Source organism: Lissotriton helveticus, chromosome 4_1 (assembly GCF_964261635.1).
Source record: "Lissotriton helveticus chromosome 4_1, aLisHel1.1, whole genome shotgun sequence".
Lineage (NCBI taxonomy): Eukaryota > Metazoa > Chordata > Amphibia > Caudata > Salamandridae > Lissotriton > Lissotriton helveticus.
In genome coordinates, this window is record NC_136063.1 from 1287311948 (window position 1) to 1287456126 (window position 144179).

The 144179-nt window shown below is 45.7% G+C and overlaps 1 protein-coding gene across 2 annotated transcripts; it reads left to right on the forward strand.

Annotated features, from left to right (window-relative positions):
• The first annotated feature begins 8067 nt into the window (after positions 1 to 8067).
• Positions 8068 to 110351, forward strand: ADNP2 (ADNP homeobox 2). Of its 2 annotated transcripts, XM_078687862.1 has the most exons (5): positions 8091 to 8208; positions 13136 to 13256; positions 57848 to 57896; positions 96226 to 96315; positions 105750 to 110351. In XM_078687862.1, exon 5 carries the CDS (start codon positions 105921 to 105923, stop codon positions 108609 to 108611), a length of 2691 nt encoding a protein of 896 aa, XP_078543988.1. In that variant the 5' UTR covers positions 8091 to 8208; positions 13136 to 13256; positions 57848 to 57896; positions 96226 to 96315; positions 105750 to 105920; the 3' UTR covers positions 108612 to 110351. The 2 variants fall into 2 exon arrangements, with proteins under 2 accessions (XP_078543987.1, XP_078543988.1); XM_078687861.1 differs by lacking the exon at positions 57848 to 57896 and having other exon boundaries at positions 8068 to 8208.
• Positions 110352 to 144179: the final 33828 nt, after the last annotated feature.

Below are 144179 nucleotides of genomic sequence, written 5' to 3' on the forward strand. Positions count from 1 at the left end.
ATTTTCATGAGTGAGAAAAACACTGTACAATAAATACACATTTATACATATATACACAACTACTTCACATTATACATATATACATTTTATAGACAATCTTCTTCTATAAGGCGATAATTTTTATCCACTAATCCATGGCATCTTCGAGACCCAAAAGTACGTAAGGTCCTGCTTCAGGCAATAGATCATTATTTTCAGGAAATGAGGGCACATTGGACTCCTCTCAAGCATTGTGGGAAGTCTTTAAAGTAGTCATACGGGGACAAGCGCTCTGTCTGATAGCTGGCACTGGAAAGGAGATAATGAAAGACCTAGTTGAGCTAGAAGAGACAGTCCTTAAACTGGAAGAGGAACTAGTAGAGGAAGTTATGCAAGAAAAGCTCCACACGTTACAGCTCAAAAGGGACGAATATAAGGCCATAGCAACAGACAGGGCTAAATCCAAGGGGAGAGAGAAGGTGGGTAGGGTGTACAACCTAGAAGATAAGGTGGGAAAACTTATAGCATGGCTGCACAAGAAGCGTCCTGCCTGGTGCCGGAGTTGAGGGATGGAGACAGGTGATCCACAACAGACCCACAAACTATTGTCGACAAATTTGCAGAGCACTTTAGCGATATCTACCGCACAGACACTTCCTATACTGAAGCAGACTCACAATCCCTCCTTAGATATATTGCCCTTTTGGTCCTCTCAGATCAGGACAGGGACTTCCTTGACAGTGACTTTACAAATGACAAAATCGCATTGGCAGTCAGATACCTCAGGTCGGGTAAAGCGCTCGGCCCTAATGGCCTCCCAATCGAGCTTTATAAACTAGCCCCATACCTGCTAACTATGTTTGTAGATAGTAAAGAGTGGGGAAAGCTTCCCATAGACCAGAGAATAGCCACATTCATCACCATTCACAAGGAGGGTAAACCCAAGACAAATTGCGCTTCATACAGGCCTATCTCCCTCCTTAATGCAGAACCCATAATCCTAGCTAAACTCCTGGTTAACCGACTGGTCAAAGTTATTAGTGACATCATGCACCCCAACCAATCGGGCTTCATGCCCCAGCGTAATACAGCATTGAATCTCCGGAGGGTACATGGGGTGATGGGGAGTCTCGTGACGATACAAGAGTCGGCGGTCATAGTTTCCCTAGATGCCTCAATGGCATTCAATATTATTGAATGGCCTTACCTTTTCGCTGTACTGGTGAAGTTTGGTTTTGGATCTGAATTCATCGGCTGGATTAGGCTGGTATACTCCGAGCCCCTGGCGCAAGTTGTAGTGAACAACAAGAAATCGGAGGTGCTTGAACTATATCCTTTTTTCCTCGCCTCCCCCCGAGTATCACTGATAGCGTTGTGTTTGACATATTCACAAGTTTTGGCATATTCTCTGGATATTCCATAAACTGGAGTAAGTCCATTCTTTATATTCTCCATGGTGACCCCCCCGAGGGTATCCAAGGGATGCCATATACAAATCACCATGACAGGTTTTAAATACCTGGGAGTATTTGTGGCATCAAACCCACACCTCCGCTACGCTAATAACCTGCAACTGCCCCTGCAAAAACTCAAGCGAGACATCTTGGCCTGGAAGGCGCTTCTGCTCTCCCTGCTGGGTAGGGCAGCGTTATTTAAAATGATGTCCTTGCACCGCTTCCTTTACACATTGCAGAACTACCCTGATCCAGTACCCTCCAGCTACTTTAGAGAAATAGAGGGACTACAGAGAGAATGGTTGTGGGAAGGGAAGCCCTGAATCGCACTGGCCAAACTCACCCTTACCTGGTACGATGATGATATCGGTCTCCGGGACCTCAAAAAATATTACTTGGCTTCCCACTAGCAGCTATCAACCATGGCACCCATCGCCCCATGGATGATCCAGGCTATGCCATGGGCCGCTGGCTCCTCCCAGGGGGGAACTATAATAGAGCCCTCTATTCTAGACTGCGATGTTTCCCGCTTACCGTACCTACTAAACATTCTGTGTAGGTATGGCACGCGGCAACAAAAAGTTTGGGATGGGAGGGAAAACTGACGCTGGCGACACCGCTCTGGGACTCGGAGACACTTGGGGATCTTTGGAAATCGAAGGGTTTCGACAAGCGGGATCTTATCGAGATCTTGACTATCGGAGACCTATGGGCAAAGGGAGAAGTAATGTCATTTGACACCATGCAACAGAAATACGAAATCTCGCGGACTGAGTATTTTCGATACCCTCAGGTCCGTCATGCCTCACAGGCCTGTATTCCTAAAGGGTCCACTCCCCCACAATTGACACTCCTCGCAGATAGACTACTCGACGGCTATCTACCAGGGAAAATGGTCTCGCTCACATACAAGAAACTGACAAACAACACTGGGACTTCCCTCCAAGCAGTAAGAGAGAGGTGGGAGGGAGATGGCCTCGTACTGGAGGATGAGGAATGGCAGGAGGCACTCGCCACTCTGCGAGAAGTAGCAATCTCAGCTAGATTGAGGCTTGTTCAGTTGAAAATATTACATAGGATATATGTCACTGGGCCCTGTTTGATTCGCATGGGGAGGGTACAGGGAGGAGAATGCAGACAGCAATGCAGTGGGGAAGGCACGTTTATGCATATCATATGGGAGTGTGAGTACATTCAATCATATTGGAGAATAATACATACTGTTCTCAGTGAGGTGCTCGAATTGGATATCCAACTGGAGGCGAAGAGGTGCCTCCTAAATGTATGGGAGCCCACAGATCTCAGCAGAATCTGTAAGGTTTGGGTTGCTCTCGACCTCATGGTAGCAAAACGGAACATAGCCCAACTGTGTGGAGCCACAACCCCGCCAACAGTAACAGACTGGAAAAAGCACATGGACTGGTGCATGTTTCGTGAAAAGACAGTATACCTTGCTAGAGGCTGCCCGAAGGTCTCTGATATGGGGGGCTTGGAAAACCTACAGAGGGGAGATTTGTACTCCACCGTGGGAGTCTCCTATTGATGACCTGCCATCGCCTTAATTGAAATGTTCATAGTGCTGTTGCAACTTAGCTCAACCCATACCATGATCAATAATGTGACTGACTGTCGTTTCCTCTTATGTGTATAATGTCAATTTATCATATGCTATTTTGCTGATCTATGTTAGCATATAAAAAAATTCTTTTTAAAAAAACATTTCAAATCCAATTGTTGGCTTGCCTCCTGTTTACTGAGACTCAGGGATATCAAAGAGACTTTAAACAAAAGGGCAATATTTTAACAACTACAAACATTAAGAATGTATGCAAATATGCAAATGCTAAATAATTGGGTATGAAACGTCAATTATGGCGTAATACCAAAAGATATACCCATCAGTAATGGTTATTTTATCAACCACAACCATATTATAAACGTTGTATCCAATCTTCTTAGAAGCATCTATTTTATTCATAAAAAATCTAATGTCAGCATTTTGCCTAGAAAACCTACCAGGTTCTGTGCCAATAGTTAGCCCCTCGCATGTCCGCCAGTCAAATGATGCAGACAACAATGCATATCCCTTATGTATTATGTTGCCGCACTCATTGAAATCACCTGTGGTCATCAAGCAATCCACACGAGTGCCAAAAAAGGCAGTTACACGGCTGCCATCCTGCAGTGATGAAAACAATATCAATGATATCACAAAGCTTAATGCAGAAGTGTGCCTGAATCCCACCACTCATATTGTCTCCAACTTGTTTAAGTAAGAATGATTCCACATACTAATGTATTACATTTCCTAAAATCAGAAGTGCATTTGCTCGAATTCCACACCAGTGCATTCAGTCCAATTAAATAACAGCCATCTAGTCTTAGAGGAACGGTATGACTATTACGGCAAATTCTCAAGTGGAAGTAACTACAGTTTCAATCAGTGATGTCCAATTCATCCTGCATATTGTGGCTTGTCCCAAATACACGCTCACTTTTGTTGGTTCCAAACTTTAATTAAGTTGATTTGTTGATTTTTGGAATAAGTATTTTAAAGTGAGTGTGTATTTGGGATATTGAACATTTTAGTAAGTGGTTCTTTACTTTGGAGTGAACATCCACAAACTCGAAAGTTTGCAAGCAGTCATATTCATTATGCAGGTTGTTTTCAACACTGGATATTCACGGGACACTATTAATGTCAAGGACAGAAGCTGGGGTGGGGATGGGAAAACCCCTATTTTTAATAGAGTTTTATGTAAGGGGTTTCACAAAAAGGAAATTAGATTTGCAATGGGAGATGAAAAATGGCTGGATTTACAAATGCAGAATTGTATGCCTGGTACTAATTAAAAATGTGGCAATGTTGTGCATTTGAGCATTCCTGACAATCTACAACTGTCATAGATTTCCTTCTCTGCTCAGAAAACCCTTTGTGATTCCCAGTAAAAACCTTAGCTCCAAACAAAGGAGCAATTTTAGGGGAACAATGTTTTACATTTTTTGCCTTGTCCTTTGTATATTCTATAAACAACTCTTTGTCCTTTAGATTGGTGTGCTCTAACCCAATCACATATAGAGGTTGTGTCTTGGAAAGACAACGGCAATTGCCTCTGTGATGTCTTGTTGAATATTCCTTGAATCCTCCAGCCTCTCACTTATTTATCAGCAGCATTTCCATGAGAAATGTCTTTACATAGCATTATGGATGGTACATAGATCAATGAAGATAGAGTGATTTACAGTTTGGACAAAATGACAGTTGTTGCATGGGTGACTTTGCACCAGCTGTGTGCTTGAGAATGGTGGGACACATATTTCGCTAAGTCTATGAAACGTTTCTAGCTAGTAGATCATACACTCTTGCAATATAATTATTTACAAGGCAGAAAAGTAATTGCCATCTTTTTATGCCTACATTGGCAGCGCAGCTGTCGCCAGACCTTATGTGATCAGCAAAAAAGATCTTTCAGAGTACTACTGAGAGAGGGGCTTAGGTTCCACCCACATGTCGGTTACCCCACATACAGGATGTTATTGGGCCAAAGTTGTGTGTGTCCATATACAAGAGACTTCTTAAATTGCGCTTTTTGGAATAAGGTAAACCTTACACTCAATACAGCAGAACTGGGTTGGCTATAGCCGATGATGACGGCTATAGACTTGATCTGATTATTAAAAAATATTTTGCTAAAGGCAATAGGCCTTACGTATTGATTGTGAAAAGCATTTGTTAACATCAATCCATTTAAGGGTGGATTTTTACTGCTCCGCATGAAAGTCTGCAGAGAGGTATTTTGTTACACAGAATCTCACAGATAAGTGTAGTGGGCAAGAATTTTTGTGTCGGTTAAACCCTGTGACACAGTAGAAGTACAAGATTTGCTCTGTGAGAATGCTTGTTAGGTGAGATGGTCTTTCCTTAGCCAACTTTAATTTAGTACACTTTTGTAATTATATGTCTGTGTGTTTGAGGACTGTCTAGTGGAGAAACTTACACTCAAAACAGTAGGCCACTGTTGGTTATGGTTGCAAGCTATATGGCCTAATTGGTGCACTGTGAAATGGTATGTCTGATGCCATAGGTCTGATCTGCTTATTGGGAAAAATTATGAAAAAGGCAGTAGTTCTAGCTTAATTATTGTGAACAGCATTTCTCAAGGCTAGACGGCCTTTAAAACAGTGGATTCTTATCACATGTTCCAGGCTATAGACAGGTATTTTGTTATATTTAATCTTAAAGATTACCTTAATAGCCAAATGTTTTTTGATAGCGACCCACTCTGACAAACCCTGGAGGTTTTCACTTTGATGATTCTTCTTAGGTGATATTGAGAGGGGTTGTGTGTTGTTTTGAAAGAAAATTCTACATATTGGTCATTTTATACATAAAGCATTGTGGTTGTCAGTTTATGTGCACTTAAATAGGTCTGTATTAGTTTTGGTGTCAAGTCAGTGGTAAAGCCCCTAGGCCTTATTGATTAATTGGGAAAAGTGATACCAAATTCCAATACTTTGATCTCTTTATGATAAAACAGTATGACAAAGCCAATAGGCCTAACTTACTTATTGTTAACAGTATGTGGTAATGACAACATGCTTTAAAGGATGGATTATTACTATTCTGTGCTAAAGCATATAGGCAGATATTTTGTTACATAGAATCTCATACATAGCCAAAGTCGGTGTTGGTGACTCTCAAGGGCAAACGATGGGGATAGAAAAATGTACTCTATGATAATTGTTATTTGGTTCTACCAGGAGAAATTTTAAATTGTTTTGACTACAGTAAATTTGTAGATATTTGTAATTTTATTACACATATTTCTACTTGTATTCTTGTAATGTATCTTGTTATGTATGTTAGTTTTTGTATGTTTTAGTGTGTTGTTGTGTCACTGGATGAATCATCTGAAGCATGAGGGCAAATATGAGTGACACAGTTGCATGTATGATGAATTATTGAGTGTCATAACCCATGAATGCCTCAATGACTTTCCTTCATCAACCTATTAGATTGCCAATGCTTGTTTCAAGTTGCTGTTTTGAATTCTTGTAGAGAGTCTTCAAATGAGATGGGTGAGGTTGGCGAATTGTAGATTGCAAGTTTTGTATTGAGACAGGATACTGGAGCGGCCATTTGGAGTCAGACTGTTTCCTGCTTTGAAAACAAGTGTTAGGAAGTTGCATAAAGCCTGGTTCTTTGTAAAGCCAATTATTTCGGTGGAAGTAAGCTGAGATGGAAGTATGTTTGGGTAAGTTGTGCACCGTTCAGATAAACTCTTCCTGAATGGACAATTATAGTTCATGACGCTGCTTGCTAACTTTAATAGGTTACTTTGGTCCCCTTGCCTCATTTTCCCCATATTTCCTAAAAAAACAATCTGAAGTTTTCACTTTATCTTATAATAATAATATTTCTCGAAGGTAAGTAAAGGAATGATGAAGAAATCTTATTTTAGGTTTCATCAGTATTCATGTGTGAGCCCAATGTTGCTGGGAATGTCTGTGAGTAGTTTCTTTCCGCTTTACTTAGATATAACCTACCATTGGTTTTGGAAGGTATGACCATCCTTATCCAATTATGGTTTCCTATTGTAACTCTAACATATTGTAATTGGCATTTGTATTCATCCAGTTCACTGTATTTCAAAATTAAGTTCAATTTGGACCACTAATTCCAAGTGATAAGAGCCTCATTACAATTGTGTGGGGGTAAGAATTATGCAAGGCCTTCATGTGTGACCTACTGTGAGAAAACACCAACTGATATCTCGAGGTCTACACCACAGCATTGGATGGCCATGGTTTGCTGTTTTGAAAACACATTTACATCATTAACCCATCATTGTGTTGCAGTTATTGTCTAATTCTGAGGTCAGATCAGCAGAACCCCACACAAAGCTCTGCTAGATAATAGTGTAAAGAATGTGTATGTTGTATGGTGATTAGATGCAATTAAAAGTGATTATTGGCATATTAGTGGCATCTCTATAGAAAATTCAGCATGCTGTGATATAAGTAGGAGATGTTCTTCACTCTGCATGGTACATCATTAACAAATAATGGACAAAACTAATTTTTTTTCCCCAATTATAGTCAAAATTTTATTGGAAGGTGTGAAAAAATTACACATCATTTGAACAAAAGAATGTTGAGTTGACCAATTGAATTGTCATATTGATTGGTGGTGTCAGCTAGATCCTACTTGACATGACTCATTGTCCAATTGAAATGCAGGATCAGCACATAGACTTCTGCTATTGGCTGATGGGTGAGTGGGCGGGACTACTGAGCTCCACCTCCCTTCCATGCAGATTTGGCAAGCCATTTTTTTCATTGCACGTGATTGCTCTACGTATGAGTCAGACCCTCCCATCTCGGTGACGTCATCCTCAGACATTTCACGATTACTTCAGAGACATACCCACCCCCCTCCCCCACAAAACAAAGAATGTTGACTGGGGGCGGTGACGTTGGGTACTTTTTGGGGGTCATGACCCCTTCAATGCCAGACTTTCCAGCAGACCCTTGAAAGTGCCCAAATGGAAGGGGGCCAAATTCTATATGCCATCTCATTGGTCAGTTGACAGCACATGCAAATGAGGGTCTGCGTCACTTCCTGGGTATAAATGGGGCGCCATTTTCTCGTTCGCAGGAGTTGGAACCTCAATTGCGGGGGGAGGTGCAGCTGCCGCTTGGCGCGGGACCGAGCGGGTTGGACCGGAGTGCAGGAGGCGGCGCACCTGGGTCGGAGCGGATCGCAGCGCTGCCGGTAAGTGCAAGTGGAATCTGCACAACGGAAGGTGGGGATGGGGTGCAGTCCTGCAGAAGCGGGAGAGCACCGCCCCCCTGCAGCCAGGTGTGTGGGGCAGTGGGAGGAGGCGCGTCCTCACCAAAGCCCTGCAGCGCCCGGGTTGCCCGAGAGTTCCCATCCTCGGATGCCGCCCTGACACCGGGCCGTACTTCTAGGCGGCTCTTCCCGCTAGCCGGCTTCCTGAAGCCGTTGCAAAGGGACCGCTTGCCCGGGAGAGGCTGCAGCCCCGGAGCGCTCTCTGCATCCCGGGCACACCCCTCCCGCAGCAGCGCACAGCATTCGGCATGCTGCGGTGTCCCGCGCAAGAACTGCGCTGCTGCAGCACCGCCGATTTTTGGAGGGAGAGCAGACTGAGCCAAGCTTTCCAGGCAACGGGGCCGCCCCTTTCCTCCCTCCCTGCAGAAGGGGCAGGGCCCAGCGCTGCTGCTCCATGTGCTGCGCGCAGCCCCGCTGGAGCCGAGCAACAACACGGGCACAACCAGGAGCGGAGGACCGGCGAAACTCTCCACAAAGCTGTGTCGAGTCGTTGCAGCCCACGAGTTAAAGAAAAATGTACACCTTCAAACTTTAGGTTTCGCTTCATGTTTATACACCCGCGGGATCGGATGGTGGCTCTCGACCTCTATTTCTTTGATAATGAAACTCTGAACATGGTTTACTTTTCTTTTGAATTGCAGTTAACATATAACCGTTTCCAAGATTTGCTAAGCAATTATAAATTTTTGACTGAAAACAAGGATCTTCTGAAGGCCGGACTAGTCAGAAGACTGATCCTGTCGGACGTAACGCCTTTAATGCTGCACATTCTCCCGCCAGCTGTAAGAACTCGTCTAAAGTTCTGTTTTGCCATTCAACGCTTATGACCCCCCCCCCCCGTTAATTCAAGACATTATATGTTGTCCATTATTGCTATTATTTAGTGCTTCAAATGTTGAAGTTTTTATGAGAAGCTCTCGATGTCTCGTGTGAACCTGCACGGTCCCTATAACACTCACAGGGTCTGTGAGATAAACTGGTTGTGATTTAACAGCCTGCTTATATTATGAATATTTATGATCCTTTTGTACAGCTTAAACCACAGATGTAGTAATATCAGTTGATTCTTCAACGAGAGCTGATAATGTCATGGCTGTTGTGGCATAAATCGTATGCAGTGACCATTTTGTTGCGTAGTAGTCATAAATGTGTATCTTAGTAACAATGAAGTATTTGCAAGTCTGACATTTCCAGCATTGACTGTTATAAATGAAAACCATGGTAATGCACACCTTCTATAAAATGTGTATAGTTTCATTTCTACAATGCTCTTCTGCCTCTTGTTTGAGACCCTGAAGCACGTTTTGACAGGTCGAATAGGTAATTAACTAATTTTGGAATTCACAGATGAGAGAAAGGTATTGACTGTAGTGACATATTGGTGTTCAATTTTGTGTCCAGAGAGAGGCCTAGAAAGTGTGATGCATACTTGGTTTGTGGCTTTGTGACTTAGACTGGGAATTGCACGTCAGAGGAACATCACGGATAGTCTCACTTGCTGCAGGGGCGTAGATTTCATTGGTGCAGCAGATGCAGTGAGTGCACTTGGGCCCAGAGGCCTGTGAGGCCACTGAACCCCCTTTATTGCTGTATTTTATAATTCAAACATCCAGGGGGAAATTTCCTTCCTTGCACTAGAGCTCATGACACACTGGCTTCCAGGCTCTGATTGGGAAGGCGAGCAATCAGACATTGGTTGATGGGCCCGTGCCCCAGGGTCACCTGTGGGCCGTTTTTTTTGGGCTGACTTTCACCCATTCCCCCTCAGGTCGCTTTAATGTGGCGCCAGTGTCTTGGTCACTCTCCTGCTGTAAATTGAGGCTGGAGGGCAGGTGTTGCTTTAGACTTTGTGGCATTCTCACCTTGGCACCCTGCCTCGCATGCCCTTCCAGAAGCAGTTATCCCCCACCGGGCCATCATCCCTAGGCCATGCCGGGTGCCGTGATGGTGGGTTGCATGCAGGGGCCTCACAGGTGGGTATGTTTTATTGTGGCATTTTCACCTACCCACCCTCCTTTGAGTAGCAGCAATGTGCTTTTGACACCTCCCTTTCCAGGTCCATGCCCATAGGCTATAATGGACTGGGTAGGGGATGAGTAAAAGTGGCTTCCGCAGCTGCCAGGTGTTGTGACCTCATCCCCAGTGTCTATTAGGACTTGTTGGGGGAAGAGGAGTGTTGCAAAAAATTGCGCTAATTTCAGAGTTGCAGCCATTGAAACTAGGTTTGAGTCCCAGCGTCAGCTCAACATCCTATGATCTTGTAAAAATCACTTAATCTCTATACTGAAAATTAATTTGCTCTTGTGTAATGTAACTGGTGCTCATGTTCATTTCTCCAATGGCTTTAGCCGGAGTTCTCATTATACAAACTATAACAAAAACAACCGTCCAGATTCCAGTGAGACTAACCAGATGGTGACCATGAAAGGTTTGATCAGGGAATGTGGGCCACTTGTATTATTTTTTTTTTTTTTAGAGTGTACGGGCCTAATTGTGATCCTAATCCGACCCTGCTGGCTTTGCTACTAATACAAACCTGCAAACTTTGTGGGATGATTCATTTGGACCCTACTTTTTGGCAACATCTAGGTCGTTATTGTGTTTCTGAAAACCCACTGGTTGTTTCTCATCTGTATTTTCTTTGGGAGTTTATTAAGGGGGATTATGAGTAATGGAGGCATTCTCGATCTGAGATTTCTTCTCTGACCTAGGCTAAATCATAGAATGCTTGGTCCTGTGTCATTAGCCTCCTGGATTAAGTGCTGAGGGCTTATAATATCAATTTTTAGGTCGTGCCCGAGCAGCTCATGCGCGGCTCTGTGAGCCATTCTGTATTGGAGTATGGACTTGAAGCCCGCCCATTCTCTGCCCATATTTGTCATTCGCTTGTAAGATTTGTTAATAGGCTCCTTAGTACCTCCATGTCATTTTTAACCCCACATGAGGGCTGTCCCTTTTACTTCGGTTGTTACACGTTACATCTTATTTACCCTGTAAGAACTATTTTCTTTAATGGTTTCTCCTACTGCAGGCACTACATGCTTTCCTGCAACATTCAGCGTGCCATGCACGCTTTCAAAGGGCACTTTTATCAAAAGAGCATGTTTGTCAACATGACACCACTGCTTTTTTTGGTAAAAGCGCCCCCATACCGTGCTTTCACTTTAATAGTTCCTGTGGACATTTCTGTAGACACTGCTCGTCTAAGAGGGGCGTGGCCTCTATTAACCTGCACTCGCAGCATGCAGCGCTTGTAAACAACAAGCATTTGCAATGCAACATGTCTTGCATTTTAGAAACTTTGACCTATTGGTATTGTAAATGATCATGCCTTTTATCATTTGAGGTTTTTTCAACACAAACAGCATTGTCATTTACAATGCCAGTAGCTCAAAATCTTGTAATTGCGAGACCTATTGCGTTGCAAATGCTTGTGCCGCTGGTAGGCAGTATAGAATGTTGAGTGCAAGTGACGCGTTGTCATGTCTGATCAGGTTTAGAACTTATTTGGATTCTTTGTAGTTTGATGATTAGTTAGCAGGAGCATCTGATGCAGAGGACTTTGGCATCATAGAGGCATGACATAACTGGCAATAGTTACGCCTGTATCTTGTGTAGATGGTTAAACTGAAGTAGTTAACCAGATCATGAAGAAAGAATAGGAAAACATTGAAGTATTTGAGTCCTGTGGGATACCTTCCCAACAGGTGAAGGGTGAGAAGATTAATAAATGTATGTTAACTATTTAGTATCCATCATTAAGGTAGTATTGATACAGTTAAGAATGGAGTCTTGCGTCATAAAGTTTGTGGGCTAGTTTTTGGTGTCTACAGTGTCAAATGCTGATGCCGTGTCGCACAGGGTTTTGAAAATTTGAATCCAGCACTTTCGGTCATGGTCTTAATTTTTGAACGTTATTGTTCACAAATTACCCAAACCAGAGGTAGTTGAGAGAAACTCTGAAATGCTCCATACACACACAGTGCAGTGGCAGATTTTTTGTATATTTCTACAGAATAAAGCCCTGACTATATTATGGTAATAGGAGATATTATGCCTGTGGGAGATATCTGGCTTACACTGAAAATAGTTCTTTCCTTCTACCTCTTTGTAACAGATGGATGTGACTTCAGGCACATTATTTTGAAGAGCAAGCTAATAAACTCTGCGTAGGCATCATTGCATTATCACTCTAAATTGCCAGTTGTGGAATTACAGGCTGAGAGCACTGAAATGTGGGTATTACAAATGTGTTCCTGTGAGTTCAAAATTGTGACTTCCGTGATGAGCAAACATGGGCTCAGAATTTTTATTTGCTGCAACTTTGCATCAATGGCTTCTTGGCTAATTGTTGAACTCCTCAAGTCGGAAGGTAAGCTTGACATTTCTATGATTCTTGGGTTGGTGAATATGTACCTCTTTGGCATTTTAAAAGAGACTTTTAGTGAAAGTGCAGTTCGTATAGATTCCATATCTGTAGGACTTAACTCTGAGAAGCTGGTTCTTAACAGTGTTGAATGAGCTACTAAACATTATTAAATATATTCCGTCCAGGAGGGACGGAATACCTTTAAGCTATTGCCTACCTTCTTTATCGTTTCAAGTTATACATTGGTGTATAGCGAAAACAAATGTTTTGACCACATCGGTGACATTAGCATATATGGTCCGTAAGTGATACATGGCCCTGACTGGAACAGTTATATGAATAAATTCCTTCTGGTGTAGGACCTACAATAATTTTTCTCTTCACAACAAAGGGGTTTTTTGTTTTTGTTCCAGCGGTTTAGTGTGTACTGTGTAGGGTCCTGCTGCTGCAAGAGGAATAACATGGCCTCATTTCTTTCAGGTAATTTGCCAACATGTTTCAAGTTCCGGTGAATAATCTTGAGAGAATCCGAAGAGCTCGTAAAAAAGTGAAAGGAATTCTTCTAGAGCTTGGTCTTGAAAGCTGTAGGGACTTGTTGCAGGTAAGAAGAAAACATAAACGATAGACCGAAGGCCCAGTACATGAACTACTAATAATGGAGCATTTTATGCAGATGTTTTTGCTGCTGTTTGAATTTGTTTGGCTTAAAGACAGTGCATGAAAAACCAGGTCTTGGGATACCCTTAAGGAAAACCACTTTATGTTGCATAGTATAGGCGAAAGATCATATTTTGAAGTGTAATGGAACTTGTTGGAACAGTCGTGCTTATTGTTGCCTTTTGAAAAACAAACCGGATTTGTCTATGAATAAAACTTCAAACGATGAAAGAAGCTCATGCTCTTAATAGCCCAGTACTATGGGGCACAGATTAAATGTGGATGGCATCGTCCTTCTTTCATTTTACATTTTTAAATGTCATGTTTGTCTCTTAATTTGCCTTCTTGAAACAGACCAGTTTAGTTTGGGCTATTTTTAATCGCCTGGGGGTGGACACTCCTGTCTTGCCTAGTTAATTTTCCTGCCTGTGCACTGTTGAAGGTAGTCTGGTTCGCTGGAAGATCCTGGCCTGTGTAAATACATACAAACTTGTCCCTCATGCTGATTTCGCACATTACAGGACTGTTTAATCCGTCTCTGGATTCTGCAATGGGTCTAGAAGTCTGCTTTCATCTCTCCCATCATAATGAAGCTAATACAGATCAAAAGAACCATGCCAACTATCGGCGGATATCGCTCCCCCCGCTTTCCTTGGTAAGGTTTTGGAGAGGCTAATAACCCCCACCAATAAAAGGAAGAAAGGTGTCACTGGCAGGGAGGCACCCAGAACTGGTTTGAACAGGGGTCAGTCCCCCCTGAAGCACAAAGACTTCAAAGCCACTGAGGGGTATAACTATGAGAGCTGAAGCCCCTGAACTTTGGTGAATGGCTTGTTCAAGTGTGAACAAGACTGGAGCTATTTCGTGGTCAAGAGGACCTTTGCCAAGGAGAAAAGAACTGAAGGATAGGACTGGCCCTTGCTGTGTGATCTGGGGCTGGCCTGCAGTTTTCTGTTTCTACCAAGGAAAGGCAAAAAGGGACTTTGCTGTGCCCCCCTGCTTGAAGGACTTTGCTGTGTCCTGAAGTAGCTATCCCCAAGGGCCTGAGGTGAGCTGGCTCCCTGTTTGGAAACACCGGAACATAAAAGTTTTCAGGAGAGTCTCAGCGGCTCTGTGGGAGCGTGCCTGTTGCAGGCTGAGACCCTCCTAAGAACTGCCTGTGATCATGGGCGCCTGGTGTCCAAGTAAGTCTCAGTGACGCTGTGTGTGTGTGCTTTGTGCAGCGCTGAGACCTTCAGGAGGATCGGCCTGTGATCGGGGGTACCTGGAATCCAAGCAAGGATCAGCGAATCTGTGTGCTTTGTGCAGCCTGAACCCCTTTGTGAGGATTGTCCAGTGATTGTGTGCACCGGAATGTAAGTGAGTCTTAACGCTGTGAGCGTGTGCGTTGAGACCTTCGTGAGGATTTGCCTTATCGTGTGCACTGGAATCCAAGGTAGTCTCATCGCCGCTGTGTGCGTTGTGCACCGGGAGACTTTTGTGAGGATTTGCCGTGTTATCATGCGCACCGGAGTAAAGTGAGTCTCCGCGACTCTGTGTAAGTGATCTTCGTGCAGCCTGAGACCTGTGTGTGGAGTGCCCAGTGATCGTGCGCCCGGAGTGAAGGAAGACTCTGCGACGCTGTGTGCGTGTGCTTTGTGGCAGCCTGAGATCTTCGTAAGTAAAGTGGCCCGGACCGGCAGTTCCGGAGGAACTGAGTTGTCGGCCAGAGCCGCCGTTGCCATTTCACAAAGCTGCGTTGGAGGCCCAGCCGCTGGACGAGGAGAGGAGTGGGTTTGTGCCCCTCAGGTAACGTGTGTCGACTCGCAGGCTCGGAGGGAGACGCTCTCTGCCTCTCTCTCGTGTTGGCAGCGCAAGCCTCTGCTTCGGTTCAGATCGTGGCCCGTATTGCCAAGGGAATGGCGGTACAGGGGCCGGAGTGCGAAGCTGCACTTTGGGATTACATCGTATTATGTTGGGGGCAACTGTGAGAGGCTAACTGCAGGTCAGAAGGAGAGGCGGGGAGAACGCCTGAAGCCCGGTGATCGGGCCTGCGTGTACTACGAAGTATTCAGTTTCTGCTGAACGGAGTATCTGACTGACGTATTACATATTGCATCATTTCTGTATAACTAACCATCGGACTCATTTCTGTATAATGAACTATCTGACTTTCGTATGACACATTGCCTTGTTTCTGCATAACAAACTACTTGATTAGCTTATTGCTCATTGCAATATTCCTTCATAACGAACTACCTGATTAGTGTATACGCATTGTCTTTTTGCAGAAAGACATATCTGGTGGTTGTTTTGCGCATTGCATTATTTTATCTTGTAAAGTGCTTGATTCTAGCATTACAAACTGTATGGCATGATATTAGGAGTACAGGAGAATGTTTAGAAGTGTTCATTGACATCGCCAGAACTTACAAGGCCTGGCTGGCCGGGCCTAACAACCGGCCAGGGGAAATATTACACAACCTCATATGTTGGTTTTGTATTGTGTGGTCTTATCGTATATCTTTTTACATACATTTTATACTCTTTTTTTTTTTTTTTTTTTTATTTTTTTTTTTATAAAACTCGTCTGGAGTCTATTTGTGGTGTTATCATTAGATTATTGTGAGCATGGTTGTGAATACTTTACACATTTGCCTTGAAGATAAGCCTGGCTGCTCCTACCAAGCTACCGAGGGGGTGAGCGGGGCTATCTAAGAAGAATACCACATTATATTACCAGTTTTTTACTCAATCAGTCGGATCTCGATTTAACAGTGCCACTGGGAACGAGGTTCCAATTCTTGGCCCCAGTTTGTACTTAATTCACCCTCTCTGGCTATCTGTATCCGTTATTGTCTCTGCCTCTCCACCTCTGACGACTCCGCCCGTCCATTGGATTGCATTCATTACAATCTCCATTGACCCACTTTTCACTCGGGGAGCTCAGGCTTCCTCTGGAGCAGTAATCTCAGAGAGATGAAAACTACTTTCGCTTCGGCGAGCAGAGTCCGCATTTATGCGCCTCTCCTCCCCTGTCCTTCTCTGGGGACCCTCTTCGTCACCTTCCTGTATATTTCTGCGTTTCCTGTACATCCTGCCTTCAATGTATTGACTTGATAGCGCTCCAGGTCTGGCTGCTTGGGGCCCCTATCTGAAGAGTATACAGGCCTTGATTTTTTATCTTTTATTTCTTTTTTATTAAAACAAGGCATCAAAAAATACATTAGTGCATAGTACAGAAGAGGGTCGTCCACAAATGCAATCTATGGTACAGAAAATACTAGCGAGTGGGGGGTATGGAGCACAGATGTCAGGCAGATTCACATGTAAGGGTCATGGGGAAAGAGGAGTTTCAAAGTTGACAGTTGCAGGTGGTACACAAATATTCCCTCTGTACTGATTCCAAGGACGCCAAACACTGTTCCACTTTCGAGGGCGACCCCATGCCAGGTAAACAGTTTTTTCACGGAACATACACCAATCCATACTTTTTTCCATCCTTCTATCGTAGGAGGCCTTGCAGATCCCTAGTGCTGTGCAATGTTCCGCTTAGCTATCATGGCCCCAAGAGTGACCCATCGAGTTTGTGCAGCGTTTAGGTCTGTAGTCTCCCAAATATTCAATAGACATCTCCTCGCTTCCGGCAAAAGAATCACACCCGTTACTTCCTGCATAACATTATGGACTATGCTCCAGTAATCTATCATATATCGACATTCCCACAGGATATGAAGAAACTTTCCCAACTGACCACATCCACGCTTACACAAGCCATCTTCCGTTAACCCCATTCTAATCAGACGTGGACCAGTGACATAAACCCTGTGGAGTATTTTCAACTGGACGAGCCTCAATCTCGCCGGAATCGCAACTTCCTTAGGGAAAGAAACTGCGGATTGCCAATCTTCATCGTCAATGTTAATACCTTCCTGCGTCCACTTGTTCCTTAAATCTGTTAATAGATCAGCTCTGTGATTTATCAATTTTTTATAAATAAGAGAAATGGTGCTGTCCGGCAGATGCCCATCCAGTATTCGGTCTTCCAATGGGGACGACTCTGGTATCTCTTCCCCCTCTGAATACTGACCTCAATGCATGCCGCACTTGCGCATAGCGAAAGTATTCCGTACCACTCAGCTCATATTCAGTCTGTAATTCAGCAAACGACTTAACCCTTCCCTTCGCCCAAACATCGCCCACGGTAGTAATCCCTATCAAGTCCCATTTGTTAAAACCCTTCGTATTCCATAATCTGCCCAACCTATCCGATCCAAATAAAGGGGTAGCCAAAGTCAAACGGTTTTTCCATCCCAATGACCAGGTAACATCGTGCCATATACGTACAGCTACTCTAGTCGGTCCCGTTACATTTTTCTCTATAGATCTAGTATACAGCGCTCTGCTATAATTACCACCAGGGAGCAGCCATTTATCCATTGCATAACCTGGATCTGTATTGGACCCGTAAGTACCACGGGTTATAGCTCCCAACTGTGATGCCCAGTAGTATCTTTTAATATCAGGGAGGGCAATTCCTCCGTCGTACCATGGGAGCGTCAACTTAGCTAACGCTATACGTGATCTGCCTTCCCAAAGCAGACTACGCTGCAATCCCTCCACTTCTCGAAAGTAACTAGCTGGTACTACATCCAAAGTGTTCTGGAGAGCATAGAGGAAACTGGGAAGAGACATCATTTTAAACAGGGCTGCCCGTCCTAGCAGCGACAGCGGAAGTTTCTTCCAGCCAGCCAACGTCACTTTCCAGCCGAGCCAGTGGAGGAAGAAGGTTTTTATCATATCTAACTGTGTGGGATCCATTGAAATATAAATCCCGAGATACTTTAACCCATCCCATGCGTTCTGAATAGGACAGTTACGAGGCAGGATGGGGACCTCGCCACACAATACGTAGAGATATGACTTTGTCCAGTTTATTTTCAATCCCGAATTCCTACCATAAGAGGCCAAAACATCTCAGACAACGTTAAGGGTTTTCCTGGGAGAAGTCAGATAAAGTAAAATGTCGTCCGCACATAAAGAGATCCGATCTTCAAACTGTGGGGACCAACGAATACCCTTGATCGAGGGCTCCCAACGGATCCAAGCCGCAAGATGCTCAAGAGCCAGCGAGAACAGAAGGGGAGAGAGCGGACACCCTTGTCTAGTGCCCCGCCCAAGACAAAATGGCGCAGAGACACGATTGTTCACAACAACCTGGGCAAGAGGCTCGATGAACTCTGAACCAAAACGGCCCACAAATCTGGCCATTCCACCGTATCAAAGGCCATCGACGCGTCTAGTGACGCTATTATGGCCGGTTCTCGCAAGGTATGCGCCTTAGCTAGAGCTCCGTGCAATCGCCTGAGATTCAAAGCCGTATTCCTATGTGGAAAAAATCCAGATTGATCGTAATGTACCAGTACACTAATAACCTTGATCAACCTATTGGACAACACTATAGCTAATATCTTGGGTTCCGAATTCAGCAACGAGATCGGGTTGTACGAAGCGCAATTGGACCTCTGCTTCCCCTCCTTAGGTATCACCACTATCGAAGCCACACTCTGGTCTCGGGGCAAGACCCCACGTTCTCGAGCTTCCAAAAACATGTCTCTCAAATAGGGGGCTATCTTATCCGGTCTAAGCTTGTACAACTCGATCGTAAGACCATTGGGACCCATAGCTTTCCCAGAATTCAAAGAGCGCACCGCCAAGGCAATCTCGATCCTCCTCAGTCAAACATGGAAGCTGAATATCCCTCCGTAATAGGCACGAGTCTTCCTCCGGCCTATCTGAGACGGAGGTGTAAACGTTACGAAAATAGTCAGCAAAACTATCTACTATCTCTTGTGGGTCATTTATACAAGTCCCCTCCGTCGTCTCAATCTCAGGAACTACCCGGTCTGCTCTATCCCTCCTGTCCAACCAAGCAATCAGTTTACCGGCCTTGTCCCCCACATCATATAAACACCCTTGCTGCTCTCGGCTCAGGCCTTTCGCACTATCAGTGACCAGCGTCCTGTACTCAAGCTGCTTAAGTTGCAAAATGTGCAATCTAGCACGGGTAACCTCCTGCTCTATTTCCATTTCAATATTCGCTATTTCCGATTCAACTCTCACCATGTCTTCCTCTTTCTGTTTTTTAACTCCCGAAATCAGGGACAAGGCAAAGACCTCTAATCACTGTCTTAAAGGCCTCCCATAGCGAGACCGGCGAGGAAACCAAACCCTCATTTTCTTGGAAATAGTGTTCCAGCGCTTTTAACAGTTCCTTGCGAATTTTAGGATTACGCGAGTACTAGGGATTAATAGGGGCGATCCTACCTCTCGAACCCAAGGTCATTTCAAATCTGATCCAGAGCGGCGAGTGATCCGAAATACCTCTAGCCAGATGCTTTACTTCACCTCAGTCTAGTACCTGGGCCGCCGGTACTAGACTGTAATTGATGCGAGAGAGACTACCATGAGCACCGGAGAGGAAGGTATACTGTCGCTGATTAGGATGGAACAATCTCCAGCTATCTACCAGACCCAGAGCCTCCAGGAAATCAGGAAGCCATCTTTGTGCCCGTCCCACATCACGGGCGGGGACCTGTCCATGGTGCCAGAGACTGCAGCATTGAAATCCCCACCCAGAATCAGCAACCCTCTGGGAAGGTCTAAAACCATCTTCCCCAATTAAGTATAGGTAGTGGTTTGCAGACCGGGGGGGGGGGGACATAAATCAAGACCAGGGAGAGAGTGTATCCCTCCCAACGTCCTAACACCGCTATATATATGGACCCCTCTCTTCTGCGGTGATGGAGTCAACTACAAACTGGAGAGATTTTCTAAGGAGAATCCCAACCCCCGGGACCCCGAAGTAAATCCGGCATGCGCTACCAGACGATAGCCCTTTCTATGCATCGCCTTACATGCATTCCCTACCAAATGAGTCTCCTGAAGTAACTACATCCGGGGAGTGTCTTTTGAGAAATTGTAGGACCACACTGCGTTTGATTTTATCCCCCATCCCATTCACATTCCAACTCGCAACCCCCTGCCCCCATCAAAAAACATAAAAAGGGCCCAACCCTCCTCCAATCCTCGCACCATCAATAAGCAATCTTGGAATACAATGCCTATCAAAAACACAAAAACAAAACAAAAAATTAACACTCCTTCCACCCCCCCACTAAACTTTCGGTTACGCCACCCCCCCACCCTGCACCCCTGCTTACGACTGTCAAGCCTCCCCAACTTGCAGTGTGCCTGTCGCCCCAACATCTAAACTACAAAAAAGCTAAATATGAGGAGGAAAGTGACCAACGGACAGCCTGTTGACCCCCCTTGGTTACTGTGTTATAACATGTTATCGTAAAGAGTATAACCAAACTCTGTCTGTGAAAACGGAGCAAATGTGACAAGATAAGATTTAAAGGCATTTTTATTGCTCACAAAGTTAATGAGCAATAAAGATGATTTCAAATCTAATCTTGTCACATTTGCTCCGCTTTTAGTGACGGAGGTCAAGTAGGTTGCAGTTAGGTCCAGGACATTTTTTAAGGTACTAATCCTGCAGGACTAGTACCATTTTTCGAGCCCTGATTCTCATACATGTGTAAGAAGGGTGACAGGGCTGTGAGTGCAGAGATGTGAAGTTATATTGGACGGCTCTTTGTGAATATGCCCCTAGTTCTTCCTATCGTTCATCCTTCTCTCCCCGTACCTAACTGCATCTTCACCCCTGCGCTTTGTTTCTTTGTTCTTTCACCTTCCCCTTCTTAATTACCTTGTTCGTGTTTTTTTTTTTTTTTTTTTGTTTCTTTTCCTTCTTTCTCTTGCCCCATTATTTTCTCATTCCTTTTATTCCCTCCCTCTTTGCCCCCTTTCTCTGTCCCTCCCTAGGTGCTTTCCCAGTCCGCCCGCCTTCCTCCTTTCCCACTCCCTTGGTCTGCTCCGCCCTACCTTCCCTCTTCCGTCCATCCTTCCTACTTTACATGTTTCCTTCTGCCCTACCTTTTTTACATGCCTCCCTTTCCTTCTCACGTTCCCTTTTATTCCTTCCCTCGTTCTGTTTGTCCCTTATTAGTTTCCCCATCCGCTTCATCCTTTGCCCCAGGATCCCGGACTCCAAGGCCGTCCTTCACCTCAAAGGCCTCGAAGCCCAGCGTCTGTTGTACTGGACACAGTATTTTAACTCTGTTGGTAGAGCGCTGATGCTGGGTGTGTTTGCTGCTGTTCAGGCTGTAGGCACAGATTGGTTCTTTGTTTCCTCTCTAGGACTCAGACTTGCTTGTTGTGTGTAGATGTGTACTTGAAGCAATTCTTAATTTGTAAAAAATAAACTAGCATTGGCATAGCCAAGAGGTCTCGCCTTTGGGACCTTTATAAGTGTTTCACCATGCAACAGTTGATGTTGTTGTACCAAGGTTATTGTGCTGCATAACTAAATACTTATAAGGTCCCAAAAGCGAGACCTATTGGCTAGGCCAATGCTTGTTTTTCGTGGCCGCGCTTGACTGATATCCCAAAACTTTCATGTAGAAACTAGTCCTAAAAAGCACTTATTTGGAAAGCTTTGTAAAGATTTGTCAAATGGCGCCAAAGTTATTAGCAAACCAAAAGGCATATTCTCTGGAAATTCAGACCTAACTATTCCAACACAGTGGCAAAACCTACTCTACTGTCCTAAAAATGTATAAGGTGCAGGGTAGCAAATACTGTGCCATGATGGCCCCTAGGAAATTCACTTTCTGTGGGGCAAAATAAGAGTATTCTCCCCTTCTTCCGGTACTCCTGTGGGATTGTCATGCATATCCTCTCCATGCCAGTATCGGACTTGGAGACCCCACCACCAGGGAGAGTGCGAGTATACCATGCCTACACTCTCCCAGGTAGGGACTCTACTTCGCTCCTGCCCTGCGGGAACAGTTATAAAATAAAAATTCTGCTCCCGGTACGTGGGAGCAACGGAAAGGTACTAGCTCCCACCAATACCCTGTATGGAAGTCGCGCTCACCACACATTACATCACCCATGACCTGTACTGTAACATCATTGATAACATAACTTCAGCATTTGAAATGACATCATTGATGACAAATCCGTGCATGGTGGGGCGGGAGCTAGTTGCTTTATGGCACGAATAATAGTTGCTCAAGGTAACTAACTGATGAATCTCAGTGGATTTTTGAGTTTAGAATGTTGTGTTGTCACTGAAATTTTCACCCATCTAGCACGTCACTTTAACCTTTGTTTTTTTTTGTGTGCGTGTATGTATGTATGTATGTGTATATATATATATATATATATATATATATATATATCCCAATCCCATATGTAACTGCTCGCAGATTAAAGACACCCACACAGAGTTCATTAACCCTCCTTTATTTGGCAGGCAGCAGCAGATTGATCCGTTCCTGTACAGCAAAAATCTTGCGCCAACGCCATACGTGTTTCGGGACCACTTCCCTTCATCATTGGCTGGGCGTCACAAGGGAAATGAAACAGCGTGCACAGTTCTTGCCGGTGCTTTATATCTGCGAGCAGTTACATATGGAGTATGTTGTGGTCTGCTCTGGCCACGAAGACAGGTCTATGTGCCATGCAATCGAGGCACAATTGGGAACAACGTACCAGTTTTGGTGAGGCGCCAGCAAAGCAGCAGGCTGGTCCTGTTTTTTATCAGCTACCCAATGGAAATTTAATTAAGAAGGTGAAGGTACGGCGGCCCCTACTAAAGGACTTAAGCAGATACTTGACTACGATGTCCAGCATTCAGTGCAAGTACACACCCACTGAGGCAGAACATGAATATAAAGCCCCAGCAAGAACTGTGCACACAGTTTCCTTTCCCCTGTGAAATGTTGGAAATGACCCTCTTTGCAGGGTTATCCCCAAACTTTTTGCTTCTTCTTTTGTTTTTCCTGACCTCTGGTTGTTGGCTATAGGACTCTGGGCACTTTACCACTGCTGGATCAGTGCTAACGTGCATATGCTCTGTGTAAATTCTTATTGTGATTGGTTATCCATGATTGCCATATTTGTTTTACCAGTAGGTCCCTAGTAAAGTGCACTGAGTGTCCCAGGGCTGTTAATTTAAATGCTACTAGTAGGCTTGCAGCACTGATTGTGCCACCCACACGAGTAGTGCTGAAAGGAGTTCTAGATGGGCCGGACTGAGCTGTAGCATTTACAGTATCACGAGCCGCACGGTAGAGGAGGGTCTGCGCAGCAAAGAAGTGCGTTTCTCTTGAAAGGCGCGAGCCTGGAGTGCGTTAGTCTTGAAAGGCGCCAGTCCGCAGTGCTGTGTTCATGTTGGTAAGGTGTTCAGAATAAACTCTTGAGGGGCAACACACCTAGAAAAAAAGAGCATCGAAGTGATGTGCATACTGGTTTAGGGAATCGGGGGAGTAAAGGGAAAGAGAGCATCACATGTTCTCTCGTGCACGCTCCAATGCCTGACCAGAGTGGCTGATTCAGCCGTCCTTGCTTCATTGGTACAAGGCTGAACAACATGGAAGAAACTAGATAACCCCTTTAAGGCAACATGTTCTGTATTCTGTACTATCAAAACAATTCACTATGCAAATCGGAAACTGTTACGAACTGGATAATGTGTTTCCTATTTGACTGATATCTAGGTATTAATCTTTTTAAACAATTATCCACGCAAAGTGTGTTTATGGTGTCTAGTAATATCTCCTGCGTGCTCTCCCATGCTGTCAAAAGATCTGGGGAAAAACAGTCATTTTAAATATATAGTCCATTATGCTTACAAAGGGTTGAACATCATTTTCATTTGGGATAAAACCTGAATATACAAAAACACTGTCACTGGTTTTAAATTTGACTTCGAAGTTCATGTAGTTATAATGCAAAACACACAAAAATGGTGTTAAACAGAAAAACTTATTTTTTTCCATTAAACAGCATATTAATAATGCCATTTGCAGGACACTTGTGATTGCCCTGCTTGCTTTCATATGATACTGCATGGTAATCTGTGGCAACTCATAAATTAACCATGCCTACCTTAAAAAAGAAACCACTGTCGTTGAAAATATCAGAGCCATTAATGTATGTATTCCTGCTGTACAACTTGTAACAGTGTTTTTCAAAGGCCTCTGCGGTGTTGATATGGTTCACACCCTAAGAAAGCCTGCAGATTTCATGTTTTAACCAAATCCACCAGTCACTCTAGGGCAACGCATGCGCTTCCTAGGCGAGAAAGGAAAACGGTGGGCTAAAGAGAAAGATGGAGGGGAGGAACAGTGAGATGAAATAATGTTTGAGACAGAGGTGGGTAAATATTGAAGAGATAATGCTATGAGAGCGAAAGAGACCAAGAGAATGCAAGTATGTGAACCAAACAGATAGTGGAGAAGACTGAAATAAAAATGGGGAGTTGGATAGAGAGGAAAGTATGGTGAGGTGGGAGAGGTTGAAGGGAGGGATAGAGAGGAAGGGATGGTGAGGTGGAAGAGGTTGAAGGGGAGGGATAGAGTGGAAGGATTGGTGAGGTGGGAGAGGTTGAAGGGGAGGGATCAAACGAGGGAAGTAAGAGAAAAGTACGTCAGAGGAATGTGGAGCTTGGAGAGAGGTGTCAGCTAGAGAGGAATACGGAGATATGGAAGTAGGAGAGATCAGTAGGGAGGAATATAGCAATAGGAAACCTGTAGGTGGATGGAAGAAAAAGAGTAGAAGAGAAGGAAAGGAGAAACCGGTAAAGAGTGGAGGAGGAGGGAGTAGAAGAGGGAGTGGGGACTTGGGGAGGAAGAAATACATGGAGAAGGACTAAGATGAGTGTGCAAGATAATGAATAATATAAATGGGAGAGAGACAGTGGCGGCGAAAGCTGGAAAAGGAGTTTTCTCTGGTGGAGTTAGGGTCGAAAGAAAGACCAAAAGAGTGTAAAATAGAGAGAGAAACGCTTATAGAGATGTGCAGACAGTTGGCAGAGGGAAAGGGAGAAGGGGAGTGCATCGGGGAGAGGGCAATGGAACTAGAGAGAGGGAATGTCGAGCAAAGGAGTAAGTGAATGGTCTAGAGAAAATACTAATAAAAAGAGGAAGAGAAGGTTAAACAGGGAGAGACTAAAGGAGACTGGAAGACTAAGAGGGAAAGGCACAGACACTAATTGGAGTGGCTAGGACGGGTAGAGAGAGAAGAGGGGGTAAAGAAAGAGTCAGTGAGGTGGAGTGAAACCGAGATGGAGAAAGAGTAAGGGAGAATGTGTCAGTAAAAAGAAGGTAAAGGCGTAATAAGGGTGAGAAAGTGGAGGAATGACAAACAAAAGAGGGAATGGGGAGAAAGACATGTAGAGTGACGCAAAAGAGAAAGCTAAAAAACAAACAACGTATATAAGTAAAAGGGGAGAGGGTTCATCATAATTAAACTAAGAATAAAAATAAACTGATAGAAGCATGCGACTCCAAGTGCAGAAGCGTTCCTTGTACAGAGATTTAACATGAATAATTGTTTTACTCAGTTGCTGCAGTGACAAGGCAGCAGTCAGTATGAACTAGAAACAAAGTGCTCAGTAAATGATTAGGAGGTAAGGAGCAAGGGGTTAGCAGAGAAAGGAGGGACGTGGTAAGGGGTGGAGAGAGAGCTAAAGTCTGTGTGTGAGGACAGTAAAAAATAATGATATGAGAAGAGCACTTATTTCTTTCTGAGGAGAGAGCCTGCTTTGCAGAAACTTCACTGCAAACTTCATCAAAACACGCCTTTAGTAGAAGGAAAAACAGAAACATGTGCTTGTTTGTGGGGCGAGGAGGTACACCAAAAAGCGAGGCACTTTAAAGCCAGAGGCTCACCACAGGCTGCTGCCAGGATGCTGCGCGTGCCTCTGTAGAGAGGATTGCTGCTGGGGCTCTGCTGGATTGTGACGAGGGCTTACCCCACCCTGGGGACTGAGGGGCAGGGCTCGGTCACTGACTGCACGTCCTGCACCCTGGGCAGGCTGAAGAGGGTGGCTCCCTGCAAGAAAATTGATAAACCTAGCTATGGGTCACATCCATTGCAGTGTAGGACTTGGAAAACTCCAAATTATAACAGGCACCGGGAACCATTCACAGTTGCTAGACAAGCAAACCCCTCAGTTCTCTAAAACTCGCATACAAGAAAGTGCATTAGTGCAGCAAGTGACGGCAAAAGGTTGAGGTTCACGTGCTGTTTCTCACTTGGGGCACACACTGCATGCACCCGATTCTGGGGCAATGTGCATCTTTTTTTAAAAACAAACATTTCAGCATATTTCCTCACTGTGCTGAGAAATAACCTGGAGTTTGCTGCGCTTCCGAAGCAATCTAGGGAAGCTGGGAAAAGAGGGAAGATGTGTGTGTGTGTGTGGGGGGGGGGGGGGGGGGGGGGGAGTCCGTCGTTCTAATCAGAGAAAACTCTGAACAAGCGGTCTTCATTTTTCAAGCACTTGTGGCGGCATGCACCTTGTGGGAGCGAGCAGCTTGCACGCCGCTGCTCGTTCCCGCAAAGTGGATGCCGCCGCGAGTGCTTGAAAAGTGAAGACTGATTGCTAAAGGCCCTCCCCTAGGGCAGCGCATGCGCACTGCATAGGCAAGACCTAAAAAGGATACCAGGCGCATGCAGTCAAGTACTCCGGGGAGGGGGGAAAACCACTGTGCACCAAGCAAGGGACATTCCTGACCCAACAGCTCTAAACTTGAAAGGAGATGATGACTATCTAGAATCTGGGTTTCTAATATGATTCACTTCCAAAAACCTATGTCCAAATTTTTGTGCTAAGCTCTGTGTTCTTTTTCTAGGTTCATCTTAATGCAGAAGATCCTTCTCAGCACAATTTATGCAGTCATATGATGACCGTCATGCTTGACTGTATGATTCCTAGTATTGATTTTCTGCTATTTGCACAACGTTCAGTGTCCCAGGTATTGGACAAACCAAGATAATTGGCTATCCACCCTCCTTTAAGCCTTTCCTACAGTTGAGTTAGCGGACCATTTCTTCGTTTGCCTTTTTAGAAAATAGGAAGGTTTTTCTCTACTTCATTGGCTGGTGAAGTCTCTGGAGTGAAACCAACTGTCTCCTCCTACTCCTGAGATCCATGCTGTCAGGGCTCTCAGCCTAGCCCTTGAGAATTTTAGTGAGGAGATTGAAGCATCAAAGTTTCAGATTTTGTGGCAAAGTGAGGCGATGTCTTTACACACTTACTGGGTAAAAGTCTGGGTTAACAGATACATCTGGTTCATTCATTCATTCAAACAGTGAACAAGAGAGAGTTGCTTGTTCAAAGGGTAGTAAATCTACTTGCCCTGTATACATTTCCACTCGGCCCATTTGATACTAGGCAGTGATGTGACAAATTATGCCAGCTTTATCATATCGAAGCTCTAAGAATATTTTCTCGGATTATAGTAGGGTTCATGTTCTATCCGGATCAAAATCTAGCAAGGCCATGAGTCTACTACAATTGTGACGTTTTGGGTGAAAAGCATCAAATGAAAAGCTTTTGTAAATTAGTTTTTAGCATTCCCTCGATTTTACCAACTGTTACTGCTTATATTTCAAATTACGTTTGCAGTACAGTCCATAAATTGCTATCGTAGAATCATTAAGACCACTTGTAGCCTGACCTTCTCCACTCGAAAAACCGCTAAAAACTGAGCGAAAAATTGCTATCGTGTCATTTAACATACCTCAAATCGCATATAACCAGGGTAGAAATCCCAGCCTCTAGCTGCCCATCAAGTAATTTTAGTCACAGATTTACCTCATATTACCAATGGTCACTAGCAGAACTCATAATGCAAACGGCTTACAGAAATGTATCAAAAAGGAACACTAGATATAAAAACACAAAAGAAAATCTGAGAAAAACAGACAGCTAAAACTAAGCTTACAAGCTCAGTTTACACAACCCATCTGTTCAACAAAGTTTATTTGTAGCATCACTTCAACAGGATATTCTACAATGTAACAGAGGATTACAATTTTCTAGTACAACACGGAGCACATGACCGTGGGAAGACGTGGGGCTGGGATAAGCAATGATTAGACTGTATAATCAAATCTGTTATAGTGGAGAAACATGCCATCAGGCAGGGCACTCAGAACCTTCAATGCTGGTACATCCTGGACTATTGCAAGGCTCGGCACATATTCTGATTGAAGTATGCTCTTTGACAAAAGATAACCTGTGCAATCATCCGACACATGACCACCGTTTCTATTCTGTGCGCTGCAATTAGATGCAGAGTGAGCTACAATTACCTCACACCAGCCCCGAGCATTAAAAAAAATAAAAACAAGTCTTTCCTGTGAAAGCAGTTACCCAGCATTTTGGCTCAGTTAAATAATTTTTGCTGATGCTCAACAGCATAGAGAAAAGTAATAAAAATCTGCTTGCTGTTTCCAGTGCCTAACCGCATCTGCAAAAAGAAAATAAAGGCAAAATAGGCAGGGTCATGTCGTGTGCATGCGTCAGTCAACACATATACAGATGTATATGTCATGACACTGCAAATGTTATTTTGTTTACTTTTAATTTACTGTTCTAACATAGAGGTTGCCAATCTTGGAGCAGTACATTTTGCCCCCTTCTCTTCCTATTCCCTCTGTCTTGCTCCTCACTTACTGAGAACTGTGACTTTAAGAAATGGTTCACAACCTCTTTCCTTCCTTCATTTAGTTGCTTCCCTGTGAAATTGATCCAAAAAAGACAAGCGCGCACGCCTCGTGCTGGCAGCAGGGGGGAGGAGAGAGAGGAGGGGGGCTACGCCCGTTTCCCTTGCAGGAGCAAGCAGGAACCATACGGTTTCAAGGCTTGGTCCCGCAAGGGAATCGCCAGATGTCCACGCGTTGCCATTGGAAGCAATGCAACGCGTGCACGTTTTTGCCGGCAAAGCTGTGCCCATGGCTGAAGGTCTTTTTCCTATGCAATGCATGCGCGCTGCGTAGGCGAGACCAAAACTGTTTGGCAAATGTTTTCCCTCTGTCTCCTCTACCAGCCTGTCTACTTAAACAGAGCAGCATCCCCTCCCTTGTGTATGCATCACTTGCCCTTAAAAGGGCAGTCTTTGGTTGCTCAATGTTTTCAGTGCCCGTTTAGGATTTCTCAAAAAGTGGCAACTTAGCAAAGTTTCCCTTTGCGCATCAATGACATTAAATTAGTTTTAACCATGAAATATGATTTAATGCACGGATTCTTTTGATACCTTGAAGCTCCCACTGCCGTAGTCCAATAGGAAAATTGCAAGGCTGAAATGTCAGCCTGTAACTCTGTACTTGTCAATGAAGCTACCAGCCTCTCTTACAGTAAAAACAACAATTTCAAGTTTTTACTGTTGGAAATTGTAAAACACATGTTCTTTCTTTCTAATATGCTGCACCCTGCTTTAGAACTCAAAAGGCCTGCTGTAGAGGTGACTTGTACACATTGAAAACGAAGGTTTGGGCTTTGCTATTGCTTTCTATGGCAAAGTCAAGTGAGCAGTTTAAACTGCTCTACCAGTCAGCAGTGGTAGTCTGGGAGACATGTTTTACTTTCATACTTGTGGTGGCACACCTACTGCTGTTGTCCACGAGTGACACTTTAACCTGGAGGCCTTAGGTACCTACCCTCTGGTACCATATACTAGGGACTTACAAGTAAGTTAAGCTATGCCAATTGGATATAAACCCATTAACCATGTACTTTTTTTTTAAGGGTCAGAACACATGCATGGTGTCCCGTTTAGCAGGTCTCTGCGGCATTTCAGAGCTATTACACCAGTGCTTAGTAGTCAAAAGGGGCCAAAATGTGGGAGGGAACCCTGCGAAAAGCCGTTTTCCTCACAGACTCCTAACAAAAAATAATTTTGATGATACTCTTGTCTCCCTTAACCAATGCTCTAGCTTTTTTGTCACTACCTGTTTATTGTCTTTTATTGGCAAAGTCAGAATCCTGCAGGAGTACCAAGTGTTCATATTTAAATGATGTTATCACTTTGTTCCAAACCTCCTATTATATTCCAGTATGCATGCTTTCTGAGAGCCAAGTTTGTACATGCAATTGGCGTCTTTCTCACCAGAATACTAGAGGGCCACAACATCCCAGCGCAGATGCTCAACCATACTTGATCGAGCAGCGTTGGATCAAAACATCTCTGCATAGAGTCCCAGATTGCACACAATCACTAGGGAAGAAATGATGATTCTTCAAAAGGTGCTAAATGCACTCTCTTCCTCGCTTCACCTGCCCCACCACCAGCTCCATTTTGCTGCAGCACCGGGGAATCTAATTTGTGAGTCCTGAGCAGAAGGGCCTGAAGTTGCTGTTAGACCTGGTGCTTACAAACCTGATTCTAGCAATCACTGTAGTGGTTCTGAAATGGAGTACATGCATAGGATAGCTATGATTCAAGCCATGCTATGCTCTTAGTATCAGCTGGCAATCTTATTTAATAATATAGTAAAATAAATAACTTATTTTGTTCTTTTGAAGTTAGATCAAGAGAAGGGCCCAGGTTACAAAACGTCTCCAATGTATTTCTTTTTAGAAATCAGTTGTGTAATTCTCAAAGTTGTCTTATAAGCCTTTTGCCCAACCATGGCCAGTAGGTATTGAAGGTGTGAGCTTGGTTAATGGTCTCCATTTGTGATCAGTAGGTACTGGATGGCAGCATTTTTGGGCAAACATTTGTAGCTGTAGGGCATGCCTTGAACATGGTGTGTTCCGGGCACGGACATCTCTGTACATTAGTTACTTGTAGGCCAGGATTGCATGCAGAATCTGATACTGAATACCTGATCCAGTTTATCCTGGCCATGCAGCAGGCAATTGCCACTAAATTAGAGTACATGCTGCGTCTACTGGGCACGTTCGAAGAACGTGCCAGTACAGGTGCTTGGAAACGGGTAGCTAGAAAATATCAGTGCAACGGATGGCCTGCAAAGGAGATTGGTGGCAGGGCAGCCAGTAACAATATGTTGGGCAGAGGCATGTTTGGGTCTGTTAACTCTGAGCACAGAACTATGTTTAATTGACTAATTCCATTAATATGGAAAAGTTATAAAACCTAAAAATCTAAGAAATGTTCTGGTAATGGTGATCACTGTGACCACTTTCACCTGTGCACTGCTCCTGACTGTACATATAGCATGATAAATGACACCACTAAAATTGGGGAGCTCCTTCCACCTGGGAGCAAATTAGGTTTCATAGGTGGATGTGTTCACCACACATTCAGTTCAAGTTGTGGCCATAGGCCAGGCCTTTTGCTTAACACAATTCCCCCCCGATTTGATTTGGCAAACCCTCTCTTGGAGGTTAAATAATCATTGTGGCCCTAAGTAGGACTGCACTAAAGAAATAGTAAAACACCTATGTGTGCTTCTTCCACATTGATTATTTTTGATGTTTACCAAGATTCTGAATGCACCTAGAAAATGTTTTCCTCAACAGTTGCTTTCCAGTGCTGCTAGCTGTACCACCCTCTCTGTTTACAGCTCTGACCCTCCCCTTTGTAAGGACAGTTGTGAGAAATAGGGTTATTAGTTGATTGGGTTAGGTACTTACCTCAAGTTATAACCACCGCCCTTGTCAGGGAGAACCCTCAAAGTCACTGAATTAACCTGAGCGTAACCCCTTGGTTGCTATGGCAAAGAGCAGCCCTGCCTAATTTGGAGGCAATGTGTAAAATATGCATGCAGTACTTAACAAGGAAAGCTGAAATGCAAACAGTAAAATCATAAAACCGATTTAAAATCTAGGGTAAAATGTAATAAACAAAAATCTGGTGTACTGGAGATATATATATTTTTTCTAGTTTTAAGTAGAAATAGCACAAAGAAGCATAAAGTGTCAATGATCGACAATGGTTCTGCAACATGCATCTTTTCTGGAATCGCAAGCTATGCATTGTTTGGGCCCGGAATTCGTCCTAAAAATCTTTGTCATCCTATTCCTTTTGTTTTATGTTGGTGGGTGTCGACAGACCTCCATTTGATGTGTCCCCTTGTGACGTTTTCCATGCTTCCTGTGGAAGCCCCCACCTTTGGTCGCCGCCTTCAGATTCTTTTTCCGCCTTGGGTCTGGATGCAAGCTCTAGGCTCTCCAACATTTGGAAGAAATATTTTCCTGAAAGCCAAGAGAAGTTCACCGAAAGTAAATCAGACTGAAGGAAATATCTAAAGAAGGTACCGGAGAAGTTTTGTGATAAGGACTAGGCATTCTCATCGACTGTTCTGGAGAACGCACATGCAGGGGGCTTCCTGCACCTGGTGATGGAGAAGACACCGTTTCAATATTGCAAAAACTGTCAAAAGTTTGCTCAAAAGAACCAACACCTGGTCTTCTGCAACCTCTGCCTGTTGGTAGATCACCAAAGTAAGATCTGTTTAGCGCCCCTCGCCCTCACTTACTTCAAGGGTAGGAGAGCAGCAAAAAAGAGGCCACCATGCAAGCAAGGGCAACATCCCCTCTACCCCATTTCTACGAGACTTGGGTCGCTCAAGCAACGAAAAAAACGTCGCCGAAGGACTAGATCTTGGATGTCGACACACAAGGGGGCAAGAACTCCTCTTGAACTGAGGTAAGAACTATCGTCCTTAAAGAACTTACCTGAGGCATGAAAATCTGACTCTAAATCCTCGAATGGGGCATCGGCGTCAAAGCACTCGATGACCGCAGGTATGAACCGAGAGAAAAGTACCCGTGGATCCTATGAACAGGGCACCACTCTGTTAAAGATCTCCTGAAAAATCCAAGCCGTTAAAGGACAGTCGAGGAAAAGACGCATCCATGTCTAAACTGGAACGGCCAAGAGCAGAACACGATTTGTCAAACACGTTGTCTTCTAAGGACTCTTCGTTGTCTGCCAAGCCCGACAATCTCTACGTTGAACAATAGGCAGCCAAAATCGAGAGAAAGAAGATGTGACTCGAGGCAGAAATGGCGATTCTTCTACAAAAGAAGAAAGACTTCAAAAGAAGTCTAAAACTATTTTGAATCCCAACGTAGTCTTCGACATTGAAGGATCACTGGGACAAAAGTAGGAAATAGAGCCACCTTTAACTCATGAACCTAAAGAACCACCGGAAGAAGTCTTCTGTGAAGAGGAGGAGGAGGAGGAGGAGGATCAGATCTACCTGGGTTCTGAGGCTTCAGAATGCCAGTAGACACAATGGCAAGACCTCAAACATATTCTCCTGAAGGTGTAGACGCATATCCTTCAAGGTCATCACCACAAGACGATATTGGGGTCTACAACCAAGTAATAAAGAAGGCAGCAGATAAATGTAGTGTGCAGTTATGAGGAGAAACTACAATCCTGTTTTCTATTGGAGATTCTCCTGTCCACATAATAATCTAGGGGAGAGGGGTTGGCCTAACGGCTAAGGTGCTCGACCTCGGACCTGGGGATCTGGGTTCTAGTCTCGGTAACGACGCCAAAAACCCCCTGTGATTCTGGGCAAATCACTTAATCTCCCTGTGCCTAAAATGAAAGTGTGTCCTCATGTAACGTAACTGGTGCTATGTAAAGCGCTCTGATAACTGATTCGGTTCGGTTCTAGTTCGCACTATATAAAACACTGCAAAAAATAAATTTAAAAAATCTATTTTTGCCTATGCTCCCAAGTGTATTGGATCAAGGAAATGTGGCATTTTAAAGAACCTGCAACATGTAAAGCAGTTACTCCTAGAGCTGACTAAGTATAAACACTCTTCCAAAGATCCAAGCTACATTAAATGTACAGTTCCAGCAGATTCAGTAATTTCAACTGTTAGGAAGAGCGCTAACGTCCCAAGCACTACTGGGCCTCCTTCAGACGAGGAGAGTTAGAGAATGGACCTTATTTAAGGGAAGTGCTGCGAATCAGTGGCATATTGCAAATTTCAACACACTACTCAATTGTCACGCCTACCAACAAAAGGAGGAAATAGATCGAATGAGTCACCTTCCTGAGCAGTACCAAAAGAGGGCAGCACACCTTGTAGTGTATGGCAACAACATTGCCAATACTTGTTTAAAATATGCACTTGATTCAGCTGATACATCAAGCAGGCAGATGATAATCATTCTAGAGCAATGGCATACCTGATTGAGAACTTCAGGTTTCAAACCTGAAGTACAAACAAACGTAATAAATGCACCATTCAACGGAGAGCAGCTATTCGGGACTGCGGTTGATGACTCTGAATCAGTTGAAAAAACATAATGCAAAGTCAATAGGGGCTTAGCAGAATATGTGTAGGGGATAAGTACCCTTGTGAAGACCCACAGGAAGGGGCACCTTCCATCCTGGAACATCCTATCAGACATATCTGGTAGATAGTAAGTCAAGCCAACAGCAACAAAGTTGTCAGTACCAGCAGGGAAGACTGTCCTTTCGCGGATGTCCACACAGAAGAGGACAACTATAAAGGGGAGGAGCAGTCCCCCACAAAATAAGTGACATATCAAAGTTTACTCTACAAACATCCAGAAGTGCAGTAATAGAACAACAAACATGCAAGAGTACAGAAATTGAACATCAAGAACTTCAAAGTTAAACACCAGTAGGAGGCAGAATCAATCTTGAGTGGAGAAAGATCACTTCAGACAAATGGTTTTTAAACATAATACAATACAGATATTGCATAAAATTAGACCAGATACCTCTATGCAAGGAACTAAGGAGAAAGGTGCATTCGAAGGAGGAAACATCCAGTCTAAACAAGGAAGTAGTGGAAATGTTGGCATAGGAAGCTATAGAATTAGTGCCAAAGAGGGCAATAAACAAAGGAAACGACTCAACATATTTCCGAATACCAAAGGTAGATGGAACACCGCAACCAATTATGGTCTTGATGTTTTGAAACAAAATTTATAGAAACGCAAACGCTCAGAATGACAACCCTGCAGAAGGTAATACCACAACTGCAAGTACGGGGTTACAGGGCAACAACCGACTTAAGGACACTTATGTACACATTCCCATAAACACAGGCCACAAAAAATCCTCTATTTGTGGCAGATAAAACACTACCAGTTCAAGGTGCTGGCCTTTGGAATAAAATCTGCACGAAGAGTATTCACAAAGTGTCCAGCTGCAGTAGCAGCACACCTTTGAAGGTAAGGCACTCAGGTGGAATTTAAATATAGTACTCGCACAACTGTTAAAGGCACCATTTGAATCTTTATACAAGGCTACATTACAAATGCTCCCACTAAAGACTGAGTTTTTAACGGCCATAACATCACTACGCAGAGTTAGTAAATTACAAGTGCTCACTTTACAAGAGCCTTATTTCCAAGTACACAGGGACAGAATTGTCATGAGAACCGACCCTCCGTTCATGTCTAAGCTTATGTCACAGTTCTTCGTGAATCAAAGAATACAGATACCAAGTTTTTTTCATAAACCAAGGACTCATTCAGAGAGGACAATATGCACTTCGGACACAAGATGCGCTCTAATGTATTACTTCGAAAAAAGACAAAGATGAAACCGCTCTTTGTGTCCCTTTGAAAATAGTTTTCTAGGATGACCAGTTACCAAGAACACAATTACATGATGGACAGCCCAAACGATTCAGTTGTGTGGCCAGAATGCAGGAGAGAGATTACACCAAAACTCCTGGTGCACATTCAACAAGAAAGACAGGAGAAATAATTGCTTTCCTAACAAATACTCCATTACGAGACATTTGCATGGCAGCAACATGGTCATCCGTGTATGTTTACAAGACATTATTGTTAGCTAGGCCACGAAAGGGTCCACACTCTCCTAAGCTGACTGAAATTAAATAAATAAATGCATCCCGCCTGACAGCCTGGAAAAACAATTGGCATGCAAAATGGTCAAAACTGGTCCCAGAGCTGCACTGTCTATTGCTAGGCACAAAACCAAAGAATCAGCCCGCACCCAATGAAAGGGTGTGCTGCCAATCTAATCCATGGTGCAAAATAATCAAACTAAGTAAAAAGGGACTGAGGCAAGCTAATCGCAATTACTAGTGGGCGAGGGACGAAACCGCTCGTCAAACATGCCCAGGAGAAACATGGAACTTCAAAAGGCAACAAAATTCTCTCAGTGGCTGCACATCCAAAGTCTTCTAACTCCAAGCAGAATTCTGGCTATACATCAACAGCCTGTCCGGACATGGCCACGATTGGCGAAATGGCGTTCAAGTCACACATGGGTCAACCATGTGAAAACACTCTACTGTGATCTCTCTCACAACCTCTGTTTAGACCACTAACAACCATTTATGAGCACCTGCCTGCATAAAGACACTGATGATAAAAAATGGGGTAAGTCAAACAAATGTTATGTTATGTTAATTTTATTTTTATAGCGTGCTGCTGCCCCAGCAAAGGGGCGTCCAAGCGCTCAGACAGGTACTATAACATAACACGCAGAAAATAAGAGGGAGCGGCTACTCAGAGGCAGAAAACAAAAAAGTTTTAATAGCACGCCTGAAAATGGACAGATCATTCAGAGCTCGGATGTGCACTGGGAGCGAATTCCACAGTCCCGCGGCAAGCACCCAGTAAGAGCGACCACCCATTCTACTAAGTTTGAAACGGGGGCAGACCGCCAAATGCAAAGCCTCTGATCTTAGGGATCTCGGAGGGATATAGGGAGTGAGCAAGTTAACAAGAGCCGGCGGCGAGGAGAGTTTCATGATTTTAAAAGCCAGACAGAGCGCTTTAAACTTAATCCTCTGTCTGACCGGTAACCAGTGAAGGGCAGAGATAGTACCAGAAACAGAGCAATGTCTGGGAAGACCAACAATGGCCCGCGCCGCGGCATTTTGTACCCTCTGAAGCCTGGATGCCTCAGCCTGATTAACCCCCAACATCAGCGCACTTCCGTAGTCCAACCGAGATGGAATCGAGGCTTGGACCACGAGCTGCCGAGTGGGAGGATCGAAATATTTAAGAACCGGCCTTATGCCTCGCAGGATACCGTAGCATGTGGCTGCAACCTTTTTCGTATGCCCTGTGAAGGTGAGCGCAGGATCCAGCCAAATCCCTACGTTTTTCACTTCGGATGCTGGAATGGGAGTGACGCCCAGCTCTGGAGGCCACCACTGGTCTCCCCATAGCTCAGCATGTTTCCCTAAAACCAACACTTCAGTTTTAGTGGCATTCAGTTGTAAACAGTTGGTACGTAGCCAACTAGCTACTGCCACAAGTCCAGCTCGGAATCTGGGGGCCTCCACTTCCGGGTCTCCACTCAGTGTCACCGCTAGCTGCGTGTCGTCAGCATATGAGGTCATCGTCAAACCCCACTGTTTGACGACTGCCGCTAGCGGTTTCACAAATAGGTTGAACAGAGTGGGACTCAACGAGGAGCCCTGTGGGACCCCCAGATCCAAGGGATAGATGGTGGATTGGCAGGGTGGAATAGCCACTTTAAAGGTTCGATCTGAGAGGAAAGATCGAAACCACTGAAGAGCGGTTCCAGCTACTCCGGCTTCCTCAAGGCGCTGAATCAGTATACGGTGGGACACAGTATCGAAAGCAGCGCTCAGATCTAATAATAGGAGCGCTGCTGTACGTCCGGAGTCAAGCACCAGGCGTAAATGCTCGATAATATGGAGCAAAGCAGTCTCTGTACTGTGCCCAGGTCTAAAGCCATTTTGGCTAGAGTCCAGTATCTGATTACGGGCAAGGTGATCAGATAAGATAGAGTTAACGTTGGCCTCGGTGACTTTAGCAGTCCAAGGTAAAAGAGATATAGGGCGGTGGTTCTCAGGCAAGAGAGGGTCTAAATTTGCCTTTTTCAAGACTGGGGTAACTACCGCCTGCTTCCATAAGGAAGGGACCGTCCCAGTTGACAGCGACAAGTTGATAAGAGTGAGTATCGGAACTTGACACAGCGGGGAAAGCGTACTGATGAGGCTGGCTTCAGCGGGTCCAGAGGAGAGCCTGATTTAACGCTGAGGTTAAGTTTGTTAAAAGCCTCCGTAGACAGGTCAGGTAGAAAGGTCAGAGTCTCGTAACCCAAAAAATTAGGGTCAACTAACTCTGGGTCCAGCCGACACAGGTCAAACCCTCGGTATATATTCTGCACTTTCTCCAGGAAAAAAACTGCCAAGTTCTCGCAGTGGGAGTCGGTGCAGATCTCTACCGAAGTGGCTCTCTTATTCATAAGGTCTTTTAAAACCTTGAATATTAATTTGGAGGGATTGGTGCTGGCTTGAAACTCCTGAGCATAAAATGCGGCCCGAGTTCTGCATATTGCTCTATGATAGATCTTAAGTTTGGCAAAATACAAGGTTTTCAAAACAGGATCATAGGATCTTCTCCAGTCCCTCTCCACTTTCCGGCAAGTTTTTTTAAGCTCGGCAAGGGAATCATTATACCACGGGCTCGGTACCTTAGAATGACCTTTCGACCAGTGCATGGGTATAAGGGAATCAAGAGCGTCTGAAATGCATGTATAAAACAGTTGGTAGCCATGATCCACATTCAAAAAAGGGCTCGGGGGATTCTGCTCCAGCAACCTATAAAACTCCTCCAATTTAAGCTTATGCCAGTGTCTTTTAAAAATCAGTCTATCCACAGGTTTAAATGGCTTATCGTGAGTAAGACAAAAGACTTCCACCAGCAAATGATCAGTCCATCCCACCGACAGCGGATCAGACACCTTCACCCTCTCAAGCGTGGTAAAAAAAGGATCAAGAATATGTCCTCCAGTGTGGGTAGGAAGTGTCACTAACTGGACAAGTTGAAGTGCTTCCAGATCCGCGAGTAAGGTGTTAATGGCTATGGATGACCTGTTGTCAAAATGAATGTTAAGGTCACCCATGATGTTAAAATTCGCACGCCCGGGCGCTAAAGAGCTTACCGTATCGGCGAGAGCGGATTTAAAGACTCTATCATTGCCTGGTGGGCGATAAATGAGAATGCCACTAAACGTAAAATGATGGCTGAAGGCTACTTTAAAAAGGGCACTTTCACAAGCAGGCAGCTTAAGAGCTTTCCATTCAGCAGGAAAGCAAGATTTTACTGCCATGGCAATGCCACCTCCTCTCGTAGTCCGATTCAAAGTGAAGATCGTGTATTCTGATGGAAAGGTAAGGTTCAAAATGGCGACATCAGAGTCCTGAAGCCAGGTTTCGGTGAGAAGAAAAAGATCAGGGCCATCTTTTTCAATGAGGTCATGTATAAACTGGTGATTTTTAACCAGTGACCTCACGTTCAAATTCCAAATCCGAAGCCCCCGGTCCGAGGAAAAATTACGCTTGGGCGGGGGAATATCTTCCAAGGAACGGAGTTTAGTCGGGCTATCTAGAGACCAGCCATTACATGCACAGAAGTATGGGCCAGATAGAGGGTCCACAGGGTCACATAGGCAAACTCTAGCCCTATTCCCAATGGTTAGCAACTCTGCCCGATTGTAATGGAGCATTGGTGGAGCCTGCATGATGAAATAGCAGCTAATGATCAGAGCCCGACCGCGTCTTGCGCTTCCTCGTCGCTGACTGGCGCAGACGGGCAGGATCCAGGCACGACTCCGGCTAAGCGAGGGCGCCCCTCCTGCGCGTCCCGCTGCGTGCTGCGCGGGAGAGGAAAGCTTTAAATAGGCGATCCAAGCCCAGCGCGAGCGCGAGGACTCTCCAAGATGGCGCCCGTCGATGGAATTAGGAGCCCAAAGCAAGATGGCGCCTACACAGGACCACCCCCGGGACCCGGACTCGCCAAAACGGCGATGTTTTAGCCTTTTATGTGAGGTAAGAGGAAGGGGAACAAAGCCCAGCCTAGTCCCACTTAAAAACAAGGGAAAATGAAATAATAAAAGAAAAAGAAATACAAAATCAGGGCGAGTTAAAATATACAAGCGCCGGCAGCAGCGCGAGCACAGCAGTGCCAGTACCTGTCAAGGCTGCAGTGAAGGTGAATCCGCCTTAAATAGGCGATCCAAGCCCAGCGCGAGCGCGAGGACGCTCCAAGATGGCGCCCGTCGATGGAATTAGGAGCCCAAAGCAAGATGGCGCCTACACAGGACCGCCCCCAGGACCCGGACTCGCCAAAACGGCGATGTTTTAGCCTTTTATGTGAAGTAAGGGGAAGGGGAACGAAGCCCAGCCTAGTCCCAAATCCGGATGTTTAGAACCGCGTGTTAAAAATACTAAATAACATGAGAAGCAACAAAGCCCCAGGGTCCAATGCCCTCCCTAGACAACTGTTTAGAGAGGACATTGTACTCTGGGCAACAATCCTCACCCTATTATACAAGTTTTGCATGATCAACTCCACAGTCCCTGAAGCCTTGAAAGGATCCCTGCTCCATCCAATACATAAAGGCGAAACCGGAGATCCATCCAACTACAGGATGATAGCCGTCCTGGACATTGAGGCAAAGGCATATGCAAGCTTGCTTTCATAAGATCTACAAATCTGGGCTAATGAGGATGGAATACTACCAGTCTACCATTCCGGCTTTTTGACAGGAGGATCAACACTGGATAATATTCTAGCTCTAGCCTATCTGGTTGATCAGTCCACTCGGGAAAACCAGTGCCGCCTCGTTGCCTGCTTTGTTGACTACTCAATGGCGTTAGACTGTGTCATCAGAAATCTACTTTGGCGAAAACTACAAAATAAGGGGGTTCCAAACTGGTTACTGAACACTATTTTAGCTCTCCACACTAGAACCTGGGTACACGTCAAACTCACTGGGAACAGATTCACAATGAAGATATACATGGACCGAGGGTTGACACAAGGCTGCGTATTGACACCGCTACTCTTTAACTTATATACTGCAGATCTTGGCAAAAATAATATAAAAAGTCAACCTGTTAGCACACCAAATTGGGTGGACCAGACTATTCTTAATGCAATACGCTGATGACATGGTCTTGATGGACCACACAAAAACGGGCCTGCAAAGAGCACTGGATGCAGTTAGCATTTACAATGAAGAAAATGAATTGACCGCAAATGCCAGTAAAGCAAAGGTAATCAAACACAAAAGATGCCTCAACCACACTTACTTCGAATAACTTCAAGGAATGGAAAAATATTTATTCAATCCAAACCGGGCAAATTAATTTGTTGCCAGTTACTTTATATTTTATCAACAATTTATGATTTAAACAGCAGGAAGAACACACTGTACATTAAATATTTTACTCTTTTTGTACAAAAATACCACCAAAAAATTGTTTTATACAAATAAACCAACATCAGACATTATACAAAAAACGGACATATTACACCAATGACACAAATACATATATAAACATCAATGAATGGAAAATTTAATGTGTGGGGAATTTTGCCAAATTAATGACAAATAATAATCACTGGACTAATAAGTCTTAGTTGTCTTTTCTGATCGCATTATATTCCACCAAACAAAAATGCGTTTCGAGGCCAGGACAACTGTCCCTGGTCTCTCATCAGGGCTTTAATTCTTTGTATCAGGCTTTTTATGTGGGGAGGAGGCGTTGTGTTCCTAAATGTTCTAATCTATAAACCAACACGAGCACCAATATTGCCTAGCTATTTCCACAATGGATCAAAAAATGATCGCTCGAATTACCGATACCAAACAGTAACTCTCAGGGGTAGTATTTCTCCGGATTTAATCCAATACTTATTTTTGCATCAAAAGAACCATGTAAATGAGCAATTTTTCATTTTAAACATACAAACTGTTTAAACTCCACATCACATAAATATAGACAATTTTTTACAATCAACCAACTTTCATACAAACACTCATACCCGACAAAACATTAATATATATACACACAAAAAGTTTCTGGAACTATACACAATTATTTACAATTTCCTGATTTTGAAAACATAGCATTGGATAAAGACAAATGAAATTTTTCAGTATTTCAGTAATCAAATGGGGTATTCCTAATGCTGGATGGGGGGGTCTACGCGTTTCGATAACCCCTTAGTGTGGGGAAATCTCATCAGGACCAGGAGCCTGTAAATGAAGGACAAAAGACAAATCAACCTATGGAGAGCCATACCTCTGGCACTACAGTGAGAGGGGGAGGAGAAACTAATCCTACCTCGTAAGTGCTCGGTTTTCTTTGGATGAAACTGTAATGAAAACGAAGCCTCTTTTAAATTCTATTCAACAAGGGATTCAAATTTCTTCAAAAGGTAACAGACTCATACGTGCAATACTCACATAAGTTAACCCATATTGCAGATTGGCAGGAGTGGAGAATCTGTAAAGATAGAGCGTTTCGTAAGAGCTTTGCGAGATTTTAATTTGGTAGCTCTTTCGTTGTTTTTCGAGGAACAGTGTTTGGAAAACACTTACTTAGTTAAGGCGAGTGTGGCAGCCGGACTTCGGTTCCGGGTCTGGTAAGCCTGCTTGGTGCTTGGAATCACTGAAACGGAATAAGGGGGGATACTCGCGTCAGGTCTGAGTCCTCACCTACTGTTTACTCCGTTTCTTCCTAATTGTGCTTGGAATTACCTTAGGTGATTGCTCGCGCTGAATTGATCTGGGGTCCACACTATTCGGCATCCGTCATTCTATGCCGAGGATCTCACCAACTAGTCGGTCTCGTTCCTCTCGCGTCTATTGCTTAAGACTCACTTCCTGGTTGGTGGAATTCTGGGGGTTGTTCTAAGGCACCGAGATCAAGATCTTGATTTGGTATCAGAGCAATTCAGTGCTGAGACGTTACGGAGACTAACGTTTCGTCTTGTTTCAATCTGCTAGGTACGGGTGCGCGGAGGCATTATTGAAAATTTACGGGCCAGTAAAGCAACAAAAAAACAAGCATTTACAATGCAATAGGTCTCGCAGCATTAAAGTTTGAGTTATTGGCATTGTGTATGACAATGCCAATAGTTTTTAACTTTTGCAAATGGGACACCTATAGCATTTCTATTGCAATTTGTGTTGTATTTACGTGACTTGGATGTATTGATATTACAAATAACAATGGCTTTTAATTTTATTAAATAATTAGTACTTAAATAAAAGTTATTGTAATTTATAATGGCAATAGCTTAAAATTTTGTAAATATCTTTTGTAAATTAGGTGCCATGCTTACCAGTAAAAGGCTGGCTCTAAGGGAGTCTGTTTTCGGTAAGAATGTCAACAGGCACCAAAGGCACGCAGCTGCCGAAGATAAAGTGCGGCGGCAGTTGTGCCAATTTTAATTTAAAAAATAAAATCATGATTCTGGGCAAATTAGTTGACCTCACTGTGCATAAAATTGTAAATATGTGTGGAATGTAACGCGATTGTAAATATATAAAATGTAATATCACAAATGTGCAAATCTCCTGGTCATGCTCTGTTACCAACCATGTGGGTTTTCTTCAGATCCATACAAACATACGTACATTATCTGGGGGTGGATGTGTGTGGTTGTGTGTGTGGGTGTGTGTGTGGGGATGTGTGTGGGGGTGTGTGGGGGGTGTGGGGTTGTGGGGGGGTGTGTGGGGTTGTGGGGGGGAGGGTTGTGTGTGTGGGGGGGGGGTGGGTTTGTGTGTGTGAGAGGTTGTGTGTGTGGGTTGTGTGTGGGGTTGTGGGTGGTTTGGACTAGCTCGCTGCGCTCACTCGCGTTACCGTGTCCCTGAATTTTTTTTCACGAAAAGGTGTGTCACCAACATGAAAAGTTTGGAAAGCTGTGGCCTACATGCTGAGCAACTAAAAAAAAATAGCAAGGAGCTCCGGAGCACATGAACAGAGGTAAGGCCCCTGCAATTAGTACATTAATCAGCCCTCAAGGCCTCGGGAAAATGTCCTGGCAGGGGAGCACAAAACACAGCTTTCTGGGTCATCCAAGGTAGCCAGGTAGCCTGGGGGGAGGCTGAAGTGAAGCTGGTGCATGGGAAGTGCCTTCCCAGTGTGTTCTGGCAGTTTGAGTGTTTATCATTTACTGTAGTATTACCCTTGTACCTGTGTATGGTACCCTTTTGTACCCCACATCGTGCTGTAATGGCGCAACTTCACAGCTTCTGGTAAAGTGCAGGGCAATCCCACAGCATCCAGGAACGTGCATAGGAACTCTACTTCATTCAAGAAACCGCAGAGCAACCACACAACGCCCGGGAAAGCACAGAGCAACCTCACAGCATCCGGGAAAGCACAACGGCTGGAGAAGCGCAGAGAAAACCCACAGTGCCTGGGAAAGTGCAGAGCAACCTCACAACGCCTGGGAATACGCAGAGCAACCCTGCAGCACTCCGGACCACGCAGGGCAACCTGCAGCACCGGAGAACAAGAGAGCAACCCCGCAGCGTCCAGGAATGCACAGAGCAACCCCACAGCATCTGGGAACACGCAGTACAACCCGGCGGCATCTGGGAACGCGCAGAGCAACCCCGCAACATCCGAGAATGCACAGAGCAATACCGCAGCATAGCGCAAGCTCACAGTGTCTTGGAAAGCATGGCACAACCCTACATCATCAAGTAAACACCTGCCTAGCCCTACACCGTATTGTGAAGCGTGGCACAGTCCAAGAATGGTAAGTGAGGCGTGGGGTAACCCAACAGTGATAGTTGAACAGCGTCCGATGAAGCAAGACACAATGACACAGCAACCAGTGAAGTGAGGAACAATCTCACAGTATCCAGTGAAGCAATTACCTAACCCAACAACCTACGTTGAAGCGAGGCACAATCCCACGTCTTCCAGTGAAGCACTGTGCAACCCCACAGCATCTAGTGAGACGAGGCGCTACTCCCCACAACTTCCAGTCAGAGAGAGCACCAGTGACATTCAGTATCACACACTGCCACATGAACTGAAGCGTACTTCTACAGCTTTCAGTGATCAGCAGGAGCATATCTCACTCCATACAGTTATCAGAAGTACACCCCGATTGAGTCCAATGCGAGTTAACAGTGTCCACTCTGGCTGTTAAGATAGTGGAAGTCAATCTTGCTTCTGGTGTGCCACATCGGAGCCCTAACGATGTCAGGTGTTCCACAACATACCTTCTCCAACACCCCTTCCTAACCTCCCTACATTTCATACATGGTTGTACCCTTCACTCGCGTCACTCCAACTCCACCCTTCGCCACTGCTCCTCACCCCACTCTGCCCCAGTGACCCCTCTACTCAGTTCTCATCTTAGCCCTCCACACTGCTTCGCTGGCGCCTCTCAGCAGTACCCAAACGAGGGGTCCCCATAGCCAGTTCCATAGAAAGGGAGCGGATGCAAATCCCCTAGCACCGTGAGTGAGACCTCTAATAGTTGCTGAACTCTGGGTCTTTGGCACTCCAGCGACTCAGCCCTTGACTCTGGAGTGGTGAATTCGTCCTACACCAGGTCGCCCGCCATCTCGGGATCCCAGCCTATAGTCAGCAGGTTCTGCCGAAGAGCACCATCGCCTCGTGACCACAACAACTTCAAACCCTGCTCCGCCCATTGACGTCATTACACGGGACCGAGGGCGTCACCCGGAAGAGAATTCTCTGGCGTCTGCTTGGTTTTTTTTTTTTTTAAAGTAAACAATTCTTTATTCATGTTCGAATTCGATTGACATTTAATCATATGATCCGACTCAAAATGGTATGATTTAGGGGGCATAGCGGATAGCACGCATCACAAATATAAACCTATATATGGCAACATTAAAAAACAAGAGAGAAAAGAAATGCAGAAGTTGCACACGAATGTTTTAGTAGAGGAAAGTAGGAGTTAAAATAAAATGTGTTTAAACACAGCTATACAAACTCCTTCCGCGATGTGTCCGGAAGTCAGGCAAAGTCGCCTGTGACGGGGGCGGGGCTGCGTCTGCACCGGAAAAGAAGGCAGGCGGAGTGAAAGCGTCTCGGGACGCCAGAAGGAGAGCGGAGTCCCTCTACATTGAACTGGTAAGTTGGGGGGGGGGGGGGCTCGGTGCACTCGTGTGTGTGATGTGTGCGACGGCGTGTGTGTCTGTGTGTGTATGTGCATGCGTGTGTGTGGTGTTTTGAGCTTCCTAGGAGACAGCGCCTGGCCGCAGTGCTCGTTCACGTGCGCGTGGCAGTTTGGAATCGCCTCCAAGGCGATGCGCGCGGCCAGGATTGTCTCCTGGGAAGCTCACATGGCAACAATAGGGGCTCGGCGGAGACGCGCTTTGCGCGGCTAGCCGAGACCTAAAAAGGCAGATGGTTACACTTTCCCTAACATTCGGCCGCGAGACGGCAGATTCAAGGTACCCACAATAAAATGAATCCCTCGGTGTCTTAGATCATTTAGGAACACAACGCCTCCTCCCCACATAAAAAGCATGATATAAAGAATTAAAGCCCTGAAGAGAGACCAGGGACAGTTGTCCTGGCCTCGAAACGCGTCTGCATTTTTGTTTGGTGGAATATAATTCGATCAGAAATGACAACTAAGACTTATTAGTCGAGTGATTATTATTTTTGTCATTAATTTGGCAAAATTCCCCACACATTAGATTTTCCATTTATTGATGTTTATATATGTATTTGTGTCATTGGTATAATGTGTCAATTTTTTGTATGTTTGATGTTGGTTTATTTGTATAAAAAAAACTTTTGTGGTATTTTTGTACAAAAATTGTAAAATATTTAATGTACAGTGTGTTCTTCCTGCTGTTTAAATCATAAATTGTTGATAAAATATAAAGTAACTGGCAACAAATTAATTTGCCTGGTTTGGATTGAATAAATATTTTTCCATTCCTTGAAGGTTATTCGAAGTAAGTGTGGTTGAGGCATCTTTTGTGTTTGATAGTTAAATAAGGTCTAGCTTCAACTACTGATATAGAGATATAGACCTATCTCCTTAGGGTTACAGCAGTAAAGCAAAGGTAGTCATCTTTCGAAAAATACCCCAACAAACTTAAACATCGATGAAAAATGGGCAACCTGAAAATATTAACAACCAAATATAACTACCTGGGGGTATGGATTATGAGTAATGGCAGGCCAACAGCTCACATTGCATCTATAGAAGCCAAAGCCACAGCGGTGACGTACGCTCTTTGCAAACTCAATGCAAAATTACGCAGTGCGACAACTGAGCCTACACACCATGAAAGCTACCCTGAAAAATCTTTACGAAAGGGAAAAACCCATGGGCAGGCGCTTTATCAACTGCTGTTACGGAGCTGCTCCTTGATTTGTCCGACTGGGGTTACTTTACTCATGTACTGGGCCTGTTTAAAAAATTTTAAGGTAACAAGTCAGAATATTATCAAAGCAGGTTGACAGAAGGACTATAGAGTCCTCTAGCAACAATATTGGGATTCTAGTCAGTTCTTATGAGGACAAATTGTTTCGGCTCTGAATAAACCAATGCTAAAGCAAATCCTTTGGGTCAGACTCCTGGCCATGCCAATAAAAGACATAAATACTTGCTGGAAATCACTAGAGGTGGTTACCTCCTGCAGACTCTGCCATCAGTCGGAGTCCCTGGCTTACCTAGTTTGCATCTGCCCTGAACTGAGTCTCGCACGTTGCACTTTATTAAAACCCTTGTTTCTAAAATACGGCATCCGTACCTGCATGGAAGCAATGAAGCTACTTTTTAATTTAGAGATCCTCATGGAACTGGCTAGACTAGCGAAATTTGCATGAAAACGTAAACTTTTAAGTAAAGCTTGAGCCATGGCTTAATATAAGACTCTAAGCCCAAAGCCGTGAGCACATACCTGGAATCTATGGACCTCTATTTTATGCTTTCGAAACAGTTTTGAAATGAATTGAAAAAATATTGATTTAATTAACGATCGAGGAAGGGTCTTGGAAGTACACACTACACATAGTCTTTTCTAGCAATTTTTATTAATTAAAACATTAAAATCATTTTACACACTTCGACCCAGTTGCCAATGGGCAGTTGCATGAGAAGACCTCTTGTAGTTTGCTCTGTCCCTGTATCTTTAACAGGAGGCTAGACTTATGATATTAGCTATGGTAATCCTAATGTCCTCCCATATCTAACACCAAAATCCAGTTAGTGTCAGTCCCTATACTCACTCACATTAAACTCGGAGACAAGTCTGGTAGAACAAAGCGGAGTGTCCAGCAACCAGACGTGATACACCAGGATTATTGTGGCCGCCTTCGGTCTCAAAAACGATTCGTCCATTTACTATGGCGAGTCAGATATTATTAGGTCGAGCTATTTATAGGACCTACTTGTTCGGGCGAGTTAACTTGAGCTGGAAAGGAACATGTGTTCCCTTCATTCAGAAAGTGAATGAGCAATAAAGATGCCTTTAAATTTGCTGTCTGTTACAGAACTAAGGAGGTGTCGGTTTGTCTTTTGCCCATTTTACTGCTTCTCTTCTCCATCAAAACGTGTTTACTTTTCTTTCTCTTACTAAAGTGAGGTGTTTGTCAATTGCTGTCTGACAATCACAATGAACCACACGGCTGTATGGAGGATGTCCATTTTTATTTTCAAACACACAGCATTTAAATAGCCTGTAAATGAATAGTGCAAATATTTGAAAATATATTGGGAATTAGAAAAGAACTTTACATTTTTTTATTTTTAAATTCAGAAGTGTGATGCAAACATTATTTCAAATAGGAGCAAAACAAATCGGAGCACTTTACTTTGTGGTGTGCAAATGACAAATATTTGCCAAAACTCGATTTCCACACATTTTTTGTGCACTGTATAGTTTTATCAGTAAAACCACACATTGGTGGGAAATTTTGTGGCTATTTCAGTGGGAAATGTGCTGATTGCAAATGAGTGTGCTACCATTTCATGCTTTAATTATGTATTTATTAAAAGTGATAGTTTCTAAACATAATTGTTTCCTGCCCCATCCTGTTGATAATGTTAATAAACTAAGAGGCAAGTAAGGGGTCATGTTTATCTTATATGTGGCTAGATTTGTGTTATATATGGAGCAAATGTTTAGTCTATTGAATCAAACTAACGAGGTTTTTTTTGTACAGCAGACATGCTGAACTTGCGTATTTGAGGGTGCTCCTATATTGGATAATGAAGAAAATGGTGGTTCAGTGAAAATAAAAAAATGAATTAAAAAAAAATGTCCAAAGCTCAAATTAATTTCAGATTTCCTTATACTAATGCCCCGGTAATCCTGTTTGGGTCCTGAAGTAGCGTGCTACCCGCCAAAAAGTGCTTTAACAAATCAGTAGGGGCAGCAAGTGCTGTATAAATACAAACCCTTCCCTCTTCGAACCCTCTACTAGCCAGTCAGTCATAAAACTTATTCGGTTACATCTTGACGAAACCATAAAAAGTACAGAGATAAAACCATACAAATAAGAAATCACAGTATCAAAAATACAATTTAAAAGCAGAAGTCATTTAAAACCATTGCTAACATTAGTTCAGTGGCAAACATTGGAAGTACAGTGAATTTTTAAGCATAGTTTTAAAAAACAGGCTACACACTTGGCAGTATATTGGGAGTCCAGAAACTGCAGGGCCAGATAGGCTGGCCGACAAGATCTCAGACCCATTTTTCGCAGTAGGGGAATAATCCAGCGCTTGCGAGGAAGCTCGTAATATCTGCAGAACAATGTTACGTGCATTGTCGACTGGGATGATATGCCATCACAGGGGCATTTCATTAAATTGAGTGACCAGTCCTGCTCTTTTGGAAATGTAACTAGGCGAAAGAATTAAAACGAAACCTAGTTAGTACATATTTTTCATATATAGTTAGATAATATGTTAAGTATGGTTGAATACCCAAAACAGTCTGGACTGACAGGATCTGTACGTTTGAGGTTTTAGTTATTTCTTTGGAAAGACGTAGTTCCCTAAGATGAAGTAGGCATAATTTTTTCAAGTCTTTCCTAGAGAAGTCTGACATCGTGGAAGGTTCTAAGAAATAAGATGTACAGTCCGGGTCCTTGAGGAAATTGGACACATACAGAAGCCATGGGATTTTACTCCAGTTTGCCAGGGCCAAACAATCAGTTATCAGTGAGCGGGTTAGGTGGCATTGTGTTTTAGTCCATATGCGGTGCCATAGCAAGATCGGTTGGCATCTAATGATATCTATCAAATAGTCAATGCCCAACTCGATGTGGCAACCGTAAGTTGGAGCACTATGAGGAACTGCCAATAAGTATTTGAGAAACCCATTCTCAACCGTTTGAAGGGTATCAATGGGAGCGTAACCCCAGACCCCTGCACCGTAGGTTGCCACGCTATGACACTTAGCGTGATAGATTTTTAGTAACTCTGCTGGAGCAGGTTTACCCAGTTTCCTCGAAAAGGAAACTAGAGCTGAGGTCGCTCTCTGAAAAAGTAACTTTTTACTGACCAGGGCTTGTTTCCAACTTAATCTGTCATCCATTAAAATTCCTAAATAGGGGTATTCCCTGGTGCGTTCCAACCTTACTTTGTCAATAAAAACTGATTTAGGTTTCCTTATCCTGGGACCAATGTGCATAACATAGGTTTTGTTTTTATTCACTTTTAGACCTAGAGAGAGCATGAATTGACAGTATTTATTTAGCTGATTTTGTAGCTGGATTAAGGTTTTACCATCCAAATAATGGACTAACATGTCCACCGCTCAAATCAAATTCCTATTTCCTTACACTAATTCACTACTATTCCTCCTTGGGTTCCGGAGAAGTGTGCTACTCTCCGAAGAGTGCTTCAACCGCTCATCTGGTGTAGCATGCGCTATATAAATGTAAACTCTTCCCTCGCCATCCTTCCACTATGCTTTTCAATCCACATAACTGACTAAAATGTCCATCTTTCAAATCAATTTCATATTTCCGTAGACTAATTCAACACTAATCCTTTATTGATTCCAGAGTAGCATGCTACTTTCCGTAAAGCGTTTCAACACCTCATCAGGGGTGGCAGGCGCTATATGAATGCAAACCTTTCCCCTTTCTATCCCTCCACTATCCTTCTCAATCCAAATAACAGGCTAAGCTATCCACAGCTGAAATTAATTTCATATTTCACTATATTAATTCACTACTAATCCTTTAGAGTTTCGGAGTACTGTGCTACTTGCCGAAAAAGCACTTTGATGCCTCATGAGGGGTAGTAAGTGCTATATAAATGCAATTCCTATACAATGTTTAATTCTGCCCATGGAATTTGGGAACTGTTGTGACAGAGTTCTGGACAAATTCCGCCAAGCCCAGAATATTTTCCTGCGAGGCTTCAGAAATGCGAGGGTGATTGGCTTACCCTAGTGCCATTTTCTATGGCCGTTGCGGTCAAAGGGCTGCTTCTCCAGTAGATTTGCTGCCTGCCGCTCTAATAGATATTCATGCAAGCTGCAGCAAAATCAACTCCAATGGCAGCGTGCTCTTGAGCACCGCATAGTGCAGTTAGTGCTTTTTTTAAGCACTGCTTGGTCTACTTACACTAAATTGTAGTGCAACATGCATATTTTCCTTCCATTGATGGAACGCTGAAGAATCTCGTTGAGTTTTTATGTAACACTATGTAATTCCGCAGAGTGAAACTATGAAAGTTAAGCACACACCTACTTAAGACCCTCTGTATTTCCCTGGCCCAGACACAGTAAAATTTCATCAAGTTGTTTGTACACCTAGTAGTCCATACAATGAGACATGAGCAACTAAGCTCCTCTTTCGGACACTAAATTGTGTTCTGCATCTTCAAGCAACACAACTGTAACACATCTATCTTAAGGGCCTGCATCTGTTTTTGAGAATGAGTTGCTGTTAATCGGCCTTTGCTTTTTAGGAGTAGGTGTTATGCTTGGTAATCTCATTATGCACAGGATGTATTGACTTGCATGCATGTGCGAAAGGGCTTATTGACAAGCTCATTGTGCCGACTGTGCGTCACCTTTTTTGGCACACCGGTGGCACAATGGGTTTACTCATTTAAAAGGCCAAGTAAAGCCACCATGTGTGACTACTCGCGGCCTTGTAAATATGGGACCTTTTCACGCATTAATCTGTGTGAAAGGGGTGTTTTCCATGGATGTTGCTGTGGGTGTTCCCACCCAACATCCATGGAACTTGACTCATTCCCAGATATGCAACATTTTGTAAAACTGGGAATGCAGCAGAATCCTTTGCCTTTCCAGGGGAGGTGTAGGAGTAGTGAAACGAGGAGAAACTTGTATTTCTCAGTATTTTTTTCTCCTATGCAGCACAGGTAGAAAGAGGAAAATTCCATTAATTGTTTTTGTGCAGGAAGATATCCCTTGTTGTACAAAAACAATCATCCCCGCAGTGCAGGCACCCTTACAGAATGATGCCATGGTAAAGCACAGGAATGCTATTGCACATCCCTGCACTTTGAAAATGTCGCAGCACAGCGCAGCTAAATTGCTTGCGCTGAAAGCCATTTTCTTGTAGATGAAGCCTTTAGTTTATAACATTTTTGTTTGGTATTTTCCCTTTCAGCCATATTACCTGCCTTCTGTCTGGTCTATTTTGTTTCTTTGTAAAATAGATAGTGTGGCGTAAGTAGTTTTTATCACCCTATGAAATCTGTCCACTCAACAATATAATTGAATGAGCTGATTGATTAAAAAATACTAACGGAACTAAGATTATTACCGTGTGCTTACTAACTGGACTTTTAGATTGTGTCTCAAGGCTATTCTGATTTATTTTGTAATTCTTTTTTTAGGTTGAGCCTGGGCAGCGCATGCGCTGTTTTGTGAGGCATGCTTTACATAGAATATCGGCTTCAAACCCCTCCCATATTTTCTATTGGCTTCTCTTACTATCCATAAAATCCAGCCTTTGTTTTGGCGAAATGGCTTACTAGTCCCTCCTTTTGCACTTTTGTAACCTCCCATGCAGACTGCCCTTGTTACATGTGCTCTTACGCTTCGTTATTTACGATAGTTTCAGAACACACTTGTTGGCCTACCTCTGCTCGTGTAGTGATTAGTTTTTGCGTCCCACCAACGCCCCGGCTTCATGGAAACAACCCTCTGCTCTATTTATTATCACTTGTTTTGGGGGTTGTTTCCTATTTCAAAGCTAATAACAATATCCATCTATCTATCTATCTATCTATCGCTTCGAAAACTACTTTTACCGGCAAAAAGCACTCCTATCCTCCAATTGAGCGCACACTTGGCCCCCTTCCCGGGCACACACAGGAATCCACTTCTTTGCTGCCTCGTAACTTAAAGCATGTGTGAATTATGTGTCACTAGGACCAAGAAGTTTATTTTTTCTACCCACTAATGGTAATGCACACCATTTTAAAAGAATGTGTTCTTTATTTAATTAGCGTTCACATTTTTTTGTGGTGGTTTTTGTAAGATGCTACAAGCACCAGCAAAAAGATGTGCTCCGATCGCTCTCTCAGCACATTTTTCCAAGTAACAGAATCACGTATTATTTACTATTATAAAATGGTGGGCATCTTCTGCTGGCTATAAGAACACTATGTTCATGGTTTTTAGGGCTCGGACTCCTCCCCACTGAAAGTGGGAGGAGTTAGAGAACTAATGTTAAAGAAGAAAAAAAAAGAAGTATCTCCTAGGGCTTTGGCCGAGACAAATTCCAGACATTCCTTAGAGTGTTCTGTCATCTGGCCAGTGATTCGTCTTCCTTGTGTTGTCGTTTTAATAGGCTTGAAGTGATAGGGTAAATGTAGTTTTGTTCCGCCATTTTGGGCATATTTCGTTCGTGCTCGCGCAAAGAAGTACATAAATTATAATTAGGAGCTGTCAGGGTGGCCGTGTAATGCATTCCAGATGGTGTGCGCGCGTTCACCATCTAGCAGTGTGTTTGTCGGGCGCGCGTCCTCCTCACGTGCACACAGGCATAGACGCCGTGTGCGGCTCCTTCCACATTTATTAGTTACTTCACCTATCTGTGTTTAGTTTGGGTTTTGCACACACGTGCGTCTGTAACTCGTTTTAGATGATCCGTGAGGCGAAGGGTTCCGTTTTTTCAGCGCCACTGTATTTTTTTAAAATATATCTCGGAAAGATGAAATAGAAAGAGAAATGGTGTGTAAACACGTCTGGCATTTAATTTGGATGTCTCCGCTTTCCGCACAAAGAGGTACGAAGAGGAGCAGTATTCGTCTCATTAATATATAAATATTGTATATATATTATTCCAAAACTGTGCGATGGTACTTTTCCCCAAATTGGAATTGTGGCAGACGCGTAAGCGGTACGTTTTCTAAAAATCATATATAGATATCCGCGGTCCCCTCGCTTATAAACTTGAATGCAGTTTTTTTTAGTTGCACATTTTTTTTTTTAGCAACTGTGTCATGAACATAATTTATGCAGGGCGAGGGCTGCATGCTAAACAGGATTTCTCTAAAGAGAGGGAGGGCCCTGCAGCTCCTCACAAGCAGAGGAGAGAGGACACCATGCCAAGGACACGGAGATCTCACCTCTGGGACGGAACGGCGGAGGAAACTCCAGGAAGACGCACAACTTGGCCTCCCTGCAAGAATGTGCGAGGCCGGCGCTCGGAAAGCAAAGCTGGCTCGGGTGGCTGAGTGGGCTAATGTACCCGCTGCAGGCGTCAGATTTCTGATCTCGTGGTCAAAAGCGTGAACCCCAGTGTGTCCACTCAGCTGCATTCCCGTCTCCGTCAGATTGAGGAGTACCAAAACGGCTGTTTTCAGTGCTTAGCGCCAAGAGGCCAATTGAGGGCGAACAGGTTCTGTACGAATACACCTGCAATGTGGCTTCCTTTCCCAGGTGGGTCCCTGGAGGCTACATGCACTTATTGACGGAATCATAAAGGCGTAGGTACCAGAGCATTGTACACGTCTGTGAGGTTAAGCATCGTGTGTGGCTGAGTTAAGGCTACGGAGAAGGACCCCGAGTGACCTGTATTATCTAAAGTTGTACCTGCACCTGAGGGATATTAGTCTTAACTAGGTCCCGCTTGAGCAGGGGTTTGCCAGTTCAGATAGGTGGTCGGGTCAATGAAACCCTCTATGAAGCTTCCTTAATGGTACTTAACCCACTCATTGCACCTTTAGGGCTCGGGACAGGCTGTGGCCAGATAGGAGCCCTGCACAAGTGCTGCCCTCTGTTGGTAGAAATTCTTCCCAATTCAACCTCTAGTAAGGCTTCCGCCCTCCAACACTGGTCATTTTACACCCACCATAAAACCCTGGCCTTGAGCAAGACTACAGCGATCTTCACAAAGGTGCAGCATCTCAAAAGAGGGTTTGCATTGTTCCCGCCGTCCCTCTATCAGCCCCAAAACCTCTTCCAGTGAACTTTGTCAGCACGTATTAGTAACCGAGAATTTAAGGTCTGTCCAAGCTGTATAAGGTCTCCCAGATGAGATGCCTTCATCAGACAATGTTCCATGCAAAAGGGTCACAAGCATTGCATAGTGTGGCACAGATCCACACCGGCATCCTCGGGAGAGAACCCACCTAACAATCTGTAAGAAATAAAGGTCTCTGGTTGGCAGTGGTTTGCACACTGTCAGATTCACAATGGCGGACCCCAGGTACTGCACCTCACACCAGTTCCAATATATTATAGTCCTGGGCAAGAAACCCCTGCACCAGCCGTTGCGCGACGCCCCCGATTTACACACAATTAATAAATAAACGCGAGTTAGGGAACTGACTGTTCTTAGGGTATGTAAATCATGACCGATTAATTTGTTAGTTTTATATCAGAAACGCGATTACGTCCTATATTGTAAACACAAAATATACATTTCAGTAGAGGATTACCCCCCCCCCCCGTTCTTCCTTATGACATATATAGTAATAGTAAGGAACTGTATTAAGTTATGCCACCACCAACAGTACTACCACCACCACCAGTACTACCAGTACCAGTACTGCTACAACCAGTACCACTACCACCACCAGTACTACCACCACCAGTACCACCACCACCAGTACTACCACTACCAGTATTACGGGCAGCAGTACCACCACCACCAATGCTACTGCTACCAGTACCACCACCACCAGTACTCCCGCTACCAGTACCACCACCACCAGTACCACCACTACCAGTACTACCACCAACAGTACTACCATTACCAGTACCACCACCTCCAGTACTACCACTACTACCACTACCAGTACCACCACCAGTACTGCCAATACCACCACCACCAGTACTACCAGTACCACCACCACTAGTACTACCACTACCACCACCATCACCAGTACTACCACCATCAGTACTACCACCACCAGTACTACCACTACTACAGCCACCAGTACTACCACTACTACAGCCACCAGTACTACCACTACCAGCACCAACAGTACTAACACCACCGCCAGTACTACCAGTACCACCACCACCAGTACTACCACTACCACCACCACCACATTAACACACTCCAGTATTACGGGCAGCAGTACCACCACCACCAATGCTACTGCTACCAGTACCACCACCACCAGTACTCCAGCTACCAGTACCACCACCACCACCAGTACCCCCACTACCAGTACTACCACCACCAGTACTACCACCAACAGTACTACCATTACCAGTACCACCACCTCCAGTACTACCACTACTACCACTACCAGTACTACCAGTACCACCACCACCAGTACTACCACTACCACCACCACCAGTACTACCACTACCAGTACCACCACCATCACCAGTACTACCACCATCAGTACTACCAGTACTACCACCACCAGTACTACCACTACTACAGCCACCAGTACTACCACTACTACAGCCACCACTACTACCACTACCACCACCAACAGTACTAACACCACCGCCAGTACTACCAGTACCACCACCACCAGTACTACCACTACCACCACCACCACATTAACATACTCCATAACACTTGGCATTGTAAATGGTAATGTATTTTTGCTATTAGCTCAAACTCAAATAAATCAGAGCCCGATTGCATTTCTAATGCTTGTTTATTATTTGTATTAATACAGCTTGTTTTATTTTTGATGTGAGGCAACTCTATCGTTACATGGTGTAGAGATATGCACACATACTTAAGGCAGGTCAGTGCCCTCACAGCCAACACTTTCTCCTTTAAAGAAGCTGGACTGTTTTGTTTGTCTCATTTACAGCGGAGACAATTGGGTTGCTGCTTGAGTAGAGCATGCCAAATGTTTCTGAACTTTCCTGGTATCGCTGCTGAATGTTTGTTTCCCTATATATAGTTTCTTGTAGTAATGACTGCGAGGCTTCTACGACTATCCAGTGACGCTTATAACATACTGCATTTTTGTGTAGATTTGTATATATTTTATCAGACTTCTTACATTGTGAAACTCACTGGTACCTTCAACATGCCCCAAACCGTAGCTTCAGCACCCAGTGTCCTGTTAGCATCACCACCCGTGAGGCCCAAGCTTCCTGGGTGCCACAACCACCATTCTTTTAAATATTTTTTCTGTTGCTGTCACTTATTTTCCACCTCTCGTCCCTAGTAACCTATTTCCCATTTTCTGGTTCTACGAATGGCAAGAGCACTATGCAAATATGATCCTTCTACTGCAAACAAAAAAATGAAAGTAAAAAAGATTTTAAATTACAATGTCAATAGCTCGAACTCTCACAAACGCGAGATGTATTGCATAACAAATGCTTGTTTCTTGCATGACATTGGTTGTTAGGTTTGGGTGTGAGTCCACTTTACTTGTTTCACCACACAATTTTCTCCCCCTGAGGAAAAAAAAAATCAGTCTTTACTTTTGGTCGTCAGACTGTCTGGTTAAATTCACCTTCTGCTTCTGTCTTCCACAGTATACAGCACGGAGCACTGGGTCAGGCCACAAGTCCAACACTTTACACTGTAGGTAAATCTTCCCTAGGGAATATGCAAGAGAAAATTTATTGTGTTTTCTCCGAGAAAAAAATACAAATACCATCAATTTTCTTGCCACTTTTCAATGCAGGGAAACCGTACTCTACTGTTTGAAATACTGCTATTACAACTCGCACCATGGCTTATTTTAGCAAAGATGCAAATGCTGCCTGTAAATAAGATGTCATTCCTGCATCACCTTTTGACTTTACTTTCGAGCAATTTTAAAGGTTTGAAACACTTTAAAAACAGGAATGCCTGATTCCGCACAGCTTCTGCCTTTGTGCATCCTTTGTAAATTGGAAAATGTCAGTATTCCGTGCCATAAAGAACCACCACGAATCCATTCCAACAAGCATTGGTAAAACCAATAGCTAAATAAGATGTCATTCCTGCATCACCTTTTGACTTTACTTTCGAGCAATTTTAAAGGTTTGAAACACTTTAAAAACAGGAATGCCTGATTCCGCACAGCTTCTGCCTTTGTGCATCCTTTGTAAATTGGAAAATGTCAGTATTCCGTGCCATAAAGAACCACCACGAATCCATTCCAACAAGCATTGGTAAAACCAATAGCTAAAACGAGAGGTTATGCTGCTAATTTACATGTCGCTTTGTGCTTGCAACAAATATGTTGCATTTAAAAAACAATCACTGATGTGGCAGGTTTACGAAGAAAATGACAAATGCTGTTAATTGTGTCTCAGGTAATCTTAAATATCCGGAAACACAAGGAAAAACGAGTATTAAGTATCATGAGGGTAGGATTTTTTTTTTTTTTAAAGACTTGTCTTTTTAAAAAAATAAAAAAAGTTTTTATTTATCATTTTGAAAAGAAAACATAAATTTTAAACTCCCGAGTGCAGCCGGGATGTGTGTGTCGCAGTCCATACAGAAAGAATTCAAGAAGCAGACAATGCATCACAGATACATAAAGGGATAAAATACATCTCCAGCAATTCGAGGCATTGATCATAGTCTAGTCCGTGCCGGGATGGCTTCCCATGGAACTAGTGGTACAAAAGGGGGTGGTGATGGACGGAGCATCTGAACAAATCAAACTCACACACCCAGTCAAAAGATCTGGCTTTGATCCATCACCGTTCTTTAGCCCACTCTGCCACCCCAGTTCAGACATGGCTATATGCAAATCAGTCTGACCCTGTGCCTCATAGGAACAGTCCAGCCCTAACTGCCAAGCCATGCCTTCCCTGGACCGGAAACAAGCTTCCGAGGACCGGTTTCTGGCATTCTAGTCAGTCCGGTCAGCAGCCCCTCAGTCCGCCATTTTAGGAGGCCTCGCGGTTGCTAGGTCTGTACAGGAGTGGCCGCTTTACAATGATCCCCGCGTCTGCAAACTGCCTCACTCCACTCCACAGTATGTCAGCAGGGTCCCGCCATCAATAAAACGGGAAAGAATAACTGGATGCAGCAAATATTGGGCGAATGTTGGCTCGGTCAGGCAGAGCCTCACGAAGGTGCGGCCATCTTGCTGTGCGCCCTCTAGCGCCCCCCTTAAAGACTTGTCTTGTTTAATTTTGAAAGTCCACTTTACTTTTAGGCCTCTTAACTTGCCTGGACCTATCCTTACTACTACTTTAACCTTAACAAATGCTTTGAATTTGTCTGCTGAGTTCCATTAGTTGGCTTCATAGTCACTCATTTCTATGCTTCTTACTGGTCGGTGTCTGACGGTTTCATTTTCTCTTTGGGTTTGTGCTTTCCCTGGAGCATAGGCCAATTACCTCTTCGTTGTCAAGTGATCTTACACTGTTGCGTTTGGATTTTTTTTTCTAACTGCATAAGAGTTTTCCTCAGCCCTGTGTTGTTGCTTGGCTTGTCTCCCACTTCTCCCGCTGTCCATCTTGCTGCTGCCTCCCACCATCCCTGCTATTGCTTTCCCTCTCTTTCGGTTGTTTCCTACTCCTGAAATTTCCTCCTGGGCTGTAAGTTGTTAGATCTCCCTCTCCCATACTGCACCACTGCACCCTCCTGTGTGGTTGCTTGCACCCAGCCCTGCTACAGCCTCCTGCATTGTTGCGTGCACCTGCCTACCCCAACCCCTCCTGCATCATTGCTTGCACCCACTCCCTGCCACCTCCTACATTGCGTGCAGTTTCACTTCGCCCTTCTGTAGTTGCTACCTGGTTATGCTGCCTAACGCTGTGAAGTAGTCCTCTCTCAACTCAATAAAGAGACTTGCAACAAGAGATGAGCCTGGTGGCCCTGGTCTGTTCACACACTCTGCCTACATCCCAGCCTCTCTGTCCTCCCTTTCTCAAAGCAGATTTACCCATTGCTGTTCATGGGCACCCCGAGGTAGAGAAGAGTTGGTTGTGAGATTTGTGTGCTTCCATATCGGTGTGGCAACCTCTCTGTGGATACCACCAGCATAAATTACCTCTGTCCTCCCTGTTGCTTTTCTAACACTTCTTTGCAGTCATGCCTCCTGGTGGTGCTCTTCTATGTCCAGCACTTCAGTTTTATCTTTGTATATTACCTGGTCGGTAGAAAAAAAAAAAAAAAAACTTTGGCATAGCCAATAGGTCTCGCCTTTGGGACCTTATAAGTATGGTAAGCTTCAGCAGCAGTGTCATTGGGGGCTGTATGCTGTGTCTTCGTAGAGGTGCTCAGAGTTTGAAACCTTCAAGGAGACAGATGAGACCAGGCACTAAAGGGAGAACGAGTTGAAAAATTAGACCAGGGTGAACTCGTTGGACCCAGTTGCATAACGCTATAAAACAGCGGAAACAGCCAAGTCTCCCTAAGGTGAAAATCCCCATGTTTGACCGAAAAGCCCTTTAAGCTCCAAAGAAGGCACCATCTTCAGATCTGGAAAACATGCTGTAGGAGAGTAGGGTCTGCAATCCTATGGTCACCCCAGATTTTTGCTTTTTGCTTCACTGGTTTACGACTTTCCCTGGCTGTGGGCCTGCTAATCAGACCCACAGCCTAGCTGTTCTCTCTCTCAATTGACAACCATGTACTTTAGGTGCATTTACCAATTGGTACTGGGCCACCTTATCAGTCCCTGTACAGTGTACCTTCGGTACCCAGGGCATAGGTGTACCCAGGGCCTACCAGGGGCTGAAGCATGTATTATGCCACCCCTGGATGGCCATCTAAACAGACACAACTGGCTGGTAAGACAGCTGGGGCAAGCTGGTGTAATCACCCTTTGCTGTAGATATAGTATACCTATATCTAACCCCAAAATGGACCCCTATATTCCTATCAGTCACTCCTATGGCAGGCCTTATCAGTCCTGGAGGCAGAGTGCTTTGAATTATGTGAGATGGTGCTCTGGCATGAGCTGAGCCTGTCTGTAGCTTGCGGAACCAAGTCCTAATAGCTGTTCCATGATAACGCTATACCATATACTCCTAAGTGCATTATCATCCTCGCAGTTGAATGCTAACTCTGGTATAACATTATCAAAACATGTCGAGTAAGGTGTCATATGAATTGGAATACTACCCCCTCGCCAATTCTGGCGACGGGGGTAGCATTCCACCCTTCTAGAGGGACACAACATGTATGTAACTGTGAACCCCGGTTAAAGTTAACTCGAGCCTTGGCATCACAAAATGGATGCTGCCACCACAGACACAAGTCTGACCTCCTGCTGCTGGGAGTCCTTCCAGCAAGGGAGGCTTGGACAAAGGGTTTCCTGCCTTGGGAGGTGCTAGCACCACCCCAGACAGGATTTTGTGTATTGGGTAGGACATGCCTGAAAGGAATGAGACATGCCTGGGGCACACAAGGTGCCCTGTGCATACACCGGTTCAAACCAGTTGCTGGGGCATCCCTGCCCCAGCTCTGGCGTGAAAACCGGACAAAGGCTAGGGGGTGTAACCACCCCCCTTCCTGGTCCCACCCATAGGAGGGACTTAGTCGTCGTACAGCCCCCTTTAGCAGGATAAAGGTAGGAGCTGGTCCCATTCAAAAGTAGATTATCCTGATCAACTTTACAAGAAGAAACTCTGGACTTCGACGTTCTGCTCCACAGAAGGCTGAAGAATCTCCCTTGTGGGCAAGGAGTGTCCACCCTGCAACTGCAGGCACCATCAAGCGTCCAGCGGCTTCACTTTGTCATCTTCCCTTGAGGATCCAGACTTCAGAGCCCGACGTCAACTCACATCTGCAGCACAGCTGAGATCCGTGGGTGCGACGAGACACGTGGGACCGGCCATCTTGGAGAAACTGCACTTCGCTTCCAGCACGACTCCCGAGGTAAACTCGACCAAGTGCTTTGGGGATTGAGAAGCCCCAGCCCCGAGCAGCCCCTGCACCGAAGATCAGCCCTCCAGCTTCCACGAGATCTGCGTGGGGCCCTTCTGCTTGTTTGATGCTCGACGCGTTGTCTGGTCACTTGCCGGCTGGCTAGTGACCTCCTAGACGACGAACTTTGAAAACTACACTGCTGGTCTGGTTTTTCCAGACTGGCCCTTGCTCCCTTCCAAAAGAGGAGCACCTCGGACTCTCCTAGTCCGCACCAGACGCCTTTTCCACTCACCGTGTGGGTTGCCTTTGCCAAGGCCTGTTGACGCCGAATCCGGAACAGACACCGCCGACAGCGAGAGCCTGCGTGGAACAGCTCGTGCCTCCATCCTGGTCGTCGAAGACTCCTCCTGGTCCACGTGGCTGCAGAGTCAAGCGTCCACTCTGATCGCGGCAACGACATCTGGTTCCTTCCTGGTTCCACTCCAGTCACTGGCTAGTGACTTTGAACATTGTCCCCTCTGCTTTCAGGTCTTCAGCATCTCTGATCCACCCTTGGATCACACCGGACATCTTCCTCCTGGTCGCCTGCAGCATCTTTTCTTTCAGGCTCCATAGACTTCAACGCAGAAACCCGACCCGACTTCGCACCTATGCACCCGCAGCCCGTGGGTGAGGTAACAAGAGCATTTCGGTGCTCAAGGGTAGCTTGACTCCTAGTGTCTAGATTCAGTCGTTTTAGTCCTAACCAGTCAGGATTGTCTGTACTTACCTTTTACTTGAACTGTACTGTCCATAGACGTTGTTACGCATCCCGCGTGTGAGTTCCCACTCTGCACCCGCGTCCCGTGGGCCTCCTATTACTTACCTAAGGTTAGGATAGCGTAGTTCCGCGGTCCTACAGCCTCTGGACAGCTCCATTCCTTCTATCGATTTCCTTAACCCATTTACTTAGTATATGGTTTGCCGTGCCCCTAGGGCACCATTGTAATTTTGTGCAACTTGTCGTATATTTCCTAAGAGATTGTCATGTGCTTAGCCCTTTGATCTCATAAAGAGTTCAGAGGTGTTTGTTATTAATAAATATATGGTTTATTTTCATAACAACCTGTGTGGTGTCCTTTCATCTGGTATTCAAGGGGTTATATGTGGTAAAAAAGCTGGCTTCACATGCCAAAAGAGTTTAGCCTAAGACTGCTTTGCCCATGCTACCATTAGGATAGCTGGTCTATAAGGTTGACTTACAACCAATCACCATAAGGGTTGTTTGGACTGATACAAGGTGGTCACTAGAACTAGTGAACATCCTATATCAGGCCAACTTCTCACACATGCAACTAGTAAAGCCCTTTGATCTCCGAATGATCGGAGTGTCGGTGTCTATGTAGATGCATACTAGCACCTGCGTTGCCTGTATTGCAAAAAAAGTACAACGTTTCCCTCTAACAGAGGAAGATGGCTTTTTGTACTGGGATTTCTTCCCAGTGTACTCAAACAGGCTTTCCACACAGTATAGGACATTTTAAACGTTGCAGGTAGAGGTCTATTATATTTGAGTCGGCCCTTATTTATCCAGGGAGGCATCATGGTCATTGCAACTTTATTCTAGGCCAGCTGACTGCAAATTTGTGCCTGTCACATGGCTCTGACTCGGAGCAGGTTGTTATATTTTCAGTACACTTGCGCAGTGGCGTTATACCCTCGTGTACAGTTTTGTGTGCCGTCAATAGTGTGATCAAAGCTGATGGCACACCCTCTAGAAAGGTGTGTTCTCTGGAGTGGAAAACATATGCCACCTGACACCAAGGCGAAAGGTCTTAAACCCCCCCCTTGTCATGTCCAGTCAGCGTTGAGACTCCATATAGCCCCTGAAGCATCCAGGTTGTAAAACAACCTCTCATAGTCTACGCATCTAAAGAGGTCACTGGGCTCCTGTTTTCGATAACGTACAAGGCGACATTGCTAAGATATTTGAGTGTGCAGACAACCACTCTGTGTCGTTTCATTGGAAGCTGAGCCTCCTTCACAAACTTACCACTTTGAGGATGCGCGCACTATTGATAGAAATTATATAAATATAGAAACTATCACCTCTTGGCCAACCCGGATCATCCGGTGAGGGAAGCGTTCTGGCTGCATTTGCATGTTCCTGGACCTTGGCCAGTCAGTGACCCCGGAGAGTGCGCGTCGGAGCCCGACATTTCTTAAGAATGCGCTGCGTGCTCGCTTCTGCGCGCTTGCAAATGCGCAGAAGTTCAAGCACGTCTCAACCCGGGCGTCGAGGCGAAGGGCAGAGAGGACAAGGGCAGTTGCCTGTTTGAGCCTGTTAAGGGCAGAGAGGACAGGGCAGTTTCCTGTTTGAGCCTGTTCAGGACTAGGGCCAGAAATGCTGCCCTTTTTCTCAATTAGCAATAACCAGCCCACAACATCCACATCCACAAACAAGAGCAACACAGTCAGACCAAATGTACACCACGCACAACACTATGCACAGATTAATGTACCAGCCTGCACTACAAACCCAGCCAAACCACATCTACACACCCTACAATCCCAACTACCACACATATCCACCATCATCTACAAACAGTACACAACTCTATCTTATACCACGAACCAATACACTCATCACTAAACCAACGCCAATCAACACCATACATAACTACATCCCATTTAGACACACTCTCCCTGCTGTAATTACACCTAACTGACCACCTTTTATCACTAACAAACGTATAATCATCCTTCCACCAGTTGTCCAACAAACACCCTCCTCTCCCTTCTACCATATTAACACTAACGCACAACACACACACACTGCATACCACCACACTTTGTAACTCTTGCAACAAACCAGTCTAAGATGAACACTCTCACCTCTACTTCATTCCTTCCTCCACACAACATGCTCTACTCATAAACACATCACCACCCCCTCAACTTCACATCCTCCTCTCACAAACAATACTACACCACCAAATCCATTACGTGAAACATATACATCAGCACACTTTTTCACTACTCCTCAAAAGCAAAACGTATCACACACACCAGCACAACAAGATCTTCAAAGCGCAACACCTCATAATACTTAACCATCACAAAATACAAACATATACCCACCTTTCAAACCACACAAAGGAACAAACTCCAATGCCAAGCTTTCACTCTTCAACCACACCTAACACAGATACAGCAATACAGCACCTCTCTTCTAACCGCCTATCATCCATTGGACAATTTAGAACATTACTACATGACCCACATGCTGCACCACCGCCCCTGGCTCATACACCTTCCGCCTTAAACACACACAAAAAATATAAGCAACATGCCACACGTCACAACTTTGCTTCCCCATGTCTACTTCACAACAATGTTACACCACAAAAGCAACACAGCACTCCAACTCACTCTCAAACACCATCTCCAACACATACACATGAAGACCCATCAAAATGCCTTCTTAGCATGCTGGATGAGGAACACGATACAGAACAGCTACACAGTGTCGCAATCCTAATACAGCTAATACCAGCACTAAAAACACCCCTGCTACAAACCCACACAATACTGATCACTCTTCTACCAAACAAAGTCCCACTATCATCGTAGGCCACTCACTAAACTTTACTAATAAATGCTCGATCCCGCTCTAAAAACAAGGATCACATCTACGACCTTCTCACCGATGCAAAACCAGACCTACGATTCATAACCGAATCATGGTTGGGAAGATATGGCTCCAGTCCTGCATGAAGCCATTCCTCTAGGCTATCAAATAATCACCCAAAATCGTATAGCCAAAAAAGGAGGTGGTCTAGCTGTTGTATTCAGGCAAACAATACATATCACTAAAATTGACATCTCCATAAAGAATTGTGAGGCTCTTCTAACAAGATGCAATCCTACATCGTCTTCCTCCTGGAACTTCTTGTTCCTTTACAGACCTCCACCTAGCAAGGCATTCCCAGACGCACTTCTAGACACAGTTTCAAACCTGATAACAATACACTCCAACCTATGCGTTCTGGGGGACCTTAACATTTGGTTTGATAAACCCAATATGACCCAGCCAAAATACAATAATCACCGGCCTAGACGCATTGAATCTGCATCAGATTGTCCACAGTCCGACACACATCGCTGGACATATCCTAGATGTCATTTTTTCTAATACTGAACTAGTTACCTTTCAAACTATAACTCCAGTCACATGGTTAGACCACCACTTGCTTGCCTTCCAACATAAAACAGCGCTAAGCGACTCTCCAGTCACATGGTTAGACCACCACCACTTGCTTGCCTTCCAACATAAAACAGCGCTAAGCGACTCACCTAAAACTACCTTACATCCATCCACCTATCGTCCGTGGAACAAACTCAATTTAGAACACTTTGAAACGCAAAACATCCAGTACAAATCTGGAAAGCATAAATTCTATTCAAAATCTGAGTGGCTACCAGAAGCTTTTGACATCCTGATACCACTCAATACCACACAACAGAACAAAAGAAACGAGCTTTGGCATAGCCAATAGGTCTCGCCTTTGGGACCTTATAAGTGTTTAGCTGGCATGGTGTGGAATGTGGTGGTGCGTTGCTATATGGTGTGTGTTGGAGGGATGAATATGGGTAGTGTGTGTTGCGGGGGTGCATGTGGGTGGTATATGCATCTTTACAACAAAAAACACCAATTGTAATGAGATTAATTATGCTTGAGCAAGAGCAAATGTAATATACATGGACCAATCTAACATGTATATAATAGTAAACTTTCAATTGAAAACAACAAAACTACCGGCCTGTGGGTAACTCTTACGTTCAAGGTTTCGAATTGCTTATGTGTGACCTTTTCATAATTTCAGTAAAATTATGAGTAACACTTTCTCGCAAGTAAAATCCTTTACATATCAGAAGTTACAGCCATCCGAGGAACCAGAAACTCTAGGAAGATTCTAAAACTGCTGCAAAGCACCAGAAATGGAAGGGCAAGAACTTCACAGGAGGGCCTGGTAGTGATAAATGAATGCCAAATTGAGTTTATTAAAGTAAAGGAGCTGGTGAAGACGTGCGCTACAGACCCCGGATCCCACCTAATGAACAGTCGAAGTTCTAGACTACTGAGCACAGTCAGTACAGAACTGTGAGCAGAGGTGTAACTTAACTAAATTAAGATATAATTACTTTGGCACTAGTGTGAGTGACAGAGTGCATCACCACAATACAGGCCAGCTCGGTTACTACGACTCCGGTCATACTATGCCTTTTACATGCAGCGGATGTCTTTGATAATAGTTTGTAGGCCAGTCTGTAGAATTGGATTGAAATTTACGATTGCAAGTAAGTAAAGCATATTTGTGACAAAAGCAGTAACCTAATGAGCTAGCCACATAAAATACTGTTCTTTGATATCCATAATACATGTTTGTTGTGCCAGGCATGTTAACCCTTTGTGCTACTGGTAAGTCAAAAGTTGCACAACACAACTCTGATCTCTCTGTAGCAACATTATTAATCGCCACTTTATCTTTCACTTACCCAAGGATTAAATGAGTGCTGGGTAAATCATTACTGCTGCTAAGCCTGGTCGTTGTAGCTGGAGACTGTTGGGTCACTTGGTGCAGACAGGTGATCTCGCAATGTTATGATGTGCTGGGGGTAATACTGGTCCATCTGCAGATGTAGATTACAGTAAGGGTGAGAGGTCATGGAGTGGTGCAATTTTAGAGCTGCACCCTATGCCTTTCGACACACGGCGCCTGCTCTCAGTCTCACCATGACTTTTATGGTCACCAGGGAACCCCCACGACCAGGGAAAGGGAGCAGTATGGAGGAGGTCTTGGAGTTTAATTTATTAATTCTGCGGGCGCCAGAATCCGTTCTTGGTCGTGACAGGAATTTGAAATCAAAACATCCTGCTGCCACTCAGCCTGCATGACCAGAAGTCTCTCAGTGACAGTGCCTACGCTGTAGGGTTGGAGGACAAGGGTGCAGTTCTGTCTCAACCGAGCTGTTAGCTGAGCTGAGCACACATGCATCTGCCAGGGTCAGCCACAACAGAGACCTGGACCTCTGGTGCCATGATTAAGGTAGCAGCAAAACTCTGCTAAGCACGCACTGTGTCCAGCAGATAACTAATTAAAGGCACTAGTATTAGCGATCTCCCTCTGACGGAACACCGGCACTTAGATGACAGAGGTGGAAGGCTGTTTATTCCTTACAGTTTTTTGCTGTATCACTTTGCATTAATCAGAATGCGTTAAGAATGTATTTTCATGTAACACGGTGGCACAACATTCCCTGGTGCAGTACACTGTACAGCCATACTTCACACAGTCACACTTGGTCACTGCCCGCAGCTGGTAGCCTCTCCTGCAGCTTTGCCACGACTTCTACCTACAGTTCTCTAACTCCGGGTCTGGCGCCCACTGACAACTGCTGATTGCACGCCGCCTCTAAAAAGCAATTATGTGACTCAAATACTCGGATGCACTGCATCGGCGCAAGCACTAGTGACTCACAGCTGCTAAGGTCTCCGATTACGATTGTCAGATTTTCCTAATTTTAGTGTAACTATGTGTGATATTCCAATGACTACGGGTAACACTATTTTGTGAGCAAAATCAAGCAATGAAGGCGAGGGAAGCATAACAAATATTAGCAATGACACCTGTGCGAGGAGCGAGTAGTTTTTTTCAAGCAGGGCCGACCAAACCGTAGTGGCTCACCCCAGGACACAACAAAAAGGGGTTAGTGCGTCTGAACAATGCTGAAAACGAAGTAGTACAGTGAGCAGAGACTGCAGTGTGGCAGTCTGTTCAGAATAAATGTCATCATGAACGTGCGGTACGCTAAGTAGTGTAAAAGTATATTTTTATTAGGCAGCATTATCAACTTTTAGATTATACCTCATTCCAGGATAGGCAGCGAAAGCAGCAATTCCATGGCCTGCCTCCGTTTACGGTCGACTTTGACTTCCGGCCCGACTTTCTAACTGGTGTAGTTTCAGGTGCGAGTCGTGGCGCGAGGCATTGTCATTTACAATGCCAATAGCTCAACTCGCGTAAATGCGAGACCTATTGCATTGCAAATGCTTCTTTTTACTATGCCTTTGAGGTGGTCTTGGAGAGTGGAGGATACCTCAGATGGTATACAGCGCCCTGGGACGTAAAGAGTGTATCATGTCCTGGGTACAGAATATGACGCGAGTGGGATTGACGCCTCTTGCTATGTATACTCTATGGTATATGTGATGTGTCCGAGGGTGCGAGTACATAATGCCGTGTTTGCATGAGATGTATAGGAAGCCAGGATTGTGACGGATGACAAAGTGTTTGTAGAATTCCCTGAGGTGTTTAAGGCACCCAGGGATATTTATGGTGCAGTGCACATTCTATTTCGAATGTACAGCTTCCCTCCCACGTGTACTTAAAAGTCTAGAAACAAAATGCAGCTTTAAAGAACAATCCAACATTGCCATCAAAAAGGGCATCTACTAGCGATTTGCAGCATAGGCCGAGACTTGGATGAGTGGATCGCAGGTAGCGTCTGTTTAGGGCTCCCCTGGAGGGCGAGGAAATCTCACACTCCGCTCGGTGCTCTGCTCCAGGGTCTCAGGGGCGAGCTGACCCGGAAGTACAGCAAATGTGAAGAAAGCAGATACATTGACAGGCACACAAGGGGGCGCAAAAAGGACACTGTGTCTGTCAATGCTTGTTAGCACTATCAGCACGACCCCTCTTATTCAGAAGACACCATGTATAAGAGCGTGTTAACGCACATTAGAGATTAAGCACAGGCTGCCTATGGGGACATGCAATGTGATGTGAGCAGCACAATACCCGCTCATTGCACCGACAGACCAGCTCCTGCGCGGCCGCCTGTCGTGTGTTGCTTAAATAATACATGGGACGGGACCATGCACCGTGCAACTGATTGACACAACCGGATCCAGCCCTGCAGGGCCCTAGGAGTGCTTGTGCAGGCGATGTGGGTATCTGAGAATTAATGTCAAGTCACAGATGAATAGCTCGGCGGATCTCAGATATGCGGCTGTCTGCAGCCTCCTGCTCCCCTGTGCCCGGCCTGAAAGTTGTAGAGCTGAGCAAGCTTTCAGGCAGTGTAATGGGAGATGATGAGGGGGTGGCGGCTGTGACAGTCGGAGCACAGGAGGAAGTTGAGGCAGTGTGACGAAGAGCGGAGAGAGTTTATGGGGTCTCCACTCTTTGGGTTAACTGGAAAATATGCTAGAAGGGTGCGAATGGGAACCCTGTTTATGAGACATTTAGTTGCTTATTTACAATTCCCTTGCACCACCAGTTCTTCAATTTTAAAATGGGGAAAAAAGTGCCCTACCAGCTGCGTAAGGGGCTTGTGAATAAACCTGTTAATCTTCATAGGTAATGGGGCAGCCAGATGTTGCTTCTCTCTGTACAGTTGATGCATATTTAGTGCCTTGAAGGTAAGTGAATGGATACCTGCACCTCTACATAATACATTTCGCTTGTAGCAGTTTCATTAAACTATTTTCGAACACCAAGCTGTGCTTCATGAAATTAATAAAGACTGTGTGATAAGCGAATTGAAGCACAACATTGGGATTACACCTCACACGCCCCTCGGGGACCCGAGCAGACAAATGCGACCCCTGCACGGTAAGCAGCAGATGAAAGTCGTACCCAAGGCAGGCGCAGGGCTCGGACCGCGGGCTCTACAGTCCGGGACCAACAGCAACTGAGAACAAAGGAAGCGTGGTCTGCAGGAATAGCTCAGTCGATGCCGCCCACGGATCCAGCCTTTCCCCACACACACTCCATTCCCTAGCACACACTACCATGTGGAACACCCCGGGGGCACCTGAAAGCACGCCCTGCCTGCCGTTCCTAACCGACTGAGCCCGGTCACTCAGACCCTCCTCTGTGGAGATTACAGCTTCATTCATAGACTGTGCAGGTCGAGGTTGCTGTCCAGCACGCGTGAGGTTGGCTGCTGCTTGGCTGCTTGGCTGCTCTGTCAGTGCATCTACAAGACGGGCTCTTAAAACTGCTAAAACAACCCCCCATCTCCTAAAGCTCGGGGTCTCATTAAGCTTGTTCACCACAAGCACACTCCTTTCCTCACACACCAGCCGCGTTCTGCCTTTCGCTTACCTCTGGGTTATTCCAGCTCAGAGATCTCCAGAATTAGAATAGAAAGTAAAAGATTGTATTCCTCGGCAGGAAAGAGATATAATGACCAGCACTTTTCCTTTTCACGTCAAAGTAAACAAGGAAAGCGATTGCTTTCACTTTCGCCACACAGATAAAGCCGCGAGTGGTGCGTGCACGTGCCACAGCGAGCCATATGGTTTCAAATTTCATGCCTGGGCACGATGAATTAAACCATATGGCAATAATGCGCGTAATAGACACCAATAGGCCAGGGGCGGAGCTATGCGCCCACCTCTGGCCTATTGTGTGCTATCTTTAAAACAAACAAGCAGGCAAAGGCCAATAGCAGGTCGCAAAAGTAAAAACACACACAAGCGTGTTCATTTCCAGGATCCATTTCTGAACCCCGGACAAAAGGACTCTCGTCTGCGCGAGGACTGCTGCGCAGTGCAACGCAGGTTGCGAGACCTAAAAAGTAGGGATGAAAAAGAACCTGTTAGAACGAGAGAAAGGAGCAGGGAATGTAGATGAATGAAACATGAGGTGGAATCTGAATTAGAAAACCTTGCTATTCCTCACCTATGACCTTCGATGCATTTGAGGAAAACTTTGGGCCCCTGCACTGAATATTTTACAAATTAAGCCTATAAGAATAACCTCATTAATACTAAAAGTAGCAGCAACTGTAATATTAAGACTCATCAATGTTGAAAGTTACAGAGATGTGTCCTGCTATATGGAAAACCTCAAATACCTTCATAAATGTTTTTTGAGTGGAACAATTGTCCAGATGGCTGTAATCCAGGTGTGAACCAAAAAAAACACGAAATACAACGCACCATCAGTGAGTAAACACAAGACTGGCTGGGTGAGAATGAATTGTTCCACTTTGTGTACAAAAAGTGCTGAGGGCCACCCTTCGCGGGGAGCCGCCAATGCTGGAAGCCTCGTGCCCCCCAGTCAGGTGCACCGGGCGCGCGGGCAGCAGCAGGCCCCGGGCCTGGGCGACGCGTGCCTCCTCCTCCTCCCCTGTGCGCGGCGCCTCCCTCTCTCTCTCTCTCTCGCCCGGGCTATTTCGGGCTGACAGCGCCAAGCAGCAGCCCTGACAGATGAGGATCCAGTGACACGGGCCGGACACTTGTTGCTGACGCCACACGAGCCCGCGGGCCGGGAGCGGGTCACCCGGGGCAGGGAGTGATGTGAACATCTGGAGAAGCAGCAGGTGCACCCCTGGACTGGAGCCCCCTCGGTGCAAGGAGGAGAAGGACGCTCGCAGCCGCCCGGTGGAAGATGACAGACTTCGCTGCTGCCAACGGGGAGGCCATGGACCCCGACATCGAGCTGTTTGTCAAGGTAGGTGAGGCTGCCACCCCTGGGGGGCACCTGCGATGCACCTTTCGGATCGTGGAGGGGGTGTGGCAGTGCCAGGCTGCCTGGAACCTCCCTCTTCTCTATACCAAGACTTTTGTGTTGTATTAGACACGTGTTATTATAGCGCTCAGATGGGTGGTATCCCAGCACTAGCTGGTATCAGCAACTTCTGAGATCGCTCACTGGGTTTATGCGCCTGCTGCAGGACTTTTTCAGTGCAATACAGTGACATTAATTCGAACGTGTGTTTTTGCTTGGTGCTTCATACAGCTCTTTTACCGTTTTAGAAGCTGTAAATAACATATTGACCTTTTCACGTGTGTAGCTCGCTGAGAGCGCTGCGTGGATTCTTGCCATTGACCTAGTTGCTTGTAGGTCTGCTCATCAAGCACTTTCCGTCCCCACACACACAATTGAAAGCTCTGCTCACTCACCATCACTATGTTGGGGGCACCGGCGCTGCCGCCTGCTCTGTAACGCACCCTGCTCATCTTACCACTGTTAGACTCGTCCTGCACAGGCTGCACTCACGAATGATCAAAACAAACAAATAAGTCCCTGCTTCCTTTCACCAGCCCCAGGCTGTTAAACGTGGCGACGAAGTCTGCCAGCACCGCCCGTCAGTTACAAACTTTCCAAAGTGCCTCGCGACTTCGGAGTGGGTCTTATGCGCTGCACTATAACATTGTTCAGGCGCGTCCGTGTTTTTAATGCGTGTCCCTTAAGTGTTATGGAGATGTTGAAATCAGAGCGACGATTAGTGGAAACAAGCAGACACTGAAAGTCGTCTTTGCAAAAACACGAATAGCAAAGACAAGTTTGAAAAATACACTCAGACATAATGGCCAAAGCGATGACATTACTCCCCTACGAAACCGCAAGCAGCCCGGGCTGAGCGTGAGAGGGCGGGGGCTGCCCGGGCATGCGCGCCCTGGCGCCAAAGCGGAGTGCGGCATCTGAAGTCCCGGGTCCCAGGAGAGGGCCCGGGTGAAGACCAGCGCTGCGGAGGGAGATCGAGGATCGAGACTGACCCCCTGGCTGACGAGAGACAGAGACACGGAACACACTAAAAGAGCCTGGTGAGTTGGGGGGAGGGGGATGTGTGTGCGAGTGTGTGTGTGTGTGTGTGTGTGCGCCTGCCTGTGCCTGCGTGTGTGCCTGCGTGTGTGCCTGCCTGTGCCTGCGTGTGCATGTGTTGTGAACAGCCGGCCGGGATCGGAGCGCGTGACCTGATCCGATTCCGGCCGGCTGCGTGCGCGTGACAGTCTGTTGTCTCTGCCTAGTCCTTGAAGGGGAAAAGGACTGAAATGATTGCAATAGATCGCTTTGCGACAGCAGGGGCTTTCACCCCTGCAATCGCAGGCGCGACCTAAAAAGGGGTTAGTGCGTCTGAACAATGCTGAAAACGAAGTAGTACAGTGAGCAGAGACTGCAGTGTGGCAGTCTGTTCAGAATAAATGTCATCATGAACGTGCGGTACGCTAAGTAGTGTAAAAGTATATTTTTATTAGGCAGCATTATCAACTTTTAGATTATACCTCATTCCAGGATAGGCAGCGAGAGCAGCAATTCCATGGCCTGCCTCCGTTTACGGTCGACTTTGACTTCCGGCCCGACTTTCTAACTGGTGTAGTTTAAGGTGCGAGTCGTGGCGCGAGTTAATTATTTAGTATGCTATCAAAGTAAGTAAAACTTTATGGCTTGATTAAAAAAAAAAAAAAAAAAAAAAAAAATTGCAAGTATGGGGTTTCAGAAAAATACATTTAAAAAAAAAAAAGGAAGTAGATTAAGTCCAATTTGGATACAGATGAAAGATGGAGCTTACCGTAATGTTATGCCGATGATGGATCACAGACTTTGGGCCCCTCACAGAGTTTTTTTGCTGCGTGATCCATATACCTTACCAGGGCACAGTTTAGTTTAGTGTTCCTGGGGTCAAAGCAGGCCAAAACTGCTGCTCTACACGATCTAATCATGTTAATGTTCCAGAGATGCTTAAGGAGCAGTTTTGGGCAAAGACAAATTATGTGTATTATGTCTTCTTTGTGGTTCCCACAAAGTCGACATAATTCTCGTCCGGAATCTTTTCCATTTTGGTAGATGGACCAACAGGTTGATTACTCCCAGTCTCAGTTTTAAAAAACTTAGTTTCGTTCGTGCATTGAAAGATAGTTAGGTACTGCTGTGGGGTCAACAAGGCGTAAGATTGCAAGGTTAACCACCCATGACTTCTTTTTGCTAGGCGAGCCTTGTCTTCGACTATTGATAGCTTTTTTGTGCTTATTTTCCCTAGCCGTTTAAATTCATTTTGACTCATGTGCATGCTCCAAAGGTCATTTAGACATAACGTTTTTAGGCCTTTTTCCCAGTATTCATGCCCTGCACGCCATAAGTTCATGTCGAGACTAGCCCACAGATGATGAGCTAGACTGCCTTCCTTTGATGACCTCAATTTATGGCAACACACAAGAAAAGACATGGATCTGGCGTGTGTTTGGTGGCAGATTCCCAGTTCCAACCTGATTTGTGCCGGTGATGTTTGGGTTGGTAACTTGAACACTGTTCTGTAGATCTTTGTGATGATTTTGTCCAATTGACCACTGTCTAAGCCTTTGAGGACTTCACTACCATAGGTTAGTGTGGGAATGATTTTTGCCTGAGCGACCTGTATTGTTGGTGTGAAAGTTGGGCCTTGTAGTACCTTATGAATTGATCCAATTGCAAAAGCAAGTGCAGCTCCCTTCCTGTTTTGTTCTTCTAAGTGGGTTTTGTATTTGTCACTGTTGTTAAAAATAACCCCAAGATACTTGTGGCAATTGGATTCAACAATGCTTTCCTTATTCAGGGTCCAAGACAGTTTCTTAGCATTCCCTGGACGAACCGCCAAGATTTTAGTTTTCTTGTTATTGATCAGAAGATCGTTCTTTTTTTAGTATTCCAACGTAGCGTCCAGGAGCCTTTGCATGCCGATCTTTGTTTTACTAAGAAGGACCACATCGTTGGCGTATAGCAGATTTGACATCAATAGACCAGTTACTTTAGGAGCGTGCGAATTGACCTTATTTAAAGCCTCGGGGAGGTCTGATAGAAATAGGTTAAAAAGTGTCGGGGCCAGGACACCGCCCTGTTTTAGACCTTTTACTGTCCGAATTGGGAGTGATAGTCTTGAACCATCCCCGATCTTAATCCTGACCCATGTGTCCTGATGTAAAAGTTGTATGGCTCTTAGAAGATCAGCTGGAATGTTTAGACTGGACAGCTTCTGCCAGAGCTTCGCTCTATTCACGTTGTCAAAGGCCGCTTGGAAATAAATAAATCCCATGTAGAGTGGGCACGAGCTGAACTTCGCTTGGTCAATCAGGCAGGAAAGAGTCATGAGATTGACCGAAGTGCCGGTGTTAGTTGTAAAGCTGTTTGGTTGGGAGGAATGACAGACTTGTCTTCCGCCCATGCCCTTAATGAATTAAGCAATTTTAGATTATACCTCATTCCAGGATAGGCAGCGAGATCAGCAATTCCGTGGCCTGCCTCCGTTTACGGTCGACTTTGACTTCCGGCCCGACTTTCTAACTGGTGTAGTTTTAGGTGCGAGTCGTGGCGCGAGTTAATTATTTAGTATGCTATCAAAGATGCGAGATACCAAAATATCTTTCACGGTAAAATAGTACACTTCAACATTATTGTACACATTATGTAACGTGTAGGCACGCGCTGCAATATTATTTAGTATGCGAAAAAACAAACCAATGCGCCCGGCATTTTTGCTAATTAGGAGCAGGTCACTGGGTGTAAGGGGGAGTCCCACAGCCCCCGGGGAATAAATTGTAGCTTCTTCACGGGCCGTGCTGAAAGCCAGAGCGGGTCACTGGGTGAAAGGAGGAGCCCTACAGCCCCTGGAGAATAAATAGTAGCTTATTCACGGGCCGTGCTGAAAGCCAGAGCGGGTCACTGGGTGAAAGGAGGAGCCCTACAGCCCCAGGGAAATAAATAGTAGCTTCTTCATGGGCCGTGCTGAAAGCCAGAGCGGGTCACTGGGTGAAAAGAGGAGCCCCACAGCCCCCGGGGAATTAATAGTAGCTCCTTCACGTGTAGGCACACTCGGCAACATCTTTAAAGGCGATCTTTAAAGGCACACACTACTATGCTTTAAGTAAAGATTTGTACGTGTAATTCCAATGTTTGCACCAGTGGTAACCTACAAAATAGAAAACGTATGGCTGGGTTTGTGACTGCTACCTGGTGACGTGAGCATGCAACAGCATAGTGGGGGGACACAAGGGTAGAGGTGTTGATCTTGAAGTCGTCGAATCCACGCAGTCAGCGTGAAGGAAAGTTTTTCAAACCCAGAGATCGTCTGCAGGTGAATCTGCTTCAATGAGATCTAAGAGAGGCAAGATGTTTTTCCCACGAAGAGTGCAGATTTTACGAGTTAGGTGTGCTGTGTGCAACGAGACGCGCATCTGCCATTATTTCGCCTGCCAATAAAACAGTAGCAGATGGCATGCTGCTCAACAAAACCTAGACAGCACACAATCTCGGGACAGTATGCACTAGGTTACAAGAATGATGGTGGGTGTGCTCAGGGCTTTAAGTGCGGAAAACTGGGGGTGCTCTAAAAGGGGCGGTTCGCATGGTTTTAATCACAAGTTAAGTTTCGCAGATAGCGAAACACATAAAGAATGGAATGTCACAACTAAACAATGGTAATGTCACACATAAATAATCTGAAACTTGCCGGCTAGGAGTACATATGATCTGGCATCCAATTAAAAATGTTGGTGAACCTTCCTCTGTTACCCCTAACATCTTGTGACTTTTACCTGTCCCCCTCAGCAAACCGGCAGGTACAGAGTAGACGATGGTGAACGAGACTAGGGATGGTGACAACAAGAAGTAAGCCAGAGAAAGCCACCCGTCGCATCGCGCACACCTGTCCTCCTTACGAAAGGCATCAACACTGCAGTGAAGTAATTGGGCTGCGCCTGTGTAGTAATTAAACACCAGCCTCGTACCGCAGGTGCTCGTACTTCTGTCCTGCACAGATACCACACCACACTGCTCAGGTACAGACCTTGTAGAAGGTAGAGTGGAGCGCACGTGCGTATGTTAACTGGGTGAGCGCTGTAACCTCTGTTCCGTTGGTTGTCTTTGACCACTGCGGACTGGTGATGCCATAATCCTCCAAAGTCTTCACAGAACTCACGCCCTCTCTCCGCCCCTCTCTGCTGCTCGCAGGCTCGGAGGACGCTAACCGCCCGCTAATCTCGAGGCCGCAGCGCTGATTGGAGAAGAGGGGCAAAATGAAGGATTTCATGCCCTTGATTCGTAAGATTTCGGTCAGTCACGGTAAAATCCCGCCCAGTCACGGTAACATCCCGCCCACCTCCGCGTGGCTTTCGAATGGTTATTTACCAAACGGGTAAGATTTAAGTTGCGCATAGTCTACACTCCCAATAAATGTCCTGTCACACAGGCCTCCCGTGTCCTGTCGGGAAGTGAAGAAGTGTTCAACGTAGCTGCAGTCTATGCGAATGCGTCACATTTCTATATTTTTTTTCAGAGTGCCCATGAATTGTTTGTCAATCACGTGTGACACCTGGACAAACTGATAGAAAGAGCAGCGTTCGCCCAGATATCACGATTCATTGAAGAGAAGGACATACTTTCAGACTTCCAAACAGGATTCCGTCCGGGAAGATGCACTGAGTCTGCCCTCCTTGCCATCTGGGATGACCTAAAGAATACAGTTGACCGCAACGGGGTTGCTGTGCTACTCCTCTTGGACCGCTCAGCTGCCTTTGATACGGTTGACCATGACACTCTGAAACAAAGACTCTATGAAGCCGGCATAGAGAACTGCTTTAGACTGTATAACGTCCTACCTTCGAAACAGAACTAATGTCATCCATACCCTACCTTTCTCGTCCAAACCATACTCCACAAAAGCAGGGGTCCCTCAAGGTTCGATCATCTCACCCATGCTTTTCAACATCTACATGAAGTCATTACAAGTACTGATCAATACATTTCACCTCACGTGCTATAACTATGCAGATGACGCGCAAATACTCCTGCAACTGGAATGCCCCAAAGCCATTGGAAAATCACCAATTTTCAGCTGTCTCAGAGCTGTGGATCAGTGGATGACCTGGAGCCATCTCAAATTGAATGCTTAAAAAACTGAAATACTCGCGTGCAGTGTTCCCTCTAACGTGCGCTGGTGCGCTCGCGCGCAGCTTTAAGGGCCCGAGCGCGCATGGTACATTATTAAGCGCGCACACGTTCTCGCCGCCGCCAGCCGCTTTTAAAATGCGAGCGGCGAAAAACGGCAATTTTCCTGGTTGTCTGAGTCCTTTGGGAAAGTATTCCTGTTAATCACAGCGCCCGTCATGCGCTGCAATTAACAGGAATATTTTCACAATGGCCCACAATCAGCACCCAGCGGCGCTGTATTTAGAAAAGAATTGAAGCAAGTCTGAAAGCATGATGTGTAAAGCACATGTCGAACTTTCAGACTTGCTTAATTTCTTTTCTAAATACAGCGCGACTGGGTGCTGATTGTGGGCCATCGTTAAAGGATTCCTGTTAATCACAGCGCCTGTCATGTGCTGCAATTAACAGGAATATTTTCACGATGGCCAGGAAGGGCGCTGGGCGACTCAGGTGACTCCTAACACGTCGCTGGTGGAACTCCCGGGGTTGCCCTCTTGGGACGTCTGCGGCTTCGTCGTCTACAAAGGGTAAGAAGTGCCTGAGCCCTCCTGGTACCACAACTGCGTGGAGGGCTTCAGCAGCACACGCTCGCCAAAGGTTGCCAAGTCGACTTTTTTTATTGTTTTCCACCCACTTGGATGTCGATAATATCAGATTGAGCCTTCTCAGGAGAATCCTATGCTATATAAAAGGCAGCCGGGAGTGGTGATGGTGTAGCCTGCTCAATTGACAAACAAATCTTTCCAGGTCTAGGCACGCAGATAAAAAACAGAGTGAAGCTGTTCTTGTGACTCGCACACACGCAGCCTGCATGCCATCCCGTTTGTCCACTTTCAGAATGAAGTTGTAGAGACACTTTTAGGGAAAGAAAACACGCAGATATTGTGTATAAACAAGTGACATTAATCTGGATACGGTGAAGTAAAGTTAGCATATCAGGCCGGATCAAATAAAATGGAAATATTTTGCCCCAAGTTGTGACTGTCCATGAAACAAGCCTTGGCAAACTGAGCATGTTTGGCTTGCTCTTGGAGTCCTAAACCAGTGCTTTAAATGGGCAGTACTGTCCGGTGCCAAGTAACTGCGCTTTTTTAATTTGAATACCGGCACTTTTCAGAAGTGCTGAAATATATTTAATTGGGGAGTACTGGCCCCTCTCAGGAGAAAGCAGGTACTCTAATATTAAGTCCCTGCACTTCTATAGTTCCCTTCAAAGCACTGTCTGCAAACTTTTATGATAAAAGGAAGGGCTGCTGTCTCCTCTGGTGCTTCATCTTTCACGGAAGAGGCATCAAATTTAGGAAAGGAAGGCACACCTGGAGGTCTTGTCAAAAGCAGGTAAATCATCGGAGGGGGCGAGGGGGTGGGGTGCTATCTATTTGATGTCACACTTCTGCTTACTTATAAGACTATGTGCAGGTTCCTGCTCCAGTATTTGGAATAGTTGAAACTGTTTGTGGTAGTGGCACGCATGCAACAATCACTTTTACACTATTTGGCTAGGCAGGCAGACCCCTGATCAGACGGACATACACACAGACAACCAGAGCAGCGGAAAGTGTCCTAAGTACGAAGGTAGATTAGACAGACATTCCTAGGAGACAGGCGGACACGATACAAGCAGGCAGAAACAGAAAATGAGAGAGAAAGGGACGGACACATAGCATTAATACACGGGCACAGAGAAGCCAGCAGGGACAAAAGCCCGGAAGACAAATGTAGACAACACACTTAACGATGTACTGACTTACAAACTGTTGTACACCAAGGTAACTGGATAGACAGAGATAAAAAAACATACATAGGCAAATACAGAAAAAGTTGAAAGAAATATAAATGTATACAGCTTGTGTATAGTTTATGTACAGGTTGAATGACAACCTAGTTTAAAAAGATGGACATGCTGCCAAAAAGACAAAGGGGAGGGAAGGATAGAGAAAATATACAGAAGGTACCCACATTGGCAGACGTGGATGGTCTGAACACACATATTTGACTGCTTTCTCTCTGCAGCTGGACGGACGGACAGACAGATTTAAATTCGAGATGTGCTGATGGATGGACGCTTGAATGGACGGGTTATGGGTTTGGGAGCTGGCTGGGTTTGAGTGGGTGAATGAGCTGTATGTAAGGATGGATTAGCTTAAGGGGTAGCTGGATGGTTTTTAGTGTGTAGATACGGTGGATGTACGTTTATATGGATGGATGGATGAATGAATGGATGGGTGGATTTATTTTACTTGGATGCTAGATGAGTGACACTATGGGTTGGATGGATGGATGGATGGCTAGGGGATGGATGGGCGGATGGGACGGGGGTTTGTATACAAACATAGTCAATGGAAGAATGTATCGACGAAAAGGGAAATGTTCAAATGCTCAGTAAATGTTTTTTGAACAATATTTAAGCAGAGCCTGTCTGGCCTGCAGAGTGCATCCAGCACAGCAGGCAGGCTTCCCTAAGCTGAATTCTATGTGCGTACAGACATTCTTTATACAAGAGAAGTGCAGGGAAAGTGCGTGGGTGATGTTTGCATATTTTTGACGAGGGTCTTGCAGTTTTCCTCCCGTGAACATGTGTTTGCGTCTCGCAGCGGGAGCCGGAGCTGTCGGAGGCTGTCCCCATCTGCCTGACCGCCATGACCCAGCCGAGCAGCCCCTTGCAGATGGCGCTGCTGCTCTGCATGCTGGTTGCCGGAGGCTGCAAAGAGAGAACCGAGCTGGTCGAGCTCTGAGACAGCGCCGTCCTCAACCTCATTATGGACATCATACAGGACTTGAGAAACTAACACTTGGCCAAGGAAAACGGGGTGCAGTTTTACTCCAAATTCTCTGACTACAAACTGGAAGACAAGGAAGCCCCCGAGTACGGGCACTATCAGGACGAGCAGAGTCGGCGAGTCTACCATTTTCGCTCCTCCCGTTAGTTAGCATCCGCACTATTCTGTTAGTAAAAAGGTGAAACCGGGCAGAGCACGAGCACACTATTATGACTGGACTTGTTGTGTTGAGAGGTAGGCAGGGCTTGGGTCATGTGGGTGGTCTCTTTGGACTGTGATGAAGTAAGATTGGGGCTAATCTGTAGCACTATATGCTAAAATAGAATTGTATCAAATTTACATATCCTCTAAGGAGATCTGTTGTTACCACCTAAAAATGAATATATTATGCGGCACAGTTAGTGCAGTAAATTATCTCAGAAACTAAGTGTTTGGCTACAGATATTGCACAATAACTTCTAAACTATCTATTCGTGTCCATTAGTGCCACCGAGGGTGCTCTGGTCAAAGTATTATAAGTCACAAGCATTGGCCGCACGGCCATAAAAGTAACAGCCGCGAGTATTTTCATCCCACTCTAAGCCCTGGTCTACACGCGCAGTCAGGTTCTTGGCGCACATAGCCTTGGCTGCATCGCACAGAGACCTTACTCTGCCGCACACAGAGGAAAATAATTAGAGGGAACATTGCTCGCGTGTGGCGATGGGAAACATTACAACCCGCTTGACGCATGGCCTGATAAACTGGGATCACTGCCTAAAGTATCGCAGTAAGTAAGAAACCTCGGAATGACTATGGACTCCAAGCTGTCGATGAATGCCCAAGTCGATGAACTAGCAAGATCAAGCTTTGCTACTATAAAGACGCTGCGACAAATTTTCCCTCAATTGGGATTTCCACACGAGGTCCAAGCTACCATCTCTCTTGTTCTGTCCAAACTCGATTACGCCAATAGCCTCTACCACGGATCACCTTTAACGACCATGAAAAGAGTACAACGGATTCAGAACTCTGCTGCCAGACTACTCTTGTATATCAAACCGCGAGACCACATCTCCCCTCCCTTGAAAGCCCTGCATTGGTTACCGGTTGCCAGAAGATCCACCTTCAAGCTGCTTTGTATCAACCACAAAGCAATACATGGAATGGGACCGCTCTTCATCAGGAATAAAATCGCCAAACACATTCAAGGAACCTCTGCCCTAAAGGAGCATCTCGCCTCAAAATCCCACCATACAAGAAAAAAAACATGGGTGGCACATCCTTCTTTGTTCAAGCAGCCAAACTATGGAACTCTTTACCCCCCAACATAAGGTCCACCGACAACCACCTTATCTTCAGAAAACTACTCAAGATTTGGCTCTTCCCCACATAAGCACCATACGCAAACAGAAATTTACAGCATATCTCTCTGTATACAAGCATTTTTTTCACTATAGATATGTACCTATCTTTGGGTATTACTTTGTATAAACATGTAAAATAAGTATGTTGTTGAGAGAAAAAATAATAATAATAAATAAAAATCATCTTTGGTCTAAATGTACATACTTCCATTGTGCATCTATGTACCTTCCATGTACTTGGATCTGTGTGTCTATATATTTATCACTTTCTTTTAATTTCGCATTTCCAATTCACTACCCTATTTCTCAGCCTATACTTCGCTCTATATATCTTCTAGCCCAACCTTCTGACTCATCTCAAACTTCTTTCTACTACTCCTTCTAATGCACTACCCTATCTCTCATACTATACCTATCTCTCATACTATACATCTATCAATATATCCTCTACATCCACTCTCTCATTTATCCCAAACCCCATACCACTACTATGATTGCCAAAATAACCCTTTCTAGACTGTCTCCTACTCTACCCCTCCTTGCATCATCTGACACCTCTTTTACTATACCGATGCCCTAAAGAAAACCATTCTAAACTCTTTCCTCCGAGTCCTCCCCTCCAAAACTCCTTTTTACTCATCCAAAAGCCTCCTCCTATTGCTAAGACCTAAACAAATAATAAAAAAATATTTCACTTTTATCCCTCCACTTTCCTTTTCAATCGAAATTAAGACTAACATGTTCACTTCTCAAATTCCATATTAAACTATACTAATATACTACCCAAATAACTGAATAACCTATCCACTACTCAAATTGCTTCATATTTTTTTTACTATACTCATTTTCAACAGTAATCCTTTATGGGTTCCGGAGTGGCGTGCTACTCGCCAGAACAGCGATCCAACACCCATCAGGGGCAACCAGAGTTATATGAATACAAATCTTCCTTCCCCTTTTATCCCTCCGCTATCCTTCTCACTCCAAGTAACTGACTAATATCCACCACTGAAATTACTTCATATTTCACCATATTAATTCACCACTAATCCTTTGTAGGCTTCCTGAATAGTATGCGTCAACAAGCGCTACATAAATACAAACCTTTGTCCTCCTCTATCCTACTGCTATCATGCCAAATCTGAATAACTGACTAACCTATCAACCACTTAAAATGTACTTGCATGTTTCACTATACTAATTCAACACTAATCCTCTATGGGTCCCGGAGTAGCGTGCTACTCACCGAAAAAGCGCTTCGATGCCTCGTCAGATGTAGTAAGCGCTATATAAATGCAATTACAATACAATTCAATACAGTACAATACATTGCTTTCTGGACATCTTAGTGCATCATTGGAGAGGTGGTACAACGTTACTGCAAAATGTATTGAAGGTTCTTGAGAATAGAGACACTGGCACAAAGCCAGTGATTAAACTGTAATGTCTTAAATGTACAGTCCTCTTCCCTTAGGCTGACGACGTTATGATCATAAACTGCCTACAACAGTCAATGAAAAAAATAGTGACCTAGAACTCGATTTGTTACATTGGAATTTGAGTGAAGGGGTGATGGAATCACTACCTGTATCAGCAGCCGGGGAAATGGATGCACAAGTATGAAACCCACCCTCATAGTTTACGCCCTAGAGAATCCATGTAATTAAGCACCGATCTGACTTTACTACATTGCTTTATTTTAGCCATAAAACAAAGCACGTTTTCACCCAAAAGCTATTTGTTTACATATTTTTGACTGCATATAGTGTTACCTGTAGGCTGCTTGTATAGCGTTTATACTGTGGCAAGGCCTCTCAAAGGGCTGCAGGAGAACAAAGGATGGAAGGAGAGGACGTAGGAAGAGAAAAACAAGCGCTGCAGGGAAAGTGAAACCGTACTCGTGCATGCAGAGCATTTGCCTTGCAGGCGCGATACTTGCATACAGATGGCGCCGCTGCTCGCTCCCGCAAGGCAAACGCTCTGCATGCACGAGTACTCATTGGAAACAGTGCAAAACATGTACGAGTTTCCAACGAAGTACAGAGCGATGCCAAGAGTTCCCTCCTAAGCAGCGCTTGTCGCTGCGTAGGCGAGACCTAAAAAGAAAACTAGCATTTGCAATGCAATAGGCCTTGCATTTGCAAGACTTACAGCTATTGGCGTTTGTCAACAGAAAACTGGGCGCCGTTCTGAAATGTAAGCAAAAGACACAGAACAAATCAAAACATTCACCTCCAGTCAATATATCTGGGTTAAATCCATCATTCTTTTGCTCACCATGACACCCCAGTTCAGACATGGCCATATGCAAATCAGTCTTGACCCTGTGCCTCATGGGAACAGTCCAGCCTGAACTGCCAAGCCAGGTCCTCCCTGGACCGGAAACAAGCATCCTAGGACCGGTTTCAGGGTTTCAACCTTCTTCAGCCAGGATAGCTTGATTCCAGTGGCACAGTGAGCCCAGGACCCACGTCTGGGCACACCTGGCGCACTTAGGGCGAGAAAGCAAAAGACACACAATTGATAGACGGAATGCAGAACAAATCAAAACATTCACCCCAGTCAAGAGATCTGGGTTAAATCCATCAATCTTTTGCTCGCCATGCCACCCTGGCTGAAGACAGCTGATAGCCAGAAAACCGGTCCTAGTATGGGTATGTTAGGGGCTTAGGAAGCCCCACTATGACATATGCAGGAAATCGCGGGAGCTCTGTCTGAAAATGTCTATCCACCTCATCTTTATAAGATACTGCAGGTAAATCAGACACATATACAAAATCCAGGCAGAGTGCGATGGGAAAGAGAGCTGGGTAGGGTCCTTAGTCACAAGGAATGGGAAAAGATTTACTATAGAGCACGCCACTCCGCCTACCACATGGGGCTCACGAAGACACTCACAAAAGTAACAACATATTGGTATTATACTCCCGAACGATTGCATGAGATGGATTAAACCCAGATCTGTGACGGGGGGTGAATGTTTTGCCATTGTGCAACATTCCGTCCATCATCTTGTGTGTTTTGCTGTGCTGAAATGTAAAGCACGGTGCCCGTATTGTAAAGATGAAAGCGGGCGCTGTGCTGAAACCAAAGTTGGACCATTGCCTAGAAGAATGTGTAACATCATAAAATGAAAATAGTGTAGATAAAAAAAAAAAGGAAAATCCAGGATTGGGGCATTCGGCAACCTTTCCTAATGCAATCTTAAAAAAGGAGATACGGTCAAAGTCCCCTTCATTCACCAAGAAACTGTGTAAAAGATAATCTAATTTCTACTGGTGCATGGTGCAGTAAAATACATAATTCTTCAGTCCTGGGGCCCTTTTTTTCTATCTTTGAGGCTCCCCTGAGCTGGATCAGCAAATGGATTGGTCGTTTTATCCACTGCTCATTTCACATCGCTTCCCCGCCCATTTGTTTTTTTTAAAGCCATTTCTTGGGCCATGCCACCTCTTTGAAGAGGTATTGCAGGAAGCACTGGTTACTCAAGAAATGGCACAAAAAGAGACAGTTAAGATGAATTAAAATAGCATTTTTGAAGATTGTGCTGAAGCCCACAAGAACTGTAATGGTGAGGAGTGAATTTAGCTAAAGCATGATTGTGGGCGTTTTCCTTTGATGTTAATCCTCTCCAGTGTCCAGAATGAATAAAGCCTCTAGTGTCCTAGGACTTTTAGCATTTTGGATGACTATCTTTATGGTTTAACTCTTTTTATTGATATCAGCTCAAAACAAAATCACACCATATACATTCTGATCATGTGCCATCGAAGTGAAACGTACAAGCAATTAGGAGGTTGGCACGTTGCAACGTACAAAGGACAATCAGCCAAGCGTTGGCATATGGTATGAGGGAATGAAACCAACCCCCCCAACTAAGAACTCCCTCCCTCCTTTCCCCCATCCCACTCCTCTCCCGCCCGTCCAGTGCTCCCTTTCTACCCCTAAGCTGTCCTGACGCTCTCTTCCTGTGTCTCAATATTTACTCCTGCCTTAAGGGTCTGTTTCTTTCGGTTCTGTGAGTCTCAACAATCTTAGATACCTTGGACATGTGATTTCCCTAAATTCCATGATCAAGAGGGACCTAAATGGTTGCCAAAGCTCTTCATATCTATCACCCTCCCCAGCCATAGTAAGTGATAATTTCTCCATTCCAGGTATATGCCACAACCTGTGCAACCATCCAGTAAAGGTGGGAATGTTGGAGGTGCGCCAATGTGCGAGTATGTGCTGCACTGCGGTGCCTAGAGCAATGGCTATTTGTCTACCTTTGTGGGAACGTAGTGGGTATGTTAGGGGGTTAGAAAGCCCCACTATGACATATGCAGGAAATCGCGGGAGCTCTGTCTGAAAATGTCTATCCACCTCATCTAACACCTGCGTCCAGTAAGGTTGAAGGTCGACACAGTCCCATAGTAGGTGCACTAGGTTTCCAACTTGGCCACAACCCCGCCAACAGGTCGCCTCTCTGCCACGGTCCATCTCATGTAATCGTTTGGAGTATAATACCAATATGTTACTTTTGTGAGTGTCTTCGTGAGCCCCATGTGGTAGGCGGAGTGGCGTGCTCTATAGTAAATCTTTTCCCATTCCTTGTGACTAAGGACCCTACCCAGCTCTCTTTCCCATTGCTCTCTGCCTGGATTGTGTGTATGCGTCTGATTTACCTGCAGTATCTTATAAAGGTCAGATATGAGTTCAGTGTTTGATGTGCGGGAGATGAGCCACCGTTCGTAAGGGAGAAGCAGTCTGTCCGCGTTTGCTCGTACTTGCGGTTGCAGCGCCCAGTGTCTCACTTGTAGATAGCGTAACCGTTCTGTCTCTTGGAAGCCAAAATCTTGTTTGAATTGGGGTAAGGGAATGATCCCCTCTGCTCCATAGATGTGAAATAAGAAGCGGCATCCCGCGGACCTCCAATGGGCAAAAGTCGTCCCTGCTGTGCCGGGGCCAAAGTCTGGATTGTCCACCAGCGGGCTGAGGGGAGAGGGAAAGGTTGAAAAATCATGGGCAATGTTAGTGGCGTCCCACACCTCCAGGGGAACTCGTGTTATAAACGAGGCATAAAGATAAGGGGGTCGGTGGGCCTTACGAAGGAAGGGGATTTCTTGCAGTGGACGGCTGGTCACCGCTTGGTCTTGAAAGAGCCAGTGTTTCTCTGACTCCCATTTACTCCATTCCACCAGGTAGCGCAATTGCGCCGCCTGGTAGTATTTGTGGAGGTTAGGTATCCCCAATCCTCCCATCTCTAGGGCAAGCGTGGCCACGACCTCCGCATTCTAGGTTTACGACCCTGCCAGATAAATTCGGCCAGTAGGGCTTGTCTGCCGGATCGAGCCGGTGGGTGGTCGTAACGGGAGAGCCCGGAAAAGGTAGAGGATTTGGGGCAGAATAGTCATCTTGACCACTGCAATCCTACCCAGCCAGGAAAATGGGTAGTGTCTCCACCGGTTTATCTCTCCTCGGATCTTCCCGCGGAGTGAATTGTAGTTAGCTGCGACCATGTAGGGGAGTGAGGAGGCCAATTGAATTCCCAGGTACGGGACCGTATCTGATGCCCACTGAATGGGAAAGAGCTTTTGTAGATGAGATCTTGTGGAGGGTGAAAGTGAAAGATCTAGAGCTATGGATTTGTCCGTGTTCATTTTGAACCCGGACACCTTAGCAAAGGCGTCCAGATCGGATAAGCAGGCTGGCAAGGCCGTCCGTGGTGAATCCAGAGAAATTATGATGTCGTCTGCGTAGAGACTGATCGTGTGGGTGTCGCCACCAAACTTGATCCCTGTGATTGTCCGGTTTTGTCGTATTCTCTGGGCTAGTGGCTCCATGTATAAGGCGAATAAAAGGGGCGAGAGTGGGCACCCTTGCCTTGAGCCTCTTTCGGTGGAGAAGTGTGGCTCAATGGTTAGAGCGGCAGACCCTGATGCAGATGTCTAGCCCGGGACCAGGGTTCAATTCCCCGCCTCGGCGGGTCTTGGCCTCAAAAATTCCACGGACCTGATAATTCTCGCCTCGGTGCCTATTCCAATCATGGAGTCCCACTCTGCAACTCTGGGCAATAGCTTGCTTAATCTCCACAACGGCCCCCACAACGCTAAGGATGCCTGGCCTCCACCTTGGGGGTGCCCAGGAGTGGACACCTCACAGGGAAAGCCAGGATGGGTTCCACAGCGGTATTCATACAAGCGCCTAGAGACCCTTGCAGGTGAGTAGTGCGCTATACAAGTATCAATTTACAATTCATAAACTGGCAGAGCTGTAGCCATTCACCCGTACTACCGCCGTGGGAGATTTATAGCAGTTAAAGATAAGGGCACGCAATTTTTCCCCAATCCCCACCCGCTCAAAAACCTGCTCTAAGTAGGGCCAGCGGACGCGGTCAAAAGCCTTTTCGGCGTCTATTGCGAACATCATCCTCTCCCCAGGTATTCGAGCGGCTTTCTCTGAGGTGGATGATTTGTTTAGTGTTATCTACTGTCTGGCGTTCGGGGATAAAACCAGCTTGGTCTGGGTCTATAAGTCCAGGTAGCTGAGGGGCTAGTCGAGACGCCAGGATCCCAGTGTACAATTTGAGATCCACGTTTAATAAAGATATTGGCCGGTAGGCCCCGCATTTAGTCCTATCCTTCCCGGGCTTAGGAATAACTGTTATTGAGCCCCGTAGGAGGTCAGGCGGTATTGCTCCCTGTTCCGCAAACGTATTGAACAGGCGTGTAAGGATTGGGGCAAGTACGGCGCAAAACTGCTTATAAAAAATGGCGGGGAAGCCGTCCGGTCCCGGCGCCTTCCCTAATTCAAGTCTGGAAATGGCAGCAATGACTTCTTCTTTTTGAATGTCTCTCAAGATATTTCGCTTTAGTAGTCAAGGATGGTAGTGTGACTGAGTCCAAGAAAGAGGCGGCCTCTGAGCCGCTCAGCTGGCTGCCAGTGTAGAGGGTGGCATAAATGTCTCGGAATGCCTCCGCAATCTCAGCATCCTCAGACACTAGTCTCGTCGGGCCGGATAATCTCCTTGACCTTCTGTTGCTGTCGTGTTTCCCGTAATCTATTAGCCAGTAGGCGGCCGCACCTGTCCCCCCCCCCCCCCTAGTATGAGCATGCCGAAGCCATAGGGCCGCAAATTCGGCGCGGTCCAGATCCAAAGCCGCTAATTGGTGCCGCATAGTTTTGAGTTGTCTCCACATCCCTTGGGGCCCCCGTTCTCTGGTGCATTTGCTCTAATTCGTGAATGCGTTGCGTGAGCTCTTCGCGTTTGGGTTCCCGATCTGTTGTCTGCTGTTGAGGGCTATAAACTCTCCTCGGAGCACCGCCTTCAGCGCCGCCCACTGTGTCGCAGGTGTCGTATCTGGGTTGGCATTATGAGAAAGGTAGTCACTAATCATGTCTTGAATGTGCTTCATAACGTCCGCCCTGTACATTAGTGCATCCCTAAGGCGCCATACTCTGGGGGAGTAAGCTGCAGGCGGGAGAGTGAGTGTGGCAGTGACTAGTGTGTGATCCGAGAGTGATGTAACCCCCATCTTAGTCGTGGTCGTGAGCGAGCAGACCGGGCCTGAGGCTAAGAGGTAGTCTAATCTGGCGTACGTTTTGTGTGCATTAGAGTAGTAGGAATAATCTTTCTCTTGGGGGTGGGACCTACGCCAAAGATCATGTAGGTCTATGTCCCGTAAACGTTCTAGGCCGCCAGCTCAGAGCGCACCTGCCTGGTGGGTGCGTTGACTAGATCTGTCCAAGACCTTATCAAACACTAGGTTTAGATCACCCCCCACGATAATGTGTCTGTCTGGTGTGGCTGTGGCTTCAGTGAGAGCTGATTGTAGGAAATGTTCCTGTCCTTCATTCGGGGCATAGAGGGACCCAATGGTAAACGTGAGGCCTCCCAGGGTAAAACGATATGTCAGCAGCCTCCCCTTAAGTTCTGCACTTTTGTGCAATACCTCTCCCTTGAATCGCTGCGCCACTAAAATCGCCACTCCCGCTGTCTTGGTGGGGCTAGAAGAAAAGAACTGTGCGGGGAATTTACGTGAGCGCAGTCGGCAGCAATCACGCGCCAGTAAGTGAGTCTCCTGAAGTAAGCAGCTTGCGTGTTTTCTAGGCAGGACCGGATCGCTCGTCGCTTAACGGGATTATTGAGACCCCTCACATTGAGGGTCAAGATCTTAAGGGTGGTGGGGGGCATGACCGCCTTGGAACCAGATCAGGCTAATGTGGGAAGCCCGGCAAGCAGTGCCATGGGCGTAGTAGAGGCATGACGTATAGGGAGTTTACGGTGCCGCGTGGACAAGGGCTCCTTAAGCTGAAGTCTGGAGCGGAGCACTGGACATCCTTCCCCTTTCTCCTTCCCACCTCCCCCTTTACTCCCAAATACACAACAGCTCAAAGGTCCAAAGTCCATCACCCTCGGGGGCAATCAGGAATATGTTCACTTGGGGTAAGACAGTCCGATCAAAACACCCTTCCCTCCCACCTACGAACCGGCTAAAGAAATGAACGGGCTGCAGCTGCAAACGTCAAGGCCATTAAAGTCAACTGGGATGGGTCGATGCCAGATCTGAAGCTACCGCTTCGACCGCCGCTCGTTGACCATCTGCTATCTCGAACGCCGGGGGTTTCTTGACGCAACGCCTCCTGCCCTGTTGACGCCACTGGGGGCCCGGTGCGGGCCAGCGGTCCATCCTCCTCTTCAGGCGGGTCTATCCCCAGCAGGTGGCAGGCTTCCTTCTGTGAGTGGATCTGATGCAGCTTGTTTTCAAGTTTAAACACTATGCGGAATGGGTGGCCCCAGCTGTAAGGGATTTGAAGCTGTTGGAGGTGGGCTATAACCAGTCTGAATGATCGTCTTTTCTGTAAAGTGAGCGCTGACAAGTCTTGGAACAAAAACGGCGTTTGGTTCCAGAATGAAATGGGGTGCAGCTGTCTAGCTTTTTGTGAAGTGTCCTCTTTTGTGCGGTAGTCCTGCACACATACCAGGATATCCTGCGGAGGGGCTGACGCCCCTCTCGGGGGTCCCATTCTGTGCACTCGGTCCAGACGAAGTTCTGATTCTAGTGGATGACCCAAGAGTTCTCTAGTAAAGCCGAACAGATCTTTGTTATCAGCCCATGTCACTCCCCTTATTCGAACGTTATGGCGTCGAGATCGGTTCTCCAAATCTTCCATATGGGACTGCAAATCTATCTGCTGGTCATGGAGCCTCAGTATCTCCTGATGTAGGGCGTCTATGTCCGTGTCGTCCCCGTCTGCTTTAATCTCCAGTGTCATGACGCGTTCCCCTATCCCGTCGACATCTCTGCGGATCTCTTTGACCTCCTCTGTAAAATCTTTTTTGAGAGTGTGGATGTCATCCCTTAATGCTGTGAATAATGATTCTATGAAGGCCTTCGTGATAGGCTCCGAGCCCTCCACTGGCTGTCGTGGTCATGTCTTTAGGTGATGAAGTCCCATGGGCTTTTGCAAACAGGTCTTTACCTGTCTTGTTTTTACGCGCTCTCACTCCGGACATGGTACATGTAGTTCGTGTTAGGATCTCCCTTCCCGGAACTTATACTAGGTCCTGGGTGCTTGCACCGGCGCACCCACTACCATGCGGCCACGCTCAATGAAAGTCTGTGGTTTGTTGGTCGTGCGTTTGGTAAGAAAAGGCCAGGGCGTCGTATCATGCCAAGCAGTCCAATGGCCCCCTGCCTAGTATCGGGACCGGCCTGTCGTGCACCCACTCCAGTCACAGGGCTAGCTCGCAACAGTCCAATATTAGGGGCTCAGGCTACCACTCCTCCCAAATCTCTCTTTGCTCTGCTGACCGGTAACCCCTCGTTCAGCAGGCCCCCGAAGTGTCCGCCAAGCCGCTCGCAAGTCCCCGGGGCCAAACACTCCACTCACCGGCTTTGTCTTTGGGACCACACCACTGATCCTGCCTGCTTGGGCTAGGTCCCTGTTGCAAGAAGGCGATGTCTATGTACGCCTACCGCGTCTCTTGCAGACCTCTCTCCTCACTGGGCATCAGGGTCTCCGCTATCCTCCTCCACTGAGCTCAGATGTCGTCCCTGATTCCTCCCGCTCTGTCTCTGGAGGTCTCCGAGTCGTGTTGTCCACTGTCCCCCTTTGTGTCCACCGGCTCCTCACCGAGTTTCACAGCAGGCCCCAGGTCCAAGCCCTCCAGTGGGCTGCGCCAAGTCTGGCTCCTGCACCAAGGATCTCTGTGTGGCAGAGTGGGGCCCGTCCGCTCCCCCTCCGATCTCCAGGTGACGTGGTTCTGTTCTGCAGTTGCAAGGCACGTTCGTGGGGCTCTCTATGGACCCAGCCACCCCACCCGGACGTCGCACCTCGGTGGCCGTCTGCTACTTGTGCTGCGAGTGTTCACCTTCACTCAATGGCGCCCAGTAGACGCTCTGTCTCCCGTTGCTGTGAATCCCCAGAGCCACCCTTAGCACCAACCTCACAGGGGTTACGCTGCCATCCGGGTCTTCACCTCACGAGCTGCTGCCTCGGGAACTGCCGGGTTCCCCCCCCCCCCTGCTCCCCTCGACTTTGGGACATTCGCTTCAGACTTCTCGCTAGGGCGCCCGGGACTACACAAAGGCTGCCGCAAGATGGCGGATCGGGCACTCCCCACCGGCGCCTCTGCCCGCCAGCCGCACTAACCGCTCACCAGGGGGTTGTCTCCTCCTCTCCCGGTGCAGGTCTGTGCCGCGTCGTAGAGCAATCGGGCAGACTTCGCGGGTGCTGCGTAGTCTATGCGTCTCACCGGGCTCCCTGGGCGCTGGATTCCGCCGCCGCCTTGCCTAAAATGGCAGCTCGGCCGAGATCTTCTGCCGTCTCCGCACCTCTGCTACCAGAAACCGCCTCCACCCCGGGCTGCCACACTCCTTCCCGGCAGCCACAGTTCACGGAGGTACCTCGTGGATGTCTTATTCCGGCAACGCGACTTTTGCTGTCCGTTGCTTTCCTCCGGGCTCTCACCCTCGGGCCTCACAAGCCACCGGTCTGCCGCTCGCCCCACGGCTCTAAAATGCCACTTTGGCGATTATTTTGCCCGCTGCATGGGGCTCAGTTGTTTCAGGGGCACTCGACCGGCTGTGCGATTGCCGACCGCTGCTTGAACGGCGTCAGAGCCGGTACTGTCCTAGGCCATGGGCGGGAGCTCCAATTTAGAGCGTCTTCTCACGCCGCCATCTTGGCAACGCCCCGGATGACTATCTTTAATCCTAAACTGCTTCACCTCCTTCTTCCAACATAGAACCCAACAAATCAAAATTCAAAAATGTCTCTCCAGCCCCACATCTGTCACTCAGTTAATTCCGGCTTAAGAACACAATCACCTGTATGCTGACAGCACCCAACTGTACTATAAATTCAAATCCCACTGATATCTTACACCTCAACACTGCCCTAACCAAGATTCAATCCTGGTTCTTCACCAACCATCTCAAACTTAATCCAAACAAAATTGAAATCATTCTCTTCTCTCCTAAAACAACCCACTTCCCATTTAAGCATGGATCACTGACCTTAATGCCCTTAACTGCTCTCTCCCTTGCTGAATCAGTTAAATCTCTTGGCATCACCATCAACAGTAAGCTTGTGCTCAATAACCATATAAAAAACTCTGCAAAAGGAGAACTCTTCACACTCTGGCATCTCAAAAAAATCAAACCTTTCATTCCAGCGGAAGATTTCAAATCGGTTATCCAATCTCTAGTCCTTTCAAAGATTGACTACGGAAACGCTTTACTCTCGAACACCCAAAGTTCACCTTGCCCCCCTCAAATCTGTCCTCCACTTAGCAGCTAGGCTAACAACTGACTGTAAGCGTTTTGAACACATCTCACCTGCCCTCAAGGACCTCAAATGGCTTTTCATCGAAAGCAGATCCTCCTATAAAATTGCCTGCATTACACGCAAAGCCCTTAATCAAGACACTGATCTACCTCTCGAACAAAGTCACTAAAGCAGGTTTCGCCCGGACGTTGAGAAGCACCAACTCTTCTTCTCACCACCCTGCTGTTAAAAAAAAAAAAAAAAAAAAAAAAAAACGCTCCTTCTCTGGAAAGGCCCCCAGCATTTGGAATGCCCTCCCCAAAGATCTACAATGTACCCCTTCTTATGTCAGTTTAAAAAAAGACCTGCTCAACAAATATTGGGGTACTTAATCCCTCTCCTACCATGCTTGTTCCACCCACCCCTCCTCCCTTTAACACTACCGCTTTCCCCTCTCGCTCCTCACACTACCCCTTCCTGACCCCCTCCACCCTACTTCCACCCCTTTCCCACCCTAACATTTCCCCTCCCACTCTTTCCCACATTCTTAATCCCTCCTGCGTTATTCTGACCACTGAAACTACCCTTATGCACTGTCTACTGTTATTGTCTGTATTGCCCAATTGACTTTTAGTTCACCATGTATAGATGCTTCATTTATATAAATTGTTCTGTTTTTCTCTAAATTTTTTATAGAAATGTGAAGCGCTCTGATACTCCCGGGTGGAGCTAGCGCTACATAAAACTTCCTAAATAAATAATTTAGATGATGTTACATACTAGATCAGAGTGAGGTAGCAAACTGCATACAGAAAAATAGAAGTCTGCTTACTTTGGTCTGAAGACCACATTGGATAATCTGTAAGAGATCTCACATCCTTGCTTTGTATGTGAGTGATCTGTGCTGAACTAGTATGGTACTTGTAAGTCTCAAACGGCCGAATGTTCCCTGGTCTGCTGACATATTGGGGTACTTAATCCCTCTCCTACCATGCTTATAACTGTAAGCAGAGTAAACATTGCTGTAAATTGTATGACTATCGTAACCGCATGCAAGTCTAGGTGGCACAGACACGACGAAAAAAACCTCAAAGTAATTTAGAACTTTCTCAATCACGAGGTGCAGAAAATCTATGAAAGGGCGGAATATGTTGCACAAGCAGTTGCTGATGGAACTGTGATACAAAGCTACAGCTTACATTTTATGGTGTATGTTAAATGGTTGGGGGAGTGGACCAACAAAGTATGGAATTGCACAACAGGGGCTTAAAAGTCTTAAACTAAAACCGCCTGATATAAAAAGCTATTTGCGGCATGGTTTGCCACTGACTAATAATTCTCAACTACTTGGGTAGGATTGAGAGCATGGAGATTTGTTTTGAGTAGTGTATGTTTAATGCTAGATGTACCTTGAACTGATATTGCACACTCCATTTCATGTTTTGTATTTGACTTATTTAAATTCCTGTTTGTTTTTAAGGAAATTAACAGTTGCGGTCCAGGAGAAAAATGCTTTTCCAACACAACCTGGGCAGATTTATCTCTTTGGGAAACTACAGGAAAAAGAAAGGTAAGTTCATTCTAATCGACCTCAATAATTGTAGTTGTCCTAGAGAATGGAACGGACATTAGAGTGCCAGAAGTAAATTAGGGGGATAGTTGATGATTTTTGTGTTTCCTGTTAGACGGCGACCTCAGGAGCGAGCAGGAAGTGTACCTGATCACCCTGGGGCCCACCTTCCTAAGTACACAGTCGAGCCCTGGTGGGAGACTTTTTAGGGGGAGAGTCTCGAATCTAGGATCGTACACACTATACCAGCACCACACGACAGACACCACACCGTAGCTTCTTAAGAACGTTTCTTTATCTCATGATTCAAAAGGATCTTTATGATCGGCAAAGGCAGGTATTTACAAATAGGGCAAGGGCCCATAAAGTCTCGGTCAGGGTAGGGTTAGCGGGACAGTCTTATGGCTCAATGTCAATATCGGTGCGTATCCGACGCACAGCTCTCAATCCTCGAGCCGGGGGATACGATGAGATCTTTGGGGTCCAGCCGGACCAGGAGAGTCGGAGAGCCGCAAGATACTCAGCAGGGCTCAAGCAAGGTGTCGGTGGTCTTACGATCTTCAGGGGAGCCGCGAGTCACTCAGCGGGGCTCAGGAGTTCCAAAGTTGCAAGGGAGCCGCGAGTCACTCAGCAGGCTCAGGTGGTTCCGGCAGACGTCCTTCTCCGCCGAGCGAGCCGTGACCACGTCAGCAGGGCTCTCGTTGTTCCAGAGTCGAATCTGCCCGATAGTCCCGGAGCATCCGCAGTTATAGGACTGCTCCTCTTTGATCTCTGGAGTCCTGGTATGCGGGGGTCTTGACACCTGGGGGCCGCTTGTTGGGGTTTCCTGCCACGCGGCCCTTTCATTAATTAATTCATGTCAGGTTTGGGAGGAGTCCCAGACACACAGCAGGCGTGGAGCCAGCCCTCAGGGTGGCCGGAGGGGCGATCGAAACCCATCTCTCGAGGGGAGGTCGGAGGTGTGAGAGAGACTGCTCCTCCCTATCTCACTCAAGGGGAGCGTGCTGTCCTCCAGCCAGGGTGGCGCCTCTCGGCCTAGGCCGCGCTGGATCGGGCGGCCATCTTAGATGCCGGAAAGTGGGCACACAGGGCCTACGGGCTGGGAAGATGGAGGTACGGACGGGGCAGTCCGGGGACGGGTGTGTGTAACATGGAGGGAAGGGCTAACTAGGCCGGGGGCTCAGAGGTCTGTTGTGGGGTACAGCTCTGGAGGGGGTGCCTAAGGGTCAGGGAGGACCACACCACGAGGCCGGGTCTAACATTCCTTTTTCCACATTGTAGGTACGGTTAGAGATAATTCATCCAAATAATGCAATGCATTCCTAATGTACCGTTTTAAAATTGTGCCAGCAGTGATTCAGATAGTTGGGGTCGGGTGGAATGGGGCATTCATTGTAAATCATCTGGTTTCCTTTCCTTCCAAACCTGCTGTTGCCCTGCTTCAATTAGAGTTGGTGAAGAAAGGTGAGGCTTCCAAAATTAGAACATTCCCCAATTACCCTTACCCATCTGAAGCCTTTTACTGCCTAAACAGTATATCAGAGATGGGGATTTTAATGTGAGCAGACCGGACCTTCTGACCAAAATGAGCAGGAAGATTCTGCACCCCAGCCTTCCATCTCTGAGCTTGGCAGACTGGCTCCTGAAGTCCTGCAAGACGGACACTTTAATCTCCCTCAGGACTGCATGAAAATTTTGAGGGATTCCCGGAGACCTTCCTCAAGGAGTTCTTATTCTTTTAAATTGAAGAGGTTTTTCTTATTGTGTATGCATACGGTTTTAGTCCAACTAGTGGGCAGGAGGCGGTAAACTTGCCTTATCTTCTGTATTTAGCCAAGTCTGGTTTGAAGTACACTTCGATAAAAGTTCACTTGGCGGCCATTACGGACTACAGAAAAGCACCTAACCAATCCGCCTTTTTTTTAACTCCAGGTGGTCATAGATTTCCTTCAGGGGTTGAAGACATTTTTTCCTCCTGACCGACATCCTTCTCCTCCTTGGGAGTTGAATATTCTGTCCAAACTAATGGGCCCTCCTTTCGAGCCCATTCATACTGCACCTAACATGGAAAGTTACTTTTTTAGTAGTTATCACGTCAGCACGCAGAGTAAGTGAAATCCAGGTACTCTGCGCATAGGAACCATACATGGTTTTCCATCACAATCTGGTGGTTCTGAGGACTCCCCATTCTTTCTTACCAAAAGTGGTGTCTGACTTCGATGTTAACCAGACCATTTCTCTTCACTCTTTTTTACCCCAATCCTGCTACGCCAGCAGAAAGGTCTCTTCACTCACTTGACCTCAAGAGGATTCTAAAATTATATTTGGAGGGAACGAAATCCATTAGGAAGTCTGACCAATTATTCTTAAACTATGGTGTCGTCAGGACAGGTTTTCCAGCCTCCAAACGATCCATCTCGAGGTGGATATTGTCCTGCATTAAGCTAGCTTATCAATTGGCAAACAAGCCTCTGTTAGTTTCCCCTAAGGCTCTTTTCACTAGGGGAAAAGCAGCTACAGTAGCTTTCTGCAATAATGTACAGATGGCTTGTGAGCCGGCACTTTGAAATCGGTAAACACATTTACTAGGCACTACTGTCTTGATTCTGACTCCAGAGCGGATACCCAAGTAGGCCAAGCCTCCTTGAGGAATTTGTTCCAATGCTAAATTAATTGGAGTCATGATATTTTTTCAATACCTGTTTGAGTTTATGCTTATCGTTTGCCCGCAGGTTGAGGGGATGGGCTTGCTATTCTATTCATATGCTTATGACTATTGATGAGGATCACCTGGAAGAGAAGGACACGTTTTATATACCTGTAATCCTAGCTCTCTTACAGGGATATCCTCAATAGTCATAAGCAACCCACCTGCCTCCCCAGGCAAATGATAAAGATAAATGTCATTTCTTTGTGCCCTGGCTGACGGGTCTCCGCAAAGAACAACTGACCTAGCAGTCACCCCTGAGGCATGATGGGAAGCTAGGGGTCATGGCTCCTGAGGTCGAAGCCGGGAGCCGTTTTTTAAAATTGCACTACTTATTCTTCGCACTTAAGTTTTTTAAAACTGTCATTTGCAAAGCTCAGATAGCTCAGATAATAATCGGCAATCCTACTCACCAGAACTCTGCCGATTGAGGCGCTGAGCGCAGTGAGGAATCTACGACCCCAGAGGCAGCCGGTGGAGCGAGCAGCCATCTTGGGGGTAACGAAGGGTTGCGGGATAGTCTTTTTGTCTTTGCGCAACTGCGGGCCATATAAAAAGGGCGTCAATACGTACGCGCAGCAGACGCGGGCGTGCCAAAGGCAAGCCCGTCTGCCCCCGTCCGCGCCAGTTCGGGCCTAGGGCCCAGGACCCCTGCCCATTTTTCCTCTGCCCCCCTCCAATACTCGCGCGACACCTTCTTTCAGATTAGAAACACCGCTGGTACATTGTGCAAATACCCTATTGACCCAGATAAAAAGCAACAGAAATGCCCGCACTGTGCATTTGAGCTACTCCCTAATGCGCGTAACAAGTCAAAGAACGGGTATCGGCTTAACATGGCACTCCTTAACTGTAGATCCTTGCCAAATCACGCTACAGAAATTTCCATGTTGCTACAGGATTTGGCACTTACTGTGCTTTTTCTGACAGAAACCTGGCTAGGACCCAGTTCAGACCCAGATGTGGTCCAAGCACTCCCCCCGGGATTCCTGATTCAGCACCTTGATAGGACAGGGAGGATAGGTGGAGGGATAGCGATCCTATATAAGGACCACTTAGTCTTCCGTATCCTAGGCAGCCCTCTTTTAGACTCCGAAAATGCCCACTTTTCCATTTCTCTTTCCCCTTCAATCACGTTTGTAGGTCTCTATCTATACCGCCCTCCAGGAGCTGTGGGACAATTCCCAACCTACTGCTGGAAGCGGTGATAACCTGGCAAGCGCTGCATCCAACTTCACCCTTCTGGGAGACCTTAACTTACACTTTGATAACCCCCAAGATATAACTGCCAACGATCTGGCCCAAGACCTGGCAGCATGTGAGATGCTTCTAAAGGTCAATCAAGCCACCCATACCAAAGGACATCTCCTGGATCCAATTTTCTCAAACCTTAAAGAGCTAAAAGCTAAGGAGCCCATTCTCATCCCGTGATCGGATCATTTTCTAATACCTTTCACATGGCAATCACCTCTTCCTGGCCCAACTAGGCCATTTTCCCGGCCGAAAGCCCGGCACTGGCCCAAATTAAATGTAGAGGAATGGACCAAGGAACTGTTTTCTACCGCTCCCCCACACCATTCTGATCCCGCAACAGCTAGCACTCATTTCCACTCGTGGATTGAGCACTCTTTAGATGTAGTACTCCCCAGATGTAGTACTCCCCAGGAGATCCAAAATTCAAAAAGCTGGATCCAACAACTCCCCATGGTTTACTCCCGAACTTCGTAAACTGAAACAGGGGTGTAAAAGAATGGAAAGAGAATGGAGGAAAGACTATGGCATGGAAAAAAAATCCAAATACAGGGCCTCCATCAATTCCTATAAAACTGCACTCCAAGCAGCTCAGACTGCCTACTATGCAGAAAAAATTGCTTCCTCCTCCAATGCACCCAAGGAGATTTTCAGGATAATAAAAACCCTTCTGAAAGCCCCAGATCCCCCTATTGCCCCTGATGCAACGGGTTCTCGCTGTGAGGAGCAAGCAGCCTTTTGTTTCCACCAAAATCCACCGGATACTCAGCCTCCTCCCACCGAGTAACACTCTTGATCCCTTTGCACAGCCTGAAATTAACTCGCCAGATAATCATCCCAAACTTGAATTTTTTACTCCACTCACTGAGGTACTTCTTCCTCCTATCCTTAACTTGATCAAAAGTGGCTCTCCGCTGGATCCCGCCCCCATCAATATTCTAAAAGCTGCCTTGCCCGTTATCATCTCTCCCATAGTCAACCTTGTCAACACCTCCTTAGAATCTGGTTTAGTACCCAAGGACTGGAAAATGGCCACGGTGAAAGCATTAACAAAAAAACGTAATCTGGACCCCGGAGAACTATCCAACTACCGCCCGATATCTCTACTCCCGGGCTTAGCAAGCTGGCGGAAAGATTTGTGAACCGTCAACTCTCCACATTCCTTGAAACCTTCAACTTGCTTCACCACTCCCAGACTGGCTTTCGCCCAGGACAGGGTACGGAGACTGCATTCGTAGCAGTGGTCGAAGAGTCCAGAAAGATCTTGGACTCTGGAGGAACCGTAGCCATCATCCTCATAGACCTCGGTGCATCCTTCGACACGGTGAATCACCGTACCCTCTTACATCGCCTTAAGAAACTGGGAGTGACAGGAAGGGCCTTCTCCTGGCTGGAATCGTTTCTCCAAGAAAGATACTTCCAGGTGTTTGAAGGGAACACCCATTTACAACCTCTACCCCTACAGTGTGGGGTCCCCCAGGGCTCCTCCCTGAGCCCCACACTTTTTAATGTGTAAATGTGTATATGTCCCCACTGGCTGAGATAGTTGGAATTCAACTTGTCAGTTATGCGGACGACACACAGCTAATTGTGTCTCTAAACCATGCAGAACATGCCCCTACTTACCTGAGCTCCTGTCTGAAAGAAGTCGCCAGCTGGATGAGTCCGTCTCACCTTAAACTCAATGGCGACAAGACCGAGCTCATGCTGCTTGGTAATCATGCAACTTTTAACCCACATACTCTATGGCCATCATGTATGGGACTAGCTCCTATCCCAAAAAAGGAAATCAAGAGCCTGGGACTCTGGTTGGATCATGAGCTGACCTTCAGAGTCCAAGTCAGGAAAACAGCGGCCACTTGTTTTGGCCAGCTGAGATCAATGCGGAAAATACTTCCCTGGTTGCCTGAGAATTCGAAAAAAATATTAGTCCAAGCCTTCATACTATCTAGGCTGGATTATGGGAACGCCCTTTACCTGGTTGCCCCCATCTCGGTTATCCACAAGCTTCAGGTGGTCCAACTTGCAGCGGCATGACTCCTCACTGGTACCAACAATCGCTCCTCAGCCAAACCTGCATTGAAAGCACTCCACTGGCTACCCATACAGGAGCGTATACACTTTAAGGCTATTTATATTGCCCATAAAAACTTGCAGGGTACAGGCCCCCCTGTTCTCACCAACCTTATTAAACCTCACAAATCATCTAGGAGCCTTCGTTCCAACGACCTACTTCTAGCTGAAGTACCCATAATTAGGAAGTCCCGTCAGGAGGCTGCCTCTTTTCCTACAACGCATCCAAGCTTTGGAACTTTCTCTCCGTCAGGAAACCAATCATCTCACCTTCCGCAGAAAATTGAAGACACAGCTTTTCCCTTAAATCCATCTGCTCCCGCTTCTACGTTCCCAGCTCTGGGATGCTTCCGGGCAGCCATGCGCTATATAAGAACAGATTCTATTCTATTCTATTCTATTCTATTGCTGCCTTAAAGACACGGTGCCAGTTTATTCCGATGTGTTTCGATGAGGTTGGTTTTTCAGCTTTTTACACTGAGAAGTTTCTGTAATGCAACCTGTTAGCTGGCAATGCTGTCATTCCTCTTTGCAGGATTGTTTTTTCTGCTGCACATTAAAGCCGTTCAAATGCTGTTTTCTTCACTGCTTCGTGTTGAATGTGTATATGGGTGCAAAGGGAATTCTTGTGGCATTGCTGCATTTGTGATATATATTTAAACAATGGTCCGAACCTTCAGGAGGCACTCGAGCGCTCCTCCATTTCCTCGACATTCCGATAAGTAGTTTGTTTGCCCTGCGCGCTTCGAGGCTGTTTTGCCTCTCAGCAGGGGCTGGCTGCGATCTTCTCTAGCGCTTGAAAGTCTCTTATTTGCATGCATGATTGATTAATTTCACCCGGTTTGGCGCGCTGTAAGATTGATGCACGCTGGGACATGTGGTCCTTAGAGAATCATTCTTTGCCTTTAGTGGGCTCCAAGCGCCAGTTTTTCAGCATATTTATTCCTTTAGTAGGAGGGTAATCTCAAGGTAGTGTCCTTAGTAGGTACTGAGCTTGCTGTGCTGTCCAGATTGGGCATGGTCCCGATCTTCAGCCTCGTCTGTACTCACTATGGTGCTCTCCCACACACCTGGACAGGCGTGTCGAAATCTTTTTAAACAATGGTCCGAGCCTTCAGCAGGCACTCGACAGCTCCCCCATTTCCACAACATTCCGGTAAGTAGTTTCTCTTATTAGCAGAGACTTTCAAGCATCAGAGAAGATAGCAGCCTGCCCCTGATGAGAGGCAAAAGTGCCTCGGAACGCGTAGGGCAAACAAACTACTTACCGGAATGTCAAGGAAATGGGGGAGCTGTCGAGTGCCTCCTGAAGGCGCAGACCAATGTTTAAAAAAATAATATCTATCTATCTTATATTTTTAACATATGTGTATATATTGTCTGGGGTTCCCGCGCATGGGCAGGAATATTCATATGCTTATGACTATTGACGAGGATACTCCTGGAAGAGAACTAGGATTACAGGGAAGTAACTTATCCTTACATGCTGACACGTGATGATGAAGTCCCTGCACGCAGACACTCCAGCACGCGGTGGTCTGACTTCCCTTGCAAGACAGGGTCCGTCGTTCTCTCCCATCAGGTAATGGGGTTGGCTTTTTCTCAGAGGAATTCTTGGCTTTGCATCTACATACATGCTAGGTACATTTAGGTAGGGTTTGCATCTTAGAAGTACTCCTGATTACCGCCATGTTTCTATATGCCTGCATATATTCGCTGTTTTAGCACCATGGTCGAATTGACTCTGTTGGTGCTTGTAACCTTATATATCTGTTTCTGTTTAATGGTTGTTGCAGCACACATTTTTGTATAGTAGAATAATGCTGGTTTAATAAATGCTTATTGAAAACGTCCCCACTTCTTTATTCTGTGTCTCTCTCGCTGCGACAAAGTGATCACGAGTGACTGAAAAGTTCTGAACTGTTTCCTCGATCCCTGAGAGGTCAGGGTTGTCTCGCTCAATAGTTGCCAGAAGCATTTCACTCCTTTGAAAGGTGGGGGCTTATAGTGGCACTGTGAGCTCGGTGATCTACAGACTTCACATATCCTTGGGGGGTGTCTGCAATCAGTCTAGACACCAATCCCTTACTTTGTGTTTGTCTAAACGCGCAGATCCTAGATAGATTTGTAAGAACTGCACGACTGGTCACCACCAATGTTCCCTCAAATTGCTTTCCTCTGTGTGTGGCAGTGCAAGATCTCTGTGCCCTGCAGGCAAGGCTGTGTACTCGAAGCATGCGTGCGCCAAGCATAAGAGTGCAGCATGTGAGTATATAAATTCGTGACATTTACCACTCAGAACTTTTGTTTTAAACGACGAGATCGAAAACAAGTGCATTTCTCACACAGCTCTAATTAAAAGGGTCTTCAGCCAGTTTTGCAGTGTGGAGACAGATCATCATAACATTAATTGTTTATTCTAGTTGCACCTATACCCCAGGCTTAGACTCGGAAGGGAGCACCATTATAAGATTTTACTGAATATTCTTGATTGGAGCACTGATAATTTGGTGGGGGATTACTGGAAGACTATACAAGAGAATATATATTTTGCAAATCGATAATTACATAGCACAGTTACATTTTGATATAGAGCCTAATGATTAATGTATTTGCTAAGACAAAGTGTGTGAAATCTGCCCATCCAGGACAAACAAAATGCTTGTTAAAACTTCACTCCCCCCCCCCCCCCCCCCCCGTTCATTTAACTTTCTACAACTACAAGTTCTCAGGAAACACTGTATAGACGCAACTATTGAACCGCGTCCACATATTCGAAGGAGAGCCTTTATCCGTGAGACAATGACCTAAATATGTATAGGCTTCCAAAGGGCCAACTAAACAATGCTTTAGCTTTTATCTGTAATATCCATAGCTTCCTTTTTATGTGACAAGGACACTTAATATCTCTCCATTGATGCTCCTGTTCATTTTTGAGTGGTCTGGTATTATAATGTGAATTTTGGACTGATAGACGTAGACTAGGGTGATGATGCCTAATAAGACGAACATACTATTTTTTGTACCCAGATCAGTTTTTCCCCAAGGGGGTTGGCACAGGTAACGTACCCGGACATCTGCATGAAAGATTTTATAATATTGCTGCAAATCTCTGTGCCATAATGCAACCAACTTGTTACAAAATGTTCTATGTTTATGATTTTGTTAGAATATGAGCATATCATTTATTTATTAACAAATGCGCAGTTTTTTTTTGTATTAAATGTATATTGCAAGTCCCCGTGTATAATGAGAGTTTGGCATGAGGGTATCCATGTGCAGAATTGTGCATTGGCTTGCATACCTACTCCTAAAGAGTTTATGAAACCAGTGTTGTTGTATGTAAATATTTGAAAATGTGTCACTTAGGTCAAGTTGTAATGTTTATTTTCAATTTTTGCAGAGATACAGAACAAAACCGTTTTGCTGCAGCTTATGCAACTTTTCAGCCAAGATTCCTTCCTCACTGAAGAGCCACTTGCATCGCAACCATGAAGAAGAAATAGATCAAGAATTAGTTGTTCCATGCCCAAGTTGTGCATTTTCTTCTCAATCAAAAACAGTTGTGAAACATATGCGGATGTTTCATACCTCCGTTCGGAAAATCAACAATGCTGCAGCGAATAATAATAATGGTGGTGGTGCAGGACAGACCCATTTCAAGAGGGATACTCAATTTTCCTGTCTAAAATGTTCTTTCACAGACACTTTGTATTACAGTATAAAAAAACATGTGCTGGTTACGCATTTTGATAACATTTTAGGAGCTTACTTTGGAGAAATGCCAGCCAACTTCAGTGAAATGCCTGAATATGCAGCACTTAGCAGTGAGCAGAAGAGCCAGCTTCCCAACAAATACTACTGTAAGAATTGCCACACACCAGCTACCTCTGCGGATGCTCTGATATATCACATTCTGACCTCTGAAAAACATCGTGATCTAGAATACGAGCTTCGATCTCTTATTTCTGAATTCAGCAGGTCATCAATTAAAAGGATTGTACCTTCCAAGTCACAACCTAGTAAATATTCTGGTTCTGCTGCTGTTCCACTTCCGAATCCTGCTTCTGTCCAACTTGCTTCTTTTTCTCAGCACAATAGAAATCCAGTTATGATGGGACAGTTGACTGCTCCTTTGCAGAACTCTGTTGGACCAATGCCAGTTGTCTCAAATTGTCAGGTGGGAATGATGCATACATCACCCGCTTCTGTCATGCCACAATCACGCCTTGGTTATTTGTCCAATTCTATTCCAGTAAGCCAAAACATGTCCATTCCGTCTTCACTTTCACAACCCATATTTGTTTCCCAGGGTTTTCATATGAGTCAGTCTATTGGACCTGGTGTTCACCCTGGAAACCATGCAATTTCCTCAGGGGTTCATCAGCCCAATCCATTTGTTAGGCCTGGCATGTTTCCACAGTATCAGTCTGGTAGATCTGGTGTTCTCCCTCCTAATCAGGCTTTACATCCTGGTGGGCTCTCATTAAATCAGTCCAGTTCTGGAAGTTTTACCCTTAATCACAATGTTCCACCAGGGCTTTTTAGTGTTAATCAGTCTGTGAGGCCTGGATATTTCCCTCCGAATCAAAATGTCAGACCTCCTACTATTCCAGGAGCACAGTCTAATAGCCCTGGGGTCTTTCAGACAAATCAGTATACTGCCCCAGGTGTGTCACAAAATAATTTCATGGCTACAGGAGGACCACTGATGCGACAGTTAATTCCAACGGGTAAACAGGTTAACGGAATACCTACTTACACTCTTGGACCAGTTCCTGTTACCATGCCAGGATCCCAAAGCGGTGTATCCTCTGCTAACTCACCACAAGTGAATGTGCACCTCTCCCAGTCAGGTGCCGTTGTACAGGTTTCTCGGTCACCAGCGAGTGCGCCCTCTCCTCAAGTAGTTGCCTCTCCCCAGAGTATTGTAGACCAGACCCTCCGATTGCCACCTATCCCAAGTGCTGAAGAAAAAAATACTAAGCAGTGGAAGACCTGCCCAGTATGCAGTGAACTTTTTCCTTCCAATGTTTATCAAGTACACATGCAGGTGGCTCACAAACTACAAGGTGGTACAGAGATCAAAGACAAAGTTGACCAAGAGAAACTGGCTGCTCGTGCGCCATTTTTGAGATGGGTGAAAGAGAAGATCGTCCGATGCTTATCGTGTAAGTGCTTCATGTCAGAAGAAGGACTTGTAAAACATTTATTGATGCATGGCATAGTTTGCCTATTCTGTACATGGACATTTCATGATCTGAAAAGCTTTGTGGAACACAACGCGATTGTGCATAGTGGAAATAAAAAGATGCCTGTGGACTATATCCAGAAGGGGCTTCAACTTGCTAATGATGCTAATGGAGAGATCCTGTTTCCTCACTTTGATTTTAACACAAAGATGCCAAAAGACCAGATTGGTGAAAAAGAAGTCCATTTGGCTGTTATAGCTGGTGCAAACCATAAGGCTGTGATGCCAGTTTACATTAAAGTCCAACCCCTAGCTGCCGATATGGGGGATACGTGTGTTAAACAAGCTTTCAAATGTCCCTTCTGTCTGTGTGTTTTTGCTGGCTTACAGGTATATGAAACTCACTTAAAGGAGCGGCATCACATTATGCCAACTTTGCATACCATTTTAGGGACTCCTGCTTTCAAGTGCATCCACTGCTGTGGTGTTTATACAGGAAACATGACACTGGCAGCCATCTCTGTTCATTTGATGCGCTGTAGAAGTGCCCCAAAAAATGGCAGTTCTAGTGTTGACCTCACGTCTCAGAGTAATGGGGACATAATTCCGCCAATGAATGGTGAGACAAACAGCGTTTTGACGAAGAGAAGATCCGCTGACTCTTCATCCATGCTAACACAGGACCAAAAGGATAAAGAAGAAGATAGTGTACAGATGCTTTCTAAAAGAAAGCGACTTGAGGATGTGATTCAAAAGGTAGACATTCCTATTGATGATAAAGGTGGTCCTCAGAAACTTGCAATGGATCCTGACGAGTATGACATTGATTCAAAGGGAGATGCCAAGCTATTTCTGTCTGAATATTTTAACAAGAGGCCATATCCAACAAAGAAAGAAATGGGAATTCTATCTTCTATACTTTGTGAGTGGAAAATTGATGTGCCTGCCTTCTTTTTGGGAAAACAGCAGGTATGCCTGAAGGCAATTGAAAGACAACAAACATGTGTGGTTCTGGGATTTAATATGTCTGAACTAAAAAACGTAAAGCACAATTTGAGCATAGGACAAGAATAAACCAACATCTATCTTGAAGTGCTCGCTAAAATTCAAACATGGAGATAAACATACTTGTAGTATTCAGTGTAGCAATCTGTAACACATGTTCATTTTTACAAAACCTTTTACTAAGCAAAACAGAACTGAAGGGTTCGCAATTGTTTGCCATAGATTGAATATCCAGGTGGTTTTGTCTATGAAGATGCAACATGGCCCCACTCAGACATTTTGGAGAAATCGATTTCATTTGTATTTGATAGAACTTTTAAAATATATATATATACATTTTTGGGATTTGTATAGATTTTTTTTAAGTTTCTATCCTTTTGGCGGAGAACTATATTCCATGCAAACCTTCATCTTTTGCTGATATTTTTCCATTCAGCTCTGTAAAAAGTTTCCTTTTGCTTGAAAGCTATTGTAATATTTGCAAGTGTATGACCAGGTTCTTGCTTTATTTTCAGGTGGGAGAGGTGATGGGGTGGGTAATCATTGTTTAAACACCTAATGAATCCGATCCTCAGTTGTTTTACTTCTAATGTCATGTGTTCTTCCAATCTTCATCTTAGGTATTTGTGGTTGCTGCCATTTTTAACTATCCCTACAGTTAATGATCGAGCTGTACTGTGATGCACAAATCGCACTTATTGTCGTTGGTGGTACATTATCAGCTGTACCAAAAGGACGACTAGTTTACTTTGGTCCAATAAGATTCATACATTCAAATCTTAGTTTTTCTTGGGTTTTCTCAGAGTACATTGCATTTCTCCTGACTTTGTCGAACTGCAAAAAATAGTGCCTATTTAAAGGGGATTTTTTTCACTATCACTGCTTTCTGTAGGAGTTGCGAGTTCGACAATATGGATAAAATGATGAACTAATAGTTTCATTTATCTGCTTAGTCTTGACTGTTTCATATATCGGATGATCACCGCAAGGAAATGTTAAAATGGGATGGGCTGATGTTGAGGACCAATATAAATTAACATGTGCTAATAGTTTAACAACTTGGTTTAAAACAATTCTGGATAAAGCAAAGCAGCCTAGTAATACACAAAATAGAAAGTCGTCAGTTTTGTGATACACTTTGTCTTGGCTGCTACTGGTTGTGAAGGCGTGTAGTACTGGGTTCCAGCAGTACTGCATATGTTCTATTCAACAAGGGATACCATTCTACAAAAGCCCAGCTTAAACAGTGTTAACATGGCAATTTCAAATATACTAATTTTACATTGACTTGTTTGATGTTTTGCTCTTAAACGGTAGCTCTGAATCTTTTGCTTTTTGACAAATATATTCCAGCTTTTCACCAATGCCGTGTATTTAGTAGAAGCCTTCTGAAGGTCGTTCTGCACAGCAAATCTACCTGTAAAGGAGTATGTTTATTGACATCCCAAAGCAAAATGGCCTTTATGAGCAATTCTTTTTCTCAGTATAGAATTTTGGTTGAGACAATAACAGGCAATATTGAATTTCTTAAATATATTTATATATATTTTTCTCTTTGAGGTTTTATTGTTTTGAATACTTACTACCGTTCATTTCAAGACCAGTGGTACTGGAATCTGTTTTCTTAAGATATATAATTTATTAATAGCTTGGGCTATGAGGAAATGGTCTATTTAGTTATACTTAATGCTTGTGTATGTGCGTGTAAAGTCAAAATGGCTTTCTAAACCTTTCTTTAATGTCTGTCTAGTAGAAGGAATGTGTTAACCATTTTATCTATTCACTTTTCCAATAAACATTTTAATGGCTGAGTTGTGCAGATATCAATTGATGTGCACGAGTGATCATGCAGAAGCGGGGCACCTGTGTGTACCAAACATTTTGTTCTAACCGAGAAATTAAAACAAATCTGCCTTAAGTAGTTATCACTTGTGATATAGTAATCATACCCTCTAGTACGTATTGCATAGTTGGTCAATTCATTGCACAATTTATTTTTAGCTGCATGTGGCTTGATCAGTGCTTCAGAACTCAAAAACAATACAAAATAGAAACATTGTAGACTGAATATGTAGAATTACCTTAAGCAGCTTTATTCGTAGTGTTGTTGATGGGTGCAACCTCTGTTTCATTGCAATGATGTGCTGAAACACCATATAACACATATAAATTAATGAGTTGGTAGCCCTGAAGCAGACCCAGGTCGTCCTAAGTGTTTTCTACACTAGGATGTAATATTTGTGTGTGTGTGTGTGTGTGTGTGTGTGTGTGTGTGTATATATATATATGTATATATATATTCACTGAAAAAACCATAGGTTATAGACCATATATAGTTAGGGATTAGCATTTAAAAAACCTTATTTTACTCACACAAAACCATTGAAATTCCATATATAGTTAGTTGCACTAACTATATATCGCGCACCCGCAATCCACTGCTGATGATGTCACATATTACATCATTCATGACATGGTCAGTGACATCACTGATGACATCACTGATGACATCTCAAATTTACAATTTACAAACAAGCACAGAGTCGCAATACTCTGTTTAGTCTTTGCAGATAGCGAAAAATCGTGTAAAAAAACAAAAGGAATCGAGCAAAATCAGTAGGCCACTAATGGGATCTCTTTTTGACCGCGCTAAAATAGAAACATTAGGAACAACCCCTCATGAGAAATACGAAACTAGTGAGATGAACTGAGCTCCACACCATGATGGCTGCAAGACAGCTCGGCTCCGCCACCCACCCCGCCCAAAATAACGATAAACTCTATGCAAATATTACAAATATATACAACACACCAGCAAAGTAACAGGGTAAAACATTTTATTAAACAACTATTTACATAACTATTTTATACTTTTTGTTGCCCGATCCGGCTAGCTCAATCGATCGAGCATGAAACTCATGCACTCTGATGGTTCAAAGTTTTGAGGAGTGCTTGTAACACTGTCTGAAGCCTATTTGCACTTGCTTCAGCTTCACTATTCTCAAAGTAAAGTGGGGGCTGATTGAGGATGTGACTGCATTTGTGAACAATGTAATGCGGTGCCACCCTGAACCGCTTGACGGAGGCCCCCGAGGGACGGTGTGATGGCGCGGACTCGGAGGGGGCGCTTGGCTCCGGCTCCCTCCCCAAGTCGTGTTCTCCTGGTGTAGCCTGAGATCGCCCCCGACATAGGTGGCCGGCTCCCGGGATCAAGCGGAACTTTTTGCCTTTTGGTAACTCTTCCATTCTTGACCTTGTCCCACAATCCGTTTCACCTAAAGACACGCTGTAGTGGGGCGGCCCTTTACCATTTCAGTTGCCATTCCGCCCGCTTTTGCTACACTGTGCCTCTTCCGCTATTCAGCTGTTTACCGCCCGCTCTTTCGACTACAGCGTTTCGCTCACCATGTAGTTGAGTTGCTCCCGCTCTTGCGGTGCAGCGATAGCCGGCTGCGACAGTACTCTCAAAATGGCGGCCGGCTCTTCAGATTTGGGCGTGGTCCACTAAAATTGCCCTGCGACACCTTGGAACTCGGACGCTTGTCTGCTAGAGATTGGGCTCCATTCTTGAAAGCGTCCCCTCAGCCTTGAAGATTCTACAAAAGTCTTGGGGGCCCCCGACTCCCGCAGGCTTCTGGTGGGGAGCGGCTAGCATTATTGCTCGTCGAATGGCCACGACGGAGCTACGAAATGGTGGTGCTCTCATGCTAACGCCAGCTTCAGTCTGAAACATCCAGAAACACTGTAGACTACCAATTCGATCAGTTCCGGTAGCGCCCCAACGTGACCCGGTAGAGAAGAACTAGCCCTCCCCTCTTTCACTGATGGTTCTTGTTGCCTGTCCCTTCTGTTGTCATTTAACAGAACTATTTAGCCTGCTGAAAGGGGTTGTGTTCCGACCGCTGGTTGGTGGAGACATTTTGACTATATTCTGGATCTGCGTTGTCGCGTAATGCGTCATATGACGCGCCGCGTTAGCGCATCCGGAAGTGATCCGGGGCGCAACGCGTAACGTAAGCATAACAGGTCATGTGACTTGTTAATAAAACTTTTCATTGGTTCATTTTACTTTTCTTATTCTAATGATGAAAGGCTTGGTCATATGACCTAAAAATTAAGCTTTTTATTACTTTCGAACATTATTTTTTCTTAAATATGTTATAATGTTCCAGGCTAATGTACTTTCCCGGAAAATTTACAACTGTCCTGCAAGTAAAATATATTCCTTTTTCGAGAAAAAGGGCGTTTCTTCGTCCCATGACGGAGCCGTTGAGCAAAAGAGGGTCAGCCTGCTGTCTTAGTCGCCGATACGCCTGAATATGAGATTCTTATCGATCACTTTATGTTGCAGGAGTAGAAAACACAACAGCCCTTGACCATTTATCTTTACTGCGTTCCTGCGTATTATACCTTTTACCCTTCATGTAATTGGTCTGCTTTATTTCACTTGCCTTTTACTGATTCTAAAACAGTGACTATTATTAAAAACTTTACCAATGTATATACTACTACCATGTTTTCTTTTAAAAACCTTTATTGTGAAAATGTCATTATACAAATATGGGCCTATAACCACGTGGGCCGGCCACGGAGCAAACTGTAATCGTATATGATGAGTAGACATTTACACTGTAGAGGAACGTAACGGGCGGGCCATTAGGTTGCAAGAACTAAAGTGTCTAACAGTTGCGGAATCGGTGGACGTACATTTTATAATTAAAATACGACAGGGCCAGTTACAATAAAATTATCTAGATATACATTTGCGGACAAGTACCATGGGTGACGTTAATTCGAACTTTCAATAGTACAGTAATCAATAACACATCAGAACTTAATATCAATAGGGATATCGAAATATTCAATCTATTCTCGTCCCCGCCCGCCATGTGCTTCAAAACTGCATACGTATCTCGTGATATCAAGGTTGTGCAACCAGTACACAACAAGGAGTTACGACTCCCATTTATTCCGGCGCCATTTTGGGCGAGGACGGGCAGGTCCAGGATATAGTCAAAATGTCTCTACCAACCATCGACTATGATGATGTTCATATGCTGTATTTATTAGAGTAACACTCATCTGTCCACATGAAATTAATTTGCCACAATCTAAACATGTCATTTTAATCTTTCCAAAGTTCTTCTAAATATTTGGGACCGTTTCCCTTGCCTCTGATGCTGTCAGTGCCACTTCTTTGATGAATGTACTGGCAGGTCGGGGGTTCTCCTCCAAATCTCTCTTTTATGCAGCACTATAATTAATCGGTGCCACCTCTCCATATGACGATGCATGGTATAGTTACCATAACTATATTTTTTTTCGGTTCCTCTGGAGAGTACATCGTGGCAGATGAAGCGTGTAACATACCGGGCATTTACCTTTTTTTGCATGTAGAGGAAAGGAAAAAAAATTCGAGCGTCCGAGTTCTAAGGTGTCCCAGGGCCATTTTAGTGGACCAGGCCCAAATCCAAAGAACAGGCCGCCATTTTGAGAGTCCTCTTGCAGCCGCCTGTCGCTGTAGCATCAAGAGCGGCCGAAACTCAGCTGAATGGCAACTGAAACGGTAAAGGGGCGCCCCACTACAGCAGACGAGCCTCCACCTAGGAAGGCCCGTTCACGCCGCCTTCCCCCCCCCCCCCCCCCCCCCCCCCCTTCGGGCACCCCACGCCGTTATTTGGAGCAGGATTGTACGATGGCCACACCAGTACGGCAACTTGCTAGACACCACCTCGGTGCCTACCGAATCTCAGCGCCTTGTGGTGTCTTCTATTCAGAAAACATTGTTGTGCTGCCTTCGACCTATTCGCCGCAAGTGCGCACGCAACTCAGCTGCATAGCTTGCTAGACACCACCTCTGTGCTAACCGAATCTCAGCGCCTTGTGGTGTCTTCTATTCCAAAAATATTGTTGCGCTGCCTTTGGCCCCATTCGCACATCGGTCCGCTACTGACGCCATCTCACAGGCCAACGGGGCGCCCCACGCCGACTTTCAGCATTGTAGGATGGCCACACCAGTGCGGCAACTTGCTAGACACCACCTCGGTGCCATCCGGATCTTGGCATCTCAGCGCCTTGTGGTGTCTTCTATTCAGAAAATATTGTTGCGCTGCCTTTGGCCCCATTCGCACATCGGTCCGCTACTGCCGCCATCTCACAGGCCAACGGGGCACCCCACGCCGACTTTCAGCATTGTAGGATGGCCACACCAGTGCGACAACTTGCTAGACACCACCTCGGTGCCATCCGGATCTTGGCATCTCAGCGCCTTGTGGTGTCTTCTATTCCGAAAATATTGTTGCGCTGCCTTTGGCCCCATTCGCACATCGGTCCGCTACTGACGCCATCTCACAGGCCAACGGGGCGCCCCACGCCGACTTTCAGCATTGTAGGATGGCCACACCAGTGCGGCAACTTGCTAGACACCACCTCGGTGCCATCCGGATCTTGGCATCTCAGCGCCTTGTGGTGTCTTCTACTCAGAAAATATTGTTGCGCTGCCTTTGGCCCCATTCGCACATCGGTCCGCTACTGCCGCCATCTCACAGGCCAACGGGGCGCCCCATGCCGACTTTCAGCATTGTAGGATGGCCACACCAGTGCGACAACTTGCTGGACACCACCTCGGTGCCATCCGGATCTTGGCGCGTTGTGCTGCCTTCGGCCTATTCGCACATCGGTCCGCTACTGACGCCGCCTCACGTGCCAACGGATTTTCTACGCTTTTTATACCCTATGCCGCATAACAGGTCATGTGACTTGTTTAAAAAACTTTTCATTGGTTCATTTTACTTTTGGTTTCCTAATGATGGAAGGCTTGATCATATGACCTAAAAATAACACTTTTCATTGGATGAAAACTATTTTTTTTTCCCAAACGATGAAAGCCCTACCTTGTTTCTGGATGTTTCAGACTGAAGCTGGCGTCAGCATGAAAGCACCACCATCTCGTGGCTCCGTCGTGGTCATTCCGCGAGCAATCATGGCAGCCGCTCCCCACCGGAAGCCTGCAGGAGTCGGGGGCCCCCAAGACTTATGTAGAATCCTCAAGGTGGAGGGGACGCTTTCGAGAATGGGGTCCAAGACCCAGCAGACAAGCGTCCGATTTCCAAGGTGTCCCAGGGCCATTTCAGTGGACCAGGCCCAAAAAGGAAAGAGCCTGCCGCCATTTTGAGAGTCCTGTGACAGCCGCCTATCGCTGCACCGCAAGAGTGGGCGCAACTCAGCTGAATTGCGGATTTTGACACAGTGGACCAAAAGCGGGCGGAATGGCAACTGAAACGGTAAAGGGACGCCCCACTACAGCAGACGAGGCTCCACCTGGGGAGGCCCGTTCACGCCGCCTCCCTCCCCCCCCCCCCTTCCCCCCCCCCCCCCCCCCCCTCCGGGGCGCCCCACGCCGTTATTCGGAGGGCGGCAACTCAGCTGAATTGCGGATTTTGACACAGTGGACCAAAAGCGGACGGAATGGCAACTGAAACGGTAAAGGGGCGCCCCACTACAGCAGACGAGGCTCCACCTGGGGAGGCCCGTTCACGCCGTTATTCGGAGGGCGGCAACTTACTGGACATCACCTTGGTGCCATCGTTCTGCTGCCTTGGAACTATTCGCACAACAGACCGCTACTGATGACCCACCCCCGCGACGCCCCACGCCGGATACCGAAATCAGTGCGGCACCCAGGCAACATGGGTGCCGTCCAGCAATCTGGACGTTGTGCTCCCTTGGGACTATTCGCACAACCGACCGCTACTTCCTTCTTTTTCCCTAAAAATGTTTAAATGTTTTTACTGTTTTTGTTTTGTTGTATATATTTATAAGTTATTAAAGTTTTATAATCCTACTACTTTGTTTGAGTGCTATATATTTTTAATGTGACACATAATTGTAAAAACTTTGATGTACAAAGAGTCATCCCTGGAATCTTCCGCTTCAGGCTCGGTCCCCTCCCCAATCACAATACAGGATGGTTTTCAGATAGTAGGAACGCGTGTGGTGTGACGGATCTCATCGGGTGTGGGCCTTGATCTACTATAACTCCTTTGAAGAGGGGTGATTCTTTACAACTGGGGCCATAAAGTACATCTGCAGGGCTAGCTGATAGCCTGGGACCGGCCTGGACAATCGGATACAGAGGAAGAGGAGTGTCAGGGGGTGCGGTAGTGAATAGGGCGAAAGGGAGGTGTCGGGCGGGCACAGGGTGTGATTCTCAGGGAAGAGCAGCGCAGATGGGGGGAGGTTTATTGCCCATGCATAAGACAGAGAGCGGGGGTGACCAGTGCCTGGAGGAGATGCTTGCGAGGGTGGGGAGCTATGCTAAGGATCGACAGCGTGCAGAGAGTGGGTCTGGTCAAGTCATCTAAAATGGCTGCCGTGCACGACAAAAGTGTGGCATTTGAAAAAAGGCAAGATGGCGCAGACAATGTTTTTCAACACTTCCTGATTTCCTTCGAATCGAACGTTAACAGACGTTGGAGCATATTACCAAAGTTAAGCGATATTTATCCCTAACGATGCTTAGCAACGAATTTTTTTACCGCTAAGCATCGTCAGAAATTATCGCAGATAAACCTTGCTATTATCAAGGTTTATCGCAAATGCGATAAAAAACGGCCGCAATGCATTAATATCGCTGAAAAGTCAGCGATATTCATGCATTACCGAGCTAATGCTCTTAGCCATGTTATCCACCTCCCATTGGATAACATGGCTAAGAACTGCTCAGGGCAGGTGTTACTTTTTGGAGATATTCGCGCTTAGCGCGAATATCTCCAAAAGTTGGTAATAGGAGATAGCGATGTTAGCGACTGTTTCCAGTCGCTAACATCTTGGCATGCCCACTTTGCATGTCATTAGTGATAAATATCACTGACATGCAAAGTGGGGCCCAAGATGGTCGCTATCTCCTACTAGCGGTCGCTAACTGGTGTTAGCGACAGCTAGGTAATACGGAGATAATTTTATCTCCGCTTTCTTGGCTTTTAAAGCCAAAAAAGCGGAGATAAACCCCATTGATAATATGCCCCGTTATCTCTCCCACACTACCGGTCCCCCTGGGCTTAAACGCCGAGATGGTAGGGACTGCATCCCGTGAAGATAGGCCGAGACGTCACTCAGCAGAAAAAAAAGTTAAAAAAAAGTCTATAAACATACAATAAGTTAAAAGTCAATCATTCTTCATTCCTTGTAGTACGCTCCCCAGTCCGCTTCCCGTTACGCTAACCGGGCGCACCCCACCAAAAAAACGATTTATTTTTTTTCTGCCCCGCGGAGCCCTTTTAAAGCCTCCACATCAAACCTATGGGGTCAGGGATGATCTACTATGCCCCCTTATGGTCATTTGCTCCTTCGCTTTGGCCTCCTCTTGTCTCTCGATCCTACCGAGAGACAAGATGGCGGCCGCTACGGACTGTTTGGAATGTTTACAGACGCCGGAGAACCAATCAGCTTCGCTTCACAAAGCTCCGTAACGCGGAAAGTACGCGAACTGGAGCGCTGCCCGTTCCGCTGTTACAGATATATATTTTTTTTGAACGTTAATTTCTCAAAATCCACTGGAGCACATATATTGAGACCTAGCAAAGGCACATCGGGCTACCAGTCCCTACAATTTTGCCAAGTTTCGTGCAAATCCATTCAGCCGTTTTATTATTATTATTTTTTTTTTGCCCCGCGGGGCCCTTTTAAAACCTCCACATCAAACCTAGGGGGTCAGGGAGGATCTACTATGCCCCCTTATGGTCATTTTCCCCTTCGCTTTGGCCTCCTCTTGTCTCTCGATCCTACCGAGAGACAAGATGGCGGCCGCTACGGACTGGTTGGAATGTTTACAGACGCCGGAGAACCAATCAGCTTCGCTTCACAAAGCTCCATAACGCGAAAAGTACGCGAACTGGAGCGCTGCCCGGTCCGCTGTTACAGATATATATCTTTTTTTGAACGTTAATTTCTCAAAATCCACTGGAGCACATATATTGAGACCTAGCAAAGGCACATCGGGCTACCAGTCCCTACAATTTTGCCAAGTTTCGTGCAAATCCATTCAGCCGTTCGGGCTAAAAGTGAGGCCAACCGCCCTATGGAAAACTCAATGTTAAAAACACGTTTTGGGACCCCCCTTTTTTCTCGGCCCCCCCCTTCACGAAACCCCCCCAAATTTTCAGGGGCTGCTCAGAAACAAAATGTTCCATTTTCCTGAAAATTTCAGCCAATTCCGTCCACAAACGCCAAAGTTATTAGACATAGAATTTTCAAAAATCCCATAGAGAAAAAATCCTAACTATATATACCTACTGGCGACCGCCAGTAGGTAATATGTGTGTGTGTTTTAGAGTTGATTAAATCTTTCATGAAGGAACAGAACACAACTAAAAAACTTAGTATTTGAAATAGAATTCCTGTGCAGTAGTTGTAAGAAGTTGGATTATTTGTTGAAGGGGGTGAGAACCCACTAAAACGAATAATCACAACCCTTGTAAGGGTGAATCACAAAAGTCTGTAAATAAGCCTGTGTTTAACCCTCTGGTGGGTTGGCACAAAAGAAAACTACCACAACAGTCAGGCTTAACTTAAAGGCAATATGTAAAGTTTTTATGCAGTACTCAAACAGCATTAAAGTGGAAACACACCAAAAAAAATCCCGAACCAATTTAAGAAAACCGAGGACCTTTTAATAAATAACATGACTCCAAAACCACAAAAATAATCAGTACATAGAACTGGAGTTGAGATTTTAAAAATGATGGTCAAAATAGCGCCAAAAGGGGCAAAGCTCCAACGGTGGGTATCTGTTGCACCGGACAGGAAGAAAAAAGTCACCCAAGTGCAGGCTGGTTGGGATGGAGCGCTGGTAGAGTATGGGACCAGGTGCGGCTCCATTGGAGTTTTGCCTTTTGTTCTTGGAGCAGAGACTAAGCTTGGCTGCGATCCGAGGCTGTCCGTCGAGCCGCCAGTCAGGTGCTGCCATGTGAGGCCCTTGAGCCATCATGTGTTGGTTCAGTGAAGCAGACTATCACGAGCTGTGAGGTGCTGCGATGAGAGGCCCAGTGCCGGTTTTCTCGATGCTGCGTTGGATACGGTGAAACAGTCTATTGAGCAGGGTGGTGTACAGACTCCAGCCATTGGTCAAGGACCTAATGGACAGCCCTTGAAGAGGTCTCTGGAAGTTAGTTGTGTCTCTGTCGATCAAACAGGTCAGCCAATTGATCCTTGGAGTCACATCGGGGGGTTTCTGGGTTCACAACAAGCAGTCAGTCCATCAGACCGCAGGGCAGTTCTTTTGATTGTTCAATAGTGTTTTTAGGTTTCGACCTGGCGAAAAGCTGCGCAGGCGAAAAACTTTTGTGAAGAGTATGTAGCTTGGTCACTGCCTCTCACTTCCATTGGCTAGCTCCATAAATGGAGGCTAGCCATTGGAAGTGAGATCTGTCCGTCACGGTCCGAGGCGATTCGTGGGCGTTCCGGCGATCATTTTCTCATCCTGCCCCTTTTCGCACGTCATGCGGCTGTGGGCGTGTGTTTTTTGTTTTTTTTGGCATGTTTTGGCCATTTTGGACGTGTCTTTGGAAGGGGTGGCCTGCGCACTGAGGCCGCTGGTCGATGTGAAACCCTAGGACATTGTGATGTGCGAGCCCGAATCTCACGGTGAACCGTAAAAGAATATTTTTTATAAGAAATATGTCAAAACAAAAGTTCTCCTCAGAGAGAAACAGTGATACACCAGTAGGTACCATTAGTATATTTTATAGCAGCAGAGCCGGCTTTTGGCATGTGCGAGCTGAGCCCGGGCACAGGGGCGCCAGTCTTCAGAGGGGCAGCGGGGCTGTCTGCATTAATGGCATGCAATCAGCAGCATCTGTCTGACTTGGCTGAGGCTCCAGTGATTCAGTTTGAAGTGTGTTTAATCATTTGCTAAACCTGTAGCAGGTGACCCCCCGCTACTCTGTCCTTCCATCTCCCTTTCACATCCTGCCGCCACCCCCAACAAACAGCTTGGTACCAGTGTGAAGAAAGCTGAGCTTTGGGTGATTCGTGTGAACTTGAGGAGGTGCAGGGGTGTTTGTGTTTAGAGGCTAGACACCACCGTGATCCCATCAGTTAGGAGCTAACCTGTGAATATTGCGAGGGTGACATAGGTCTTTCTGTATGGCCGGCTCTGCATAGCAGGCTAGGAAACCCCAGGTATTCCCATAACTGTGACTGCTCGAGCAAAACAGACAACCATGACCCACAGGAAACAAGAGCAAGCAGCAGGAGCTCTCTCTCGCACGCAAACAGCGCTCACTTGGGGTTGGACGGTATCTGCTGAGTGACTCCATCTTATGTGACATCATCAGCCAAACCTATCTTTTCAGCCAGATAGCTCAGTGAGCTAAGTGCTCACGGTTCACACCCTTTGTGACGTCCAGGTAGCAGGTTTAGATCACGGCAGGGCTGACTCAGCGTGTTATCCTTCAGAGGTAGAAAAGTGGGTAATATAGTACCTGTGATACACTGAAACTGCAACATGGTGGATGGAATCCAGCACTATAAAAATAAGTTATTGGTATTTGTCCTTATTATTGGCCTACTCTGCCTTTGTGCTCCTGAACAGATCTCATCCACCATCTCTCTCGAGACATAAAAAGGGAAATTTACAACAACACCTCCAGAAGTAAACACGTCTAGTCCAGCCGGGGGAGGAGGGGACTCCCGACCGAAGTTTGTTCGGAGCATGAACCGCGACCCCCACGCCGCCGACCAGGTGAGCTGCCCCGGGCACCCATGGGCGTTCCGCAGGGACCCCTGACTTCAGTTCGCAAAAAGCGAGTGGCTGCCTGGGGAATCATGTCTACTTTCTGTCTTTTGGGGGGTCCTGACTGCACTTTTCATGGGGTGCTGATTGTTGTCTGCTGGGGGCTCGCATTAACTGTACTCTATGGGGGAGGGGTCGACTGCACTAGACGAGGCGTCCTGACTACACTATGGGAATCTCGACTGCGCCCCAAGGGGGCTGACTGAACACCGGGAGAGGGGCTACTAGCACTGCACCGCACACAGAGAGGCTTGCCACACTCCCGGGACTGACTGCAGCTCTCAGGGGGCCCTAACCTCAGTCTATGTGAGGGGGGCGGCGGTTGCCACAATCTACAGTGGTGTAGCCGCAGTCCAGAGTAGGCAGCCCTGCATTGGTGAAGCCAGTGTGTGTCCGGGAGAGTAGGATGGAGGCAGGGGCGTAGCTTAGTCAAAGGTGTAGGGGGGTGCGAGTCTGAGATTTCTTAATTAGCAACATCCTGAACCCAACTGAAGAGTAGCTACCGGCTGAGGTCACTGAACGGCAATAATGGACAAGCTCAGGGGCATTACTCAGTAGCTTTAAGATATTTAGTAAAGCAAGGACATTCTTGGTAGCAATAATATAATCTTAAACCACAACTCAATTAGCATAGAACTCAAAATGTCTATGTATTTGCAAACTGCAGTAAAATATAAATCATTTGTTTTAGTATGTGCTTAAAAGGCGCAATAGAACACTTATAGTTGGAAACAAACGGCTTTTACCAGAAAAATTATTTTATTGATTCTTTTCCACGTGTCTGCAACTATCAAAACCTTTGTACTCTGTTTATAAGCATTCAACTAGTCTGTTATCATTCTATATTAGTTTGTGTCCATTGGAACTATTCAGTGGATCAGTTTCTCTTTACCATGATAAACCTTTAGGCCAGATAAACCCCAATTTACAAAAGAGCAGAGGAACAAAATCATAAAAGGTGGACTTTTACGAAAAAGAAAGCAAAATAAAGTTGGACCTTAAACTGAAACGTGTTTATCCTTTAAAATGATCCACTGTGAAGCAAATGATTTAAGCGCTCATCTATCATTGCGGATGTAAGGTAATTCTTTACCAGTTTGCACACTTGTTAATTGCAGAAGTATATAGAACGCACTTTAGCTCTGCCTCAGAGTAGTAATTCTCGCTTGGTTATTTTTCTGTGAACCACGTGTTAGCCTTCATTGACAGAGGCGTTGCTTGATTAGTAAGATTAGGGGGAGTGGGTGAGCTTCAGATTTCCCCATAATCACGCTTGCATATAATGTTAAAATATATTACATGATGGCAGGACTCAAAGAGGGGCATTAGGGGCAGTGGAAGGAGGGATGGATGCGGGTCTGTAGGGGGACTAAGTAAGGGGAAATAATATTTTGTAAAATAACAATCATTTTAGGGCTTTCAAAACTGAGATGAGAATTTGTGTTTTTGTCTGTGTATGCACGCAAAAATCCCAAGTGAAATCTGACAGACACCTTGCCATAGCCGACTGAAAGCACCTGTACCCAACTGCGAGGGCGTGCTAGGGAGTGCAGAGTGACTGCAGAGTGCTAGGGAGTGCAGAGTGACTGCAGAGTGCTAGGGAGTGCAGAGTGACTAGGGAGTGCTAGGGAGTGCAGAGTGACTAGGGACTGCTAGGGAGTGCAGAGTGCGAGGGAGTGCAGAGGGAGTGCAGAATGCGAGGGAGTGCGAGGGAGTGCAGAGTGCAAGGGAGCGCAGAGTGCAAGGGAGCGCAGAGTGCAAGGGAGTGCAGAGTGAGTAGGGAGGGCTAGGGAGTGCAGAGTGACTAGGGATGGCTAGGGACTGCAGAGTGACTAGGGACTGCAGAGTGACTAGGGAGTGCTAGGGACTGCAGAGTGACTAGGGGGTGCTAGGGACTGCAGAGATTAAGCTAATGGCAATGTAAATGACAATGCCATTTATTTATCTGTTTTCAAAACCAACACATAAATACAAATGTTGTCACTTACAATGCCAATAGCTCTAACTTTTCCAAAGGCGAAACCATTGCATTGTAAATGCTTGTTATTTTCAGGTTCTGAGGGGTGATGCTTTTATACCCTCTGCCAGCCTATGGGTGGGAGACATCCCCTTTGTTTTTAATCCTAAACTGGTTCTAGGCAGTTTGCCACTTTCCCTTGGATCTGGCTCAAGCCTGGCAGGCCCAGCTGTGTGATTTGTTTTTTTTTTGTGACCAGGTAGGTATCTTAAGAATTCTGGAAGGGGATGGCTAGGGCCCTCCGGTTACCCTTCGATGCCCAGGATTGTGCTGGGCACAACCCTAACCCCACAAGGGGTTTGGTATAGTTCCCTCCCAGGGCATCCTGCTCCGGAGAGGAACACTCCCATCACATTCAAAGCCTTTATGTCCTCTTTCTTGGAGGAATACACATTACTAGACACTGATAAAGGCAAATTTGATTTATGCAGGAAAACTGCAACTTTCTAAAAGTAACATTTTCAAAAATCTGACATTACACTTGGATTATTTTAGACTACATAATAGGAACAGCTAGAGAAATAGTTCTTCCACTCATTTGAACTGTAGTCTAAAACCGATTTTAATTTACTATTTTGAAAATGTTACTTTTAAAAAGTTGCATAAATCAAATGTGCCTTCCTGTCATTTATTAAATGTAATAAGGTAACCTAGTGTTAGTCTATGGGAGAGATAGCCTTTCTACTTTGAAAAAAATGACCCATGTCCTTTTAAAAAAATTTTTTTATATATAAATACCCTGCCCCGTTCCATATCCGCTGTTAGGGCTTACCTTTGAGGTGAGGTATAAGTATATTGAAAAGGAAGGTGTAGGTCTGGCTAAAGGGTTGTTTTGTCGGGTTGAAATGGCGGTTTAAAACTGCACTGGACTGAGATGTTTTACAATGTTACTTTAGTGGGTGGTACAATGACTTCTGAAGACGTTAAATTTACTGGCCCTTGGTAGACTTAGCACCATTTACTAGGGACTTGTAAATTAAATGAGTCAATTAGGTGTATACCAATTTTACCATGTTTGGAGGCAGGAAAGCTCTGCACTTTACACCTGCTATCCAGTGGTAGAGTCCTAAAGCCAACAGAGATGGGTTCAGCAAATATAGGGTTGTGAAGGCAAAAACTCTGGGGGAATATCACGAAAAGGGTTATTTCCAGAATAAGTTTACTACTTTGATTCGATATTGCATATCAAAGAGTAAAATAATTCATAATGGCACTCATTTTTCGAAAAGAGGCAGGCTACATGATCCTGACTTAACGAGCACTGAAAAATCCAAAGGATCTGCCTTGGCAAGCTGTTGTGAGATATATATATATATATATTCAAAGCACTTCTTCCGTCTTACAAAATAATTCGGGTGCATTCCTTTAGCTTTCCACAGCAAGATATTTTATTCAGGATCTTTTCAGAATAAAAGCGAGTGATCAACGCGTTTCGATGCTGCTGGCATCTTGCTCACGATCGTGAATAAAATATCTCGCTGTGGAAAGCTAAAGGAGTGCGCCCCAATTCTTTTGTAAGACGGAAGAAGTGCTTCGAATATTGAAACGGCGTGGTTCTGCCGTAGGGAGAGGCACCCATAATGAGCGCTGTAATGGCCGGGAAACCTGAACCGTTGTGCTTGCAAATCTATCTATATATATATATATATATTCACTGAAAAAACCATAGGTTATAGACCATATATAGTTAGGAATTTGCATTTACAAAACCTTGAAAATTCACTGAAAAAACTATAGGTTAGAGACCATATATAGTTAGCTTGGACATTTTATTGACATAAAACCAATGAAATTCCATATATAGTTAGTTGCACTAACTATATATCGCGCACCCGCAATCCACTGCTGATGTCGTCACATATTACATCATTCATGACATGGTCAGTGACATCACTGATGACATCTCAAATGACAACACTGATGACATCTCAAATGACATCATGACACACCAATACCAGTTGTTACATACGCACTCACTGATTCCTACGTCTACACACACATTCACCCATACAATCACTCATACATACAGTCACTCATTATTACAACACTATCATATGCACTCATACACCTATGCAGACACTCACACACTGCCACTCATCCATGGAGTTACTCACAAACCTAGTCAGTCCTGTAAAGAATCAATCACACTTCGATTTCCTCATCTATACAGTTAAACACAGAACACCATACTTTTTCACACATATACTAACACATACTTACTCTCTTATACAATCACTGATACAAGTACACATTGATATGCACAGTCACACACCTCCCAGCCAGCCACACACACACTCAGTCTTTCATACATCCACTCATTCTTCAATATGTAAAACATATTTAAACTTTACAAAAACACACAGACACTAGATGATGTCATCAGTGATGTCATTTGAGATGTCATCAGTGATGTCATCAGTGATGTCACTGACCATGTCATGAATGATGTAATATGTGACATCATCAGCAGTGGATTGCGGGTGCGCGATACATAGTTAGTGCAACTAACTATATATGGAATTTCATTGGTTTTATGTCAATAAAATGTCCAGCTAACTATATATGGTCTCTAACCTATGGTTTTTTCAGTGAATTTTCAAGGTTTTGTAAATGCAAATTCCTAACTATATATGGTCTATAACCTATGGTTTTTTTCAGTGAATTTCATTGGTTTTTTAAAAGCTAATATCTATATCTGTAAAATATATTCTTTATTACGTGACGTATCACGTAGCCATGTGAGACGCCTCATGACGCGTCGCATAACCGTGACGTATTGGCTTTGCAGCGCAAACAAAACCCGTAACGTAAGCGCGCCGGAGCACGCTTACAGATATATATATTTTTTTTAACCTTAATTAGACAAAATCCACACGTGCACATATCTTGAGGCCTTGCAAAGGCACATCAAACAAACAGTCCCTACAATTTTTCAAAGTTTTCTTGATAATCTACTTCATTAATTTTTTTTTACTGTTTCTCTTGTTACGCTTACCGGGACGCTACCCGGAGCGCGAACCGGACGCTCCAAAAACACAAGATGGCGGACTCCCGTTACGCTGCCAGTTAGCTGCCCGGTTCGTGTACCGGGACGCGCCTCTATGGCGAAAAATCCCCCCCCAATTTTTTTTATTTTTTTTGCCCCGCGGCACACTTTAATATCCCCCTCATCAATCCTAGGGGGTCAGGAGGGGTCTACCTTGCCCCCTTTCCTTCATTTCCCCCTTCGTTTTTCACCACATCTTGTCTCTCGATCCTACCGAGAGACAAGATGGCGGCCGCTCCGGACTGTTAAGAATGTTGACAAGACACCGGAGAGCCAATCAGCTTCGCTGCGCGAAGTTCCGTTACGCGTCAGGTACGCGAACCGGGGCGCTGCCCGGAGCGCGCTTACAGATATATATATTTTTTTGAACGTTAATTTCTCAAAATCCACTGGAACACATATATTGAGACCTAGCAAAGGCACATCGGGCTACCAGTCCCTACAATTTTGCCAAGTTTCGTGGAAATCCATTCAGCCGTTCAAGCTAAAAGTGAGGCCAACCGCCCTATGGAAAATTGCATGGGAAAAACGTGTTTTGGGACCCCCCTTTTTTCTCGGCCCCCCCTTGACGAAACCCCCACCAAATTTTCAGTGGCTGCTCAGAAACAAAATGTTCCATTTTCCTGAAAATTTCAGCCAATTCCGTCCTCAAACGCCAAAGTTATTCGACATAGGATTTTTACTCTATGGGATTTTTGAAAATTCTAACTATATATACCTACTGGCGACCGCCAGTAGGTAATATATGTATATATATATATATCAAGCATGTGCCATGGAAATAAACACTAGCAGAAAGAAAAACATGCCCTTTTCTAAACTTGGGGGCCTTACGCTTGCAATAAACATTTCTATAGAATTATGCTTAAAAAAAACATAAGAGAATATCAGTGCTTTCTTTAAAGCAGTTATAGTTTGAGTGCATTACAGGAAAATGAAAATATGACTTATTGCTGCAACGCGTGGTGCCATTGGCTTTTTATTACTATGCCAAGAAGACACAGTTTAAAGGATTCAATGATTCCAAATAAATACAAATTGATGAATAATGGAAAGAAGACTCTTTGGTAAAATAATGTTCTTCCAGTCCTGCGCAGAAAAACAGTTGGATGTACATACTATTGAAAGAATTCCTCTTGCTTCTTGTTATGGAGAGCCAGTGACTAATATGAACGGACCTGTTTCCCTGTGCAATGCTGTGGTAGGGGCGAGAGAGGGCGAGTTTGGCAGACATGTTTTGCACCCTTTGTAGCTTACCCAGTAGTGTTATCGGGGCCTCCAGAAGTAGTCCGTTACAATAGTCAAGTCGACTTAAGATGGTACTCCGTACTACTTCGGGTCTGGCTTGCTCAGGGAGGAGGGGCAGGACTTTGCGCAGCATGTGGATCAGCATCATGCACGTCGAGGTGACCTTGTTTACGTGCAGATCTAACTGCAAGTTGGGCCCGAAACTAACGCCCAAGTTGCGCGCTAACTGTGCAGCTGACACCGTCTCTGAGAATGACGAAGGCCAGAAGTCGTCTGGAAGATTCCGAGGAACTCGGTCGTTGGAACAATACAGGACCTCTGTCTTAGTCCCATTGAACTGCAGCGAGTTCAACCGGAGCCATTCCGCTGTAGCCTGCATGCATCGATGGAAAGTTTCCAATGGGACTGCATCCTGTCCCTCCAGTGAAAAGACCAGCTGGGTGTCATCCGCATAATTGAATGCGGAAATCCCAAATGATTTAATAAGCTGGACCAGAGGGCGGAGGTAGATATTAAAGAGTATAGGGCTGATGGCTGAGCCCTGAGGTACTCCTTGTCCTACTCTCCGCTCCTCTGAGCTGAAGGGAGGGAGCGATACCCGTTGCTGACGGTTGTCCAAATAAGAGATCAGCCAATCCCTGGCCTTATCTTTAACCCCGCACTCTTCCAGCCTCATGATCAAGGTAGGATGGCTGACCGTGTCGAACGCGGCCGACATGTCGAGCAGCACCAGAAAGGCTGCCCGACCACTGTCGACTCGCGTCCGCAGATTGTCTAGCACGGTCACTAACGCAGATTCCGTCCCATGAGCTGGGCGGAAACCGAATTGCGTTTCATCCAGCCAGGTGTTCCCTTCTAAGAAGCCGGACAGAGTGCGAGTGACCAGTTTTTCCATGATTTTGACTGGAAAAGGAAGCAGGGAAATTGGCCGATAGTTGGAAAGACAGGCAGGGTCGAGCGTGGATTTTTTTAGGAGCGGAGAAACCACTGCCTTCTTCCAACAGTCCGGTACAGTCCCTGTTCCAAACGACTGGCAACAGATGGAGTGCAAAGGCTGAAAGAGTTCCTCCTGAAACACCCTCCAAAATTTTGGAGGGAGAGGATCGAGAGCGAGCCAGATGAAATCGTAAGGGCCAGGCTACCAAACTCCTCCAAGGAGGGGAGGGGAAAGCTGTTCAGCTGGGGTCGACTGGACTCTATCGCCGGAGCTCCCAAGCTGAGTGCGTGGGCCTCTGATCGGGGTCGACTGGAAGGCGTGGCCGGAGCTTCCAAACAGAGGTCAAAACCCCTCTGCAGGGGTCGACTGGCCATCGCCTCCGGAGCTCCCGAACCAGTGGTAGGATTGACTGAATCCTGCAGACCCTCCAGAATTTTGCAGATTTTCTCCTCGAAGGCATCAGCCAGCGAATCACACAGAGCTTGCGATGTAGGTACGGTGTTAGCCGCACACATAGGGTGGGCAAGGTCCCTGACGATCTTAAAGAGGGCCTGTGCCTTGTTTGGGGCCTGGTTCAAGAAGGATTCAAGATAAGCCGCTTTAGCTATCTTGATCTGTGCCTTATATTTTTGTAAGGCGGACCGGAACACAGCTTTCTCCGAGTCTAAATACTGTTTCCTCCACGCTCTTTCGGCGCGTTTACAGCCAAGTTTAAGCTGGCGTAGTTCGCTCGTATACCAAGGGCTAGCTCGATTCACCCTCCCTCGAGACTTCCGGAGGGGTGCCAACTTATCTAGCGAGCTCGTGATGGACTGGCTAAAGAGAGTATAGCTCTCTTCAGCTGAACTGCCAAGCTTAAAATCCTTCCCTAAAATAATCGGTAATGGAGAGATGTTAAGTATTCGGGACCAAGCTGTTCCAGGTTGATATCTGTACAGGCTTGACTAAGGGAGGAGAATGCCTTGTCCAATGAGCCGCCAGCCCACAGGTTAAAATCTCCAAGAATCAATAACTTGGAGTGGGAGCTGGAGAGCTCATAGATCAGGTCAATAAGGAGCGATACTGAAGAGGCCTGGAGGTCGATAACACAGGACTCCCGAACAAAGTGTCAGCTCCTGCTTTTTGACCGAGAATCCCATCAGTTCAAAGCCTGGCACCTCTCGAATCTTCAACTGGGAAAGGGTCAGCGAGTCTTTATAAATGAACCCGATACCCCCTCCTCAGTTAAGTGTGCGCGGAGTATGGCTAATTTTATAGCCTGCGGGGCAGGCTAGGCCCAATTCAACCTCACAGTCTTCCCGAGTCCACGTTTCTGTGAGGAAGAGGACATCGAGATTTTCTGAATCTATGAGGAAGGCAATTTCCGTGTGGTGCTTGCAAAGGGATCTGACATTAAGCAACCCACAGGAGATTTGCCTAGTAGTTGAAACATGGGCACTGGCTGGTTGCCTTGCCGGGTTTTGGCTGGGTCTGAGTCTAAAAAGCTCAGCCCGGGAGTAGGCTATACGGAGTAAGCCAGAGGGGCCAGAGGTAGCGGCCCTAAGCGCGGACGGGCGCAAACGGGCTTACCTCTGGCGCGCCTACGACGCGCCCGCTGCGCGTCTGTCTGTCCATCCTAAATACTATTACGCTGAGCGGAGGACCGCCTACTAGCCTCTTGCCTTACGCAAGATGGCCGCGGAGTACCTCGCCTCACTACCCAACCCAAGATGTCGGACCCGACTAAATCTTACTGATCCCCGCCGAGTGCGAGGAAGTGAGCTATTATGATGCAGGTATGCCTCACAAGTTTCCCCGGCCTATGGACGGCGACAAGAGTGGTAGAAGAGAAATTCCGGCCAAGAGGGTGAGCGCCGACAAGGTAAGCGCAATGTCAGAGCGCCGCGGGATTTAAAATACAAGATACAAATTGACGCTTTAAAATACAGCAAGATAAAAGCGCGGCAGCTGAATGCGCTGGGAGCAGGTTCTAACTGACCTTGCCTCGAAGTTCCTTTAGTAGCACCCCAGAGTGCGGAGGACCGCCTACTAGCCTCTTGCCTTACGCAAGATGGCCGCGGAGTACCTCGCCTCACTACCCAACCCAAGATGTCGGACCCGACTAAATCTTACTGATCCCCGCCGAGTGCGAGGAAGTGAGCTATTATGATGCAGGTATGCCTCACAAGTTTCCCCGGCCTACGGACGCCGACAAGAGTGGTAGAAGAGAAATTCCGGCCAAGAGGGTGAGCGCCGACAAGGTAAGCGCAATGTCTGAGCGCCGCGGGATTTAAAATACAAGATAGAAATTGACGCTTTAAAATGCAGCAAGATAAAAGCGCGGCAGCTGAATGCGCTGGGAGCAGGTTCTAACTGACCTTGCCTCGAAGTTCCTTTAGTAGCACCCCAGAGTGCGGAGGACCGCCTACTAGCCTCTTGCCTTACGCAAGATGGCCGCGGAGTACCTCGCCTCACTACCCAACCCAAGATGTCGGACCCTACTAAATCTTACTGATCCCCGCCGAGTGCGAGGAAGTGAGCTATTATGATGCAGGTATGCCTCACAAGTTTCCCCGGCCTACGGACGCCGACAAGAGTGGTAGAAGAGAAATTCCGGCCAAGAGGGTGAGCGCCGACAAGGTAAGCGCAATGTCAGAGCGCCGCGGGATTTAAAATACAAGATACAAATTGACGCTTTAAAATGCAGCAAGATAAAAGCGCGGCAGCTGAATGCGCTGGGAGCAGGTTCTAACTGACCTTGCCTCGAAGTTCCTTTAGTAGCACCCCAGAGTGCGGAGGACCGCCTACTAGCCTCTTGCCTTACGCAAGATGGCCGCGGAGTACCTCGCCTCACTACCCAACCCAAGATTTCGGACCCGACTAAATCTTACTGATCCCCGCCGAGTGCGAGGAAGTGAGCTATTATGATGCAGGTATGCCTCACAAGTTTCCCCGGCCTACGGACGCCGACAAGAGTGGTAGAAGAGAAATTCCGGCCAAGAGGGTGAGCGCCGATAAGGTAAGCGCAATGTCAGAGCGCCGCGGGATTTAAAATACAAGATACAAATTGACGCTTTAAAATGCAGCAAGATAAAAGCGCGGCAATGCTTTTAACTTTCTACCTTTCTTCAACCCTTTTATACGTATTTCTTCTGCCACACACCATCCAGTCTGATTTCTGAACACGTCTTCTTGTGGAGAACTGGGCGTCACCATTTGATTGCTATTTTATGTTTAGCCAGCATTGACGCTGCTGTTGCTTTGTTTTTCATATATTTAGAATGCATTGTCTAGATGCCTACTCTTTATTTTTTTTATTATTTTTTTTTATTTATTTATTTATACCAAGACCTTTATTATAACAAGATATTTGTACACAGCCAGGAGCCTACAACCCTGGGGCTGGCTGCGAGAACATAAATCACACATTGCAAAGATAATAATACACAGCCTTTCAGCCGACAACGTGTGGTCTGGCGGCGTAATGCATATAATTGTCTTACTTTTTAGGTTTTTGGCGATGTCCAATGACAAACATATAACAACAACTCCTAAATTAGGAAATGAGACCATCACAAACTAGCAGTCAAATCAGAGAAGTCTTAATGCACCAAAGTGTGTCCGTGCAGACAGAGATACAAGGCACACAACTATAGTGATATCAACCTACTCATGTCGGATCGTTTCCATAGGACCCTCATCTGCAGCAACCTCTAACGTGGACATGTCTCGTAGCCATCTGTGTGTGGTTGGCACCCTAGTACTGTGCCAGCATTGTGCAATTTGTCTCTTGGCAAGCAACAGTGAAACAACACAAAATTACGTTTGGTGGCTTTGAGGTGTGGTGTTATGCCTAGCAGACAGGTACGTATCGTGCAATCTACCGCCACCCCTCTCTTATATGGATAGTTTTGCAGTGACATCCTCCCAATAGTCCCGGACCTGTGAGCAGAACCAAGCTAAGTGTGTAAAATTCGCCCCCTCCGTGCCGCATCGTTTGCATCTGTCATCGTCTTGTAGACCATATTTACACATACGTGCAGGTGTGTAGTATGCCTGGTGAAGGAACTTGTAATGTATAATTCTAAGATTGCCATTAGGAGTGAGAATTTGTATTAACGTGCACGTCTGCTGCCACTCTTGTTCTGTTAGTGGAACCTCTAATACCGCGTCCCACCTTAATTTAGCTTTATCAGTGGTGTGTGGTATTTCTGCCTGCGCCGTGGTGTACAGCCTCGACACTAGATGTGACAGGTCTTGAGCAGTAATTATCAGCTGCAGCGTATCGAGACTTTCCGGTTCATTGGGAAATGTGGGATAGAGCTCTTTTAAAGCACGCTTCAGTCTGTAATGTGTGAAGCAGAACATTTGCGACTTGTTATGGATGTATGTTAGGTCTCCAATATCTATAAATTTGCCATCACGAAATAGGCCTCCCATCCGCTCTATGCCTACCTGATGTAACAGTGACATGCCCACTTTTTCCCCCGTGACCGACAGTGCCTGATGATGATGATGTAAGGGCATTTCCGGTGTGTAGAGGGGGGTCTTATGCCCCAGTTGTCCCAATTTCCGCCACGCATTGACTGGTGTCGATCGTGTTAATGTCTCGAGCATGTAGAGGCTGCCGTACATGTGTTAGAATAGCTGTCAGTGGGATTGGATTTGCGTCCCCTTCCTCAATCGCAGTGTGAGTGAGGTACGGTACTTCGTGGTACCAATAAGCAGCGTATTGGGCCTGTGCAAATAAATAGTACAATAGAAAATCCGGTACCCCGAAACCTCCGCTGACATATGGAAGTGTCAGAGTCTGGAGGTCTATGCAAGCTTGTTTGCCCGCCCATACGAGTTGCAACACGAGCGACTTTATACGACAAAATACTTCCCCGGAAGGAGTGATTGGGATATTATTAAAAAGGTATAGGAATTTGGGTAATATATTCATTTTCACGATCGCGATACGATCTGCCAAAGATAATGGCAGTTGTATCCAACATCGCACTTTGTCTTCCAATTTGGAGATCGTTGACCCATAATTTGCACGGATCACCACCTCAGGGTCTCTATGATACAGCACACCCAAATAACATATAGGATCAGTTTGCCATTCTAATGGTTATTCAGTGTCTAGGGGAGTAGTCGTGTCAGTCAGAGGGATGATGTAGGATTTAGACCAGTTTATGGCCAATCCCGAGTGTCCGCCGAATTTGATGTACTCTCTCAGCAACTGATTCAGATGATCAGCGGGGTCACGGTCGTATAACAACATATCGTCTGCGTACAGAGAAATGTGCAGTGGTCTGGAAGGGAATTGCAGGGCAGACGATTTGTACTTCTGGCGGATCAGGCAGGCCAAAGGTTCAAGGGCTAGGGCGAATAGGAGGGGTGATAGTGGGCATCCCTGTCTTGTTCTGCGTCCGATAGTAAAACTGTCAGATAAGTGCCCGTTCACCCGGACCCTGGCGCATGGATTCGTCAGACTCAGTCGTTCTTGTCTTCGGAATTGTGCTGAAGATAAATGGGTTCCACCTCCCGACGTCCCCGGTGTCTAGCTGAAAGCATACAGATCACCAAGGCAGTCGAGCGAGGGAGGGAAAGGAAGGGGACAGCGGGGAGGGAGAGCTGTAACAACAATCACAAGTACACTAAGTATATACACTATGAGTTGTACACAGGTCAAAAGAGTTTCCTTCCTTTACCTATAAGCTACAGTATGAATATTGTCCTACCTGGAAAGGAAAAGGTTGTAGCCTCAAATACCAGAAGAGATAAAGGAAATACCAGGGACCAGACCTACCATAAGGAAACAAAGAACAGATTGAGAACACTGAAGTGGTGACAGCATAACATGCAACAAGTTTCTTCGCATCATACCAGCATTATCAGGTACAGTTCTTAGGTCCGTGGCTTCCCTGAATCCCCTGTGATCTCTCTTCTGAGGTTGAGACAACATCAAAAAGTTGTGGAGACAAAACGAAGATATGGGCAACAGGATCAATTAATACCTCTTAAAATGATCTGTACCCTGTTGTTGTACACGTTCCTTGTAAGTATTCATTGGTATGCTGCTGGACGAACTTCGCCTGAAATCTATGGAACCAGCTATCGTAAATGTCTCCAAACTTATAGCAATTAAGTCTGGTTCCCTAACAGTATCTTCCTTGGCTGTTCGAGTGTTTATGGCAAAAGGAAAACAAATAATAGCAGAACACAACCCTCAACAGTTCAGGATTGTATAAACAAAAGAGGAATCTCTCGACCTTGAAGATTCCTTACCGGAGCAGGCAACAACGAAATAGACCAAGACGAGGAGAAGAACTCTCACCTCGAGTCAGTCCGCTTAAATCAGTAGTATGTACCCAACCCAACACGGGGTACAAAAGAATGAGTGCCAAAAGCAGTCTGCGCACTTACCATCCGTAGCTGTAGACTCCCCACACACATCAGGTCCACGGCGAGAATAATCGGCAGCGTCTGTTTCCCTCGCGGCATACTTATTTCCTGGTTGAGCGCGGTGACGCGCGCCACGCCCCTTACGTCTCGGGCATGTCGGGAAGTGTAGTCTCTGGTCCCGCACTCATACAGGGAAACGAAAACAGAAGCAGAGTCAGCGGCACATTACGTAGTTCGTGACAGGATTAGTGTAAATCAAGGACACCCACTGTACAAACCTCTTGGGGAATCCCATTCTCTGCAGACTAGCAATCAGATAACTCCACTCAATAGAATCGAATGCCTTGGCGGCATCAAGCATCACCGCCACTGCCTTCGTAGAAGGCTGAAGATAATGGGAGAGGGCAAATAGCGTCCTGGTGTTATGGGACGTAGCCCGTGTAGGGATAAACCCCGCCTGATCAGGAAGAACCAACTTTGTCATCAGTGGTGTCAGCCGAACCGCCAATATTTTCGCAAGTATTTTGGAATCAACATTGATAAGCGTCAGCGGCCTGTAGGAATCGCATAAGTCTGGGTCTTTGGAAGGTTTCAGAAGGGCGATTATTACAGCTTCCCTGAGTGTTGGGGGTAACTCCGCCTGGTCAAATGCCGCACAGTACATTGCCATCAGGTTGAGGAGTTAAAATATCCACCTATTGTTTATAAAATTCGTTTCTATACCCGTCCGGGCCCGGCGCTTTCCCATTCGGCAATGATTTAATCATATCCGTGACTTCCTCTACCGTTATGGGTGCTGCTAAATATTCCCTCTGGTACAAAAGGGGGTGGTGATGGACGGAGCATCTGAACCAATTAAACACTCACACCCAGTCAAAAGATCTGGGTTTGATCCATCACCGTTCTTTAGCCCACTCTGCCACCCCAGTTCAGACATGGCTATATGCAAATCAGTCTGACCCTGTGCCTCATGGGAACAGTCCAGCCTGAACTGCCAAACCATGCCTTCCCTGGACAGGAAACAAGCTTCCGAGGACCGGTTTCTGGCATTCCAGCCGTCTTCAGCCCGGCTTGCTTGAATCCAGTGGCAAAGTGAGCAAGGGACTCACGTCTGAGCATACCCTGCCACACTTATGGCGGCCAAAGCGGTACAAAAGGGGGTGGTGATGGACGGAGCATCTGAACCAATCAAACACTCACACCCAGTCAAAAGATCTGCGTTTTATCCATCACCGTTCTTTAGCCCACTCTGCCACCCCAGTTCAGACATGGCTATATGCAAATCAGTCTGACCCTGTGCCTCAGTGGAGAGGTGTGGCTCAGTGGAGAGGTGTGGCTCACTGGTTAGAGGCGGCAGACCCGAGAGCAGAGAACGGGCTGGGACCAGGGTTCGATTCCCGTCGTGGCAGGGTCTCGGACCTAAATGATCAGCGGACTCGATAATTCTCGCCTTGGTGCCTACTCAATCCAGGGACCACACTCGGTAACTCTGGGCATTAAGCTTGCCTCATCTCCACAACGGCCCCCCACAAACGCCAGGGATGCCTGGTTTCACCTTGGAGACTCCCAGGAGGAACTATCTCACAGGGAAAGCCAGGACGGGTTCCCCAGCGGTCTATAGCGCTACGAGGCCTGCGGTGCGGGTAGCAGTGCGCTTTACAAGACACACTTTCATTTCATTTCACTTTCATGGGAACAGTCCAGCCCGAACTGCCAAACCATGCCTTCCCTGGACCGGAAACAAGCTTCCGAGAACCGGTTTCTGGCATCACAGCCGTCTTCAGCCCGGCTTGCTTGAATCCAGTGGCAAAGTGAGCAAATATTCCCTCTGGCCATCCGATAACCACGCTATTGCCACGTCGTTCAAGTAGCTACAAATCTCCTCAGCCGACGCTATTGGTTGTGATCTATATAATGCCCCGTAGGTGTCAACAAAGCAGTTCAAAATGTCAGAGGCTTGTGTCTGGAGCGTATCATCCCCGATTTGATACGTAGAATGGCCGTATGCCCCCTGCCCTCGCATATTTTGGCCGCCAGCACTCTGCCCGGTCTGCCTCCCTCTCCATAAGATCTGGTCGTGTGTTTCTTATCTAAATATTTTATCTCATCGTCGACCAATGTTTGATGCTCAGTGTGTATTTGACGCAACTCCCCCAGAAGAGTGTTGTCATGAGTGGTCTCAAAGGCCCTCTCTAAGTCCCTTGTGCGTTTTTGGTAGCGCTGTATTTGTTGCCTTATATCTCGTAGTATGCCCACTGTGGTACTCATACACACGCCCCGTATCGTTGCCTTGAAGGCTTCCCACAGGAGACCCAGATCCTCCACCACCGGTGCATTTATTTGAAAGTATTCCTTGATCGCTGTATGAATGGTGTCAGCGTAAATTGTGTCTGTGAGGGCACGTGAGTTGAATCTCCATTGAAATGGGGATGGTGCGTAATTTGGGATTACGAGTTAGAACAATATGGGGTTATGGTCTGAGAGTGTTCTGGGGAGGATACGTAAGTCCTGCGCCCACAGTGTAATGCTATCTGTGCCTAGCCAGTAATCCAGACGTGACCAGCTGTTATGGACAGCAGAAATGTGTGACGCACCCAGAATATAGGGGTATCTATGCCTCCATAGATCCGTTAACTACAGATCTCTCAATAAGTGAAGGAGTTTTGCCCTTGCTTGCTTGTGTGGCTCGGAGTGCGAGGAACGATCTATATCGTCCACCAACGCCACATTCCAGTCGCCGCCACATATGATGTGTGTCTGTAAGCTATTTATTTTTTTTAAACAATTCTTTTTTGAGTCTTTACAGACGTTGTAATGACCCACCCTCCCCGCCCCTAAGGCCCCCCCCCCCGGTACAGGCAACGTTCTATACTTGCAGAAGCTACATCTTGGTATCGTCACAAATAAGGTAATATCAAATAAGGCAACACAAAACCAAAGAATAAGAAAAAAAAGGAATAAAAAATAAGGAGAGAGAGAAAAATAAAAAAATAAAATAAATAAAATAAAATAAAAAACCACAGAGGAAAAAAAAAAGAAGATCAAAGGACATCTCCATTTTAGTAATTACATTCATTACAAATTACAAATTCGTGGTTTCATTGCTAATCTGATCTCCCTGCCCATAGTCTGACCGGCTCCCAAATTTCTAATCCCTTTTTTTTCTTCTTCGAGCCCTTCCGACTATAAATAGCTATTTCGAGGTTGTATGCAGTGTCTGTAAGCTTCTGTAGATGCCCCCACAGCACTTGAAAAAATGTGGGTGCATCCACATTTGGACCATATGCATTAAGTAGCGTTAATCTTTGTCCGCGCAGTGTGCCCGTCACAATAACATATCTACCATTTGGGTCACCTGTGTCACCTGTTGTGTTGTGAAGTTCATGCCCTTCCGAATCAGCGTTATTACCCCTCTCGAGTAAGATGAATAATTAGCTGTGTAGGATGATTCCCCCCAGCGTTTGCCTATGGATTGATGTGTGTTAGGTGCGATGTGTGTCTCCTACAGCATGGCCACGTCTATATCCCATCTATTTAGGTAGGCGAATACCTGTCTAATTTTTTTAGGCTGTGTGAAACCCCTAACATTCCACGTGAGGAGATGCACATTATTTCTACCTGTAGCTCTAACCCCTTGTGCCATTGATGAGGCAAAGATATCCAAACCAGCAACCAAACATAATCAGGAGTAGGACCAGCATGCACGTCAATGTGTGTGTGTGCATGTGCCCAAGTAACCAACTGTCGCACAACACAAAATGGATTGACATAGTCCAGATGATTTGGTCTCTTAACAGTAACAATACCCACGCCCCTCCCTCCCCCACCCACTCCAGCAACCCAATCCTGCCGAAGCCATTTGCCCCCCTGAACTAGTGCTTTCAACCGAGCGAAACCCCCAACAACTCCCATTGAAACAGAACTCTTTTGGGGAATACCCTTGTGGAGGTCCGCTTGGGGCACAACTCAACATCCAACTTAATGGATGTGGACGACTCAGATAGCGCCTGTTTTACTTAAACGTGTTATGTCTGGGTGCCCCAGGGCCCCCCATGCCCGGCATATGTCTGGTCATAGCCTGCGAATAGCATCTATATTACATCATTACAAGACAAATCCCCGTGCAGATGGTAACAAGTGACAACAGATATATATTTGCCAGCAGTGTTCATGGATGTTAACATCCGGTGTACAGTTCAGTGCAACTGACATTCACCTAAACCCTCACATAGTTAGTGCATCCAGTGCCGTGTGCAGCTCGCAACAGCCAAGAGCCTCAATAAGTTCTCCAGAAAACCACAAATCATGTGTGTGATTAACGTTATGTACTAAAACCTTTGCAATATGCTAGTAACAGTTAATGTGATGTACAGTTACGCCCAACATTTCTCATAGGAGCATAAGAGTCTCAAGCTGTCTGCGACAGCGCATATGCTGTGACAGTTCTGGCTCATTATCCCTGAAAAATAGAATTCCAGCCACTTTCTTGTGAAGTCTGTGGCCGGCGAAAACAGGAATGGAACGGCTCCAACAGTGTTCATGGGACGCAATATCCAGTGTCACGCCTATTGCATATAGAGTACTTTTTAATCCACATACTGTTAGCACATCTAGATTTGTGTGCATATCTTAATGTTAAAGGGCCTCACAGTGGGCTAGCACGAATTTTACCGCAGAACTGCGGCCCTGCGTGTGATAGCTGTCTTGCACTGAAGCCCGTGCTGTGGGCCAACCTCAGAACATGCAATTCGCTGCCATAGTAGTCATTTTATAACAGTATATCAGAATGCAAAGTCATCAGCTCATGTAAGCAGACAATGTTCGCTCTGGTACGGTGACTCCGAAACCTAGTGTGGCGTATCATAACTCTGCAGCTCGGTTACCACTCAATGTGAAAGGGAAACTGTATATCAAGAACGTAAAGCCTTACCATTTTCTCATGAGGATCACATACCACACGATAGCCACTCTCAGTCTGATTCCAGTTGTCCTTCTCGTGCATTGGTTCTATTCTGTTTCTGTACTTTTTTCACAAACTCTTGCGCAGCTTTAGGATTTGTCAGTAGCACCGCTTTACCTTCCCATGTTACCCGTAGTCTGGCTGGGTATAGAATAGAATAGCTGATGTGAAGGTCTCTAAGTTTAGCTTTCACGGGTGCAAATTCTTTCCTCGCTTGCTGTACCGCGACGGTGTGGTCCGGATAGAATTGTAAGGTGTTTCCCTGATGGGTGATGGTTCCCTTCTCTCTTGCGAGCCTCAAGATGGTGTCTCTGTCGCGGTAATTCAATATTCTCACCACAATGGGACGTGGCGCATCTCCCGGTGGTGGACGTGGCGCAAAGGACCTATGTGCTCTTTCAACTACGAAGATCGGCGAAAGTGCGTCTGCTCCGAAGAGATCCGTGCACAACTTCTATATATACGGCTCCATGCGCCCCGTGTTTGTCGTCTCCGGAAGGCCCGTGATGCGCACATTGTTGCGTCTTGATTGTGCTTCCAATTCCTCCTCCTTCGCTTTTATCACCTCCAGTACACGCTCCATGTTGGTGCATTTGGTGGTCGTAGTATGCGACTCATCTTCCACTGCTGAAATACATGCCTCGGCCGTCTCCAACCGCTCCCCGTGCTTTTCTAGTTTGGCAGTCATACCATCCATCCTACATGTCAAATTGTCCAGCTTACCATTAATATCTTGCAAGTTCGCCTGGATGGCCAGCAGTATTTTCTCCATGTTGTTGCTGGGTGGCAGTTCGGTCAGTACATCGCTCTCAGCCATCGTCTCCGTGTTCTTGGGTGCTTTTTTGCTTTCGAATGATATTTTCTGCTGTTGTTTGTCAGGTTTTACCATTGTTACTGGCTGTGGCGTTTTTGGTAGTGTAGCTTGAAGTGCGGACCTGGTTCTTCTGGTTGATGTCGCCGTTTTGACTCCTGTGATGGTCTATACTTCTGAGTACCTCGTCTTGAGCAGTATCTCAGGTGCCCTCGCTCCTCTGGACTACTCACAGCTTGGTAAGTGGCGTTAGGCGTAAAATCTCGTCGCGGTTCAGAGGCAGTGACTTTGATGCACCAGTGACCCGGTTCTTATCAGCTTGCACGTCTAGGTGCCACTTGCACTCGGTCCAAACGATCTTGTGTGTAGTTCCAGCACCTACAGTTGCGTATCTACATCACCGCAGCACAGCAGGATTCACCGCAGCCCAGGAGCCCCTCAGTGGTATCGCGGAGAGAGATCCAGTGCTACGAGGCCATAAGTAGATCTGAGGATCCCATTTACTCTTTTTGTGCCTTTTACAGTGGCGGCGCCCGTACAGAGACCGCCAGCTGCACAGCAGTGTGTTTCGCGTGTCTATGCCGCCTCCGCTTATATTACACCCAGGGTCCGGCGTACATCGATCAGTACTCGCTCGCGTCGAGCGTTCCGTGGGTCCCAAAAAGCCTTTTCGTTACTCTCCGATCCTCGACCCATCGGGCGCCGCCATCTTGTCACCGCACAGTCACGAATAAATACAGGATCAGCACTTCATATAGTCTGGGCTCGAGCAAAAGCCAGCCTTCCTAGTGCACCCCGCAGCGCACATATTCCGTTTTGTATTTCCAGCGCTGGTGGTGTCACTGATCTCCGAGCTACTCACTGTGATAGGACGCGCACTGCTCCGTTGGTATTCGCGGTGGCTGCCATCTTAGCTGCCGCGGCTCGTCTGTCGTTTTTCGCAGATTACACCAGTCCGCACGTATAGTTTGCACTTGAACTCACACCATCAGATTCCCGATGCTTTCACACGCCAGGGATTACTTTTTGATGGCGGCGTCGCGGGCATCCGGGCGACCACAGACCATTTCGTTCTCGGTCGTCCGACGGAGCCGCGGTCTCACCCGGCCATTCCACTGTGCGCCCCCTAGCGCCTCAAGCCTACTCTTTTTTTGATTCTGATTCACTTAAGCGAATGTGTCAGTTACTTTACTTTAGAATTTTGCAGTCCTGGTACACTCCCAGAACATGTCAAAGAATCAGTCACTTGTCATTCTGCAAGTATCGCTTTCAGCATCCCTTGTGGGATCTATTTTCTCAAAACTATTGCATGAGGTTAGTCTTGTGATGCACATTGAATTGTGCATGATTAAGCCTGTCATCTGTCTAAGCAACTCATGTCGCAAGTGTCTGCCCGCTTTTTCCAAAACTGAAGGTTTCCCATTCATTTCACTAGTAGTTTTTTCAATTTTTTTAAATGTATTTATTTTATTCTGCTCAAATGCTTTGTACAAATCTGTAGGGAAGCCGCATTTTCTGCGTGATCACCCATCCTTTTGCTGGTGTTAGAACTCTGTGCATTTTACTGCTGCTAGCCAGTAGTAAAATGCCTGTGCTTCCCTTTAGGCATGGTCAAATTGGCATATTCCTAATTGGTATGTTTAACTTACCTAAAAGTCCCTTTATATAAAGCGTACCAAGGGCCTGTTAAATGTGACTAGTAGACTGCTGTGCCTATTGTGCCATCCATTACAGTGACCTAACTTCAGGACTACCATTGTAGCATTGACTGTAGCACATAAATCTGTAATTAGACCCGTCAGAATAAATTATTTGAACAGTTAGTCTAATTTTTAAATACTAAGTCACCCCTTTGTATGTCTTCTTGCCCACAAAGCAGGCTGCATGGTATTTTTAAGTAGGAAGTGTAGAAATGTAATATTAAAATGTTCTTATAGTGACAAGCACCCAAACACTAATTTCACTGTGGCAGGCCTGGCTGCTATCTGTAGAAAGCAAATCAACATTGGGACTAGCTAGAAAAAGAATGAAGCAACGTTTTATTATAGTTATTAAAAATCCAGTTCATTGGTGTAGTCTGATTGTTAATAATTATTAAGGCAAAGTAACGTTTGTAAAAGTTACCCTTTCCCTGCCTGAGGTTCCTGAAGGCTAAATTTGCATTATCTGTCTCCCTTTTGCTACCAAGCATTTGAATAGGTGTGAATGGGTATGAAATACTTTCCAGCAGCAAATTAGATGCGGACTTGAATGGGTAGAAATGCCTTCTCGGAGTCTGACAGAATATGCAAGGTGTGGCTTTAAGCTCCTTTTTGACATTGGTGTCAAATCCTACTTGACGGATCTGCTTGGTTTTACATATAAAACTTGGGGCACACTGGAAAGCGATTGAAACACAATTCTCGTATATCCATTGCCTGGGCGTTTAACCTCTTGGATGCTCATGACAAGGTCAGCTTGTCATGCAGTACACTGGGCGTGTGCTTATGACGAGCTGACCTTGTCATGAACAATGGGAAAAAAGGATATCTAGAGCAGGAGAAAAATCTCCATAGCATTGAAGGTGTTAAAAACCCTACTTTTGTTTAGCCAGACTTCTGCCTCTGAGTTTATTGTGGGTGCAAGCAATGTGTTTCTGCAAATATTTGTCATTTGCACATCGCCAAGTAAAGTGTTATGATTTGTATTGCTCCTATTTGAAATATTGTTTGCATCGTACTTCTTTCGTAATTCCCCATATATTTTGAAATATTTGTACTATTCATTAAAAAGCTATTTAAATGCTGTGTGTTAGAAGAAAAAAACTGACCTCATACATACAGCCTTTCGGTTCACTGTGATTGTCAGACAGCTCACTTGACAAAAACCTTTCACTGCAGTAAGAGAAAGAAAAGTAAACGCCATTTTGGTGGATAAGAGAAGCAGCAAATAGGTAAAGGACAAACTTACACTTACTCAGTTCTTGACAGACTGCAAATGTCAAGATAAAAAAACGAAATTTAAAGGCAGTTTTGTTGCTCATTCACTTTCTTATTGAACAGAACGCATGTTCCTTTTCAGCTCAAGTTTACTCGGCAGAACGGACCAGTAGATCAAAAAATGTGCTTGACCTAATAAAACCTGAATCGCCCTAGCACGTGGAAGAATAGATTTTTCAAGACCCGAGGCTGCCACAATAATCCTGGTGTATCACCTGTCTGGTTGCTGAAAACTCACCTTTTTTTCTACCAGATGTCAGGGCTGAGAAGAGTAGACTCTCTCCTGTTCCATTACTCCCTGCTACTAATAGAAGACATCGGAATTATTATTTGAGGCTCCGTAGAGTGATGTCACGCAGATGGGTTTCCTTTTGGCTTGGATGCTTGTTGTCTCCCTCGCGGCGAAATTCCAAGTTGGCCGCCGGAGGGAATTTACCGGTTTACCAGTCTAGTGGTTGAGCATATCTGCAAGTGC

Coding starts and splice junctions, on each gene's coding strand:
- ADNP2 (XM_078687861.1), top strand. CDS start 13,149: ATGTTTCAAGTTCCGGTGAATAATCTTGAGAGAATCCGAAGAGCTCGT. Junction 13,257..96,225: donor GCTGTAGGGACTTGTTGCAG/GTAAGAAGAAAA, acceptor TTTGTTTTTAAG/GAAATTAACAGTTGCGGTCC. Junction 96,316..105,749: donor AAACTACAGGAAAAAGAAAG/GTAAGTTCATTC, acceptor CAATTTTTGCAG/AGATACAGAACAAAACCGTT.